The sequence below is a fragment of the Lontra canadensis genome, unplaced genomic scaffold, assembly GCF_010015895.1.
Source record: "Lontra canadensis isolate GAN:19392208 unplaced genomic scaffold, GSC_riverotter_1.0 scaffold43, whole genome shotgun sequence".
Lineage (NCBI taxonomy): Eukaryota > Metazoa > Chordata > Mammalia > Carnivora > Mustelidae > Lontra > Lontra canadensis.
The window spans coordinates 11,429,406-11,564,028 of NW_022631037.1; the positions used below are offsets into that span (position 1 = coordinate 11,429,406).

General features: G+C 47.2%; 5 protein-coding genes and 3 non-coding genes across 11 annotated transcripts; 2 read left to right on the forward strand and 6 right to left on the reverse strand.

Moving 5' to 3' along the window:
- Positions 1-6,617: 6,617 nt before the first annotated feature.
- Positions 6,618-6,724, reverse strand: LOC116876125. Its single transcript, XR_004384344.1, has one exon. It is a non-coding gene; the product is annotated as a U6 spliceosomal RNA (small nuclear RNA).
- Positions 6,725-18,065: 11,341 nt separating this feature from the next.
- GIP (gastric inhibitory polypeptide) lies at positions 18,066-20,920 on the forward strand. Its single transcript, XM_032871807.1, has 5 exons — positions 18,066-18,075; positions 18,345-18,585; positions 19,073-19,162; positions 19,857-19,958; positions 20,799-20,920. The coding sequence occupies exons 1-5, from the start codon at positions 18,066-18,068 to the stop codon at positions 20,806-20,808; spliced, it is 453 nt and encodes a 150-aa protein (XP_032727698.1). The 3' UTR covers positions 20,809-20,920.
- Positions 20,921-26,412: 5,492 nt separating this feature from the next.
- SNF8 (SNF8 subunit of ESCRT-II) lies at positions 26,413-34,349 on the forward strand. Of its 2 annotated transcripts, XM_032871346.1 has the most exons (8): positions 26,413-26,559; positions 26,920-26,970; positions 29,458-29,596; positions 30,487-30,591; positions 31,074-31,146; positions 32,064-32,205; positions 33,048-33,122; positions 34,115-34,349. In XM_032871346.1, exons 1-8 carry the CDS (start codon positions 26,506-26,508, stop codon positions 34,250-34,252), a joined length of 777 nt encoding a protein of 258 aa, XP_032727237.1. In that variant the 5' UTR covers positions 26,413-26,505; the 3' UTR covers positions 34,253-34,349. The 2 variants fall into 2 exon arrangements, with proteins under 2 accessions (XP_032727237.1, XP_032727238.1); XM_032871347.1 differs by lacking the exon at positions 33,048-33,122.
- A 1,315-nt stretch (positions 34,350-35,664) lies between these two features.
- UBE2Z (ubiquitin conjugating enzyme E2 Z) lies at positions 35,665-50,410 on the reverse strand. Its single transcript, XM_032871345.1, has 7 exons — positions 49,980-50,410; positions 47,936-48,008; positions 45,815-46,002; positions 43,344-43,455; positions 40,977-41,089; positions 40,006-40,096; positions 35,665-37,740 (listed from the first exon to the last, which is right to left on the reverse strand). Exons 1-7 carry the CDS (start codon positions 50,300-50,302, stop codon positions 37,570-37,572), a joined length of 1,071 nt encoding a protein of 356 aa, XP_032727236.1. The 5' UTR covers positions 50,303-50,410; the 3' UTR covers positions 35,665-37,569.
- A 303-nt stretch (positions 50,411-50,713) lies between these two features.
- ATP5MC1 (ATP synthase membrane subunit c locus 1) lies at positions 50,714-60,075 on the reverse strand. 3 transcript variants are annotated; one of them, XM_032871350.1, is made up of 5 exons: positions 59,906-59,972; positions 59,361-59,408; positions 58,479-58,556; positions 57,810-57,991; positions 50,714-50,845 (listed from the first exon to the last, which is right to left on the reverse strand). In XM_032871350.1, the coding sequence occupies exons 2-5, from the start codon at positions 59,397-59,399 to the stop codon at positions 50,785-50,787; spliced, it is 360 nt and encodes a 119-aa protein (XP_032727241.1). In that variant the 5' UTR covers positions 59,400-59,408; positions 59,906-59,972; the 3' UTR covers positions 50,714-50,784. The 3 variants fall into 3 exon arrangements, with proteins under 3 accessions (XP_032727241.1, XP_032727240.1, XP_032727239.1); XM_032871349.1 differs by lacking the exons at positions 50,714-50,845; positions 59,906-59,972 and adding exons at positions 57,226-57,446; positions 59,976-60,075; XM_032871348.1 differs by lacking the exon at positions 50,714-50,845 and adding an exon at positions 57,226-57,446 and having other exon boundaries at positions 59,906-59,971.
- A 711-nt stretch (positions 60,076-60,786) lies between these two features.
- On the reverse strand, positions 60,787-60,968 carry LOC116876113. The gene has a single exon (XR_004384334.1). It is a non-coding gene; the product is annotated as a U2 spliceosomal RNA (small nuclear RNA).
- A 28,885-nt stretch (positions 60,969-89,853) lies between these two features.
- On the reverse strand, positions 89,854-116,937 carry CALCOCO2 (calcium binding and coiled-coil domain 2). The gene is made up of 13 exons (XM_032871352.1): positions 116,831-116,937; positions 109,193-109,382; positions 103,881-103,983; positions 103,596-103,729; positions 102,466-102,591; positions 99,118-99,206; positions 98,481-98,550; positions 97,760-97,882; positions 97,410-97,496; positions 94,847-94,942; positions 92,789-92,924; positions 91,456-91,484; positions 89,854-90,926 (listed from the first exon to the last, which is right to left on the reverse strand). The coding sequence occupies exons 2-13, from the start codon at positions 109,370-109,372 to the stop codon at positions 90,750-90,752; spliced, it is 1,350 nt and encodes a 449-aa protein (XP_032727243.1). The 5' UTR covers positions 109,373-109,382; positions 116,831-116,937; the 3' UTR covers positions 89,854-90,749.
- On the reverse strand, positions 106,944-107,134 carry LOC116876111. The gene has a single exon (XR_004384333.1). It is a non-coding gene; the product is annotated as a U2 spliceosomal RNA (small nuclear RNA).
- Positions 116,938-134,623: the final 17,686 nt, after the last annotated feature.

Consider the following 134,623-nt stretch of genomic DNA (forward strand, 5'->3'; position numbering starts at 1 on the left):
GAGAACAAACGGGAGGGGCAGAGGGAGAGGGAGAAAGAGAACAAAATCAAAGAGTCGGTGGGTCAACCAAACAAGCCACCCAGGTACGCCTATGTTACCATTTTTTTTGAAAGATCTTATTTATTTATTAGAAAGAAAGAGAGAGGGGCACCTGGGTGGCTCAGTGGGTTAAAGCCTCTGCCTTCGGCTGGGGTCATGATCCCAGGGTTCTGGAATCGAGCCCCGCATCAGGCTCTCTGCTCAGTGGGGAGCCTGCTTCTTCCTCTCTCTGCCTGCCTCTCTGCCTACTTGTGATCTCTGTCATATAAATAAATAAAATCTTAAAAAAAAAAAAAAAGAAAGAAAGAAAGAGAGTGAGCACGCTGGCAAGTGAGGGGGGGTACAGAGGGAGAAGCAGGACTCCTCCCTGAGCAGGGAGCCTGACCTTTACCATGATTTTTTTTTTTTAATACCATGATTTTTTTTTAAGATTTTATTTTTTTATTTATTTGACAGAGAGAGGGAGATCTTTACCTGGGGGCGCCTGGGTGGCTCACTTGGCTAAGCAGCTGCCTTTGGCTCAGGTCATGATCCCAAGGTCCTGAGATCGAGTTCCATATCGGGATTCCTGCTCAATGGACAGCCTGCTTCTCCCTCTACCTCTGCCTGCTGCTCTGCCTACTTGTGCTCTCTATCTCTCTGTCAAATAAATAAATAAAATATTAAAAAAGAAAAAAAAGATCTTTACCTGGGGCACCTGAGTGACTCAGTGGGTTAAAGCCTTTGCTTTAAATTTTTTAAAAAATTGTATCTGAAAAGGGTTTAGAAAAACTTAGGGGAAGTTTATTTAAAAAATGCATATCACAACACAAAATTTAGTATTTGTGCTCATATAGTCTATATGATTGGAACCATCTTAGCAACAATGACAAAAGCTATGTGTACATTAAAGACTAGAAATTACCTTAGAAAAACTCTTGCATATGGATACCTAGAATGTGTACAAGAACATTTCATAGCAGCATTGCTTACAATAACAAAACCTAGAAACCCTACAAATGTCCATCTCCAAGAAGAATGGATAAACGAAGCTGAGTATATGGGCGCCTGGGTGGCTCAGTGGGTTAAGCCTCTGCCTTCAGCTCGGGTCATGATCTCAGAGTCCTAGGATCGAGCCCCCGCATGGGGCTCTCTGCTCGGCGGGGAGCCTGCTTCTCCCTCTCTCTCTCTCTGCCTGCCTCTCTGCCTACTTGTGATCCCTATCTGTCAAATAAATAAAGTCGTTACTAAAAAAAATAAATAAAAAGCTGAGTATAGTCATACAGTGGAATTTGGGGGCAATCATAATAAACGAACTTCTGCAATGTTTATCAATGTGAGTGAATTTCACAACTCTGATCAATAAACAAAGACCCAGAGACTGAAGAATATGCGCATAATGGTTCCATTCACAGAAGTTCTAGAATATCCAAAACTAACACTGTGTTGTTTAGGGATGCATCCAGAAAAGGTTGAACTTTAAAGAAAATGAAGAGCTCTGCGACTAACTGCTAGGCAGCTTTTTAACCACTTTGGAGCCGTCTCCCAAGCTGTGGACTAAATGGAAACAATAAAGTTTTTTTCAGAAAAAAAGAAAGCAGAGAAAAGCAAAGTGAAAAGAAAAGAAAAGAAAAGAAAAGAAAAAAGGAAGGAAAAGAAAAGAAAAAGGAAAAGAAAAGAAAAGAACGAACATGATAAACAAAATTCCAGAATGTGTTAATTCTTGGGGCGCCTGGGTGGCTCAGTGGGTTAAAGCCTCTGCCTTTGGCTCAGGTCATGATCCCAGGGTTCTGGGATCAAGCCCCACATCGGGCTCTCTGCTCAGCAGGGAGCCTGCTTCCCTTCCTCTCTCTCTGCCTGCCTCTCTGCCTACCTGTGATCTCTGTCTGTCAAATAAATAAATAAAATCTTAAAAAACAAAACAAAACAAAACAGAATGTGTTAATTCTGGGAAGTAGCATAGGGATGATCGAGGAGGCGCTCACGGGGCACTTCAAAGATACTGAGGATGAATATTCTAGTTCTCCAACTGAGTGGTAGCTACACAAGTGCTTTATCATTCTTGGAAACTGTACATGTACAGTTTACATTACTTTGTTAAATATAAATATTTCATAGTAAAAATTAGTTGAAATACTAAAAAGTCTGGAAAACACTGTTAATAGTGACTCTGGTTTTAGGATTAGTGGATTTCTCTCTATTCCTGTCTGTTTCCCCCTCCCTCTCTTTTCTCTCTCCCTGTTTCTCTCTCTTTACTCTGCTGTATTTTTTCAGGATTTCTAAGACTATTACGTTTTTATAACAAAGTTAAAAAAAAAAAGTCAAATGGATATTCAAACGAATCACCCCAGAATACTTTCACAAACCAAATAGGGAATAATTTTGGATCATCCACTCTTCTTGATGCAGCCAGAAATCTCCTTCCATTAGCAGCCAAGGTTGAGGGTTAACTGAAACTCACCCTGATCAATCACGGATGTGGCTTGACTTTAGCTAAAGGTCTGATTAATTATACATGTATTCATAATAAACTGAGATGGTGCGTACTGAAACTCAGGACTGGCATGGTGAACAGGAACCAAGCACCCAGATTCACACCTGTCCAGTCTGTCCTGGACCTTTTGCAGATACACTTTTCCTTTCAACTCCCAATGCACATGCATGTTTGTTTCATTCACTGGAAACCTCTGAGGCTGAAGCCCATTTCTGGCTCATCCGTCTGGGAGTTTCTTGTGAGATCACGCCTCTCAGCACACTAGAAACCTCAGGGCAGGACCCATGTTGTTTCCTTTCTCTAAGTGAGCGGTTTCCATTATGTCCATCAACTAAGATCTCCTTTATTATTTTTCCATGAGTCCAATGTTTTGAAAAATGTTGTCTATCAAAAAATTCCAACGACCAGGTAATAAATTGTTTATAGATTGAGGGGCTAAGCAGAGCTTCTCTACACAAGTGGCAAGAAGTTAAACTATTTCCACCGAAAGTAAAGGGACTTGGAACTGGAATTTGTCCATCCAGCCTTGCCTGAAGCAAATGTCTGATTTGCATGAGATATCCTAACTGACTGAAAACAGTTTAAGGATACCACTGTGCTCCTTACACCTTCTTTCCTTCCTTCTTAGATCCTGCATCTGGTGAGCCTAAGGTTAGAGAAACATTCCTTAGGACCAGCTTTCCCAGTTCCTGCGCTGTGCCCGGGAGAAGAGCTAAAGAGAAAAGAAGAGAGAGAGGATGTTGTAAAATGCGGTAAACCCCCCAACAGGGTGGCTTCATGGTTTCTACTTTGTAGGTCAACTCTGCTACAGATAGGCAGCAAAACCAGGATTCCAACCTAGTTGTCCTGGATCCTGTGTCCTTGCTCTTGCCCTTATATGAGCGCATTTAAAAATCCTCGTGCATGGAGCGCCTGGCTCGGTCCAGAAACGTCCAGCTCTTTATCTTGGGGTTGTAAGTTCAAGTCCCTTGTTAGGGACTTAACTTAAAAATAAAATATTTTAGGGGCGCCTGGGTGGTTAAGTGGGTTAAAGCCTCTGCCTTCAGCTCAGGTCATGATCCCAGGATCCTGGGATCCAGCCCCGAGTGGGGCTCTCTGCTCAGCAGGGAGCCTGCTTCCTCCTCTCTCTCTCTGCCTGCCTCTCTGCCTACTTGTGATCTCTCAAATAAATAAATAAAATCTTTTAAAAATAAAATAGAATATTTTAGGGGCACCCGGGTGGCTCAGTCAGTTGGGCATCAGACTCTTGGTTTTGGTTCAGGTGATGATCTCAGGGGTGTGGGATTGAGCCCCGTGTCAGGCTCCGTGCTTAGCAGGAAGTGTGCTTATCCTGCTTGTCCCTCTCCTTCTGCTTCTCCTCCCCTCCCCAATCCCCTTCCCCGCTTCACACATGCACTCTCGCTCACTCTCTAATAAATAAATAAGATCTTTAAAAAAATAAAAATAAAAGGAAATATTGGAGTGCTTGGGTGGCTCAGTTGTTAAGCATCTGCCTTCAGCTCAGGTCATGATCCCAGGTTCCTGGGATCCAGCCCAGTATCAGGCTCCCTGCTCAGTGGGAAGCCTGCTTCTTCCCTCCCGCACTCCCCCTGCTTGTGTTCCCTCTCTCGCTGTCTCTCTCTCTATCAAATAAATAGATAAAAATTTTTAAAAATAATAAAATGAAATATTTTGGGGACACCTAGCTAGCTCAGTCTGAGCATGTTGACTCTTGATTTCAGGGTTGTAAGCCCCATGTTAGATGTAGAGATTACTTAAAAACAAAAATCCTAAAAAAATAAATACAGTAAAATACTTTTTATTTTTTTTTAAGATTTTATTTATTTATTTGAGAGAGAGAATGAGAGAGAGAGAGCATGAGAGGGGAAAGGGTCAGAGGGAGAAGCAGACTTCCCGCTGAGCTAGGAGCCTGACACAGGGCTCGATTTCTGGACTCCAGGATCATGACCGGGGCCAAAGGCAGTTGCTTAACCATCTGAGCCACCCAGGCACCCAATAAGTACTTTTTTTTTTTTTTTAATTGAAGGGAGCCATTTTTTTTTAAAGATTTTATTTATTTATTTGACAGACAGAGATCACAAGTAGGCAGAGAGGCAGGCAGAGATGGGGTGGGGAAGTAGGCTCCCCGCTGAGTAGAGAGTCCCATGTGGAGCTTGATCCCAGGACCCTGAGATCATGACCTGAGCCGAAGGCAGAGGCTTAATCCACTGAGCCACCCAGACACCCCAATAAGTACTTTTTAAAAGAGATTTTACTGTATTTATTTGACACAGAGAGAGAGAGAGAGCACAAGCAGGGGAAGCAGCAGGCAGAGGAAGAGGGAGAAGTAGGCTCCCCACTGAGCAGGGAGCCCAACCCAGGAATCCACTGGGTTCATGAGCCCAGCTAAAAGCAGATGCCTAACAACTAAGCTACCCAGGCACCCCTACAATAAAATCTTTTTAAACAAATTTTTTTAATTAAAAAAGTAAATACAAATCCTACAGGCACTAGGGTGGCTCATTCTTGTGATCTCTGTCTGTCAAATAAATAAATAAAATCTTTAAATGTATGTTTACATTTTTTTACCCATTTTGGGGGAGAGGGTTATTTGTGCTCTTGATACTGAGTTTTGAGAATTCTTTACATATTTTGGATGCAAGTCCTTAATGAGATGCATGATATACAAAATGTTTTTCTCCCAGTCTGTGGCTCGTCTTTTCATTCCCTTAACGGTTACCTCCTAGAGGCAAGAGGAGTTTTTGTTTCTTTGATTGTTTTTTAAAAATTCCAGTTTATCAGTTTGGCTTTTTGAATTTTGCTTTTGGTGGCATATCTAAGATATCTTTGCCTAACTCAGGGTCACAAAGGTTTTCTCCTAGGAGCCTTGTAGTTTTTGTCTTTACAGTTAGTTATATGACCTAAACGGTTAAATTACATGATTGAGTTCATTTTTATATACAGGATGGGATGTGGAAGGAAATGTATTTTTGCATACGAATATCCAATTGTTCCCGCACTATTTGTTGGAAAGATTATCCTTTCTCTGCTGAGTAGTCTTTACATCTCTGCATAAAATAAATTGTGATAGTGTTGCCTGGGTGGCTCAGTTCGCTGAGCGTCTAACTCTTGATTTTGGCTCAGATTATGATTTCAGGGTTTTGGGATTGAGCCCTGTGCTGGGCTCTGCCCTGAGCAAGGAGTCTGATTGAAGATTCTCTCTCTCCCTCCCGCTCTGCCCGTCCCCCTGCTATCTCTCACTCAAGTAAATAAGTAAATAAATAAATCTTAAAGAAAAAATTGTGGGGTGGCTCAGTTGGTTAAGCATCTGCCTTCAGCTGGGGTCATGATCCCAAGGGTCGTGGGATCGAGCCCCACATCTGTCTACTTGCTCGGCCGGGGAGCCTGCTTCTTTCTCTCCCTCTGCCTGCCGCTCCCCCTGCTTGTGCTCTCTCTCTGTTAAATCATAAATAAATAAAATCTTTTTTTAAAAAGTTTTAAAAAGTAAAAAAATAAATTGTGATATATGTATGGGTTACACTAGGATTTTTTTTTTTTAAGACGATTTTATTTATTTATTTGACAGAGAGAGAGAACACAGCAGGGGGAACAGCAGCGGAGGGAGAGAGAGGCAGGCTCTCCACCAAGCAGGGAGCTCAACAAGCTCATCCAAGGATCCCAGGATCATGACTTAAGCCCTAGGCAGATGACCTGAGCCAAAGGCAGAGGCTTTAACCCACTGAGCCATGCAGGCGCCCCTATGTTTAACTTTTTTTTTTTTTTTTTTTTTTAATTTTATTTATTTGACAGACAGAGATCACAAGTAGGCAGAGAAACAGGCAGAGAGAGAGGAGGAAGCAGGCTCCCTGCTGAGCAGAGAGCCCGATGCGGGGCTCGATCCCAGGACCCTGAGATCATGACCTGAGCCGAAGGCAGCGGCTTAACCCACTGAGCCACCCAGGCGCCCCATATGTTTAACTTTTTAAGAAGCTGCCAAACTGTTTTCTTTTTTTCCCCTGGAGCTCAATAAAAACTTTTAATTATACGTCAGAGACTTTGTTCAGTGCAAGAGTGAACATCTGCTGTTCATGTTCACAAGTCCACTTTATCAAATGTCAATTACATCAAAAATACAGAACGTTTCACGAATTTGTGTCTCACCTTCATTCGGGAACCTTGCTAATCTCTTCTGTATCATTCCAATTTTAATACACGTGCAGCTGACCCAAGCACTGCCAAGCCGTTTTCTGAAGTGGTTGTAACATTTGACCTGTGAAATGTCTGTTTAGGGGCGCCTGGGTGGCGCTGCATCGGGCTCTCTGCTCAGCGGGAAGCCTGCTTCCCCCCCTCTCTCTGCCTGCCTCTCTGCCTACTTGTGATCTCTCTGTCAAATAAATAAATAAAATCTTTAAGAAAAAAAAGTTAAACATATCTCAACCCCCGGTATTTACCCAAGAAAAAGGAAAGCATATGTCCATAAAACAACTTCTCCACAAACGTTCACAGCAGCTTTATTTGTAATAGCCCCAAACCTGAAACGACCTATCCATAAGATGAAGAATATTACTCAGCAATGAAAAAGAGTACACTATTGATCACGTTACAACTGAAACTCAAAATCAGTATGCTGAATGAAAGAAACCAGACAAAAAAGAATACATACTATATGATTCTATTTATATAAAAGTTTAGAAAATACAAACTAATCTATAGTAACAGAAAGCAAGTCAGCAGTTGGAAGAGGTGATTAGGAGAGAAAGGGCTCAAGAAAATTTCAGGGGATGGTGGATATGTTCACTACTTTATTTAAAAAAAAAAATTTTAAGTAGGCATGGAGCTTGAAATAACGACCCTGAGATCAAGACCTGAGTGGAGATCAAGAGTCAGTCATTCAGGGGTGCCTGGGTGGCTCAGTGCGTTAAAGCCTCTGCCTTTGGCTCAGGTCATGGTCCCAGAGTCCTGGTATCGAGCCCCGCATCGGGCTCTCCGCTCAGCAGGGAGCCTGCTTCCCTCCCCTCTCTCTGCCTGTCTCTCTGCCTGTTTGTGATCTCTGTCTGTCAAGTAAATAAATAAAATCTTTATTAAAAAAAAAAGTCAGTTGTTCAATCTACTGAGCCACCCAGGTGCCCCAATATTTTTAAAGTAAGCTCTATGCCCAACATGGGACTCAAACTCACTGCCCCAAGATCAAGAGTTGCATACTCTATCAACTGAGCTGGCCAAGTGCCCCAATATTCACTCTTTTGACAGTATTGATGGTTTAATGGGAGAAGATGTATATTAAAACATGAAACTGTACACTTTACATTCAATATGTGCCATTAATTATGTGTCAGTTATACCTTGATAATACTGTTTTAGAAACCCCAATACTGTGGAGGGAGTGGTGAATTGGAAAATAACCATTTTCCATCATTGTAGTAAAGATGGGTTCAAGCAAGAATCAATAGTTGTGAGGCACCTGGCTGGCTCAGGTTGTGATCTCGGGGTCCTGGGATTGAGCCCCACATTGGGGTCCCTGATCTGCCGGGAGTCTGCTTCTCCCTCTCCCTCTGCCTCTCCCCCTATTCTCCTGCTCATGCTCTCTCTCCCCCACCCCTCTCTCTCTCAAATAAATAAATAAATAGAATCTTAAAAAAAAAAAAAAGGACGAATAGTTGTTAAATCTGAGGGTGGGGGAAGTCTGATGAGGAAAGGGATATTTACATTATCTTTTTTTTTTTAAGATTTTATTTATTTATTTGACAGACAGAGATCACAAGTAGGCAGAGAGGCAGGCAGAGAGAGGAGGGGAAGCAGGCTCCCTGCTCAGCAGGGAGCTGGATGCGGGTCTCCATCCCAGTACCCTGGGATCATGATCTGACCTGAAGGCAGAGGCTTTAACCCACTGGGCCACCCAGGCGTCCCATATTTACATTATCTTAAAGTGTCTCCCTGTCAGTTGCTTATTAATTATAAGGAGAAAAATAGTAACTATACAGTGGGAAAATTGAACAAAATTTTGGGTGGTCAAAATTATCATCAGTCATGGGCAGGTAGACATCTTGTTCCTCTAAATGCAATACCTTGAAAAGGACAGACTAATTTTTATAGTATTCTAGCCACCATGTATAACCTGATTTAAGATGGAAGAAAAAGCAGACAAAGCCAAATTAAGAAACATTCCATAAAATAACTGACCTGGACCCTCAGAAATGTCAGTGTAGGGGCACTTGGGTGACTCGGTCGGCTTAGCATCTGCCTTCGGCTCAGGTCATGATCTCAGGGTCCTGGGATTGAGCCTGGTAGGTGGGCTCCTTGTTAAGCAGGGAGTCTGCATCTTTCTCCCCCTGTGTTCTCCCCCCACCTCCCCCATGCCCTCTCTCTCTCTCTCAAATAAATAAACAAAATCTCTCTCTCTTTTTTTTAAAGATTTTATTTATTTATTTGACAGACAGAGACCACAAGTAGGCAGAGAGGCAGGCAGAGAGAGAGGAGGAGGAAGCAGGCTCCCTGCTGAGCAGAGAACCCCATATGGGGCTTGATCCCAGGACTCTGGGATCACGACCCAAGCCAAAAGCAGAGGCTTTAACCCACTGAGCCACCCAGGGACCCCACAAAATCTCTTTTTAAAAAAAATGTCAGTATTATGAAAGACAAAGGAAAGCTAAGAGAGAAACTGTTAAAGGAAAATAGGAGACATGACAAACACAATACATGATCCTGGACTGAATCTGATAAAGTAAGGGAAATACCCCAAAAGACATAAATGGGACAATTGAAAAACTTGTAATATGGGCTATATGCTTTATATCAATGTTAAACTTCTTGAATTTCATCATCGTACTAATAGTGGTTATGTGTGTGAATATCCCTGTTCTCAGGAAATATACATGGGGCAGCAGCTCTTTCTGCCCATTGGTCCTGTCCCTGTGCTTTAATAAAATCACCTTCCTGCACACGCGCGCGCGCACACACACACACACACACACACACAGAAATATGCATGGAAATGTGAAGTGGTAAAGGAACATAATATATGTAATTGACTTTCATATGTTTATAAGATAAATAATGGAATGATAGAACAAAGTGGCAAAATGCTAAAAGTTGGCATCTCTGTGGGTATATTGGAGTTCTTTGTATTATTTTTGTAAGTTCTCTGTAAGTTTAAATTATTTTAAATGAAAGAAATCTCCAGGCTAATGACATCAGAATCACTGGGAATATCACTGAGGCATTGGGATTTTATTTGTACCACACCCAATGTGGGGCTCAAACCACAGCCCTGAGAACAAGAGTCGCATGCCCTACTGACTGAGCCAGCCAGGTGCCCCAAGCCATGGGATTTCATTTATTTATTTTTTTAATTAATTAATTTTTTTAAAGATTTTATTCATTTATTTGACAGACAGAGATCACAAGCAGCAGAGAGGCAGGCAGAGAGAGAGGAGGAAGCAGGCTCCCTGCCGAGCAGAGAGCCCGATGAGGGGCTCGATCCCAGAACCCTGGGATCATGACCTGAGCCGAAGGCAGAGGCTTTAACCCACTGAGCCACCCAGGTGCCCCCATTTTTTTTTTTTTTTTTAAGAGAGAGAGCACAAGCGGCAGGAGCTGGCAAGCAGAGTGAGAAGCAGACTCCCCACTGAGCAAGGAGCCAAATGCAGGGATCAATCCCAGGACCCTAGGACCACGACCTGAGTGAAAGGCAGACTTAACCAACTGAGCCACCCAGGTGTCCCCCAAGCCATGGGATTTTTTTTTTTTAATTTTATTTATTTGTTTGACAGACAGAGATCACAAGTAGGCAGAGAGGCAGGCAGAGAGAGAGAGAAGCAGGCTCCCTGCTGAGCAGAGAGCCCAATGGGGGGCTCGATCCCAGAACCCTGGGATCATGAATGACCCGAGCCGAAGGCAGAGGCTTTAACCCACTGAGCCACCAGGCTCCCCATGCCATGGGATTTTACAAAGCTTTTCGGGCCAGGGTGTCAGATTTGGCAAATAACAGTATAATATGTGCAGTTAAATTTGAATTTCAGATAAACAACAGGTTAAAAATATATATTTTTAAAGATTTTATTTATGGGGACGCCTGGATGGCTCAGTTGGTTAAGCTGCTGCCTTTGGCTTGGGTCATGATCCCAGTGTCCTGGGATCGAGTCCCGCATCAGGGTCCCTGCTCAGCGGGGAGCCTGCTTCTCTCTCTCCCTCTGCCTGCCGCTCTGCCTGCTTGTGTGCTCTCGATCTCTCTGACAAATAAATAAATAAATAAATAAATAAATAGATAGATAGATTTTATTTATGAGAAAGAGAGAATGAGAGAGGGAGGGGCAAGGCAGGGGAAGGGGAAGGGATGGGGCCAAGCAGACTTTGCTGAGCTTGGAGTCTGACAACAGGAGTGGGGGACTGGGTCCAGATCATGACTTGAGTCAGACGCTTAACTGACTGAGCCACCCAGATGCCCCTAAAAACATTTTGTAGTATAAGTATATACCATGCAGTATTTTCTGCCTGACTAGCAAGGTCTGTCTTGGAATACAACTCATTTTGATATCTGTATTCTGCTGGTCTTTGTGGAATATTAGAGAAATATCTTGTTTATCTGTCTTCTGTGTACAAAATCATCTCAGTTCTCATTCTTGCAGAGAGAAGGGGACTGAGATAAGTATAAGTAGGCATTAAATGGCCGGACTTCATGGCGATGAACAGAAATGTTTCATGAATCTAGGGCCTTCTGTAATAATAACAATAATAGTTAATATTTTTTAGGGTGTATTAGGTATATGCCCTAAGGGGGCCCCCCATGATCACTGCCTCCTGGTTATTCACAGCCTTATGCAGTCCCGCCCACATCATACCAGGGCTGGTCTATGGGACCAGTAGCATAAAGCTGAAGGATTGTAGGTCATTTGTGAATTTCACTTAGACTTTCTTTTCTTTCTTTTTTTTTCTTTTTCTTTTTTCTTTCTTTTTCTTTTTATTTATTTATTTATTTATGTATTTGACAGAGAGAGAGAGAGAGAGAGATACAGTGACAGAGGGAACACAAGCTGAGGGAGCAGGAGAGGGAGAAGCAGACTCCCTGCTAAGCAGGTAGCTTGGCCCTTGGGGTTCTGTCCCAGGATCCGAAGATCAGGACCTGAACCTAAGGCAGACACTTAGCGGCTTAACTAAAAGTCTCCTGGCCTGGCTTTGTTTTTTCATCTGCCTGCTCACCATAGAGTGAGATGGAGGAGATCATTCTAGAGAAAACCACCCGCCAACACTGGCAGGATGCCTTCACGTTAACAAGATATTAATGCCACACTTACCTATGAGGCAAGGAGGACTGATTCTGGTTTTCTTTTGTGGGGGGTGGGGGGGAAGGAGGTTCTTTCTTTGCTCTTTAAGTGGGCTCCATACCAATATGGGGCTTGAACTCACTACCCTGAGATCAAGCATGGCAGGGCTGCCCCCAGATTGTGTTTTCTTATCTCCAATTCAGAGATGGGCCAAACTACAAGCTCAGAATGGATCAGGGCTCTGCCCAAGTCCAAACCTCACCCAGGAGAGGCTGGTGGGCGGAGCTGGGCTTTGAATCCTCCTCTTCCGCCCCAGAGGCTAATCTCCTTAAAGAAGAGTGAGGTTGATGAGGTTGCAGGAGACCCTCCCCCTATCCATCGCAGGCTTGGGTATGTGGTGGGGGGCCTCACTGGGGACCCTGGAAGCTGTCCCCCTGCAGGGAAAATGAAGGGGAAGCCCTCCCTTGTCACTCCTCACCTCTGTCCCGTAGGAGGCACTCCTACGGGACAGAGAAGGGGTCAGGAAGGCTGTTTTCCCTGGGAGGCCCTGCCCTTTGGCCTTTCACCCTAAATGCTCCACTAGCTCTTGCCTCTCTGGAAGTGAGAGCCCCTGCGGCCACCGCTCCCTGTTCTAACACTGCCCCACAGTTCTCTTCCTATGGATTAGGTCACGATTCCTAAGGGCTGAGCTCTTTTCTTGACGAACCAAAGCAGACAAAATATGGCCTTTGAAAACAGCAAGAAGGATTGGGGTTAGAGCTAAGAGGGGACTTCCAAACTGATTCCATATAGCAGATGGCCAAGAGAAGTTGTAAATAGTATCTTCCGTGTTTTTAATGGGGGGTTTTATTTATTTTATTTTTTTAAGATTTTATTTATTATTTGACAGACAGAGATCACAAGTAGGCAGAGAGGCAGGCAGAGAGAGAGGAGGAAGCAGGATCCCCGCTGAGCAGAGAGCCCAATGGATGCAGGGCTTGATCCCCAGACCCAGGGATCATGATCTGAGCTGAAGGCAGAGGCTTTAACCCACTGAGCCACCCAGGTGCCCCTATTTCTTTATTTTAATTGAAGTGTTGTTGATGTATTATATTTGCTGGGGGGATGTAGCATTGTGATTTGACAACTGTATATATTACAAAATGCAGACCACCATGCATGTAGTTACCATCCGTCACCTAAGAAGTTAGCACAATCCTCTTGACTAAATATATTCTTTCTCGAAGATCCCCCTGAAAAGTGTTTATCTTGGCCTGCGGGGTACTGAGGCTGGATGTGGGCAAAAATGTTTGGGACCACAACTGGGTTTGCGGTACGACCGGTGAGGAAAGCTGGAGGTGACCCTTCTAGGAATCAGGACAGACCCGATGACTCAGCAAAGTTTGTCCCTTTGTCTCCTCTGCAGGAGAAGAAGTATAAATCTGCCACCTGGTGTAGGAGAGCTGGGAGAGGGATGTCTGCCTTCTGAGTCAGCCTGGGAGCTTGAAGACCAAGAGAAGTCTGAAGCAGAGTCCCCGGCAGGGAGGCTGCAGTCAGCCCTCTGAGTCACCCTGGCCTGGCTGCGGAGCTGGGTCTGGAATGTCTGCGGTGGCCCTGGGGCTGCGGAGGGGGTGGTGAGTCACCACGGGGAGAGGGTAGAGCCAGCAAGCCCCACAGGCTTTTCTGCGGTTCCAGTTCTCATCCTGGGGCCTGGGTCCAGAAGTCATGGAGGGTCTGGAAAGCAGGACCCTGGGGTGTCTGGCAAGCATACGTCCATTGTCCCATCCTGCACTGATGGTCTGGCTTCCATGTATCCTAGACACCCCTCGCGCACCCCAGCTCTCTCCACCTGTCTGGGCCACTGGCCTTTGTATCCAGGCTTCCTCTTGCTTTCCCATCCCCTGTGACCTCCCTGACCCCTCACATCCTGGAAATTCTCCCCAGTGGGCTGAGGGTCTGCCCAAGCCCCCTTCCTGTTTCCACCCCTGCACACCAGGGCATCAGGCTGGTGGAATTGCCAGTAGAGTTATTGAACTATTTTTTTTTTAAAGATTTATTTATTTATTTATTTGACAGACAGAGATCACAAGTAGGCAGAGAGGCAGGCAGAGACAGAGAGAGAGGGAAGCAGGCTCCCCTGATGTGGGGCTTGATCCCAGGACTGTGGGATCATGACCTGAGCCGAAGGCAGAGGCTTTAACCCACTGAGCCACCCAGGCGCCCCTGAACTATTTTTTTTTAAAGATTTTATTTATTTATTTGACAGAGAGAGATCACAAGTAGGCAGAGAGGCAGACAGAGAGAGAGAAAGAGAGGGAACCAGGCCCTCTGCTGAGCAGAGAGCCTGAAGTGGGACTCGATCCCAGAACCCCGGGATCATGACCTGAGTGGAAGGCAGAGGCTTAACCCACTGAGCCACCCAGGCGCCCTACTGAACTATTTTGATCAAGGGCAGCAGGCCCTTCCAATCCCTAGAAACTTCAGAAGGACATCTTTTCCATTCCCCAGCTTCCCGATATGCTCTAGGGGTGGGGGCTGTGGGCTCCCCTGGGCTTCTGGCAATTTCTCTGATCCCCTCCCCAGATTCTCCCCACAGTCCTTCCTCCCCCAGGGCCCAGGCTACATTCTCCCTAGTGTGTCCACTGCAGGGTGTGAGAGCCAAAGATCAAAGGGACACAGGTTGAGGGCTGCAGAGAGGTCCCCTCCAAGGGGGTGTGTCTGAGAATTTGAGGCACAATTGGCCTTCAGAGTAGCCTGCCCCCAAAACAAATCCCCAGGGCATGAGGCAGGCACTCAGAGATGCAGGGACCCATTCTAGAACCTTCCTTGACTCTGGTTTGGCATTAGACTTAGGGGTTCCAGGGAATGGTGTCCACCCTGCTTGGGGTGCCCAGGTTTTGACACAAACCCTTTTGAGCCCATTAACTGTGGCTCAACAGGAAGCAGGATCCCAAGCGCCCCCACATCCCATTCGGAGACCAAATCTGAAATGACATGTAATCACTGCCCGTGGATAGCCGGGAGATGGAATTTGGAGAGCTCGCCCGGAGAGAAGTTTTTCCTAGATTGTGTAAAATGGGTGGTGGGTGGGCGAGGTTTCTAGGAAGCAGAAATTAATTGCGCCCCCCCCTGCCCCCCCGGTCCACTAACCTCTCATCCCACACAAGCACTTAATTTCATGCTGGAGCTGCTTCCTGACCACCGTTTACCTGGAAAGGAAAGTGGCCTTTATTAGATCCTGGAGCTCATAAGCAGATCATGAGCTTGGTTGTTGATGGTTCAAAGTACTACGGTGAGTGGAGAAGGAAGGGCCCAGGAAGGAGGCTTTGGAGGTCTTGGAGGTCGTGGAGGTCTCCCCTGCTCCTTCTAAACCCAGCCCTGAGTACAGAGGCATATACAAGCACTTGGAGAAAGGCAGAGGTGGTATTTGGAGGAGTTTCCCTTCTTCTTTTTTTTTTTTTTTTTAAAGATTTATTTATTTGTTTGACAGATAGAAATCACAAGTAGGCAGAGAGGCAGGCAGAGAGAGAGGAGGAAGCAGGCTCCCCGCTGAGCAGAGAGCCCGATGCGGGGCTTGATCCCAGAACCCTGGGATCATGACCCGAGCAGAAAGCAGAGGCTTTAACCCACTGAGCCACCCAGGCGCCCCTGGAGGAATTTCCCTTCTAAGGGGCAGACATGGGCCATAGCTTCAGGAAGTTTCGTAGGACGGGGAACAGATAGCCCTGGCTGGGCTCCTGATCTCAGAGAGCCCCAGTCTGATGGGGGAGACAAAGCCCCAGCAATGGAGAGCCCTCAGTCCAAAAGGCACAGAATGACCTCACGGTCCCCCAGTCTGATGGCAGAGACAGGTCCACACTGGGTGTCATAAATCTTTACAGATAGAATTGCAGCTGCCCACATTCCTTCAAGTTCCGAAGGGGTGAGTGTACCTCTTTCCCCCACTCTGTCCTGCCCCTGTGCCGAAAGGCAGCTTGACTGCAAGTTTCCAGTTCCCAGCTACCCCAGGAAGTCCCCATCCTTCATGGTCCCTCAACCCTCTCACTCTCCAGTCCTTTCTGTAGCCAGCAGGGACACTCCCTTAGATTTCGTAGCAGGGACATTGCTTCACTGCCAGAGCTGTGGGTCACTATCCAAAACTGGGGTTCCAATGACTGCCCCACTGTCTTGGACCCAGGGGTAGCCTATTGCCTGTGGGAGCGGTCCTACCCCAGCTAGTGCCACCTGACCTAAGTCTCCCCTCACCCAGGGCACCCTTTCTGAGGACACCTGGAAAGGAGGTGGGGTTAAAAGAATACGGGGGTCCCGTGCTGAGAAGCGAGGAGGGAGGAGAAGGAAGGGGACGCTTAAGGTGGCCTGCCCCCCACTCCCGGCAACTGGAGATACCCAAATGTTAATCATCGATTAGCCCAGTTCAGGTGGAAAGGGCAACTTTATTATGCGTAAAATGGACTTAATGTGGCAGGAGCTGTGGACCTAATTTCTTGAGATAAGATGCTTTTAGGCTAATCAGCAGGTCTGTGATGCCTGGATATAAAGGAGATGTGGGAGACTTTCTTGAGACAGGCTCCAAAGGACCAGAAGGTAGGAGGAAGAAACCCTTGCCCTGTCCTTCTGGAAGAGTCGGGAAGAAAGCCAGGTGAGCGAGCATCCGGGATGGAGGGTGGGTGGACGGGATACTGGACAGGCAGCAGGTCTCAGCACCCAGAGATGCTCACCATCCTTGCCTCTCACTTTCTTTTCCTCTACCTGAGAAATAAGGCGGCTCTCAGGATTCCTGTAACACCCACGTGACAAAGGCAGGAGGACGAGCGAGATCTGGCCCCTTTTCCTCCCGGGGGTGTTCAGTAGGGGTGAAGAGCAGTAAAGAGCCTTCCTCCCAAGCCCTGAAAACAAAAGCTAGACCTAGACATGTTTGGGCACCCCGGGAAGAGCTTCCTGGAGTAGAGAGAGTGAAGCCTAAGAAGGAGAGGATGGAATGGTCCTACTTGTGGCTTTCACTTGGGGCAAGAGGGCTATGATGGTTTAGGTGACTTCCCAGTCCAAACAGCTAGAAGGCGGGCTGCTATGGACTCTGGAGGCTGTAAGGGGAGACCCACCAAACCACATACATGTGAGGTCCAGCCGCCAGAGCTGGGCAGGGGGCTGTCAGGCACATGGGTCTGGGCTGCTTTCTTCTGCCTGGACCTTGCCCCCCATGCCCTCATCCAGAGCTCAGTGTCCCTCGCTTGCAGAACCCACACGGGCCCTGAGGCGTCAGCAGGACACAGCCGGCCCTGCTGACTATTCCTGAGCAGGTCCTGCCCTCATCCTGGTCCCTCTTCTCTCTTTGCTCAGGAAATCACCCTTGGAAGATGGTGGCTGTAAAGGTCTTCAGTCTGCTGCTGGGGTCCCTGCTCCTGGCAGTGGTGCTCGGAGAGAAGGCAGGTGGTCACTCCAGGTAGGGTTGCAGGGGAGGGGTCCAGCGCAGAGGAGGAAGCTGGGGAGAATGACCCAGTTCTGGTTTTCGGGGGCGGGGGGATGTGGGAAAGGGAAGAATCCCCAAGCCAAGAGGAAAGAAGCCAGAGGGGAAACCTTGCCAACAGTCCGGGTAGAGAGTGTGCACTGAACCCAGGAGTTTTTATAATGAGCTACTGTTGCCACAGAAAAGACTGTGGTTAGATCTCTGGAAGGACTTCTCGGTGGTTAAAGGTGTGAAGTAGATGACAGCGTCTCCCTTCCTAATGGAAGCCTTGACCATTCGCTTACGTGTGCATTTGATCAAATTGTGCAGGGCCCCCTGCGCACCAGCCACAGAATATATATTAGGGCTGAGGGGTCCCCAAATGCCTCCTGGGAACCACCTAGGGGAGTTACCAAGTGTCTTGAGCACTTCTGGTGGGGGGGGGGGGGCGGAGCAGAGTGTCACGAGCCCATGGAGCAGGGGGCTGTGTGCTCTGGAGGACCGAGAGAGACACATCTGAGTGGAGAGCTGTGCCTTGTCAGATGCAAGGGCTGGTCACAGGGCCTGTCCAGGCAGCTGTGTAGACGGGAGGCACGGCCATTGGACAGGTACAAGGAGGGACAACATGGCGTGGAGCTTGTGAACTTAGACCTGGACCCAGCTGGCCTGAGGCTAAATCCTGGATCTGCCCCCTAAGAGATGTGCTAGAAAATCTCTTCGCCCTTTGGTTTCCTCATTCCCAAAAAGGGTGTAGAAATAGTGTCTACCTCGTAGAGGAGATGAGGATCAAATGAGTCTGTGTAGTAAAGGCCTTCCAGAGGACCGGCCCCACAGTGAGGGCTGTAACCGAAGAGCTCACTCTTGTTCCTAGCAACCGGGAACAAAGCCTTGAATGGGCAGGGGTGAGGTGGGGTGGGGTGGGGTGGGGTGGGGTGAAGTGGGGTGGGGAGCGGAGCAGGCGAGAAGAGTGAAGGACGGAACTGAGGTCAGTCCTCTTCCCTGATCCCTCTTTGCCCCAAGCCAGAGTCGCACACACTGAGGCTGCCGGAAATGGGTTCTTGAGCTTGAGGATAAAGTCCCAGGGGCCTGATGCCTAGACAAGAGGGGATCTCCATAAAAATGGACTCCCAGGAAAGGGAGGGTTTGTTCTCAAACACAGGCCTCCTGTGAGTGAGCATCGTCTGGCCCTGCCTCCTGATTCCCCTCACCTCCTGCCCCTCCTGTGGTGTCCAGGCTTCTAGCTCTCTCCTCCCTCTGCCCCTCAGAGTCCACGCGAAGGTCAGTGGCTTCCGACCTCGAGGCCCCAGGTATGCCGAGGGGACTTTCATCAGCGACTACAGTATCGCCATGGACAAGATCCGCCAGCAAGACTTTGTGAACTGGCTGCTGGCGCAGAAGGGGAAGAAGAACGAGTGAGTCGAAGCCCACGCTCCTTCCTGTGCCTGGGGCTGGCTGCACCTTCCTTCGAGGGTGCCACGTGGGCCACATGGGCTGGTGACTCACGACTCCATGTGGTGCCTTTCACTGAGGCACCAACGGGGAGCTGGGCGACACGGTGGCCCTGACCTGTCCAGTCTGGGGGGTTGGGACCCAGGCAACTTTCCACTCCTTTCCTTCTAAGGAGAGGGATCAGGGAAGAGGTAGGGGCTCCCGGAGGATCCCCACGGGGTTGCAGGCGAAAGCAGAGGGAGCAGAGCCACCTGGGACTTGGTCCTTCTTCCTTCTCTTGGCCCAGTCTCTTACCTCGTCCTGGCTGCTCGGTCGGCCTGGTGAGCAGCTGAGCCGAGAAAGAGGTTTGCTTGGCAACTTGGGTTAAGGTCCCAAAAGATTGGAGGCTTTGGACTGGGGAACATCTGGAGCCTCCCAGCCCCACCCACTCCCACATCTTTACCCTACCAGCTGGAAACACAACATCACCCAGAGGGAGGCTGGGGCCCTGGAGCTGGCCCATCAATCTGACAGGAAGGAGGAGGAGAGGGAGCAGCAGGGGTGAGTCTGCCCACAGGGGAAGGGGGGGGGCAGGGCCTCATTGTTCCCTCTCCCAGACCCCAGAGTGGGTCAGGGCCCCAGATAAGCATCCCCTTCCACTCCTGGTTCAGAAAGGGGTCTTGGGGAAACTCCTGGAGGCCAGCCTGAGCTTAAGGGAGAAGCAGAGGAGGAATAGGGGCTGGGGTCCTAGGAGGGGTTTGGGATCAGAGTCCCTAAGATTGATGACTTGGTGTGCAGAATCACAGAGTCAAGGAGAGCAGCAAAAGAGACCTCAGGGGGACGTCAGGAACTGGCTTCCCTACTTCTCCTCGATAGACCTCAGGAAGGCTGTTTGAGGAACAGGGACCCTTTCAAGGGCAGTCCCTTGACATCAGTGATCCCCTCTGGGGAAGCTGAGCCATCTGTGGACATTCTAAAGAGTGACTGTCCCCAAAGTAATCTCCTGGGTTTGGGGGATGCATTCGGGGATGCTCCCAGAGGTGGGTGAGTGGGGTGCCTCTTACACTGAAGAACCCCTATTCCTGGGCCCACAGGTCAGGGTGGAGCTTTGAAAGCTGAGATAAGGAGAGGCAGCTGTGTTGACTCCCTCCCTGGACCCCAGCCACCCCTGAGAGTCCCAAGCCCTGTATTTACTCACTCTGGGTGGAGCCCAGGCTCAAACAGCCCAGCCCAGCTGAGGCTTTCTCCTTGGCAGCTCCCTCCCCAGGAACCCCAGTGATGAAGATTTGCTCAGGGATTTACTGATGCGAGAGCTGCTGGCCTGGATGGTGGATCAGATGGAAGTCTGCAGGCGCAGGTGGGCTGTCTGGTGGCTTCGGGCGTCTCGTGCCTCGCTTACAACTTGAGCTTTGGGGCCAGACATGGGTTCGGATCGGCCCCCCAGGACGTGCTAGCAAACCAACAAGGCTCCCTGAACCTCAGTGTTCTCAAGAAAACAAGGTTTATTCAGACCACTTCTGTGGGATTGTTGTCAGGTTTAAATAAGATCATCGGAGGAAAGAGCTGAGAGCAACATGGTGGGAGGAAGAATTCAGTGATGTTGGCTGCTGTTGTTACTTCTGGGTCTCCACCTTATGTGGGTGAGAGGCTGCGCTCCCCTCCCCTGAACACCTGAGCCAAACTGCCCATCTGTTCTCAGCTCACCCTCTGTACCCTTGTCCCATGGCCCCTGGAGGTGGAGGCATGTTGCCCCTGTCTGTAGCCATTGTTGGTCTCATTGGTTCTGGAACCCATCCCGCCAGCTAGGAGGTCCTTTAATCTGTTATGTCCCAGAAGCAAGGGGTGGCCAAATGCCATGAAGGAGCCCATCTACCTAAGGGCTGAGACGGGCCCCTCATTCAAGATGCAGACACCGAGGCTTGGAAACCAGAACACATTTCAGGCTTTGATGCTGGCGAGCTAGGGAGGCATGGAGGGAGTAGATCTGGGATGGCTTCTGGTAGAGGTCAGGAAAGGAGCAATGGAGGAGAGTATGAGAAATTCTCCATAGGGAGGTGGTTGCTTTTTGGAATCATTTTGATTACTTATAATTAAAAAGGTCATTGAACCTTGGCTGGGGACCAGGATGAATTAATTTGCTGACTCTGAGTAGATAGTGACCCTCCTCTCCAACCACTCTTCCTTCCACTCTCCCCAGATTTCAGTGACTCAGACCAAACCCAGATCGGGCCTGGACTCTGCCCTTCGCTCACTCAGGACTCAGCCCCACTCCAGGGTACCCAAGAGAAGCCAAACCAATAAAGTTTAAGCTGAAATAAATCTTTGTCGTCATTGTCAAAACTTACTCAAATGTCTGCTTGAGCACTGTCAACGTTTGTCTGTCTGTGGGCGTGTGCCACCCAATGAAAAGGAGATACAGTTCCCGCCTGCATCTGTAATTCGTCTGTTTACTCTCCAAATACCAGTAGAGGTAGGGGCTGTGCTAACTGCTGGGAACACAGCAATCATGGAAATGGGCACAGTCCCTGTCCCCGAGGAATTTATAGACCTGTGATGGATACAGACCTTAATCTTAAACACACACACACATTAATAATCATGTAACATGCTGGGGCGCCTGGGTGGCTCCATCGGTTAAGCCTTCAAATCTTGATTTTGGCTCAGGTCAAGATCTCAGGGTCATTAGATCAAGCCCTGCCTCCAGTTCTGCACTGGGCTTGGAGCCTGCTTAAGATTCTCTCTCTCCTCCCTCGACTCCTCCCTCCCTCCCTTTCTAAAAAAAAATAATAACAATAATTGCGCCACACGCAAAGCTATGTGAAGAAAGACAAGAGTGCTATGAGAACAGAGCAGCCTCGTCTAAATGGAGTAGGGAGTCTCAGGGCCTCTTTGAGTTACATTCAAGCTGAGTGCAATGGTGAGGATGAGAAGGCCAAAGGATGAGGAGAGCCTTAATAAACATTACCTCGGGACACCTGGGTGGCTCAGTAGGTTAATCCACTGCCTTCGGCTCAGGTCATGATCCCAGAATCCTGGGATCGAGTCCCACATGGGGCTCCTTGCTTGGCTGGGAGCCTGTTCTCCCTCTGCCTCTGCCTGCCTCTCCCACTGCATGTGCTCACTTTCTCTCTCTCTCTCTCTCTGACAAACAAATAAATAAAATCTTAAAAAAAACAAACAAACAAAAAAAAAACATTACCTCAATGTTATTCATACAAAGGGACGCCCCCCCACCCCCGCCGCCGACAATGGGGAGATTAGCATAATCAGGCTGGACTGGAGGGCAGAGAAAGGGTCTTAAAGGCCATGTTAAAACTTCTCAGATTTTATCCTCAGAGCAGGGGCAGGTCCTGAAGGATTTTGAGCAGGGGCAGGTTTGAAGAGTTATTTTCATTTCCTAACCGTCATGAGTAGGATTACATACCAAGATGAACTAGGATGGCAATGAGAAACAAAGACCAGTTAAGAGAACCCTTTTTTGCAGGATTCCAGGCTTATCCTGGGATGGTGGGAGGGGCGAGTGAAGGGAAAGAGCCTAACTCAGTTTGTCCAAAAATCAATACCTTTGGGACGCCTGGGTGGCTCAGTTGGTTAAGCAGCTGCCTTCAGCTCAGGTCATGATCTCAGTGTCCTGGGATCGAGTCTCACATCAGGCTCCTTGCTGGGCAGGGAGCCTGCTTCTCCCTCTGCCTCTGCCTGCCACTCTGTCTGCCTGTGCTCGCTCTCGCTCCTCTCTCTCTTGACAAATAAATAAATAAAATCTTAAAAAAAAAAAAAAATCAATACCTTTATCTGCCAGTGTTCAAACCAATGGCTGGTATCCGCGGAAGGCAGGCCTGTCTCCTCCCCCTTCACTTGGGCTATCTCCCCTGGAATGTCCTCTCTCCCCTTGATCTTGTCACATTTTAGTAGACACGAGTCAAACACACCTTGATTCAAAGACTCAAATTGCTTATTAGGTCTGTGACTTGGCAATTTAGTTCCTCTCTCTGAGCCTGTTTCCTGTCTGTGAAAAAAAGATTCGGAAGTACCTGACTCTCAGGGCTGAAGTATTAATTAAGATAGTGCCTGACACAAAGTAAATGGTCAGTAAGTTAACTTTGATTATCATTTACCCACCTAAACCTCAATTTAAAAATACAAGGATATTCGTTTTCAATCAGGGAGTGGCAAGCTGGATTGGCTGAAGGGCTGGGCCTGTGGCATAATTGAGTGGAGTGGGGAGGGGGTAAGACAATGGGAAGGATGGGGACTGTGAAAATGGAAGAGACACGCTTTCTGCTGACCAAACAAAACACTTTTGAGAACTGAATTTGCCCAAGGGTTGCCGGTGTGCCGTCTCCTCCAGCTCTGACATTTTAGGTTTTCTTTCCTCTAAACTCCTTGAGTTTGGAGAGTGTGTACCACACAATTAAGGCCTTTACTCAGAAGATATAGTTTAGTGAATCTCTATGGTAGAATCGGCTGTCTTTAAAAAAAAAAAAAAAAAAAAGAACCCCACGTTGTCTTGGGGAGAAGTTGGATCTCTATTTCTGGAGCCTTGGGTATCTTTGGGGGTGAGCGAATCAGAAAGGGTTATTTAGAATACATTTGTACAATGTCCTTATTACGGGCCAGGCATTATGCTCAGCTCTCTATAAACCTCATTTAAAGCCTCATCACAGCACGTTTAAGATAGTAACCTACTAGCTGTTAACGATGCACTACACTGCCTCCATGAGGTAGAGAATTAAAGTCCCTTGCTCTTCAGCCACTCTGTGGCTAAGGCCAGTGAGTCACTTAAAGCAAGTGACAGCATGTGCGATGGTCGGCATTCAGGGTATACTGGAGCGGAGCACTTCTGAGAGCCATTGTGCAATTGTCAGGCATTTTGTGAGCAGGTTGTAAAATCATTGTTACCTTGAAATCGGCCATGGCCAGAGTACACTGTGAAAATTGACAAATGCTGTAAATCAGAGCTCCTCCTTCCCAGCCTGGAGAGGTTGTTGTTAAACATTTACCAGCACATTACTGGTCAACATACTTTCTCTAAAATCATGAAAGAGAACAAAGGCGTCTGAATAAGGGAAGGAGTGCGTCTGCTTGAGTGTGGTAACCAGGTGTGTCTCCGGCCAAAGTTTGCACCTACGAGAGTGAGTGTGTGTGCTTTTGAGGGTATGAATAAATTTTAAGAAAGGAGTGTGAGTGAGGGATCAGTGCATGTATCTTAAGGGGTTATACCGTGTGAGTCAAATAGTGAGAAATGAGGCAGGTGTGTCTGTGTGTGTCAGTGAATCAGGAAAAGATCAAATTTTTGTGTTAGGAGTGGTGTAGTAAGAATATGAGAATAGGAGGTAAATGTGTGTATGTAAGGGGCTACATGTTGTTTTGCAGAAAGGCATGGGTAGGTATATTGAAGGTCAGTGTTTTAAGAGATGGCTAGTACGTGTTGGAAGAGCAAATCTGTGTCTGGGGAAGTTGGTTTCTAAGGGGACTTAGACTATCTATAGAACTCAGTGTCTAAATGTATGTCTGAGGATGAATCTGAAATTTGGTCCTTACACCCACTAACACTAGATTCTGCTTCAAATAACAGAAAAACACCTGGGTTTGGGTAACCAACAGTGGCTTTGGTAAGACAGAACATTATTTCTCTTTCTTGTAAGCATCCAGAAGCAGGCAGTTCAAGGCTGGTGTGATCGCTCTGCTCCATGAAATCCTCAGGTCAGGGACCTGAGCCTTGGCTCCGTAATCCCTCAGGGTCGAAAGTGGTGGCTAAATATCCTGTCATCAATCTCCGCTCACGTCCTCTTCTAACCCTTTTACTTGAAACTTCTGGTAACATTTTTTTTAAAAGATTTTATTTATTTATTTGACAGACAGAGATCATAAGTAGGCAGAGAGGCAGGCAGAGAGAGAGGAGGGGGGGGGAAGCAGGCTCCCCGCTGAGCAGAGAGCCTGATGCAGGGCTCTATCCCAGGACCCTGAGATCATGACCTGAGCTGAAGGCAGAGGCTTTAACCCACTGAGCCACCCAGGCACCCCGAAACTTTTTTTTTTTAAAGATTTTATTTATTTGACAGAGATCACAAGTAGGCAGAGAGGCAGGCAGAGAGAAGGGGGGGTGCAGGCTCCCCGCTGAGCAGAAAGCCCGATGTGGAGCTTGATCCCAGGACCCTGGGATCATGACCCGAGCCGAAGGTAGAGGCCTTAACCCACTGAGCTACCCGGGTGCCCCACACCCCGAAACTTCTGGTAACATTATTCGCATTCGTGATTTCACCTTGCTGATGATTCTGGATCTGTAGCTCTGCCCAGCTCTTTCTGTAGACCTTTATGTTAATACATCCAAATGACCATTGGTTGTCTCTCTTGTGATGTCACAGAGACCTCAATTTCAACTTGTTCAAAACCACTTTTAATTATTTCCCCAGCTTCATCCTGTGGTCTCAGTCCCTGTTCCCACACCCCCTTCTCTGAATGGCACCATCCTGCTGCCCAAGACAGAAAACAGCATTTTTCCCTACCCACTCTGTCTCCATCTTACCAGTTTTACCATTCTGCCCCCCAAATATCTCCTGAAACCATCGCATTCTCTCTACCTCATGGCCAATATCTTCCATCGTTTCTAGGTTACATTGCTACAGCTGACTTAAGTCTAGGTTGTCACTTTTTTTTTTTTTTAAGATTTTATTTATTTGACAGAGAGGGAGAGAGGGAGAGAGAGCACAAGTCGGGGAGGGGTAGAGGGAGAAGCACCCTCCCTGCTGAGCAGAGAGCCCCATGCGGGGCTCAATTCAAGGACCCCAAGGTCTTGACCAGAGCCCAACGCAGACACTTGAGGGAATGAGCCATCCAGGTGCCCCATTTGTCACTAATTCTTCTAAAACAAGAATTTGATCTAACAAGTCAAGTAACAATTTCCTGGCTTAAGAATCCTTCGTTACGGGCGCCTGGGTGGCTCAGTGGGTTAAGCCGATGCCTTCGGCTCAGGTCATGACCTCAGGGTCCTGGGATAGAGCCCTGCATCAGGCTCTCTGCTCAGCGGGGAGCCTGCTTCCCCCCCTCCTCTCTCTCTGCCTGCCTCTCTGCCTACTTGTGATCTCTCTGTCAAATAAATAAATAAAATCTTAAAAAAAATCCTTCGTTAGCTCCTTTGTTGGGCTCAACACTGTAGAAAGCGCCTATGGAGTTTTCTAAACACACAGATGGCTGATTCCACTCCAAATCTGATGAGTAACAATAATAACTGATGTTTACTTATATGTCAGGCATCGCCCTAAATGCTTTGTCATAATTTTCTCACTTCATCCTCACAACTTCATGAGTTGGTATTACTCTATATTGTGGACACTAGAACACAAGAGATTCAGGACTATGGCTGAAATGATTGGACTCCCTGCAGTGAAAGTGAGCTATGGAGCCGGCTATCTAATTCCAGAGTCCAAGTTCTTAACTGTAAGGTCTTAGAATCTCTGCGTGTGACTCCAACAGGTAGGCTCCATTAGAGCTGATGGGTTATGCTTCATGCTCAATTTGGAAGCTTCGGGGCCGACTCAACGCCTGGCCCATAGTAGGCGGCTGGGAGCCGGAGCCCGGCGGGCGGCGAGCGTCAGTCGTGCTACCACGCGGGGCTCCGAGGCGCCCACGTGGGTGGGGAGCGCGCCTCCGACAAAGACGCCGCGGCTCCGCGTCAGCACTCGCCAGTCCTCCCCGCCGCGGGGCTTCGCCAGGCGGGATACTCCTCTCCTGGTCACCAGAGGAAGGCGGGGCCGCCCTGCCCCACGGCAGGAAGTCGGCGCGTAGCTTCCGGCGCGCGGAAATGACGCGCGCCCCGCGCTTCCGCGTTGGGAGCCGGTGGCGGATCCCGGGACGCGGAGACCCGGGGTCCCGGCAGCGGGGCGGCCCCCGAGGCCAGGGTGGGGATGCATCGCCGCGGGGTGGGAGCGGGCGCCATCGCCAAGAAGAAGCTTGCCGAGGTGAGGAGAAGGCCGACCTACAGCCATCCCCGACCCGAGAGAGACTGGAAGTCTCGGAGCAGAGCTCTGTACCCTCAAATCGCCCCCCATCAGAATCTGACACGGGCTCTTCGGGTCCCGGGGAACTGACTTTCTTCAGTTTCCAGTTGATTGGAATGTCAGCATTCGCAGATCCACCAGCCCTTTCCCCCGCGTCCCCAAATGTGACTACAGACTAGCCGTCTGTTTTACTTCCTCACCCCTCACCCTAAGAAAAACCATTTAAGAGAGACCCTCCTCTTCTCATACTTCATCGGAGGCAGTGCAAGTGGGAGCCCCCAGCGTCCACTCTCAACTCATATTGGTTTCTTTGTCTGACAGGCCAAGTATAAGGAGCGAGGCACTGTCTTGGCGGAGGACCAGCTGGCCCAGGTGAGTAGGTGGGAGGGCTCCAGGCAGGAAGGGAGACCCGACTAGGCTGGACAGGACACCTCTGATGTAAACTAGGTTGTTTGGATTGAACTAAAAATAGGGTATTTGGCAAATCTCGGCTTCTGGGCTGCTCAGATCTTTTATGGGACTTGCTAATAAGAGTGATAGCTAACATCTTGGAGTAGTTGCATGCTTATATCGTCCCAGGCACGTGTTTGTTTGTTTGTTTGTTTGTTTGTTTTTTTACATGCACTATCTTGTTCATCCTGACGATCCTACCAGGAGGGAACTCTATTCTTCCCAGTTTAGAATTGAGGACATTAAGGTGATTTATCCAAGATTACATGGGTAGTGGGTGGTAGAGCTGTTTGAATTAGGTCTTTGGGGACTTTCACCTCAAGTGCCTAAGAATAACATGAAAATACGGCTTAAACCTGTGTGGCCCATCACCACCGCCATCACATCTAGGTGCATACCAAAAGTGTGTGTCAGTGATGGGGTGCGGTGCCTGTGATTCCCTTTTCATGCCCTGAGTTCACGCAGTTACTGGGACTGGTAAAGAAGAGGAGGAAACAGTTAAGCAAGGAAATGGATCCTTGTACTGAAGAAAGAGAGTAGACACGGGCTGTGCTCTTCAAAATCTCCCACCTCAGGGGTACCTGGGTCGCTCAGTTGGTTAAGTGTCTGAGTCTTGGTTTCTGCTCAGGTCATGATCTCATGGTGGTGGGATCGAGCCTGGTGTTGGGCTTCTCGCTCAGGGGCAGGTGTGCTTGAGGTTCTCTCTCCTCCTCTCTGTGCCCTTCTCACTTGTTCTCTCTCTCTCCCCCTAAAAAAATACATACTTATTTATTAAAAAAAAAAAAGAAACAAAACCTCCCACTCATAGGGGAGATGACATACAGGAATCAACTGGAAATGGTGATTATGTTTTACTTTATAAAATGTAGCAAACGAGGAGATGTTGGGCCAGGAGTGATTACTCTTGGTGGGTGGAACATAGGCTTTGTTAATTAGGGAAAGAGAAGGAACACTACAAATAAGTCAGAAAATCCCCAAACCATTTGTATTTAGCTTTGGAATATAATCTGGTAGACCCACCCCTCCCTTTGGGATTCTTTATTTAGAGTTGATTCCCAAGAAGGTCCATGACTGAAAGAGTCAACAATCACTGCAAACCTAATTCATACCAGGCTTCCTTTCTCTCCTGTGTAACCTTTCTGTCAGTGGCTGAAGATTTTCTTTCTGAATGCTGAATTCTCTCAATTTTTAAAAAAGATTTTATTTATTTATTTGACAGAGAGAGAGAGACAGTGAGAGAGGGGACACAAGCAGGGGGAGTGGGAAAGGGAGAAGCAGGCCTCCCACCGAGCAGGGAGCTCGATGTGGGGCTCGATCCCAAGACCCTGGGGATCATGACCTGAGCCGAAGGCAGACGCTTAACAACTGACCCACCCAGATGCCTCCACATTCTCTCATTTTTAAGACAAAATGGATTCTGGGGTGCACCTTCAATCTAGTAACAGTTTCTCTGGGAAAACAAAAAAGTATCACATTAGTTAAAATTGTTAGATGCATCCCGACTTTAGAACAGGAACATGTGGGGGGGAAAATGTGTGTTTTATTTTTTATTTTTTTTATCTTTAAAATGTTTTATTTTATTTATACTTTAAAGATTTATTTATTAATTTTAGAGATAGGGCGTGCAGGTGGGAAGAGACAGAGGGAGAGAGTCTTAACTGGACTCCAAGGTGAGTGCAGAGACAGGTGGGGCTCAGTCTCACGACCCCGAGGGGATGACCTGAGCCGAAACCAAGAGTAGGCCACTTAACCTACTGAGCCAGCCAGGCACCCCCAAAGATTTTTAAGTAATCTCTATACCCAACTTGGGGCTCAAACTCAAAACCCTGAGATCAAGAGTTGCGTGCTCTATCACCAACTGAACCAGCCAGGTGCCCCCCAAAATGTGTGTTACAGACTTGAGGAAACATTATGGCATTGCAGTCCAGCTGACGACAGAACCACGAAGGAAAGTTAGGGATAAACAGAGGGAACAATAGGGGCGCCTGGGTGGCTCAGTTGGTAGGGTGTCTGACTCTTGGTTTTGGCTTTGCCCGTGATCTCATTGAACCCCCAGTGCGGCTGCACGCTCAGTGGAGAGTTTGCTTGACAATCTCTCCCTCTGCCCTTCCTCCTGCTTGCATGTGTGCATGTGCGTGTTCTCACTCTCTCAAGTTAAGATACATCAATCTTTTAAAGATTTTATTATTTGAGAGAGAGAATGAGAGCGCACAAGCTGAGGGAGCCGCGGCAGAGGGAGAAGCAGGCTCCCTGCAGAGCAAGAAAGGGAACAAGAAATAGCGTCATGGCAGGCCTGGAGGAGGTAGGTTATTTCAGCCTTTGCCCTGCCCCTGGGCCGGGAACTTACTTTTGGCATCGGGTTATCACTTGACTGGGCTGCCCCTGACCTCCCCCTGGTCCACCTTACAGATGTCGAAGCAGTTGGACATGTTCAAGAGCAACCTGGAAGAATTCGCCAGCAAGCACAAGCAGGAGATCCGGAAGAATCCCGAGTTCCGGGTGCAGTTCCAGGACATGTGTGCCACCATCGGGGTGGACCCACTGGCCTGTAAGGAGCTGTGTGCGGGGCTGCGGTGTTTTCCTGGGGCTCCAGAGGGCCAGCAGCTCTGCCGGATGTCAGCACTGTGGCTAGGCCATTTTCCAAAAGGCCCTTTGAGAAGGGCCTGCAGGGAGAGCCAGAGGCTGTTGTCTCCAGGGAGTGCCCAGCAGGATGGCTGAGGGCGCAGCATGAGGGGGAAGCCGGAGACGTTGCCTTCGGGCTCGTAGTCAGGGTACGGGCCTTCCCACGAGTTGTGCCCTACAGTGGACTTTTTTCCCTTTATTAAAAAGATAATTGAGTTTTAATGAAAGTCGCATGTCATCCTAGAGTCAGTCAATAGAGGAGAAAAAAGAAAAAGAGAAAGTGCGAGTCTCCAGACCCTGTTACGTAGTTGCAGAGATAAACATTAACGGTCTGAGGTAGCTTTCTGGGCGCCTTCATCCTGTTTATAAACTTTTTCTTCTAACGTATCGGATTATGCTGTCATTACTACTCTGTAACCTGCATTTTTTCCCCAGTGAACTGTTGTCTCCGGTGGATTTTTGAAGGCCAGGTCTGCGGATGGTTTCTCTCAGCCTTGTCTAGACCCTCTGTCCCATTGTATTTCACTGTATAATTTGGGAACGGAAGACTCATTTTTATAGCGTCCTGAGCCAGAATTAGCCAAACAGAAATGCCTTTTAGATTGCCCACCCTTGCCAACTGTCCGAGCTGGTTTTTAGGAGGACTTCCCAAGAGTTCGACTGTCTTGAGGATCCTGAGTAGTAAATGGAGCCCCAGGACTTAGGCTAGGCAGGAAACGCTTCCCACGGGGTAGATGTTTTCATCTAGCTTGGAAAGAAAAGAAAGGATAGAAACCAACCTAGAACCTGGCTTTTGTTTTTCTTTCTTTCTTTCAGCTGGAAAAGGATTTTGGTCTGAGATGCTAGGCGTGGGGGATTTCTATTACGAGCTGGGGGTCCAGATTATAGAGGTGTGTCTGGCCTTGAAGCACCGGAATGGAGGTGAGGCTGGCTGAGTCCTGAGCGCTGGGCTTTGGACTTCTCGGAGGGAGAAGACCTTGAAAGGTGATCTTTTCCATCCTGCAGACTGCAGGCTAGTAAGATCTTGAGAAGCTCTTAGGTCTTCAGAAGCATCTTAGCGGCTTCATGTGGTTGAAAAATGGAACTACCTGAATGACGGTCTGTATTCCCTAGAGAGCTTCGCCCAACGGGTTCTTAGGCCCTGGTGATTACAGAAAACAATAGGGAGGTAGGAAATAGGCCTTTCCCTCGATACACAACATGCCCAGGTTATGATTTTAAAATTAGTAACTGTGTCCTAGTGCTCCAGGTTGGGGTGATGCCCACTTTCTCGGCTCCCCAAAATGTGACCTAAAAATGGTCATCCAGTAGGGTCATCTTAATAAATTTGTATTTTGGGTTTGGTTTGGTTTGGCTCAGCCACAAAGCTAATCCTCCCCCTGCTTTCCTCCCCACTCGCACAGGCCTGATAACTCTCGAGGAGCTGCACCAGCAGGTGTTGAAAGGAAGGGGCAAGTTCGCGCAGGACGTCAGCCAGTAGGTCTTGCCTCCCAACCCCTTGGAATATGGAAAGGTCTTTAAAAATCAGATGGAAATCTTTTCTCTTTACTGCTCACGTGTCTAGGCTACTTTCGGGATCATTTTGTTCCTCTTTATGATCAGAAAATCTGTGTTTTAGAATACGGGAAATATAGACCTAAAGAACCAAAAACCACCCGTTATTTCTCAACTGAGATTACAACTATTGACATTTTCATGTATTTTCTTCTAAGCACTTTTTTTTCACATGTATGCATGTATTGTTACTATTTTTTTTTTTTTAACATACTTAGGGCTTAATATTGAGCTATTTGTGGTGAAGGAGACTAGTGTACACACTGGGAAAGGCTGGGGAACGGAGTGGGGGTCAGAAGGCGGGATACATGTCGATCTGGTTCAGCAGCCTCCATGTGGAACTTCAGTTTGAGAAAAGGTTAAAAAAAAGGCTGTCAGTATGTGGGCTGCATATAGGGTCTACACATGGTCTTGTGGGTTTTCTTTTTCCCTAATTTGAGTTCATTTGTTTACGGGAAACCAGATGATCTGGCAGGAGCGGGCCTGAATTTCCCAATGGCGATCATCAGCTGGGCCACCGTCTGTAAAATGCATGGGTGGTTTCCGGTTTCCTTTTTACCACAGTCCGCGCTGCTCCCTGTCGTCTGTTGCATGGAGCTCCTTCATTCCCATTCCCCAGTGGGCTCCTGCGGGTGGGTTTTTGCTCCATCCCTGTATCATCTCCCAGGAGAGTCCCAGCACCATCTGGTGCCCCTTGGCCCTGCCTTCTTACTGAGGTCACCGACCGTCATGCAGCCCTTTGAGTCTTGCCAGGGGGTCCCGGCTAGGCCAGAGCTGAAACTGCGTCGCGCCTGGGTCTGCTGTGCCAGGGGTCTTTAAGCGGCTTTTTCTCCCCTCAGAGATGACCTGATCAGGGCCATCAAGAAACTGAAGGCCTTGGGCACTGGCTTCAGCATCATCCCCGTGGGCGGCACCTACCTCATTCAGTCCGTCCCGGCTGAGCTCAACATGGACCACACCGTGGTGCTGCAGCTGGCCGAGGTACCTGCTGCCTTCCGGGGGCCGCAGGGGCGGGGGCGGGGCCTGGGTGGGGGTTACAGTCTGGGAGGGACTTCGGGAGTAGCACAGACTCAGGTCTTCCGCTGAGACTGTCCAGTGGACGTACGACTCAGACTGGTGCTTATTTAGAAGACATTTATTGAGCAGCTACAGCACAAAGCACCGGGCCAGGCTGTGGGGGGCAGAACGGCGGGCACCAGAGGTCCTGCTCTCAGGGAGCGTACAGTCTAGTGGAGCAGACAGACATGCAGACAGCGGGCTGGATTTGCTTGGGTAGACCGATTCTCTGAGGTCTCTGGAGTACTACACTCCAAATGGGTTCTTCCAAACAAACATTTCATCTCGTTTGCCAGTCCCCCGTCCCTCGGCATGCCTTCAGCGAACCCCCTCCTTCCCCATTCCTTACCCCGGATTGAGGGAAGACACGTTCAGTTTTCTTAATCTGATAATGGAAAACAAAACTAAATAAGGAGGGGCTTTTCTTACTAGGGAACGGGTAAGGTGAGGCAGGGACTTGTCACCATTTCTTGCTTTCAGTGAATTATTCTGAATCTTGTCATACTCTGAAGTTCTCAGAGAAAGTCTAAATTAGTATTTTAGTACTAGGGACCCCACTTTTTAAGACCTGCCCCGCCCCCACAACCTGTCACCCTGAAAGTCGCTTCTCTCTCTTTGCTGGGGCTTCTAAACATTCTTTTCCCCTGCTCTTAGGCTTCAAGGGCAGGTCTTCCTCCTGTCTGGGTCGGTCTGTTGTTGCCGGGCAGATGCTGGGTTCTTAGGGAAAGTCCACTGTTAACTGGCTCCCTCGTTCCTCCTTCCTCCAGAAAAACGGCTACGTGACTGTCAGTGATATCAAAGCCAGTCTTAAATGGGAGACCGAGCGAGCGCGGCAAGTGCTGGTATGTGAATTCTGGAATGGGCCAGAAGAGATGGGCCCCAGATGGGTGGATAGACAGCACACCGGCAGAAACTTTAGCCTTGCTCTGCTGGCCTCTCGCCTTGAAGGCTGCTGTCACCACAGAGAAGCAAGGCAACCCCCCACATTCCTCTGAAGGTGCCCCTGAGGTCCGACTCAGAGGCAGGCTTCTAACTCCGCGGAGGCCAGTCACCAGTACCTCCTCTCTCCCCCCAGCTGTCGCGCCTGGTCAGTTCATATGGTTTGTACTGGGAGTAACACTGTCAATACAGAGTGAAGGGAATTGTTACCTACTTAATTACATACCCATAATGGCATACTGTTACACTGTGTATTATATAGTTAGCGTTCTCTACAGACAGATCCCGTGATGCTAGTGAGAGGCTGATGAGGAGTAGCAGGAGAACGTAACCCTGGCTTTTCATACCTTCTTCCTCATCCAGGCAATTAAACTGTAGACTGAATTTCTTCTGGAAAGCAGGGTAACATAAACATCTGTTTACTGCTGCTGGGGACAACCGGGCCCATCTTGAGCCTATTCCCGGCTGTAAGAATTGCCAGTCCATTCTAAACTAAGAGAGTCCCTCCACTAACTTGTCCATGAAGGCTCACCCACAAGTTAACGGAAACGTAATTTACAACAGTGGTGTCCATTTTGCTTCAGGGAACTGGGATCAGGGATTTACTTCAGGCCACAGGGCGGACATCTCTGCAGCCCCCGAGTCCTTCTCCAACATCCCACACTACTTGTCTTTACCCTCCTTCCCAGCAGCACAGGTTAAGTGGTTTGGTGGCATCTCTTGCACCTCAGGCAAAGGTCAGGGCCAAACAGAACCTGGAATTCCAGTCTGGTTGTGTAAAGGTGTGAAGGCACTCGTGTAGGTTTAGTCTGAAAACCCCACTGATGCCAAAACAGGTCTGGGGGTCGTTTGTCCACCTGACAGAACTCCGACTCTTCCTGCCTTTTCCCTCCAGGAACACCTGCTGAAGGAAGGGCTGGCCTGGCTGGACCTACAGGCCCCAGGGGAGGCCCACTACTGGCTGCCGGCTCTCTTCACTGACCTCTACTCCCAGGAGATTACAGCCGAGGAGGCCAGAGAAGCCCTCCCCTGACTCTGGCAGTGTGGAAGGAGCCCCAGCAACAGGCAGAAAGAGGAGGGCAGAGCTGCTGGTGTGAATAAAACCTGAATAACTTTTTTTTAAAAGAAAAGAGTTTCAAGTTTTTTCTTTCCTCAATACTCTTCACCCATTATTTTATTTTATTTTATTTTTTTTAAAGTGCCTTCACATTGCATCTTTATTGGAGAAAAACTCATTTATCCAGTAAGGCTAACCTGAGTAGCACAGAGAACAGCGAGCACGTACGAAATGACCTGCATGGGTCACCTCCAAGTTCACGGTAGGGATGGGTCTAGAATGCAGGCAGTCTATCTCCTGGCTAGACAGTTTTCTCTTGGCTATTTGTAGTCCTGGGACATAAATTACAGCCTGTTAATTCAAACCTTGTCTTTATAAAAATGTTTATCTCAAGCGAGCAGATCCTAATGGACCAGTAATAGCCACTTGTTCAGTCTCGTTTCCTCTGGAGCTTCCAGGTTCTGACAGACTTGGCTGAGTGTGAAGGAAGTAGAGGTCAAAGTAAAATGGTGGTTAGAGGAAAGAAACAATGGAACCTAGGGGAATGGACCAACAGTGGACATAGTCTAGTCCTTTAGTTTCGTACCAGCTCTCCCTCGTGATCACTAGGTCCCTCTCGCCTTAGCGGTGGGAAGGGCATCATTTACTGAACACCTACCCTGTGCCGTCTTCTAAACACACTTAAATCCTCACGGCCACTTTCATCGGCTCAGTGAGTAGGTCTCCTGAATTAACTCACTGGGCGTGGGCCACCAGCTTAAAAGGCAAAGTGAGGAGCCAGAGCCTAAGTGCACTGGCATGCGGGCCTTCACCTTCCCACATTGTGGCTTTGCCCGGCATCGGCTGGCCACGTCCCATGAAATGTCTTCCTTGCCATGGGGTCAGCCAAGAGGGAAAGCCTTTGCGCCAGAATGCTAGAGCCTTTCTATAGCAAGTAGAGAAGGAAGGTGGCTGCATGAATCAGTCTTCGTTAAGAACTCCTAAGAGCTGGTTTCATACCAGATACCTGAAAATCAAGTGAGGTCTGGATTATCCAGAACTTAAGATGCCCTTTCCTTACCCAGGGATACAGTCTAGATGTGCCTGTCCTTGGAGGACATACTCCCTTCCCAGTTTGTGAAGGAGCTCCTTCGAAGCAACTGAGGCCAAGATGGCATTCCTCTCCTTGATGGCCAGACATGGTCTCAGAAAAGGCCCTGCTACTTCTGGTTGGTGGGAGACTCGTCCCCGGCCGCCCTGCTTCCACCCACGCCCTGTAACCGGAGTTTCCAGCCTCCAGACAATGCATCGAGCACTTTCTCCCTGGCAGTTTCAGACCCGGGTGAGAGGTGTGGTTGTTGGAGGATCCCAGTCTCCCTTGACACACACCCTCCCACACCCACAGGCGCTTCCTCCTTCTGCCAAAACAAACTTTATTGCACCAAAAAGAAAAAAAAAAAAACTTCATTTATGTACAGTCAGATATAAAGACATCTCTTTTGACTCCTGTGCATATATTTCCTCAACTCAAGATTAGGGCATAAAAGTCAGGCTGGTATGCCAGACATGCTCTGCCCACGGCAGGGCCAAGGAGAGGATTGTCACTTGAAAGTGGGAACACTTAAATGGATGACAGACAACCACTGGACCAACAGATCAAGGGCATTCTGCTAAGCCCTGTACTTGCTCTGGAAATGGAAGAGGGAAATTGGCAGCAGGGTCCCTCTTTAAGTCTCCTTGTTAAGAGACCCAGCCTTAGGTATCTGAGATAAACTTCCATTCCCCAAGCCCACTTCCTGTCCAGTTTCTTTGCTTCCTGCCCTCCCAAGTTGGACATTCTCCTTCGTGCCCAACCTCTTCCGAACTCCCCGGAAGTCCCATGACCCGCAGGCAGAAGCCTTCAGAGCAGCGGGCAGGGCAGGCCCAAGTCCTCCTCTCCCGTACACGCGGCTGGATACTGACTGAGGCCCTGCGTCACATGGATCACCAACACCCCACTGGGAGCCCTAACAGTAAGAATCTGGAAAGTATGGGGAGAACACACCAAAAAGGGGAAGGCTGGAGTTTCTCAGTGCCCAGTACCACAGGGCGCCTAACACACATTCTTCTGAGCCAACCAGCTAAAGGATCACTGCAGCTAGATACAGACAGAGAAGCAAAACAGCCAGGCAAACAGCCATCAGAGCCAGTGACAGAGCAGCTGGGAAGGACGGGAGGCGGAGAGGCAAGAGAAGCAGCGGGGCCCAGAGTCCCAGCCCCAGCCCCTCTGCCATTGGCGACCCTTGCTCCCCACAAGTCCCTGGGCATTGAAGTGGGAGGGAGGTTGGGGGGGGGGTAACCAGAGGCCAGGGTGAAAATACACAAGGACAGCCAAACAGAACACAAGAGGACTAGCATCAGTCTCCCCACTGCACCCCACCCCCAGGGGAAATACCCTCATCGTGGCTAGCATTTAGGAACATCTGTAAAAGACTATTCTATGTAGTGGCTCTCGTACCCCACACACAGCAGCTGGCTGCGTTGGGAACTTTTCAAATCAGTGATTGCGGGAACAAAATCAGCTTCTCATGGTGCCTGTGCAGGCTCTACCAGGACCTCGGTTCCATCCCAGTCACATTTACCTTCTGTCTTAAATCTGGAAATGGGTGAGGGAATGGCGGGCGGGGGCAGAGGAGAAAGGTGCTCAGGTGCTAGGTAAAGCTCACTGATCAGCAGCCTAGACTCCACCACTGTTCCTTCTCTTTGGTCTGTCTAGAACAGTGACTATAAATTAGGAAAAACAAAATTATGCTGGCCCATGGGAAGTACTGGGAGAAGAGAGGCAGGGAGGAAAAGGGCATCGGGAAGCCCTGCTTCAAGACTGCAGACAGACAGACAACCACCCAGACTGCTTAAGTGTCACAAACAGCCCCCCACCCAAAGCTCCCTTCCAGATATCCCCCTCGTCACGTGGGCACGCTCCCTCCTGGAATTACAGTTTCTGTCTCCCGCCTCCCCCTGAGGAGCTGGCCCCGTGGAGAGGTGTGTCGGCCGCTTGTGTTTGCCAGAGGCCCTCACCCTGGGTGCTCCTGCGTCGGTACCTTGGCCCCTGCTATGGGATGAACACAGCCCCGGACGCTCGAGAGCCAGGGAGGTCAGGTCAGGAACAGCCTCCCCACTCCCACACCCTGGGATCCGAGCTGGCTTGGTTCTTGCCATCTTGCAGGATGACGTCACGTTTGGAGGGAGATACACAGTGCCTCTCCATCCCTGGGGTGGGGGGAAGGGACGTTGCTGGGACCCTTGAGTGGGGGGAGGGGAGAAGGGAGCAGGGTCTAAACCCTCAGGCTCCCGTGCAGGTCTGTCTCTGTCCCAGACGAACTGCTATCAGAGTCCATTTCGGCGTTCTCATTATGGAGCCTCTCCAGCACTTTCTGACGAATCAGTCCCAGGCGCATCAAAAGGGACTGGTAGTCAAAGTGGCCACGCTTCTCTCCAAAAGGGTCCTGTGGGGGAAAGGAGACAAGCAGGATGGAGGATTCGAGTCTGGAGGGCTCACCCCAGAAAGAGCAACTTCGGGCCCATGCTGGACGTATGGTCAACTTCCGAGTCACGGGCGTAGAGGGTAGAGCGCTCAATCCCAACAGCAGACAGCACACCCTCTGCTTAGAAATATTACGGCACACTAACCGCCACCCAGAGAGGTCTGGCTTGGGACAACATTCAAACGTTTTTGTTCCCTGCAAGCAAGCCACTATGCAGAAGAGGGTCACAGTAAAGGGGAGACAGGCAAGAAACAGAAATTCAAGACCAGAACTGTGACCATTACGTGTGCCTGTGTTTGCAATTAACTTCATAAAAACCATGCAAAGGGAAGTATCATCTTTTTTTCCCTATAATTCCAAAGGGGAAATCTGCTTTTCCAACATCACAGGCAAGTCTGGAGCTCAGGAGTTCGGACTTCCAGATAAGCACCTGTCCACTCTTCCGGAGAGACCTGCCAACACCTCCTTGTCCACTTTGTACGCATCACTCCGGGGCTGCCCAACCTTGATCTCAGTCCCTGTCATTCTACACCGAACATCTCCGAAAGTTTTCTAGAAAGGGGTTAAGTGTCCTTAAAATCTCAAAAATAACCAGGGTGGGAGTGGAGAGTCTAAACACAAGGAACGTAAATGCTACACAGAGAATATGGCAGCGAAGCAGTGCACAGCCAGGGTTTAGAAAAGTGGAGACCTCTTGAGTCACAAAAAGGTACACGATTTTTCCCTCCCACATTCTGCTTCTCCCACATACACTCCTTCCACACTTCTGTCCACACATCACCCTCACGATCGGGCACCAGTGAACAGAAGTCACAGTCACTGGGACTGTAGCCCACACTTTCTGCTTCTCAGGGTTACGTTCCCCACAGGCTGAACTCCACACTTACTCTGGAGCCGTCATTTTTCAAATCTTCCTTTTTTCATCCTTGGCTCCATTTCCACCCACTTCCCTCCTCCCCAGACGCTGCTCTTCCCTTTCCTTCTCTCATCACGAGTTATTTTTCCTCCACAGAGTGAATACTGGAAATGCTTTTGAATACCAGCAATGAGAATTCCTGATGGGGCACAAAGCATGGCAGGCATCACCTACAATGGACTCTGAAAAAGGGGTCGGGAACAAGTTAATGCTGATCTGGCCTTGCCCTTTAAGGTTTTTTTGTCTTGTATTTTATTTATGTATTTTTTTAAAGTAATCTCTACACCCAACATGGGACTCAAACTTCCAACCCTGGGATCAACAGTCACACGCCTTCCCAACGGAGCTAGCCAGGCGCCCCTGCCCTTTGAGTTTTAACGGGGCAGATGGGTGGGAAAGCCTTGAAGGAAAAGACAGGGCAGGGCAACTACCATTCCTGAGCAGCAGCTGAGGAAGGAAGACATTTACTCCTACTGCTGCTGGTGCGGCCTGGGTGGGGGAAGCAGCTCAGGAAGAGCTGGAGAAAACTTTAAGTGGCCTCATTCATCCAAGTCAGCACGAACCTAAGCAAGACCACAGGTAATGATCCAAAAGACAAAAGAACAGGTCCTTCAGGACAGGGGGAGTCTCACCCTCGTATCAACCAGGTCTTTTATATTTGAGCGTGTTTGCAATTTGGTTTCATAAGAATCTTTTTTTGTTTTAAGTAGGCTCCATGCCCAACATGGGGCTCGAACTCACGACCTTGAGATCAAGAGTCACACGCTCTACTGACTGAGCCAGCCAGATGCCCCAATAATCTCCTCTTTAGAGGAAGCTTAAATCCTGCATTCCAACTGGAAGTGGAAGCACATTTCTCCAATGGACGCCAGAAGTAAACAAATGCTTACTGTCTTCATAACAGGAGTCTTTCAACATGTAAGAGCACATACTCAACATTTCCCTAGCCTCGATCTCCGAGCAGCCCTCTGAGCCAGGGACTGGACTCAGTAGAGAACTCACCCTTATCATCACTAGGATCTGAGAGGGCTGAATGTTCATGGTTTGAAAAGACTGTTAAGAAGGGGAGGCATTCCAGGCTAGAAAGCAGGATGGTTCAGACTCTATCCATGAGCATCTAGTTTATGGCAAGACTGACAGGCAACTCCACAGGAATTAGGCAAGGCGGTCTCCTCCCTGGGCCACAGCAACTTAAATGACAAGTTCCTTTCGGCTCTGACTTCTCTGAGAGCTGCAGATGCTATCCTTGGGGAGGGATTTTATGGGGTCTGCCGTGTGGCCTCTGGAGTCGGTGGCAGGGGCTGCGTTACCTGCATAGTCTGGCCTTGAAGGTGCAGGCGATCTTTGCAAGCCACCTCATAGAAGTCGTAATACTCCAGGAAGGACTTCTCCATCACCCCTCTGGAAAATAAGCAGAGAAGCCTGAGCTAGGAACGTGGTGGGGAAGGGATCATCCCTTCACCATCTAACCTTACTGCCAATTAGAGTTCCCAAGCCCAGATTTGGCATCTCACAAAGACCTTCCTTTAAAAAAAAAAAAGGTTTCAGAGAGAGAAAGAGAGAGAACATGAGGGCCAGAGGGTGACAGGATCTCAAGCAGACTCTGAGCTGAGTGCGGAGCCTGACGCAAGGCTCGATCTTACGACCTGAGCTGAAACCAAGAGTCAGACGCTCTACTGACTGGGCCCCTCAGGTGCTCCCTCCAAAGATCTTTCAATGGAAAAAGAAAGCTGACAACCCAAGACTGACTGCTCTTATACCTCAGGGATTATTAAAGGAGGGTGACTGTTAATATTGATCATTTGAATCCCAACTTCAACTCGTGCCTCAATCTCATGTTTTCCACAGGCCATCCCTTAGCCCAACCCTTACTCAAAATTCTTCCAGAAGTTTGTTTCAGTAACTCTGACCTTGTTCATCCAGTTTGAACATTTATGATTAAACTCCAACACTAAGAAGTGGATTCATTATGAAGGGCTCTACGCCTCACTTGGTTATAGAACAAGTAAGGCTCTTCACTAGGTCCAGGCCCTCAGCAAACTGGAGGCTATGGGCTATGTCGTTCCCATTGGTCTTGGCACTCTCCTAGAACAGAGCAGCTCGCTGAACTTTCTCTTGAGAGACCCTTAGCCAGTACTCTTTGAAAACGGGAACCAAAGCTTTATGTTTTTCTGCATCTCCCCTGGTGCCCAATAGTGGACTTTGCCCCAAAGGTTCTCAGAGCTAAGCCTCCCAACAGCAATACCAAAGTGCCAAGTGGGCGCTCTTGGCACACACCTACCGTAAGGGCTCAGGGCAGGGACACTTTCCTTCCATCATGTCACAGACTGCCACTCTGATGGTCTCATGCCGGATACATTCATTGTAATTTTTGCTGTCTCCTGGATGTCTCTCCTGTAATGTAACAGACACCAGAGTGCCCAAGTACAAAATTTAGGCAAAGAGAAAAGTCAACAGGAGGAGACATCAGGATTAACGTGGGGCGCGGGACCCAAGTAAACAAACCTAGAAGATACCTTTCCGACTACGGCAGATCCATGAAGAGCAACTGAGTTTCTCTTTCTGAGATCATTCACCTCCCCCCACGCGTGCCAACACCCATCCTCTGTTACAGGTCACCCGGCCTGTATGCAGCAAACTAGACCCATCAGATTCCTAAGGCTGAAATGAGAGGCCTCTGAGGTAAAGACTGGATGGGAAAGAACCAAATGTTAAGAATGGTGATGGGACCAAAGGGTAAACATGACATTAAGAGTTTCAGTTAAAAAACCCTATAAATATCTGGATGCTTCCCGGCTAACTCCTTTTTATGTCTGCAGGGTTCTACCATCACTGAAATCAACTACTACGAACCTACTGGAAGTAGAACCTGAAGTTTCCAAAAAAACCTCCAATACTGACTGAGAAAGCCAATATGAATGTGTGGGCAGAGATGGAAGGAAGCACAGTCTCCCGTCCTTTTAACTCCTCCTCTACTCCGCAATGGTCCCCCTACCACCAACCTGGCAACCAGAACCCTGGACTCTGATTAAAACACATCATGAGCAGGAAAGACATATATACCCTCACTCTCCTACCATGGTTTCCAAAATGCACCACAGCGGGCTCACAGGGGTGCCGTGGGATACGTTCAACTTTTTTAGGAAAACCATAGTATTCACCACCTGTCAGTCAGCACGCCAACTACTAGCTTGAGCTCAGTGGGTCAGGTCGGACATGAAACTGCATTATTTTCCTTTCGATGACACGTGATGTTTGTGAAGCTGGACTGTCAATCACTACTTTGGTAAACAGCAAGCAGCATATGAAAACAGTGGGGAAGAGAAATGAGGGTGGTGATTCGACCAGATTCCATGATCTTCGAAGTTGTGTGGTGCCCAACAAGTGTACCCTTCCTGACATTAAGCCATTTCAGTTATTTAAGAAAGAAGTGAGTTGTCCAGATGTTAACCGCTAAGAAACGAACAGCTGGCCACTTCCTTCTGCCAGGGACCCGCAGCTGCGGACCAGTAAGGTTTGGGAGAATAAAAGTCACAGCTCCTGAATTTCCAAACAAAGGAGAGACCTTCAAATCAGCTCCTTGGTTGGCCAATGAGGGCCTTTTCCATTTCTACCTAATCTTAAAATCAAATACACTATTTGTTTGGAAAAGAGATTTTGGGAATAACTTCTGTTCCCTCTTAAAGGGTATTTCCTATTGTTCAGGTCTATAAATGAACCGTCAATGTTAGCATTACCTCAAATATTTTTAAAAAATTAGTTAAATTGTTTTAGTCACCTAAATAGAATTATTATCTTTGGGGATTATGATTGGAACTCTTTCCCTGTACTTCTGAGTAATCCTGGAAGGCATTCTGGAGCAATGGAAAAACTCTTGGTTCCAGGGCAAATACTGGGTTCTACCATTAAATCTGTGTATCTTTGTGAAAGTTATTAACCTGTCCGTGTCACCAATATCTCATCTGAAAATGGGGATAACATTTACCCCGAGTGAGTATTCTCTGCAACCAAAGTGGGGCTCAAACTCACGACCCCAAGGTCAAGAGCCGCGGGCTCTTCTGACTGAACTGGCCAGGCACCCCCACCTCAAGTTCGTGTGAAAGTTCAATGAGATAATATACATACAAAAACTTGGCAGTGGCTGGCACATAGCATACCCCTGGAAAACGCAACCTTCCTCTCCCTTCTCTCTGGCAGCGCTGACTGCAATGTTCTTGCCCCACTAGCTAATAAATGACTAGCTCCTCTGGCTCTTCAGGTAACAGGATTCTGTAACTCCGGAAAAACACCCGGCTGAACAGGAGTCACTCTAGGAAGTACCTTAAGGGGACTTTGGGAGAATGGACACATAGAGAAGAACCCACCAGCTGCAACAGCCCTCAAAAGCAAGCTTAGAATTAATTTCCAGAGGACTCCACTGATTCCCACCTTGTAGATTAATCCAAGTCAAATGGAAATAACCGAACAGTATTGTTAAGTTACAAGGAAAAAAAAGACATTTTTAAGGAGCACACACACCAGCTCCTTCTTTCTCCTATGGTGACATTAAACAAACAAACAAACAAACAGGACCCTTAAGCACACCTCTCAGAGCTCTTCAAACTCACTATTCCATTTCCCAGCTGCCCCTCTCCCCCCACCGCCTTACCTGCTCAAACCCAGGCTCATTGTGATAGGGGTTCTCAGTCATTAGGGACTGGATGGAGATGAGCACGGAGGAGATGCTCTGGGCTGGGCTCCAGGCGGGGCCAGTCCACGTACTGCAAAACACAGCAGATGGAGGGAAGAGGGTGAGGCCGAGAGCGATGGCGAAGGCCGCCACAGAAACACTAGTGCACCAGCACCCTGGGGCCTGGCAGCACCCACGTCAGTGAGTTAAACCAAACGTTTCTCTTTCACTATTAATGCTCTGGAATTCCCCAGCCTGTCTCACCCTCATTCACCAGAAATCAGTCAACTGCCTAATCCTCTTACCAAGTGGGACAAAAGAAAAGAGGGTAAAGCAAGCCCTGTAACTTTGAAGTGATTTTCATCCGACTAGGAAATAAACAGTAGCCAGGGAAGGTTCCAATCATCAAAATGGAAGAGAAAAGGTATGAAAACAGCACCAAACGCAGCCTAAGTGTTAACCTCTGTGAATCCTAAATCTGGAAGGTGGTGAAGGAGTTAGTGAGGAGACAGAAGCTGAGCACAGAGGGGCAGGGGGCCTGAATACAGCCATCTGGTTCAAGGCCATGTAGCAGGGCTGATGATCAGGGATCCTGCCCTGTATCCAGCCCCCAGTGTCAGACTCTCTGAAGACCACAGGACTCTGCCAAAGGACAGGAAGGGGAGTAGGGTCAGACCCAAGGAGGGTCTGAAATAATATATGGAAGCCATCCCGAATAAAAGAGAAGCACCAGAATTGCTCCTCTCTTCCATCGACCTGACCAGATCCTGGGAGGAGGAGTGCGACTTGGACAATAAATGACATTTCTTTTTAGCTCAATTCATTGAAGAGGTGGCACCTGATCTGGAGGCTGAACACAACCTAAGCCAGGACTGGCTTGCTCAAGTTCACTGGCCAATTCCCTCTCCCTGCTACGCTCGAGGAAAGCCCAGTTAAGCAAGCTCATCATCATCGTCGTCGTCGTCAAGGCTCGCTCTTCCGAGCCTCTCAGCCTGCTCCCCTCAGCTCTACTCCTCCAGGAAAGCCAGACCCTGCGCTAAGACTTCCGCTAAGACTTCACCTATTTGAGAGGCAAGCCAACAGGGTAAATTTTCATTACATTTCTTTCGTCAGTAAAGCAGTCCCAATCTTTTTTTCTACTTGGGAGGAAAGGACTGAGGCTGACAGAGGGAACAGTCGACTAAGAACACATGGGAATTTTCTACCCTGTGATTCAGGGTAGCTTCTCCTTTTCCACCCAACACGCTTCGGTCACTTGTACCCCACCATCTTACTTCCCCTGGTTCCACTGTGAGCTGAGGTTTGTTCAGAATCATTTCCTACTGGCCTAATGGGGAACCTAGAACAAAAAACCTGTCTCGAACAGATGTCATACAGAAACAACCACCGAGTGTCCTCACCACCGTGGGCTATGTATACCCCTGTCCTACCCGCAGAGACAGATTCCCTAACAACATAAAGGACCTCTTGAAGGACAACCTCCTGTGAAGGACTTCCTCACTGCCACCATCACAGAACATACCCCTGGATCAGAAAGATTAAAAAAATCAATAAAAGAAGCTGCGCCTCAGGTTGGGTCAGCTGCCTTCCCCCTCCCCCACCCCGACCCCACACTTGGGAAACACACTAGACAAGAAAGAAAACCGCACCCCCAGTTCGGGTGACTTTCCCAACTTCACCCTGCACTTGTTCTCTGCCCCAGGGGAAACTCAGATCACACGAACAAGACAGATCCAGAACACATCAGCAGACGGTTCCATTCTGAATGTGTGACCCCCCCCCAGGCAATTAAAAGGGAACCAATGAGAACCGCATGAAGCAAAAATCTCAGCAGCGCCCAGAAAACAAAATGCACTTGAAACTCATGTTTCTCATCTGATGTGATTTCCAACCTTAGACATTTTTCATTCAGTTGTTAGAATATCATATCATCCTCATCACCACCACCGCCTCCAAAGCCACTCATTGAGAGACTCAGAAACAAGACACCCACAATCGTACACGGCACAGATCTGCAGCCTTTCTCAACCCGTTCGGGAGAGAATCAAGCCCTGATGCCCTAAGGAAGTGGTTCTCAAGCTGGAGTGTGCGCCCAAATCACCCGGAGGGCTTGGAGGACACAGACTGCGGGGCCCGACCCCTGGAGTTTCTGACATAGGAGGCTCGGGGTGGAACCCCCGAGTCCGCAGGGCTGCAAGCGCCCGGGTGCTGGTGCAGCTCAGGGAGAAGCACTTCACGAAGGCAGCCACCGTAGGTCATAAATGAACTTCTCTCTTTGGCGCCTAGAATGATACTCGTCACGTACCATCCTGAGGAGAATTGAGGCGACAGTCCCTCCAATCATTTTCTGTGTTCTGTGGTTCAGATGAGGAACCCCAGTTGATAAAGGCTGGCCTAGAGCAATTATTTGCTAACAACGAACTTGGCCACTTAGAAGAGTCTCCTCTTACCCTAGAATACTCAAGCAGACTTTCCCATTGCGGTAGAAGTTGGGGTTAAACCTCACTGTGTTATTGCCCGTTGTCATCAGTTTGACCCGAGGCGGGTGGATGGGATAGTCGGGCGGACACCGAAACACGAACAGGAAGAAACCCCCTTCATAAGGGGTGTCAAATGGGCCTGTGATCAATGCATGAATCTGCAAAATAAAACCCCATCTCAAAATTGTGAGGTGATGTCCCATCCCAACCCCGCCTGGCTTCCACGTGCTCCCCACACCAGAAGCAGGCCCTTCAGCTGGCGTCCGTATTCCACGCCCTCACCATGCAGGAGGAGCAGCACGGACTCACTAGCACTGATACGCAGGTTTGGAACTTTAAGAAACCCCGTTCTGGTGGAGTGGCACCTGACTCGGGGGCTACATTCTACAGTTAGAGCCCAAGGTGAAAAGTGAATCCGATCCAACATCACCCTTGAGTATCCCTTAAAACTCCCCGGCAGCAGGGTTTTTGTTTAGACTTCCCTCATCAGTGCTCTGTGTGACAAGTCTAGACGGCACACCACTGCGCACATTAAAATATGCACCTGTAAAACATTATCTAGCACGTTTAATTTTCAGAAATGAGTATCTATTTTTACCGAGCACATCACCTTGGATGTGCCTGGGTTAAACACGTGTGTGATGCGACCCCACCCTCCACTTATGGGGCTGAAAGGGGAGGTAAGTTGAATGAAAAAGAGCCCAGGGATTGGTGGCCACAGCACCGGGGCCAGTAAGGGCGCAGAGCTGAGGGTTGTGATGGAGGCCTAGGAGGTCTGCTGCCTCCACAGAGGATCAAACCTACTGTGGAGAATGCAGCTCAAGCTGTATCCAACTTGTGCCAAAGATGGAAAGAAAAATGGGGAAAACTCAGGGTCCATTTGGAGCCCTTCAACCATCCCCCAAAATTTCCCCAATACGGTTGGTTAATTTAAGAAGAAAATAGATCGGTGGCATTTAGAACAGAATGCTAAACTCTTTTCCGCCAGCCATGATTACTGAACAAGCTTTCCCTTCCTGAAAGGAGGAAAACCTGAACAAACTCTGTTGTATTTCTTCTCCTACAAAGGCTGCTAGGCACTTAAGGTCTGTTCAGAATTTAAACAGCAAGATGAAAAAGGACCTGCAATGCAATGCCTCAGGCCCTACTTTGCCCTGGTGGCACCCCGGATTATCTTCTAGCCCTCAGTCATTTGGAATAGCAAGCTCAAATGGCATCAATAGGACATCAATTCTGGGACCCCGGGGAACTAGCATTATTAACACTGATACCTGACCGAGGACAAGATGTCCCAGGAAAAATATTTCCAACCACATAAAAAGAAAAAAAAATCAATTTATAGGGAAACCTATTTGTAACAAAATAGAAATACCAACAACACAATGTCTGAACTTTTACTGTAAGAATTTGAAACTATGGAGAGGTTTCATTTAAACAATACTAGATTTAGGAAATCTGATTTCTTCCCAACGTCAGTTTAAGGGAAGGTACAGCGTTTAAATGAGGGCAGAGCGCTCAATGACAGAGAGGCCTGAGTATCTAAGTCAGGGGAATTTCAGTCTGTGTTTGTGTGGTGAGGACAAGACAGGAATGGTCTCTGGGGTGGAAAGGATATTCAAAAGCAACCAGTGAGGATAGGAGCCCGGACAAGCCCATTTTAGTATAAAATCTGTTCATTCAGGTCTGCCCCATCCCCAATCTTCTCTGCATGTGATTTACAGCATCATACTTAAAGAGTCGAGAGTGACAGGATGGGGGGAGAATTGGGATAAAACGAATGACTATGCCATCTATCAGCCCAACTGGTGCATTTCTGAGAGTGAAAGAGTGCCCTAATAATAGTTAAGCTGGGACAAGTGGCATAAACAGGGATTTTCCAAGTCAACTAGAACTACGGACACCTGAGTAAAAGACACCTGTTCAAGGCTCTGCTCCACCTCACTGTGTGACCTTGGGAAAGCCACTTATTCTCTTGGGATCTTGATTTATTCATTTATGTAGTCAGAGATGTGAGCTGGATAATCTTTTAGGCTCTTCCAACTTTCTGGGCCCAACTTCCCAACAGCCCCCAACCCCCTCCAAGTTACATACCTTAGTCATGTCAACAGTATCAGGTACGACGAACATTCCTGGAGGAGGCTCCTTATAAATGGACATGATATCCCTGTATAACACCAAGAGGAGGTGGGGAAGGGAGTGAGGGAGAGGAGGAAAAAGGGGAATCCCTTGAGCAGGACAGCTGGTGGCACCTCAATGAGGCCAGGGTTTGAGAAAGTGGTGCTTGGTACCACAAATGTGCGCACTGTCTTGTTGGCTGAGAAATCTCAGCTGAGTACTTGTCAGGCAAGCGGAGAGCAAATTATTATCAAAAGGGCATTGTTTCCTCAGGGGGAGGGGGGAAAAAAACCAGAGATCCCAATGGCATCAGATGTCACCCTGGAAAAGCCACATCCCATTTACTCTCTCTTCCTCCCACAGGCAATTCATTCACTCCCCACCTCAGAGACTCCCAGGTACTATGACTGAATGCTAAACGAAGACTGCTCAGTAACTGGGAAAACATAATCAACTCCACCAAAAAAGCGAATCCCATAGACAGTGGACCGTTGCTGGCACGGGAATTCTATGAAACAAGTGAGCTAGCAAGGAGCAATCATGGTCTTCCTGCCCAGGGTACCAACAGGTAGAGATCTCTTCAGACTGCAGAGGGTACCCTCTGAAATCGCTGGGTCTCACATCTGAAAGATGACATGCACTGGCTACTACAGAGAGAGGATCTGTAGGTTGTCGTGCACAATCTAGAATGCATCCGTTGTGAGCGCAGGTCTAAAGGACATTCTAGGTGGGAAGAGGCTTGGTAGAGTACATAGGGATGTAAAGTGCAAACAAGTGAGAGAAGCAGAGGAAAGAAGTACTGGCAGAACTCAAAGGTAAAAGTCAGGACTGGCAGACTGAAGGGGATGGAGGATAGGAGTAGAAGGGAGTGCTGAGATTCTGAAGTTAGAGGTGGCGACCCTGTTGGACCCTAATAGAACTGGTGTCTGCGTAAGCCACTGGGCCAGATACTTTACACACATGTTGTTTAATGGTTATTACAACCTTGAAAGATAGGTAGAGACATCTGAAGGGACTTGGAGCATGGTGGGGGGGGCAGTGAAATTACCTAGATGAGTATGGCTGCACTGGAAGGGCACAGGGAGAGGTAGAGACCCGTCATCAGGAAACAGGTTTCAGAATTAATAGTGGTCAAAAAGCATTACTTTTTCCCTATGCAATAGGTACTACGCTAAGCATTTTTGCAGAAACATTATCTATTAAATGATAGGATCTAAGATCAGTCACCCAAGAAATAAGCACGGAAAGGACTTGGGCCTTTGTTCCTCTATCTGAATTAGGTATATTTGCTTCAGAAAAGTAAACCAGATGACGGAGAAGAAAAAATACAAGAAAGTCTTGGGTGGGATAATACAAGCCAGAGTGAGACTGGGGGAGAAAGCCTGCATTCCCGGAACAGGTGTGAGAGTGGCGAGCTTTGGGGTTCTGGAGAAGTGGTTCAAGGGGAGACTGCGGGTATGTGAGGGAAACGATCTAGACTTGGGGAGACGGTTTGAGCAGATGGGGAATAAAAAGAAAGGTTGGTCTCGACTGTGAAGCCACGAAAACCAAGCTCTACGTGTGTTACAAACGGGGCTCGGGAGGCTACGACGCGGGGCTGGGGGGGGGCAATGGGGGGGGCCTCCGGGCAGCATCTAGCAGGGCGGGGGGGGGGAGGGGGGGAGAGAGGCGGCGCGGAAGGCGGGAGGGGGTGTTGCTGAAGCGCGAAAGGGTCGGGTTTCGGGCGGGAGGTATGGGGGAGGGTGTCCGGCACTGAGACGGAGGGCTCAAGGGAGGTAGCCGAGGGGCGGGGTCGGACCGGGGCACGCGAGGAGGGCTTTGGTGCGTGTGGAGCTGCGGGCGGGGGGAGAGGGGACTTGGATCGCGACGCTTCGGGCTGGCAAGACGTGGGCCTTGGAGCTGGGCCGCCGCGAGGGAAGCGCGGAGGCAGCGGGCGGGGGGGTGGGTGTAGTGGGAAAGGGGGGGCGGGGAAGGTCGAGCCCCGGAGCTCGGGGCTGGGGGAGGAAAAACCCCGGCTCACCGCTTGATCCGAAGTAGACACTGCGGCGCGGTTCGTTCGCCGTCCCAGTCGGAGCTGAGTGTGGGGTCCCAGTGGCTAAGCAGTGCGGCCCCGTGGGCAGCGGCCGAGGGCGGGAGCCCGGGCAGCGGAGCCAGGCCGCTCCCCGGCCCCCCGGCCCCGCCCGCAGCCGCCGCCGCCGCCCACACATCCGGCAGGAAAGGCGGCCCGAACCCGCTGCCGCTAACGCCAACAACACCGGCGACGCCGCTCGCCCCGGGGCCCGCCGCCCCGGCGCCCGCCGTCGCCGTCGCCGTCGCCGCCTCCTCAGTTGGACTCTCCGCCATCGCTGCTTCGCTTCCGGGACTGCTCGGCAGCACGTCCGCCGACCAGAGCGGCCGCTGCTCCCTCCCGCTCCCGCACCACCGAGAGCCGGGCCAGAGTGTCCCCACCCTCCGCTTCCACAGCCCGGGCGGCGCTGGCTCCGCCCACCCCCGCCCGACCAGCGAGAGGCGTTCTGCAAGAGCGTCCACCCACGGTCCTCCAGGGCGAGATGGAGTGGGAATCGGAGCCGCGTTGGCCCTTGCTTTGCGGGAGGAGGCTCTCAAGCGTTCGGGGTCGCCGAGGTGCGGCTGAGAGCTCAGTGACGTGCAATATTTAATTTTCAAGTGTGGCAGGGAGAGGAAGGAAGGATTGTATCCCCACCCTTAACGAAAGAGACCCTCCTCGGTCATGTCCATGGGCCAGGAGTGGGGATCGAGCTTCCTTGGGGAAGGTTCTGAATAGATGAGTCGACTTGCTCAGGGCTCTTTCCTGTCTGAAAACCTCTCTAATTTATCCTTGCTTCCCGCACGGTCACCCACGGAGGGCAGGCTGCCATTGCCCCCTTCCTGCAGCAGGACCAAGAGGAAGGAATCAGAACCGGCGAGCGAAAAACTACCTCGTTTTAGAGTTTATTCAGTATACATTTATGAAGGGGCTAGTAAATGCCAAGCACTGTTGCTAGGCGTTGCCATAGGGATAATGAAACAGACCTAGAGAAGCTCAGTAAAAGGAAGAAAATCAGGCCTCCTGACTCCAAGCCAAGTGTTTTTTCTTCCCACAAGTCCTCGAATATACAGGAATCAAGGGGCTGTGAGTTTAAATCCTGGGAGGATTCTTCAGGGCTTTCCTGGGATTTGTAAGGTGAAATAGCATACTATGGACTAAGAAACACAGAAGCCTTCTAAAATAGACTTTCTCTTTTCTTTTTAGCAAGAACACAGGCTCATAATCTTGTCCGGGTAAACTTGCCCAGATGCATTTCAGAATTGAAAGTAACACTCCCAGTAAGGTCTCGGGCACCTCTCAGTAACCAAACATTGATATTTCGACAGCAAAATGTATGACTATTCTTACTAATTTAGGGTACACGTGTGAATATCCATAGTACATCAAACAAATAACCTCCCTCTGTGTTTTATTTGGCTGCCCAAACTGGTTTTTAGGAAAAAAGGTACATTTTTCACTGTTTCCTGAATTTTCCAATAAGGGACCATGGACTTGAGTGGATAATAGCCAGCACTTACTGAGACTAAAAATTTGTTTCTGGGGTGCCTGGGTGGCTCATTGAGCATCTGCCTTTGGCTCAGGTCATGGTCCCGGGGTCCTGGGATCGAGCCCAGCATCAGGCTCTCTGCTCAGTGGGAAGCCTGCTTCTCCCTTCCCACTTCCCCTGCTTCTGTTCCCTCTCTTGCTGTCTCTCCAAAAAATAAATAAAATCTTTAAAGAAATAATAAAAATTTTGTTTCTTTAGATGACATTTACTGAATGCTTAATATGTGCCTAGCATTTTGTATACTTTGTCTTATTTGTTCCTTTCAACAGCCCTATGAAGTAAGTACTATTATTAGTCCATTCCGACAGATGGAAAAACAGAGGCTTACGGAGATTCGGTCACTTATCCAGGGTCACACTGAGAGCAAGCAACAGATTTGGGGCTGTAAGCCAAATCTGTCTGACTCCAGAGAAAAAGTTTTAACTGCTGTGTGATACTGTCACAGCCTGGAGCTCTCCCACATTGACTGAATTTTACTTCATGTGGTCCTTTGTTACCTGTTGCTTCCAATCCCTACCCCACAACACACACACACACACACACACACACACACACACACACACACACTCTCTTGGGGTTCTCAAGCATGTACTGTCTGTGAACCCAGCAGGGGGCCTGGTATAGCTTAGGTAGTTAACATCAGGCAAAATGAATCAACACAATGTTTTATACAGATTTCATATTTTGTTGGTTTAGCATTTTACCACTCCATAGTCATAAGGATATCAGAATATCTATGAAAGGATACACAAAAAACTGGTAATAGTGGCTGCCTCCAAATGGTTTGATCACTGACAAGGTAAGCCAAGGTGTGTGTATGGATGGGTACCTTTTTAATATTGTACTGTGTATCTATTGCCTATTCAGACTAGGTTTTATTCATTTTTAAAGGATTCTGGAATTTTGTTTGGTTATTATTCATTTAGTAAGGTGGTCAAAGTCAACTCACTGATAACCTCACAAAGAAAAACACTACTCCATCCCTCCTCCATGACTCTAGTCTGCAGAGGCCCAGAGATGGCCCAGGGGGCAAGAGGATTCCTGCATGGGGTCCTTTCCTTACTACTGGACTATTGTTTTCAGTGGACAGAAAACATCTTGGATCCAGAAGAGTTTCCAGCTTTTAATCTGTACCGCTTACAAATAGCCTGTTTGAGCCTATTTCTGCATCCACAGAATGGTGCTAATTCTTACCTCTTAGGGTTTTTCCGAGGATTAAGTGTGACAGTTCCACAAGTGTTTTGTAGAGTGTCAAGCACTGTCTAAACCATGGGCATCCCACTTGCCCATGTACTGTCTCTCCTCCAGGCCTTTGCTCATACTTTTTCTCCCTGGAATACTCTTGCCCTCTACTCTGCCAGGGGAAATCCTAGTTATTGAAACACTGAGCCTCTATTTCTCATCAGTAATATTGGTAAAATGATAGTAGCTATAAAGAAGAGCGAACGTGGGGCGCCTGGGTGGCTCAGTTGGTTAAGCAGCCAGCTCTTGATTTCAGCTCAGGGTCCTGGGATAGAGTCCCACGTCAGGTTCCACGCTCAGCGGGAAGTCTGCTTCAGCATTCTCTCTCCCTCTTCCTCTGCCCCTCCCTCCAACTCACACCCTCTCTCTCTAAAGTAAATAAATGACTCTTTAAAAAAAGAGAGAGATAATGTGATAACTAATGTGCACAATACCTGCTCAGAGTAAATGTTCAATAATTATTAACTCTTACTATTCCAACTCATCTTTAATGCAGGCTGAAATACCACTTTCTCTCCCATGATTTGCACCTCCGGGTGTATTCTTATTGTTACTATTTATTAGTCATTTAGAATTACTCTGTCCTCGAGTGATTCATACCTTTATTGCAGCACATACTACTTTTTATTTTTCTGGTTTGGTTACCCTGTCTAGCTACTACGTGTGACATACTCTAGGGCAGAAAACATGGCACACGCAACTTGTATCTCCACGAACTGAAATCCAGTGAATGCTGCAGACATGGCAGACAGAGTGGAAATAAGGACGGGGCAGCGAGTTGCCCTTCCCCTGGCCATGGGTCTCTAGAATTTCAGCCCCTCCTCCTGCTCAGATATGCCTGTTTTTCTTTTCAAAAGGCTGAGCCAGGCTTGCACAAGGAATCTGCAAGTCAAGGCCCGAAGGGCCTTAGAGCATGGCAGCTGCTTAAAGGACCAGCTCACCACCTTCCAAGGGAGCTCCAGGAAGCCTCTAAGCCAGGGAAGAGGAAAGGCCAAGGAGAGGCTAGCAGCAGAGTGTTAGAAGCTGGCATTGCTCAGTCTAGTGTTTACAGACTTTTTCAAAGCAACACCTGGCTGCTTTTCTGGCAGCTTGGCTAGAGGGAAAGAGTGTGCCTTCTGGAGCCTCTCCCATGTCCTCTGGGGATGGATGACACAACTAAGCTGTCTTCCTACAGGAATTTGGATCCAAGCCTCTCTCCTCCACAGCGTCGGACTGCCCTGCGCCGAGACATCTCTTAGTGCAATAAAGTTTGGTAACACCTTGCTTATGGCAACTAGACAAATGTCCTCCCCCAAGGACAGAGGCCAGCAAGTGTCATAGAGTCCAGGTCACTGATGTGCCTCAACTCTAAGAGGAGAAATTGTGAAGGTCTTTCTCCCCTTCCCCAAAGTTCTATGTCCCTCAGGAGCAGTCCTTCCCCCACATAATGCCCAGCCTTTTGTCCTGGGCTCAATGCCAGGGATAGATGAATTCCCATCCAGGTCATAAAACCTGTACTAAAATTAAAAATCAGAGCTTAGACTGGGAGTTTGTGGCTTCTGATTACAAGTGATAACAGCTATATTAAAGAACTTTTTTTTTTATATTAAAGAACTTTTTAAAAAAGATTCAGTTTTTCTAAAGTAATCTCCATACCCAACGTGGGGCTCAAACTCACAACCCCGAGATCAAGTTGCATGCTCTCCCAACTGAGCCAGCCAGCTACCCTCTTAAAAAATTTAGGAATACAGGTGTTATTACATCTCTCTGAATACATGGAATGTTACATGTATCTCATTAACACTGCAATGCATATGTTACATGTATTATCATTATTTGCACACATTTACCTGTATTATCTTATTTTGTTGTCCCAACCACCGTGAATTGTTCTTATCCCCATTTTAGAGGTGAGGAAACGAATCTCAGGGGAATTCCCCAGTTGAGAAGTGGCAGGGATGGTGTTTGCATTCCCCTCTATGTTCTTTGCTACCACGCTGAGCTCTTCCGGAGTAGGTACTAATTGTTTTTGGTCACTGCCTCTTAAGTTTAATGAAAACAGTGGACCCTCACCAAAGAATCATACACCTCTGTAAGTATTTTGCATTAAGCAAGATGGTTCCCCCCTAAAGACCCTAAAGAATCCCAATGGTAATTGACTAACTAGCCTTGTTGGGGGTGGGGCAGCATTCTCCCCTGACTCTCTAGGGTTCTCTAGGCCCAACTACATTCCCAACCTTGCTGATTTGGATTTGTAAGTCCAGCAACTCCAAGGCTGTTTGGAGCTCACGATCAAGGGAAATTCTTGCCAGCCCCTTGGCAAAAACTAGGTTCCTGGAGTTTCACAGGAAGTTAAGAGAATCACCCTCCCTGGAGGCTGCTCCTTGAATTTACTGTTAGAGTGACCTGGCAAGGATGCCGGCCTGACATCCCAAAGGGTTACTACATTCCATTTTTGTAACATTACCAGTTTAATCCATTGCTCCCTTGGGAATACCTCAGCTGCGGGTTCAACCTGAGTTCCATTCTTTCTCTTTGGCCCTATGATTCCTGGGCTCTGCTTCAGCTTCTAATACCAATTTGTTGGGGACAACCTTAAGAATTACTTAAAGAGGACAAGCAGCAGATTATAGGAGATGAGTAGTTCTAAACTGGGAGTGATTTTGCCTCCAACCAGGAGACATTTGGGTGTTTAATTGGTTGTCACAACTTGAGGGTGTGGAGGCCAGGGATGCTGCCTAACTCCATACAATGCACAGGGCACCCTACCACGACCATGGACTATCTGGCCCCAGATGTGCCAAGGTTGAAAAATCCTGTGGTGTGAGACCATGACTGTTGAATGAATGTCAGATGGACCTGGGACTGGAACTGCTGGTGTGCTGTGTGCTATCGGGCATGTCAGTGAACTTGGGTAAAGCCTAGGTGAGTCAGCACAGTGATAAGAACACAGGTTCTGGAGTTTGAATTCCAGCTTTACTAATCAGCTGTGTGACCTTCATAGGTCACCTCACCTCTCTGAGCCTCTTTTTCCTTGACTATAAAAATGACCTCATAGGGATGTTGGAAGCCATTCACAGAAAATGCTTTGCACTGCGCCTGACCCCAAGAGCTCTTGTGTTAGCTGAGGTTATTAACACACTGGCTTCCTTGCTCTCCCTCACCTACAGCACATAGTTTTGTACCCACATATTCAATGTGGGACACTGTTCAAGGTTTCCACTCTCTTAATGCCCCCAACTCCTTAAGGACAGGATCTTAAGAGTTCCCTGCCTTCCCCAAAACGATTAGGAGGATACTTAGCACTTAAATACTTGCAGACTTTCCTTAGTTGCATGGAAATTGAATCCATTCTTCTTAATTCACATTTCTTGGTGTTCCTACCCTCTTTGCTAGCTGCCCTTCAGCTGGATAGGAATAGTCTTGGTTTCGCCATTTTGCAGAAGTTTTGAAAGGGAGGTATAAGGCTTTCACAAAATGGGTCCCCACTTCTACCCCCTTTTGAGACCATCCAATTTGAGACAGATCGTTGTTAACCAGCACCTCTGTGTTCATTTTGTCACGGTTAGCTCATGCTGGGGCTTAGGGCAGCAGTGGCTGTGTGTAGTAGACCAGCTGAGCGCTCTCTTCCCTGAGTTATCAGTTGCGCTTTAGCCAAGCTGGGGAAGCCTGCTGGGCCAAGACTGAAACCATGAGGAAGATGCTGTGCAAGGCTCTCTAAGCAATTTACTGGTTGGTTCAACCAAAAAAAATCCCTCACCCCTTGTTTCCCCTAGCAAAGCTAAGACTGTAAATTCTCCAAGAACAGGAACTGTACCTCATCTGCGTATTCTAGAATGTTTAGACACTCTAAGAAAAAGTGTCTTTCATTCTTTCATCTAAGAATGAAAGTGAAACTTACAAGTGGGACTAAACGCAGGCAGATGGAGGCCCGCCTCCATTTCCAACCGGCTACATCACTTCTTTGGGACTGTTTCCTTATCGGTGCCACCCTGCTTGTGGGGCTGTCACAAAAACAGATGGGACAGCACAGCAGCTAACAGGTTAGGCTGGCCTGAAGTGGAATCCCCAGTTCTTCCACTGCCCAACTCTGTGATGTTGGACAAGTTATTTTGCTGCCCCAAGGCTTGGTCTCCTCATTTGTAAACCAGGTATAAACCGTTTATTGAAATAACTAATTAAAACAGAGCTTGGTGCAAATTAGGCCCCTCAAGAATGACACATTATTATTTTATTGAATTCAAAGGAAAAAAGCACCAATTATCATTACTTGGACAAGTCCGTGCTCCCTCTGAGAAATAAAGGGAACCCTCCATGTTCTCAGGTCATGGCAGTGCCACTTCTCAGCCCTGAAGATTTGCAAACCACGAACGGATGACCCATTCCCACTTCCCTTGTCCCAGCTTTCCACCAAGACCCTCCGCAGGGGCAAAGGACAGAGGCACAGGCATATGGGTTTAGAGAAACGTTGTGTTTAATGGTAAAGTTTAGCACACTCCAGCACCAGCATGGCCTGAAGTCAAAGCAGCAGGGGCGGGTAGGTGACCCTCATGGAACCTCACATGGCGAAGAGGATGAGGAAGGCGACCATCAAACAGAAGAGCCCCATGGCCTCAGACAGGGCAAAGCCCAGAATGGCATAGGAGAAGAGCTGCTGCTTGAGAGACGGGTTCCTGCCAGGGACAGAGATCGATGCCAGCCAGGGGAGAGGAAGGGGTGAGGGCATGGGTGGTGGAGGACACAGGTAGACTGGGTCAATGGCCGGGAATGGGGTGGGGTGGTGGGATGTACTGCTGAAACTGGGAGAGGGCCTAAACTATATATATCCTGGGGATTTAGACAGGTAAGCAGAGCACCAACATGGTAAGTTTAAGACAGCCAGGTTGGAGACATATCTAAATACTGATTCAGAGATCACTGGAGAAAACAGGAGGCCGATGGAATCAACTCCAAGCTAGTGGGAGCTCCTGCTGAGGCTTCTCCCAAATGGGGTGGAATTTATGGTAGGAGATGCTCTAGGCCACCCCCAAACTTACCTGGCATAGCCAATGATCAAGCTGCCAAACACTGTTCCAATGCCAGCCCCTGAACCAGCCACACCAACTGTGGCAGCCCCAGCGCCAATAAACTTGGCTGCTGTGTCAATGTCCCGGGAGACAACACTGGTCTGGAACTCCCGTCGGGCCACCTGGAGCGGGGAGTTGCTGCTATAGGATGGCTGGGAGGCAAGCAGGGAAGGAGAGGTAGTGAGGCACAAGGACAGGTTGCTGACTCCCATACCCTCACTCGACCTACCTGGGCTCTGAAACTGTTGACAAATTGCCTGGTAGGAAGAGAATGCTCAGACTGCAGAGCATGCTGGGAATTAGTCCTCAGGCCCATTTCCCGACAGGGCCAGGGAAATTTTGTAGGTTAGGGAAACTTCATTTTTGCAAACTTCTCACCTACAATGTTCACCTTAGGGTACTTAGAGCTATTAAAGCACCACAGATTCTCTAATTGTCCTCCCACTCTGGCCTACAGATCACTATCTTGAAGAACCCCTCGCTGGGGAAATTAATTTTTAAGATTTTTATTTTTAAGTAATCTCTACACCCAATGTAGGGCTTGGGCTTACAACTCCGTGATCAAGAGTCGCACGTTCTACCGACTGAGCCAGGCAGGTGCCCCTGGGGAAATTTACAGGAGAGCCCACAGTCCTTTACCTGTTTAGCTGGGATCTCTGGCCTACTCAAGAGGGAGGCAGACACAGGCCTGATTAGATCCCTGGCACAACAGCGAATCTGTCAAACCAAAAAGACACATTCCTCTAAATCAAGGAAGGGAAACAGGAAAACCTAGATGCTGAAATTGTGTCAAAAATGTTATTATAAAGAGAAAAAAAGGCGCCCAGTGTGTTTCAAGGTCAATTAATGCATTCCTGTCTCTACCAGACAGGCCTACACCAGAGACAGCTGTCCAAGACCCAGGTGTAGGTAGCAGTGGCAACTTTCCCATTTAAACCCAGGTACCAAAGTTCATTTCTACGGGCACAGCCCTTATCACTGTCCCAGAAGGGAAGAACCCACCCTAACATCAAACCAGGGACAGGGAGGGTTTGCATCCGATCACCCAAAGAATCAGAAGGGGGAAATCTTATTCTCTTAGAGTGTACTCACTGTTACACACCCCGAATAGACTAGGTCAAGAAGCCTGGTGAGGCTCCTCCAACCACCAGCGAAGCAGAGCCTCCCTGCAACTGAGCTTTCTTGAAACATGCCAACAAAATGCAGTGGTTCTCAAACATGGCTGAACACTGGAATCACCTGGAGAGTTCTGGCCAAGCCTGACTGACTGCTTCAGTGGGCTGTCTGGCTACCGCCAAAGCCAGCCTGGGTGTAAAGGTTATCTCCAGACTCTGACCACGCTCCAAAGCCAAGAAAGCTTGGTTTACAGGTCTGAATAAAGAGGGCTTAACTGCATCACTACACCCTCCCCCAAAAGGCCAACAACATCTGGATGCCAAGCTTCTCTCAGTTCATTCATTAAATGTCGACAGGTCCCACCTCTACAGGTGATCTACAGATCACCCCGGAGCCGCAGCTTACCAGAGCCGGAGAAATGAGTAGTGCCCCGGTGGTCTGCATTTTCTCAGTCTGCAGAGGAAAAAAGAAAGATTCATTCACAGCCCAGTCGTCTGCTTAACAGCGGCGACCTTCGGTCGTCCCCTTCATCCTGCCCGTCCTCCCTCCCTGGACCACCACGTTCTTCCTTGCACCGTGCCCCAGCTGAGGAGGGCATTAGAGGTCAGAGGGACAGCGCGAAAGGGTCTGCAAAGGAAGGTCACGGGGGATCTTCAGCAGAGGAAGGAGGGCCCAAATCCCAGTAAGGAAATGTTGCTAAAGAGGGTGGTCTCCAGGGAAGACTTTTGGAGGCAGATACTAGGTCGGTGCCCGGCAGAGTGCTGCCCATGTTACACAGCTGTTCTCGGCCCGCCTCAGTAGGGATAGTTAATCGCTCGTTACCGTTGGTAATTAACATTAATTGTTAAGGATATAGGCAACCATCGCTTCTCCAGGCCCGGGGGACAAATGCCCCTTCACACAGCCCAGCCCACGCCCCTGCCCATCGCTGCCTTCCGGCCCCGAGTCACCTGTACTCCCACTGCCCCTCTGCCCCTACGCCGACCACAACGTTTGCCCCGCTCAAGGTGACTGACTCACCTCCCGGCTTTAGCTCTAGGTCTCAGCGCTCAGCTCCCCCACCCACGTGTCCCGGTGTCCCCCCAGTCTCATTGGTCGCAATCTTCCCGCATCCTCATTGGCTAACGTCCTCAAGTCCTCCTTTCTTATTGGCTTTCCGCAGCTTCTTCCTCTCTCTCTACAGGAGCTTCGTGGCAGTTCCCGCCTTCATGCGGGTGAAGGCGGGGTTTTCATCGGAGATCTGGCTTTCGATTGGCCAGTCCCTGAAATGCTCAACCATAGAGTCCGCGGGGCTCAGAGGTTCCAGAGCCTCCCGCACAAAATGGCTGCCAAGGTGGACGCCGCAGAAAAAGGCGTGGGAGAGGTGACGAGACGCCTTACGCACATAGACACATGACCTTGGACCTATGCCTTCATTCGGGCGCTTGGACCTTCAGGCACGTTGTATGTCGGGATTTGTAGTCAGGTCGGAGGCCCAAGGACGGCTTAGATCCCGCGAGAAGTGCCTCCCCAGGCCCGGAGAGCCAACGCCTTTGCAGCAATTCGCGCCCTCGTGATTCGTGGAAGCCTTCCTTCCGCTTTGGAGAATAAAGGCCTCCCGCTGGCCTTGAAAGTTAACTAGTGGGCGAGCGCGGCTTTGTGGGCCTCCGCCAGAGTTCAGAAGCCATGGACAACCAGCAAGATTTTATTTATTTATTTATTTATTTATTTATTTATTTATTTTTGTATTGCAAAAAGCAAATTCTACAGATAAAACACTTAATACTCCTGCAGAAAAACGAGCAAAGGATAGGAACAAGCAGTCCGCTAAAGTAGAAATAGACATTCAAGGAAATAGTATTTAACTTCGCTAATCAAAGAAATAGAAGTGAAGTGGATGGAGCAAGGTCCTATTCTAGCTCCTAGTTCCAAAAAAACATTTAATATATTGTCCTAGGATAGAGGACGTGTCAGATATTAAACTGATGAGAATAGATATAACACTTGACATTAGCTAAAATGCCTAAAAGCTGTCAGCATTTTTTTTTTTTTAAGATTTTACTTATTTATTTGACAGACTGAGATCACAAGTTGGCAGAAAGGCAGGCAGAGAGAGAGGAGGAAGCAGACTCCCTACTGAGCAGACAGCTTGATGGGGGACTCTATTCCAGGACCCTGAGATTATGACCTGAGCCAAAGGAAGAGCCATTAACCCCCTGAGCCACCCAGGCACCCCTCAGAATTCTTTTTATTGCTGTGCGCCAGGCGCTATCTTATACTATTGCCAGTGAAAGTATGAGTTAGGAAATCTTTCCAGAAAACAATGTGGACTGGAGGAAAATAAAACAAAATATTAATAGTTAATTCTGGATAGTGTAGTAAGGTTGATTTATATTTTTATGAGTCTATAATCACAGCAAAAGATTACAAATCATACTAATCTGAAAGGTTCGACCTCTGGATTCTTAGAAAAATATTTTATGACGGAGATTAGGATAGCTTGCTGGCATGGTAAAATGGAAGGAATGTGGAGTTTTGAGATAACACAGGCTTGAGTTCCTGGCATGGCTCTGCCATATAAATGGATACACATGTGTCTGAGATTACCAAATTACCAAATCTTTCTTGGCTTTAGTGTTAGAAGCTACCATTGGTTGAGGCCTCATCATATGGCAAGTATTGTGTTAAAATTCCTTCAGCTCTTAGATGATTTAATCCTTAGAACAACCCTTTAAGTAGGTATTGTTATCACCATTTTACAGATTACTTCATTTCACAGAATATTTTTCTCCAGTGTGACATCTTTGGTGAAGAGGTAAAGTCAGGAGGCACCTAGGTGGCTTAGTTTGTTAAGCATCTGCCTTTGTCTGGGGTTGCGATCGGGATCCCAGGGTCCTGTGATTGAGCCCTGCATCAGGCTCCCTGCTCAGTGGGAAGCCTGCTTCTCCATCTGCCCCTTCTCCCACTTGTGCATGCTCTCTCTCTCAGATAAATAAACAAAAATCTTAAAAGAAAAAAAGAAGTAAAGTCAGTATTTTTTTTTAAAGATTTTATTATTTGGCAGAAAGAAAGAACGAACACAAACAGGGGGAGTAGGAGAGGGAGAAACAGGCTTCCTGCAGAGCAGAGAGCCCGATGTGGGGCTCCATGCCATGACTCTGGGATCATGGCCTGAGCTGAAGGCTGACGCCCACCAACTGAGCCACCCAGGCACCACTAAAGTCAGTATTTGAACCCAAGTGTGTCTGGGTCCAAAGCAGAAGCTCTTAACCTAATGGTTAAGGAGGTTCTTGGGCCTTCTAAAACCGAGGAACATGTAAAAAAGGGTTAATACTACTTGCCTTATAGAAATACGAAATAAAATAAATGCGAGGCATAGGTTGGTGACTGTCGAATGTTCTCTTTCTGTTCCTACTCTAAGGAAATTTATATTTTTGGGACACATGTCCCTGGGACTCAGCCAGTTAAGTGTCTGCCTTCTGCTCAGGTCATGATCCCAAGGTCCTGGGATTGAGCCCCACATTGGGCTCCCTGCTCAGTGGAAAGTCTGCTTCTCCATCTCTCTCTGCCTGGTGCTCCCCTTGCTTGTGCTCTCTCTCTCTCTCTATCAAATAAATAAATAATATTTTTTTAAAAAAGGAAAAAAAGAAAAGTTATATTTTCATGTGGAATATCTCTGTCTACATGTATTAATTTTTTTTACATACAGATTTGTCATACAGCTCTACTCCTAGCATATACTCCAAGTTGTCAAGTTTGACTTACTGTAATTCAGACCGTTCAATGTGAATCTTGAAGTCTTAACTAGCAGGTTTCAAATCCTGGCACTGCCACTTATTATTGTGTGATTTGGGGCAAGGTTCTTAATCTCTTTAAGACTTAGTCTTCATCTATAAAAGAGAGATATTCCTTTTTCAACAAGATTGTTTTAAGGAGTAAATGAGATAGTATATGTGGAGGAGGTCTTTTCATTATTGAACTAAAAAGTACTAGTAACCAGGAGTGGATGTGAAGTGAAAGGTAGTTGGGAAACCTCAAATCTGGCCCTGGCATCTTGGGGTGAGACAAGCTATCTTGGAGGGGCCAAAAAAACTGTGGGAACTCAGAGGATTGCTATGTAGGCAGAAATGCTACTGATGAAGGTGGCAAAGAGCAAACTTGTGGATAATAAGTCAGGAGGGCCCTCTTTCCAAAGGCATTTCTGACTCTTAAAACCCTCCTTTCCTGCCTAGAGTCTTACCGCAACATCTTCTCTTTCTTCCTTTAAGCCTGGTTCCTCACTAGAAATTCAGTTCAACAAACATTTTTTGAGCACAGATGAATAATACCAGTTTCCACCCCGAACAAACTCAAAACTAGCAAGAAAATCATGATGCAAACAAATCATTAAAACGAATCATCTTCATGGGCACCACAAGAAAACTACCTACAAAATACAAAGAAGGGAGAGACTAACTTCATCTGGAGAGAACCAAGGAAGGCCTTTTTGAAAACAACAAAAAAAATTTCTGGGTTGAATTTTGAGGATAAATATAAGTTAGCTAGATATGTCAGGGGAGAGGGTGAGAATGGATGTGGCTATTCCAGGCACAGTGAACAACATGTATAAAAAACACAGGAGAGTTGGTGTATCCAATCTTAGACCAGTCAGCAATGGCCATGACACGGCACAAATGTGACTGTTGCTCTTCCGTTTCTGGCAATACAACTAAATTAAATATTCTGAGTCCTCCTGACACAACACCTAAAGATGCTACTGAAAGAAAAAATACGACAAATATATTTTTAAATGCATGGCCTTGTTTTTGATAGCTAAAATAAAATGTGTTCTCTATCATATTAAATTACCAATTTTCCACAGTTTGAAAAAAACACCTCCTCTCCTAAATGACCCAGCTGGTAATGATATATTCTAGGACAACAATAGCAACAAATATAAAAGGAGGGATTTTTTTTTTGGGGGGGTTAAGGAGAGAGATGACTCATGGTGATAAATGCTAGCTTTTAAACGTATAGCTGGCCTCACAAGAAAGTAAGGAAAATCCTTAGGGACCCGAAACAAAGAAAGAACATAAAACCAGAGCAGTAAACATGTTATATTAAACTGAAGCAGCCACGGCTGGGAATATGGTGGGATAGAGAAAGGAGTGTTAGTTGCAGGAATTAGTGACTAGAGTTTTTTTTTTTTTTTTTTCAAGTAAGGTTTTTTGTTTTTGTTTTTTTAAATATTTTATTTATTTAGTAGAGAGACGGAGAGAGAGCACAAGCCGGTGGAGGGAGAGAGAGAAACATGCTCCCTGCTGAGTAGGGAGCCCGATGCAGGGCTCGATGTGGGGCTTGATGTGGGGCTCGATGCAGGGCTCGATCTCAGGACCCCAGGATCATGACCCGAGCTGAAGGCAGCCGCTTAATGACAGAGCCACCCAGGCGCCCCATTAAGGGGCTTGAGTTTTAACCCTCCATGAGGACAGAAGGGTTTGGGGTCTGTGTGAGAAAGGGAGCTGGAATTGAAATTTCCAAATAAAGCTAAGATCCTCAAAAGGTTATACCCTTTGATGGGTGGACCCCTCCCCCTGCAAAAATCCATCCACAGGGAGGCAACAAGGAAGCTTATCTACCTATTCCCTGCTCTGGGTGAAACACACACACACACACACACACACACACACACACACACACACAAACACATACATACACACACACTCCTTTCCTAAGAATTTGTAACTACAGGATTATATTTTATGTTGATTTTGAATTTAAATCTATGCCCTGGGGCACCTAGGTGGCTCAGTCGTTAGACTCGAGACTAAGACTAACACTGGGGGCGCCTGGGTGGCTCAGCGGGTTAAAGCTTCTGCCTTTGGCTCAGGTCATGGTCTCAGGGTCCTAAGATCGAGCCCCGCATCAGGCTCTCTGCTAGCGGTGAGCCTGCTTCCCCCTCTCTCTCTGCCTGCTTCTCTGCCTACTTGATTTCTGTCTCTGTGAAATAAATAAATAAAAATCTTAAAAAAAAAAAAAAGACTAAGACTGAGTCTTAGAATCAGGTCATGATCCCTGAGTCTCAGAATCAAGCCCCACATCGCAGCTATGTCTCTATCAAATAAATAAATAAAATCTTAAAAAAAAAAAAAACCTATGCCCTGTTGGGTACCTGGGCGGCTCAGTTGGTAGGACGTGTGACTCTTAACCTCAGTGGGGAGAGTTCAAGCCCCATTTGATAGGATTACTTATAAAACCACATTATAGAAAAAAATATCTATATGTTGTTGTCCAGGAATGTCCAAGATAAGGAATTGGCATTAAAAGTGGTCTGGACTAGAGATGCCCTTGAGCTGAAACAGTGTGAAACTCCTTCTTTGGACCCAGGCAGGATTGCCACAATAACGGAAAAAGTGATCTCCATAAAGAAATAATCCACAATGAGCAAAGATGAGAACACGTAGCAAACAGCAAGAATTTCAGATAACACAATTTTTTTTTAAAGATTTTATTTATTTATCTGACAGAGATCACAAGTAGGCAGAGAGGCAGGGAGAGAGAGGAGGAGGAAGCAGGCTCCCTGCTGAGCAGAGAGCCTGATGCAGGGCTCCATCCCAAGACCCTGGGATCATGACCCGAGCTGAAGGCAGAGGCTTTAACCCACTGAGCCACCCAGGCACCCCCAGATAACACAATTTTTCAGACAACAATTCAACTATAAAAGAGGCAGTAAAGTACCGTGGTTCAGGGTATAGGTTCTAAAGTCACACTGCCTGGATTCTAGTCCAAATGCTCTACTTACTATTCAGGTGATCTTGGGTAAGTTGATTGGCTTCTCCATGCTCCATTTCCTTACACAGGGCTGTTATGAACACTAAATGAATTCATATAGAACAGTGCTTGGCACATAGGGTCACTGATGCGTTTGTTATTATTTATCTATTTTTAAAGATTTTATTTATTTATTTGACAGAGAGAGTGAGAGAGCACAAGCAGGGGGAGTGGCAGAGGGAGACGGGGAAGCAGGCTCCCCATTGAGCAGGAAGGCTGATGTGGGGCTCCATCCCAGGACCCTGGGATCACGACCTGAGCCAAAGGCAGATGCTTAACTGACTGAGCCACCCACGCATCCCAAACTTGTTATTATTTAAAATTGAATAAGTTTACAGGTTTCTGCAGGGCTCCGTTGAAGGATAGCAGAACTATCCTTCAAAAATTATAGTAGAAATTAATCAGTAGTAGAAATTAATCACTAGCAGAACTGAGCTATAAGAAATAATAAAAGGAGTCCTTCAGGCTGAAATGAGAGGACACTGGACAGTAACTCAAACCCACAGTACTAGTAAGTGTAAACACACAGGTAAATATAAAAGACGATATAATGTGTTTTTGTTTGCAATTTTTTTCTCTTCTGTCTTACTTAAAAGACAATTACATAAGAAATAATTATAAAGCTGTGTTAAAGGGCTTTATAATATCTGAAGACATAATTTGTATGACAATAAGTATACAAAGGAGAGTGAGGGGACTGCCTGGGTGGCTCGGTGGGTTAAGGCCTCTGCCTTTGGCTCGGGTCATGATCTTGGGGTCCTGGGATCGAGTCCCGCGTCGGGATATCTGCTGGGCGGGGAGCCTGCTTCCTCCTCTCTCTCTCTTTCTCTGCTTGCCTCTCTGCCTGCTTGTGATATCTCTCTGTCGAATAAATAAAATCTTAAAAAAAAAACAAAGGAGAGTGAGGGAATTAAGCCATATTGGAGTAAAGTTTTTGCATATTATTATTATTATTTTTTAAAGGATTTTATTTATTTATTTGACAGAGATCACAAGTAGGCAGAGAGGCAGGGGGCAGCAGGCTCCCCGCTGAGCAGAGAGCCCGATGCGGGGCTCGATCCCAGGACTCTGGGACCACGACCAGAGCCAAAGGCAGAGGCTTTAACCCATTGAGCCATCCAGGCGCCCCAAGTTTTTGCATATTATTGAAATTAAGTTAGTATTAATTTGAAGTAGAGTGTTTTAAGTTAAGCTGCTAATTGAAATCCCCACAGCAGCCATTAAATAATAACTAAAGAAATACAGTGAAAGAAACAAGAGAATTAAAATGATATACTAGAAATATCTATTTGACCCAAAAGAAAAAATTCACAAGTATGTGGAAATTAAATGATATGCTCCTAGATAGCCAATGGGTCAAAGAAGAATCATGAGGGAAATTAGAAAATACTTTAAGATAAATGAAAATGAAAACATATGTACCAAGCTTTATAGGATGCAGCTAAGGTTGTGCTTAGGGATAAATTTACAGCTGTTAACACCTGTATTAAAAAAGAGGGATGATCTCAAATCAATAACCCACTCTTCCACCATAAGAAACTAGAAAAAAGGGGCACCTGGGTGGCTCAGTTGGTTAAGGGACTGCCTTCGGCTTGGGTCATGATCTTAGGGTCCTAGGATCAAATCCCACATCGGGCTCCCTACTCAGCGGGGAGCCTACTTCTCCCTCTTCCACTTTCCCTGCTTGTTCTCTCTCTCTCTCTGTGTCAAATAAATAAGTAAAATCTTAAAAAAAAAAGAAACTAGAAAAAAGAGAAGCAAACTAAACCCAGAACAAGCAGAAAAGAAGGAAATAATAAAGATAACATAAAAATAGGGATGCCTGGGTGGCTCAGTTGGTTAAGTGGCTGCCTTCGGCTCAGGTCATGATCCCAGGGTCCTGGGATTGAGTCCTGTATTGGGCTCCTTGCTTGGCGGGGAGCCTGTTTCTCCCTCTGCCTCTGCCTGCCACTCTGCCTGCTTGTGCTCTCTCTCTGACAAATAAATAAATAAAATCTTAAAAAAAAAAAAAGATAACATGAAAATAAATGAAATAGAAAATAGATGGTAGAGAAAATCAACAAAACTAAAAGTTGATTCTTTGACAAGATTAACTATGTTTTTTATTTATTTTATTATTTTTAAAAAGATTTTATTTATTTATTTGACACACACAGAGAGATCACAAGTAGGCAGAGAGGCAGGCGGGCGGGGGGGGGAAACAGGGGAAACAGGCTCCCTGCTGAGCAGAGAGCCTGATGCAGGACTCGATCCCAGGACCCTGAGATCATGACCTGAGCTGAAGGGAGAGGCTTTAACCCACTGAGCCACCCAGGCGCCCTTATTTTCTTTTTAAATACTTTATTTATTTGTCAGAGAAAGAAAGAGGGCATAATCAGGGGAGCAGCAGGCAGAGAGAGAGAGAGGGAGAAACACGTTCCCTGCTGAGCAAGGAGCCCAATGTGGGACTCGATCCCAGGACCCTGGGATCATGACTTAAGACAAAGGCAGATGCTTAACCAACTGAGCCACCCAGGCATCCCCAGGATTAACTATATTGACAAACCTTTAGGGAGTGTAACCAAGAAAACCAGAAGACTCAAATTACCAAGAATAGGAGTGAAAGAGGAAGTATCATAGTGACCTTATAGAAATAAAATGGATTATAAGGGAATGCTCTGAACAATTATATTCCAACAAATTAGACAACTTAGATGACATGGACAAATTCCTAGAAAGTCACAAACTGTTGAAACTGACTTAAGAAGAAATAGAAAATTTCGAGGTACCTGGCTGGCTCAGTTGGAAGAGCATGCGTTGTGAGTTCAAGTCCCACACTGGATGTAGAGAGTAGTTAAATAAATAAATAAATTTTAAAAAAGAAGAAATAGAAACTCTCAACAGATATATAAAAAAATAAAGAGATTGAATGAGTAATAGAAAAAACTCCTGAAAAGAAAAGCCCAGATCCAGGGGCGCCTGGGTGGCTCAGTCGTTAAGCATCTGCCTTCCGCTCAGGTCATGATCCTGGGGTCCTGGGATCGAGCCCCACATCGGGCTCTCTGCTCAGTGGGGAGCCTGCTTCCCCCTCTCTCTCTCTGCCTGCCTCTCTGCCTACTTATGATTTCTCTGTGTTAAATAAATAAATAAATAAATAAATAAATAAAATCTTAAAAAAAAAAGAAATGGAAGAGCTGATGCTAAAATTCAAATGAAAATTCAAAGCATGCAATCTTGAAAACAATCTTGAAAATGAAGGACAAAGGACAAAGTTGGAGGACTCATATGTCCCAATTTCAAGACTTACTGCAGGTGACAGTACTCAGGACAGTGTGGTACTAGTGTAAGGAGAGATGACAGATCAAGGTAAAAGAAGGAAGAGTCCAGTAATAAATCCTTACATTTATAGTCACCTCATTTGCAAAAAGGGTTCTAAGACAGGGGCACCTGGGTGGCTCAGTGGGTTAAAGCCTCTGCCTTTGGCTCGGGTCATGATCCCAGGATCCTGGGATTGAGCCCCGCATCAGGCTCTCTGCTCAGCAGGGAGCCTGCTTCCTACTCTCTCTCTGCCTGCCTCTCTGCCTACTTGTGATCTCTGTCAAATGAATAAATAAAATCTTTAAAAAAAAAAGGGGGGGGGCACCCGGGTGGCTCAGTTGGTTGAGCAACTGCCTTCGGCTCAGGTCATGATCCTGGAGTCCCAGGATCGAGTCCCACATCAGGCTCCCTGCTGAGCAGGGAGTCTGCTTCTCCTGCTGACCTCTCTCCTCTCATGCTCTCTCTCTCAAATAAATAAATAAATAAATAAATAAAACCTTAAAAAAATAAAAAAAATAAGGGTTCTAAGACAGCTCCATAGGGGAAAGAATACTGTGTCAACAAATAGTGCCAGGGAAACCAGATACCCGCACACAGAAGGATAAAGCTGGATCCCAACCTCACACCAGGTACAGAAACTAGCTCAAAATCCATGACAGACCAGGGCGCTTGGGTGGCTCAGTGGGTTAAAGCCTCTGCCTGGGATCCTGGGATCCTGGAATCGAGCCCTGCATCAGGCTCTCTGCTCAGTGGGGAGCCTTCTTCCTCCTCTCTCTGTCTGCCTCTCTGCCTACCTGTGATCTCTGTCTGTCAAATAAATAAATAAAATCTTTTAAAAAAAATCCATGACAGACCTAAACATAAGAGCTAAAACTATAATACTCTTAGAAGAAAAATGGTATAAATCTTCCTGACCTTGGATTAAGGCTGTATTTCCTTAGATATGACACCAAAAGCACAAATGACAAAAGATAAAATACATAAATGGGACATAATTAATATTAAACCCTTTTATGTTTCAAAGGACACCATCAAGACAGTGAGAGGACAACCCACATAAACAAGAAAATTTTTGCAAATCATAGATTTAGTAAGGGACTTAAGTCTAAAATATATGAAGAACTCTTATAACTCAGTAAACAAACAAACAAACCAAACCCAATTTATAAATAGGCAAAAAATCTGAAGAGACATTTCCCTTTCAAAAATATATAAATGGCCAGGGATGCCTGGGTGGCTCAGTCAGGTAAGCCTCTGCCTTCGGCTCAGGTCATGATCTCAGGGTCCTGGGATCGAGCCCCACATCGGGCTCTCTGCTCAGCAGGGAGCCTGCTTCCCCCTCTCTCTCTCTGCCTGCTGCTCTGCCTAGTTGTGATCTCTCTCTGTCAAATAAATAAATAAATAAATAAATAAAATCTTTAAAAAAAATAAAATGATGAAAATTTTCTAAACCTGACCATGGTGCTGATTGCTCTTGTGAATATCCTAAAAACCCTTGAATTGTAAATTTCAAGTGGTTGAATTATATGTTATGTAAATTGTGAAAAGTTTTAGAGATTTAAAAAAATATTTCTAAGCTATATTTCAACCATGTAAATGTATTTAATTCCACTAATTTGTACACTTAAAAATGGTTAAAATGGTAAATTTGCTATGTATATTTAACTACAATTATATATATATACACATGTATATCACACATACATACAACACACACGACAATATGGAGGAAAATATATCCAAGTGATATGTAAATACTTTTTAATGGCATGTCACAACTCCTAGACAGAGAGAGAAAAACAGAAAAATCTGAAAGATACATCTATTAACAATGGTTTCCTGAGGTGTCTGGGTGGCTCAGTCGGTTAAGCCTTTACCTTTGGCTGTTGTCATAATAAATCTTATCATAAATAAAATCTTTAAAAAAAATAAAAAATTAAATCTATAAATAAATAAATAAATGGCATACAGATTCAGAAGAAAACCTACATTCTGGTTCAAGGTTAAAAAAAAAATGAGTATAGATAGAGAAGTTCAAGGAGGGAGCTTTGGGCACCCCAATACTGAGAGGTCAGGGAAATGAGAACTGGCAAAGTAGGCTGAGAAGGAATGGTTAGCGAAGTAGGAGGATAATTAAAGCAGAGTGTTGTCTTGAAAGTCAAATGGAGAGTGTTTTTTTTTTTAAGATTTCTTTTTCTTTATTTGACAGACAGAGATCACAAGTAGGCAGAGAGGCAGGCAGAGAGAGAGGTGGAAGCAGGCTCCCCTCGGAGCAGAGAGCCTGATGTGTGGCTTGATCCCAGAACCCTGAGATCATGACCTGAGCCGAAGGGAGATGCTTTAACCCACTGAGCCACCCAGGCCCCTGAAGAATGTTTTAAGGAGGCAGTGATCAGGGTACCTGGGTGGCTCAGTTGGTTAAGCATCTGCCTTTGGCCCATGTCATGATTCCCAGAGTCCTGGGATGAAGTCCCACATTGAACTCCCAGCTCAGCGGGGAGTCTGCTTCTCCCTCACCCTCTCCTGCTCCTGTGCACGCTCTCTCTCTCAAATAAATAAATAATTGTTTTTGTTTGTTTGAAGATTTTATTTATTTATTTGATAGAGAGAGAGAGAGAGCACAAGCAGGGGGAGCAGGAATTGGAGAAGCAGTCTCCCTGCTAAGCAAGGAGCCCAATGCAGGACTCAGATTCTAGGATGCTGAGATCATGACCTGAGCCGAAGACAGACGCCCAACTGACTGAGCCACCCAGGTGTCCCAGGAAATAAAATCTTAAAAAGAAAAAAAAAAAAAAAAAGGAAGGAATGTTCAACTAGATGAGGTCTAGACTTGACCTCTGAATGTGAAAGCCTAGAGATGACTGGTGAACTTCACAAGAGAAATTTTGTGGATCCCTGGGTATGAAAAATGACTGGAGTGGGTTTAAGAACATAGATATTTGGGGGGCGGCGCCTGGTTGGTTCAGATGGTTAAGCCTCTGCTATCAGCTCAGATCACGATCTCAGGGTCCTGGGATCGAGAAGCTGGTCTTCGGTGAGTATGTTAATATCCGGCACAATATCCTGTAAAGCAGAAAGCACTACATAGACTAGAGGGTCACGTATATATTAGTAAAGGGTTCAATTCATAAAGAGACTATAGTAGTTCTAAACTGTATGCGTCTAATAATATGAATGTAATGCGAACACTGACAGAATTATAAGGAGAAATTCAGAAATTCAGAAGCATGGTAGGAGATTTAACACATCTCTGTTTGTAATAGACAGATTTAGCAGACCAGTAATTAACTAGGGTATAGAAGATTTGAATGGCACAATTAACTACCTTCACTTACTGAATTTCCATAGAACTCAGTCATTAGAGAATATGGATTCTTTTCAAGCACACATGGAACACTTATAAAAATTGACCACTTACTGAGCCACAAAATAAGCTTCAATAAATACCAAAGAATCAATATCACACAGACCACACTCTCAGGCCACAATGTAATTAAATAAGAAATCAAGACATTAGAATCTATGCATTTAGACATTAAAAAAAAAAAAACGCCTTTCAAATACGACTTGGAGTCATATCAAGTATTGAGGGTTTGTCTCGGGAAAAGGGTAAGTGAAGAGTCCTAACCAAGCAGACACCCCAAAAGGTCTTCACTATTTTCTAGGCCATGTCGTCTAGTCATATGTGTGTGTGCGCACACACACACACACACACACACACACACCTTTCTCCCAGCACAGCCCAAGATGAGCCCACTAAGCATGACCCAATCACCTCAAAGACAACTACAACTCATGTTCCCAAAATTAAAAATCATCCACATCTAGCTCGTTTCCAGAGGCACCATGATGAGGTGGCTGTTCCCCCAAGTACGTAACCTACAAATGTCTTGTAGTTCAGGCTCAGTCTCACGTCGGTATGGCTCCACATCACCCTGTCATCTCCAGACTAAGCATTGAGTATCATGTCCACCTGCCCCACCCTATGCTCAGGTAGGGGCCAAGGGCAGGCCACCCCAAGATGGCCACTCTGCCATGAAGGTTATTCTGAAGGCAATGGAGACCCTATGAACTCAATACAAACTTTTGCCCCTCCCTTAACTGCATTTAACTGGAGGGTCTTTCCAGAATAAGGATTATTTGCAGAGATGAGTATTATCCGAGTACCCATCTGTCTGGCAGGGCGCACATTTGTTCACCAAACATTGACCCTTTTCCACCCTCCTGTGAATTGCATTTCTTCCCTCTGAAGCCCTCTACCAGACCTCTACCCCGACCTCTACCCCTTCTCTTTAGTTTGGAACGACATATAGACCTCATTTTGCCTGACTGTCTTTGGAAGTTCCACGTCTGTGTGGATCCCCCACTCACATGCTATTAAATTTGATTTTCTCCTGTTAATTTGTCTCATGCCAATTTGGTTGTCAGCCCAGTCAGAGGGACCTTTGCAAAGGACAGGAGTTCTTGTTCCCTGATGCTCACGTGGACTTCCTGCCACGCAGCAAAGCTCTCTGCTCATGCAAAGTGTCAGGACAGACTCATGGACACTTGGTTCCTTTGTGAAGGTGTAGTGTCAAGTCCTTTCGGAGCACTTGGGTTTATTGTATTTCATTTTATCCACAACTTACATCTGTCGTTATCTTTGCACAAAGATAATGAAGTTGTTGGAACTTCCAAGTTCCAACCCAGTTCCTCCCTCTCTCATGATTTAAAAAAATGTCAAATGAGGGGTGCCCGGATGGCTCAGTCGTTTAAGCATCTGCTTTCAGCTCAGGTCATGATCTCTAGGTTCTGGGATGGAGCCCCATGTCCAGCTCCCAGCTCAACGGGGAATCTGCTTCTCTTTCTCCCTTTGCCTCACCCCCTGCTTGTTCTTTCTCTCTCTCTCTCTCAAATGAATAAATTTTTAAAAATTCAGAAAAGAAAGTTTAAAAAATCTTTAAAAATACACATCACATAAAATTTACCATCATAGCCATTTTTTAATCCACTCTCTCCCTCCATCTTAACCATTTTTATAAAAAAGATGTATTTATTTTAGAGAGAGAGTGAGCACGCATGTGAGCAGGGGAGACAGGCAGAGGGAGGGAAGATTTTAAGCAGACTCCACACTGAGCGGGGAGCCTGATGCAGGGCTTCATCCCACAACGCTGAGATCAGGACCTGAGCCAACACCAAGAGCCAGAGGCTTAACCAACCGTGCCACCCAGGTGCACCTCCAACTTAACCATTTACATTTACGCACCATTACAGTTCAAGGGCATTAAACACATTCACACTGTTTTGTGATCATCAGCGGTGCTCATCTAATTTTCTTGCATTTTTCCTGACACAAAATATTCCTAAACATCCATGCTCACATTAGCATCAATTATAAGGTATATTTCCCTCTATATTACCAACCCAAACAAAATTCCAATTTTAGTTCTGATTGGGAGTACCTACCGTTAACCATTACTCATATACAGTAGTGGGAAAGAAAAAAGACGATCATAATAGGTACCCTTAAGAAAGGGTTTACTGGGAAGGCTCTGTGAAAGCACCGTACTTGGCCATTGATCTAGAAGCCGTGCTCTATCTTGCTGAACGAGTCCGTGCAGGTAAATGACAGAACCAGCAAATCGCACAGGTGCTGTCATGTAACTAACTCTCTGGGCAGCTGGAGTGAATTCCTCTGTGCCTATGATCTACCCGCTTGGAGGACGGCTTTTGTACAACCTGCATCCTTCAAGACTGTCCCAAAGAAGACCAGTGGGTAGGGTCTCCTACAGGGAGTTGTGAGGATTGTGCCTTTCACTTCCTACTACTGTTGGTACCCTTTTGATGTGCTTTGGAACGGAGTCTCCCAGCATCGGTTAAGAAAATCTCAGACCTCTGCTTGCTAGCATTGTACACATATTCTTGCTAGTGCTACAATTCCCATAAAACCTTGCTGGCTTGAGCATTTTATTTGGTGTGTGTGTGTGTGGGGGGGTTCTCTGCTATAAAGCCCAAACCAGAAATCTTATGTTTCTTTGATAATTCCCAGGCCTGGTAAAGAGTCAAGAGTCAGAACCTGGCTTGGCTAGGGTGCTCTGCTCATCTATACCAATTCCTCTTCAGTTAAGGGTCTTAGCCCCAGGGTATGAATGGTACGTATGGGGAGAGTGGAAGTGTCTAAGGGGAGCATTTCGCCGCTAATCAGCCTGGAAGGTTAATTAACCTGCACTTTTGCATTCCGCAGCAGTCCGAGGTCTTTTAAAAGGGAGGCAATTTCTCATTTGTCCAGCAGAGGGGGCTCAACGGGAAGATACTTTGGAGAGATCTGAAGTTTGGTTTTGGGGGTTTTGTTTCTGTCCTTTAAACAAGGCTGGTTTCTCTGACGCCCTACATTCCGTCCCAGGAAACCATGCTGGTTCTGCCTCCAGAATGCATCTAGGGTCTGGCCACTTTTCCTGGCTACCTCCAGGGCTACCGCTCTGGTCCCAGCCGCTTCCAGTTTCTCATCTGGATCACGGCATGGAATGCCTAACACGGCTCTGCTTTTTCTTACATCTCCTCCTCCCGCCCAGCAGCCAGAGAGATCCTTTCAAGATATACACACATTACGTCATGCCTCTGCTCAAAATCCTGCACGGGCTTGCCATTTCTTTTGGAACGAAAGCTAAAGTCCTAAAGCCCATCCCCCTTGGTCCCCCGACGCCTGCCTGACCGCTCCTGCGCCTCCCCTCCGCAGTGCTCCCCTCCTGTTGCTTGAACACCCGGGCTTGTTCCTGCTCTTCCCCTTTAAGTCCATGGAACTCACGCCTTGTTTTTTGTCTTTGTTTTTTCTTGTCTTTGCTCAAAGCTTGCCTTTTCCATGAATCTTATCCTGACCTCCCTATTTAAAATTACAACCACCACCTCCCACTCTCCCCAAACTCCTTCCTTAGCTCTATTATTTCCTTTATAGTATTTAGCACCTTTAAAAAATATATTTATTGGGGCACCTGGGTGGCTCAGTGGGTTAAGCCTTTGCCTTCGGCTCAGGTCATGATCTCAGGGTCCTGGGATGGAGCCCCGAATCCGCATTGGCTTTCTGCTCAGCGGGGAGCCTGCTTTCCCTTCCCCCTCTGCCTGCTTCCCTGTCTACTTGTGATCTTTCTCTCCGTCAAATAAATAAAATCTTTAAATATATATATATATATAATATTTATTTATTTGAGAGAGGGGAGGGGGTAGGGGCTGAGGGAGAAAGAATTCCAAGCAGACTCCCTGCTGAGTGCAGAGGACCCAATCCCAGGACTCCGAGATCATGACCTGAGCCAAAATCCAAAGTCTGAGCAGCCCAGGTGCTATAGCGTACTGCTCTATTCTGACTCTAACAAACGTAATTGTTATGTTTACCATTTATCATTTTTTTTAAATTTTATTTATTTATTTGACAGAGAGAAAGAGATCACAAGTAGGCAGAGAGGCAGGCAGAGAGATAGGGGAAGCAGGCTCCCTGCTGAGCACAGAGCCCAATGTGGGGCTTGATCCCAGGACCCTGAGATCATGACCTGAGCCGAAGGCAGAGGCTTAACCCACTGAGCCACCCAGGTGTCCCTACAGCGTGGTCTTAATTTGCATTTCTCAGTGAGTGAATTGACCACATTTTCATATCTTTAAAGGCCATTTGTAGAGGTTTTTTTTGTATGAGTAAATTATCACCTCACGCTTTTGCCCACTTTCTTTTTTTAAGATTTTATGTATTTATTTGACAGAGGGAGAGAGAGAGAGAAGGAACACAAGTGGGGGGAGCAGCAGGCAGAGGGAGAAGGAGAAGCAGACTACACACTGAGCAGGGAGACCAATGCGGGGTTTAATCCCAGAACCCGGGGATCATGACCTGAGCCAAAGGCAGAGGTTTTAACCCACTGAGCCACCCAGGCGCCCAAATGTTGTATTCTTTAAAGGTAACGCATTATGCTGCTGTAACAAAGAGGCCCCATAGCACAGCGGCTTAGGTCAGACAGAGATCATTTCTTTCTTTCTTTCTTTTTAAAGATTTTTAAAGTTTTTTTAATTGTCAGAGAGATAGAGAGCACAAGTAAGCAGAGCAGCAGGCAGAGGGAAAGAGAGAAGCAAGCTCTCTGATGAGCAGGGAACCTGACGTGGGGCTCGATCCCAGGACCCTGGAATCATGACCTGAGCTGAAGGCAGCCGCTTAACCAACTGAGCCACCCAGGCGCCCCGACAGAGATCATTTCTTTCTCAATAGTGGTAAGAGGCGAACAGCCAGGGGCTTCTAGAGGGTCCCTGTCGCCCTCAACACGTGGCTTCCATTGCTCAGTCTCGGCTGCTTCTCAGGGAGAGGAATGTGAAGAGCCAGCAACTTTGCTTCTAGGGAGGGGATCCCGAGGCCGCACACCTCACTGCTTCACACCTCCGGTTGGCCAGGACACCCAGCGGCAAGAAAGGGAAGGAAATCTGGCCTCTTGCTGGGCCACCACTCATCCCACTGAGGCTTAAGGATGGCGATTCCATTACTAACTGGAAGGAAGGGGGAACGGGTAATGCAGAGCACTACAGGGGGTCATTAGATCCCTCTGCTCCCGTGTGAGATGAGAGAGATGATGAATTCACCCTGCCTGGATGACTTACAGTGGAGAACATTTACTGAGTGGTTACTACGTGGACACTCCACTCTAAGCACTTGGCACCTGTAAAGCATTTAATCTGCCCGTAATGTATGGAATGGATAGTGTGCTATTATTACAGAAAGGAAACTGGGGCAGAGAACAATTAATTTGTCTGGAATCACCCGGGCAATAGGATGGAGCCAGGACAGTCTGGCTCTGAGCAATACCCTTAGTCACTATTTTATTCCGCTTCTGGACCATATTTAGGTATTTTGAGATTTTTTTTTTTTTTTTGCTCTCTGGGACCAGAACTTTCTTTCCTCCAACACATAAATCTATTTTTCCATTTTCAGACATATAATGCTCATACACTTTTGTGGAAATGTGAATGTTTTCCAGTAAAGGGCTGCCTTCCCACAGGAGCCTCATGGCCACTTGGTCACCTTCCAGTCATCACATGTTGTGGCTGTTTGGTGACTGAGACTCCTGTCCTCCTGCCTTCCCTGTGTGGCCTCATAATAACCCCCCATTGTATAAATAACTTCAGTGTGGCTCAGGTCCTCGGTCCTTGAAAGATCCCGAACCTTGCCCCCTTGTGTGTTAGGCCGGGAGTCTGGCCTTTTTCCTGTGCATGTTGTTATGCCCTGAAATGGTTTCGGTGGGGGGGGAAGCCAGGAGCAGCCCCATGATGGAGAAGCATCCTTAGGTAGCTCGGTAGAGGTCAGGTAGGATGTGGAATGGAGGAGAAACAAGGAGGCCAATGCAAGACATTAGGCATGGGAGGAACCAGCAAGTTAAAAGGTGTTTGGGAGTGGCGCCTGGGTGGCTCAGTGGGTTAGGCCGCTGCCTTCGGCTCAGGTCGTGATCTCAGGATCCTGCAATCGAGCCCTGAATCGGGCTCTCTGCTCAGCGGGGGACCTGCTTCCCTTCCTCTCTGTCTCTCTCTGCCTGCCTCTCTACCTACTTGTGATCTCTGTCAAATAAATAAATAAAATCTTTTTTAAAAAAAAAAGGTGTTTGGGAATTTGGGAACAGACAGGTCACCGGGAAGGGGAGAGAGGTCTAGTGAAGGTCACTGGGAAGAAGGGTTTCCCGCGTGGTTGGCGGGGTACCATCAGTCAAGTTAGAGAGAACACATGCTGGGGTGGAGGGGACAGATATTCCTTCTCGGGGGCTGGATGTTGGTTCCCAAAGGACCTCTGGGTGCAGGGGTCCTGCCGGCAGCTCCGTGTAAGGGTCTGGAGCTCAAATGAGAGAGGTCTAGAGAGAGACTGGGGAGGCATGAGGGTATGGGGGGAAAGCCATAACTAAGGAGTAGGAGTTAATATAGAAGACAAGAGGTTCGAGAATGAAATTGTGGGAACTTGCGAACATTCACTGAACTTCTACCATATGCTGGGCACCGAGTTAAGGACGTCCTTTCCATACTTTTATCTCCTTTAATCCTCAAACATCCCCTATATGTGGTATTATTATAATATGTGGTATTAATAATACCTTGGTGGGGGTACTATGTTGATAGTCCCCCTTTTTTTTTAAAAAAGATTTTATTTATTTATTTGACAGAGAGAGAGAGCACAAGCAGGCAGAGGGGCAGGCAGAGGCAGAGAGAGAAGCAGGCTCCCCACCGAGCAAGGAGCCCGATGCAGGGCTCGATCCCAGGACCCTGAGATCATGACCTGAGCCAAAGGCAGCGGTTTAACCCACTGAGCCACCCAGGCGCCCCTGATAGTCCCCTTTTAAGGAAGAGGAAACTGGCCCTGTCTTGAAGAAATGATTTGAAGTGACTTGCTCAAAGTCTCACAGCAAGCTGGTGGGAAAGCCAGTCACCTGCAGTCCACTTGTACGTAGTCTGTACCTAAATTTCATTTTATGTGGGATGTGCCCAGAGGATAGAGGGCTCTCCTGGGTCCTCTCCTGCTTTGTCCCACCCCCCACTCACATGGGGCTCCCCGCTTCCATGGGCTCAGCACTCATGTTTTCAACTGTATCCCTTTGAGAACAGCTGCTGTGTCTCCGTATCTGACATCATGATCCTGGGTATGTTTGAGTCCCCCTGATGCTGTGACTTTCTGCACAGCTGGGTCACGGCTTCCTCTCGTCTGGTCAGAAACATCATATTTTTGTTTTCCAAATGGGAATTTCCTCACTGTCTGCCCCACCTGCCTCTCGAGATGGGTCTCGTGCTGTCCCACACTGTACACACTCCAGCCACACCACACCTGTCACTGGCCCCCCAGGAGCCTGCCCCTTGGCTGTGCATTGCCTTGGCTCATGTAGTCCCCCTACCCAGAATGCCTTTCCTCCCCAGGGCAGCCTGGCCCTCTTACTCATCCTTCAAGGCCCAGGTTAAATGTCACCTGTCCTGTGATGCCTTCCTCTGTTGTTCCACCCTTACTCCCATTCTCCCCTGTGTTTCCGTGGAACTTGGTTCACATCACTGGTAGAGTACTCCTATCGTACTGTCATTGTGGGTTATGTGTTTGCAGCGACCATAAACAAAATGGTGACCTCCTGGAGGATAAGGCTGAGCTTTATTAGTCTTTGTGTTAGCCTTTGTTCCCAGAGCAGGCGCTCGGGGCCTGGTCCAGGTAGGTGCTCAGTAAATGGCAGTGAGTTGAGTGGGGTGGGTTGGATACCCTGGTGACAGGGGTCTCCCCACCTGCACCTTCCCGGCGCAACCTCTAGAGGGCAGTCACACCACACGCGGCTTCTTGAGACTCTGCATCCCCCCACACTTGCTTCCTTTCTGTCCTTGGCAAAGACATAGACACAGGTGTCCACGCTTTTCCAAAGTCATCAGGCCACTTCGCTTTTCCGAAAGATCTACAGTAGTAGTTGTTTTCACTACCTGAAAGAAATCCAAAGAGGATCTTTGCTTTTATGAAAAAAGTGAAAATAGCCCTTGCTCATCCTTAGTCTTGTAGGGAAGACCCCCCAGCAGCATGGCGGCCCCCCCAGACTCCCCCCGCTGCGGTTCCTCCCAGCCACACTCAGCATCTCAGCACCCAGCAGCCTCCAGGGCTCTTTTTCTCCATCTGTTTTGTGCATCCCTTTGCAAGAAGTGTCCTAAGGTATCACAAAGGCCTAAACGAATTTACCATATAAATTAATAATAATTGCTTCTTTCCTTTGTGTCATTTTGGCTTACAAAATGAATGATCTCAGGATCGTTACAGTTTTGGATATTGGAGAGAAATCTGTGGAGAGATCAGTGGGTGGGTGGAAAGACAGGTAGGGTGTGTATGGTCGAGGTGGGCTCTGGAGCGGACAAGCTCTGGGACCCAGGATCTAACCAAGCCGGTTCAGGTGCCAGAGGCACCGCCCCGCATCCCTTAGATACGTAGGCATAGGCCTAGAGATCATGGTTGAAATATAGAATGATGTTATTGGTTTCAAAATAAAAAGAGAAGATTGCGAAATGGAAACTCATCGGTATTACAGTAAATGGCCACAAAACCAAACATCAGCCAATCCACTGCAGCCCCGTTTGTATGGTTCGTCTAGAAATCACACTGCATGTGGGATGGGTGTGCCTCTTAGCATTTTTGACATGATGTGGGCACAAGGGTCAAGGGCCCTGGATGACCTTGAAAAGGGTCTGGGAGGGAGTAAACCCACCAGAGTGCTCTGTGGAAGCCCAGACTCCCCGCCAGAGGGCTCTGGGCACTGCTCTGGAGCACAGCCGCTGAGTGGCTGGGTCAGAGGCTGCCTGTCCAGGGCCCCCTTCCTGCTGAGGGCTCTGGAGCCAAGCCGGGTAAGGTAAGGATCAGTTAACAAAGGCTGCCCTCAACCACCCTTTCCCGATCTTGAGATGAGATGGAAGAGGGGTGGTATTTCATTTACTTAAATTCCCACCCTGGGACGATGCTAGATAGGAAAAGATGCTGTCCCCTGGGACTTTCCGGAGTGGCATGAACAGGAGGCAAGAAGAGAACTGAGTGACTCTGAATTTAAGTCTGAACCAGTCGGCATCCGGTGAGGACCCAGGCAGGCTTCTGGGAGGAGGCAGCATTTTGAGTGGGCTTTGACAGGTGAGTCAGCATTCACCAGGCAGTAGGTGGAGCATCCTAAAAGAGCAGGAGAGAGGGAAAGGGAGACTCCAAGGCCGATCCTCCAGGCCTTGTTTCCAGCTGACACAGGAAGGGCCTGAAGCTCAGGGAGTTAGTTATTGTCACAAGAGTCACTTGCTGAGTGCCCCTTTCCAGCCAGACCCTGTGCCAAGCCCCTGACATATATTGTCTCATTTAATCTTCTCAGTAACACTAATGTACAGTAACACTAATGCTAAAACTAATGAATTGGGTTCATTTGACAGAACGGGAACTGAAGTTTACAGAGCTTAAGGAAGCTGTGGCAAGTCAGAATTCAAGGGCAAGGCTGTCTGATTTCAAACCCGTGATTTTTTTTTTTTTTTTTTAATTCATTTGAGACAGAGAGAGACAGAGAGAGCACAGGCAAGGGGAGAGGGAGAAGCAGACACCCTGATGATCAGGGAGCCCGACGTGGTCTCCATCCCAGGACCTGGAGATCACAACCTGAACCAAAGGCAGACACCCAACCATCTGAGCCACCCAGGTGCCCCAAATGCAGTGTTCTTGATTCTGACCTCGTACCCTCTTTCAAGGAGGCCTGCCCAATTTCATGAAGCTCTTAATTAAGTGGCGGAGTGGAGCATGTATCGAGAGCTTACAATCAATGAGGCAGATGCTGTTCTCAATGCTTTCCACATTTTCTTTACAGTAGAGACTGTAATCGTCATTGCCAAATGGGGAAACCGAGGCCAAGAGAGGCTAAGTAATTTGCTTGAAGTTGTTGCCGGGTGGTCCGGTCCCAGGGTCTGGGCTCTTGACCGAGGTACTCGACTAGCCAGCCTCCTCGATAGAGACACAGGTGTGGGGCGGCCAGAACGCGGGGCTGGCCACAGACCCAGGGGGCTGGAGACGGGGTGGTTTGTGAGGTGTACAGGGGAGCTGGGATAAGGAAGGACATCCCAGCCGCAGGAGACACGGGGTGTTTTCCTCTGCTGTTTCCTCCGAAGGAATTCAATGCTGACTTCCCAACAAGATTCCTGAATGCATGTTTGGTTGAAGTGGTTTTTAATTAGCAAACCCAGCCGTTTGAAATAGGGGCCCCTTTGTCTATGGCTATAGTACCCTGAATGCAAGACCTCGCCTAAAATAGGGGTTCCGTGTTCCTTCTGAGACTGGGGCCGCCAGTGGGCTGGAGCTTTCCTGACCGGCTAGCACAGTCCTCCAGTCAGGGTTAGGAAACCACTTTGTCGAGAAGGGTGGGAGCAAGACACGGTTGTCCAGAGGCAGCAGCTGGTGTGGACCTAGTCAGAGGTGGCCTTAAGTGATGGGAAGGAAACCAGCCTGGGGTCTGGTCCCTAATAACTCTATTCAGCTTCTTTGGTACCAGTTGTAGGTTTCCTGGCTCAAAGGAGAATAATGGCAGGTTGATGGGGGTGAAAACTAGTGAGACATAGAGCATTAATTATGAAGCTCATGGGCTTTGAAGTTGGACCATCTGAACTCAAATCCCAACTCGGTTACTGTATGACCTTGGGCAATTTACTCAACCTCTCTGTCTTGATGTCCCATCTCTAAAATGGGTATATCAATGATATCTTTAACCACTACTTGTTCATTCATTCCTTTGAGATCAATGGCTTGTTGTGGGGATTAAAATCACCAAATACAAAGTGCTTAACCCCACAGGTTTACCACCACCGCAAGCATTCACTGCCAACTAGCTCACTCGGATCCAAAGCAAAAGCACGTTTTGTATCATGGGAAACAAAACAGAAACAATCCTATTGTTCCGGACTCTAGGAACAGAGACTGAAGTTGGCTCCAGGAAGAATTTACCCACAACAAAGGGTGTGAAGCTCTGAGCGTACTGGAAAAACTCCTTGGTTTTTTCCCAAGGGCGGGGTGGGGGTGGGTGAGGGGGCGTGGTCATTTCTGGAGGCTGGGAACTGGAGGACGTGCCCTGGTGATGGGTGTGGCTGTTTGGCTTCCTGAATCCACAGCCGTTGATAAACAGATGATCTGTTTGGCTTTGCCCTGGGTTTACAAGCAGGAGATGGAGCACCTGTATTGCCAAGGTGCCCGCTTAGAGCAATTTCCTGGACCCGGGTACATTTCTGTTTTACAAGTACTCCAACACCCTGCCTCAATCTCCCTCCTGCTGAACGTGATGGTTGCTTCTCCTGGGCTGAGTGGGGGCTGAGCTGCAGGGCAGTGGGGTTGGGTCCCCATGATGGGGATGATGGGGATGGACCTGGATCTGGGCGGTTTCAGAAGGATTTGTCCTGACTTGAAGGTAGGCTGGAAAGCCTGACAAGGAAAGGGTTACTGAAGGGGGCCAGCCAGCGGTGAGGGAGGCTCTGGCCAAGCAGTTCTTATCTTCCAGTAAAGTTTCAAGGTCATTGTCACTTGCTGGGACTTTCCTGGACTATGAACTTAATTGCAGAGGAGAGAAGGCTGGGTGAGAGGAAGTCAGGCTCGGCGCCACACCCACCCCTCCCATCCCCCACAGGGGGGTTTGCTGTTTCCCCAAACAGGAGCGTTACACACCTAAACCCGGCTCTGGCCCCGCCTGCCCGGCTCTGCCACCTTCCTCATCCTCTATAAAACGGGATAATGCAGCACCTGGGTGGCTCAGTCCGTTCAGTGTCTGCCTTTGGCTAAGGTCATGATCCTGGGGTCCTGAGATCAAGCCTCCTGTAGGACTCCCCGCTCAGCTCAGCGGAGTGTCTGCTTCTCCCTCTCCCTCTGCCCCTCCCCTTCCTTGGGCTCTCTTTGTTTCTCTAACAGATAAAAATCTTAAAAAAAAAAAAAAAGGATAACAATAGCACAAACACTCAATAAGTGTTGGATTTAAATAATATGATAATGATGAGTTCCGGGGTCAGCTGGGGGTGGGGCACAGAGCGGGAGGCTGTCAGAGGTGGGAGGGCAGAACACGACCTCCCTCTCCCACCAAGCAGATGTTGAAGGTGAATGAAGACGGATGTGAAATATTGACCTAGGGAAAGGGAAAAATGCCTGGTGTTTATCCAGCCCAAAGCAGGGCGGCAGCTTCCGTGGGAGGAGGTGCAGGAAAGGGCCCCAGGTCCTGAGGGCCGCGCTCCCGCAGGCTTGCTGGGGGATCCTCGCAGAGGTCTGGAGGAACACATTCCCCTCAGCTGGGGGAATTTAGAGGAGGATGCTTAGGTTGGGAATCAAGGCAGACACCTGACCAGTGCACCTGCAGCTAAAAAAATTGGTCTTTTATTTATTTATTTATTTATTAAGCTCATAGGAAAAAAAAAAAAACAGCTGGAAATGTTAGTAGTGATTGTGTTTGCTTGCTAGAACTATACTTGACTCTCTCCGCACTTCATGCATTTCAAACATTCTTTTTAAAAAAGTATTTTATTTGTTTATTTGAGAGAGAGAGAGCATGGCTTGGGGGGAGGTGGAGGGAGACGCAGACTCCCTGATGGGCAGGGAGTCTGATGGACTCCATGCAGGGCTCGATCCCAGGACCCTGAGATCATGACCTGACCTGAAGGCAGACACTTAACCACTGAGCCACCCAGGTGTCCCCAAAAGCACTCTTAAAAAAAATATATATATATATTTATTTATTTGACAGAGAGAGAACACAAGCAGGAGGGAGCAGGAGAGGGAGAAGCAGGCTCCCCACTGAGCAAGGAGCCCCATGCAGAACTCGGTCCACGGACCCTGGGATCATGACCTGAGCCAAAGGCAGATGCTTAAGCTTAACCAACTGAGCCACCCAGGTGTCCCCAAAAGCTCTCTTATCAGACATCATTGACTTGGGTCTTGGTCACACCTTTGTTAACACTCAGGTCTCACGGTCCTTCTGTCCTCAGTCTGTGAGAAGACTTCCCTTATCTTTGTATCCTTAAATTGCTTTCGTGGGTGACTATCTCTTTTCCCCATCAGGTTAGGAGACCCCTGAACCCCGAGCCTCTCCCTCCCAGCAGTTTAAGCATTCCCTGAGGACAGAGGGACTGTTTTCATTAATCTTGCAGCTACCTCAAGGGAAGAAATTTTCTATTTTTTTAAATCCTGGCCCTGTGCTCGTTCTGCACACTGTGGGTGCTTAATAAATGTTGATTGACTGAGTAAACAATAGACTTAGTCCCCGGAGTGTCATATTCCTTCTTTCCACAGGGAGAAAGTAATAACATTAGGCAGAGCAGGCTGGCTCCCTTAATATGATTATCTGAAATTTGTGGCTGGTGACTCTCTCCCCCAACTTTATTGGGTACATTCATCTCCACAGAATAGATATTCCCAGAGAGCACTAAAGCTGCCGGCCAAAGGGTGGACTACTGATGATTGCCCTGACCCTGTTCGTCTTGATTCCGTCATGACCAAAGCTGCTACTTGCTTCCAGCTCAAGAGCGGGGGAAATCCCAGGCTGCAGTGGCAGTGGGCTCTCCTGGAATAAGTACACTCTAACCAAATCCGGTAATGTGGGCCCAGCCCCGTGTCTGTAAGACATTCTACCTTGAGTCAGTGGATGGGTGACTTGAGCAAGTTATTTTTCTAACCTTCTTTCTTTTTTTTAAGATTTTATTTATATATTTGACAGAGAGAGAGAGAGAGATCCCAGGCAGGGGGAGCAGCAGTGGGAGTCAGAGAAGCAGGCTCCCCACTGAGCAGGGAGCCTGACTCAGGACTCGATCCCAGGACCCTGGGATTATCATGACCCGAGCTGAAGGCAGACGCTTAACTGACTGAGCCACCCAGGCGCCCTTTCTCTAACCTTTTAAAAATACTTGAGATAGAACTCACACCGCATACAATTCACCCGCTTAAAGTGTGTAATTCAGTCGTTTGTAGTGTATTGAGTTGTGAAAACATCTCCACAATAAATTTTAGAACATTTTCTTTACCCTCCAAGAGAGATCCCATACCCATGAGCAGTGACTCTCCAGTCCCCCCACCCCCCAACCCTCAGCCCTAGGAAAACACTCATCTGTTTTGTTTCTACAGATTTGCCTATCTTGGACGTTTCATATGAATGGAATCACACACTGTGTGTTCTTTTGGGATGGGTTTTTTCCACTTAGCATGTTTTCAAGGTCCTTCCATGTTGTGAAGCAAGTTACTCAATTCCTTTTTTTTTTTTTTTTTTTTTTTTTAAAGTAGGCTCCAGGAGCGCCTGGGTGGCTCGGAGGGTTAAAGCCTCTGCCTTCGGCTCAGGTCATGATCCCAGGGTCCTGGGATCGAGCCCCGCATTGGGCTCTCTGCTCAGCAGGGAGCCTGCTTCCTTCTCTCTGCCTGCTGCTCTGCCTACTTGTGATCTCTGTCAAATAAATAAATAAAATCTTAAAAAAAAAAAAATAGGCTCCAGGCCCAGCGTGGAGCCCAACACGGGGCTTGAACTCACATCACTGAGATCAGACTTGGCTGCTTAGCCAATTGAGCCCCCCAGGTGCCTCTTTTTAAAAAATTTTATTTTTGAGTAATCCCTACATTCAACGTGGGGCTCAAAATCACAACCCAGAGATTGAGAATCACACGCTCCATTGACTGAGTCAGCCAGATACCCCTCAATCTTTTTTTTTTTTTTTTTTTTTTTTGCCAAATAATAGCTCATCCTCTAGATATACTGTATTTTATTTACCCATTCATTGACTTTGAGGGACATTTGGGTTGTTCCAACTTTTAGCAACTTATTTCTCCAGGTCCCAACTTATTCATCTATATAAATGGGAGTTAATAGCTGTCTGCTTCAGAGATTACGAAAGTAGATGTGGAATATATGAACAGTCTGAACTAGGAAGCATGCGTGCAGAGACAAAGTATTAATATTTACACGAGAGCCACTGAGAAGGCTGGGGCGGGTGGCCCAGCGTCTGTGGCCCGTTGTCGGTTACCTCTGGGTAGTTGGGGGGTCTCTGGGTCAGATCCCCATGTCGAGGCCAGTTTGCTTTTTCCTAGGTGGCGGTCTGCATCTCTCAGGCAGGGCCTGGCATCTCGTTCCCGTCTGTTGCTAGGAGATCAGGTTAGAGCTGAGCTCGCCGTGGTCCACTGCCACTGCCGAAGATCACCCAAATCGCAGGGGAAGGATGTTGAAACATCAAGGCCGTTTCATGTCATCCCCATTTTTAGCAAGACCAAGGAAAAGGGCTGAAGCCACAGGTGTTCTGGCGAGGGGGGCGTTAGGCTTCCAGAATATCTTGCCAACTCTCTTTTCTGATTTTTTTTTTAAGATTTTATTTGACAGAGAGAGATCACAAGTAGGCAGAGACTGGAGGGGGAAGCAGGCTCCCTGCCGAACAGAAAGCCCGATGCGGGGCTCGATCCCAGGACCCTGAGATCATGACCTGAGCCGAAGGCAGAGGCTTAACCCAGTGAGCCACCCAGGCGCCCTTTTCTGATTTTAATTCACTTCCTCTCACCTCTCTCTCTCTCACACACACACACATACACACACACACACACAGAGTGCCCGGCTGACTTCCCCTACTGCCCATCACTTGAGTGTGTAAGTAATGCAAAAATGTTTTAGTATTAGACCTAGAAGTGGTGAATGAGGAAGGAAAGCTTGTTGCGTAAATACGATGCTTAAATCCAATTTAGGCACATGTGGTTTGCTCCCACACCTTCCTGCTCCTTTCTGCAGGTATTTTACAGCCGTAACATGTGTGGGTGCAAGGAGCGAGGAGGTTAGCGGGAAAAGGCTGGGGTGAGGAGTGGATTATAGAAGAATGATTGTTTCCTTTCGCTAGGAGCTGCCTGGAGCAGAATTTCCCCTTCAAAGCCTTGGTAAGAGCAGCTGGGGATAATGAACAGTGGTTAAAGATGCTTTGTTTTACATCCAGCAAAAAGGATCATTAACACTCGGGTTTTTAAACCAAGCCTGTGGAAGGGCTCCTGCTGCTGTTGATAATCACGGTAACCCTCGGGGTAGCGGGGGCAAAGGGGTCGGTAATTCACCAGAAAATGGTATTCACTCATTCGGATTATGTGCACCGCTGCTCTTCTCCATTCACGTGCTTAATTAAGAGCTGACGAGTATGAAATAAATGAAACTGCACTTCTTCACTGGACTGATCTGGGGAGCAGCAGCAATTCTGCAGGGAGGGAGGGTGTCTGCCAGGAAAACGGTGGTACCATCACCCCATTATATTTCTGTATTGGAGTTAGTCTTTTTTCTTTTTCTTTTTAAAGACTTTGAGAGAGAGCATGAGCAGGCAGAAGGTCAGAGGGAGAAGTAGACTCCCCACAGCGCCGGGAGCCCGATCGGGGACTCGATCCCAGGACTCCAGGATTATGACCTGAGCCAAAGGCAATGGCTTAACCAACTGAGCCACCCAGGTGCACCTACTGGAGTTAGTCTTAATGCCACAGGATTCTTAAGGGGCAAAAGCCTTGAGTCCAAGAGACATCTCCTTGAGATGATAAAGGAGGAGGGGCAGTGGTTTCTTTTCTTAAGATTTTATTTGAGAAAGAATGAGCAAGCACCGGCAAGGGGCAGAGGGAGAAAATCTCCAAGCAGACGCCCCGCTGAGTGCGGAGCCCAATGGCAGGGCTTGATCTCAGGACCCTGAGATCATGACCTGAGCCAAAATCAAGAGTCAAACACTTAACCAGCTGAGCCGCCCAGAAGCCCCAGGAGGAGTGTAGTTTCATCTTCATTTTATCAAAGGAGAAATGAAGACAAGGAACCATGACTAGGACAATACTAGACAGCTAGTCTAGGGCATAACTCACATCAGGGAAAGCCCCAGAAGGAAGCTGACTCAACCTTATTTGTGACATCATGGTTTACATCATTCAGAAGTTTCTGCAGAAGTCTCTAGAGTGACCAGCTGGTTGACTTCCTGGAGTCATTTCCATTTGTTCAATCCCGAGGTGGGGGTGGGGGAGTTGGGGGTGGTGGTGAGAAAATGGAATTTCTTTCTTATCGTTCTATTAGGCAGATCTGAATGGTGGGAATTGAACCTAGATCATAAAGGGTTCCCAAATGCACACTGACCCCTTTCACAAAGTGCGTGGAAGGTTCGAGCAAGAAGCCAGGGCTCCAGACTGCTCGAACGAATGTTCCACCACCTTCCTCTCTCCATCTCCAGGTCACTGCCAGGACACTCTTGTTGACTAGTTAAGACAAGTGAAATCGACTGGTGGGCTCTACAATTCCCACTAGCCTGTTGGTTCCCCTTTTCTCAGACGCTTAAAACAAAGGACCAGAAAGCCCAATTACCCAGTTTAAAATGAACAATGTCCCCAAGATAGGACGAGTTTATTTTTAGTATTAAAGAGATTAACAATAGTTCTTATTCTGACTTATCCATAGTCAAACTCACCTGCTCAGAAAGTTGCAGACCCAGACAGTTTCTAACAAGTCCTACTAATCATTAAGAAAGGACTTACAATAAAGGTTATGTGCAGTTATGTGCACAGGAAAGATCGAAGAGTAGAAAATGCCAAACAGAGGTATCCAGAGAGAGAGAAGGCTTTCTGTGAGTGAAATACTTTGTGTCTATAGTTCAGGAATAAGATGCTTCTGCTGGGAGCTGAGAAGTCAAGATGAGAAACCTTTGGTATCCCAGTGGGATGTCGGGAGTTCTCTGCGGTGGCATCTGTGGCTAGTTTAATGCAATCAGTGGGAGAGAGAGACCTGAGGAGGAGGTGGCAGAAATTCTCAACCTCTGCCCCATCACCAGCCGCCCGGTTAAGACTGGGAACTGACAATGAACACACTCAAGGCCTGACCTTGAAGGGCACTGGGACAACTTAGAAATGATCTGCTTAGTACTCAAGTCAAGCCTGTTGAGAAAGAAGGGCCAGCTCGGTTGCTTGTACAGGGCCCTTGTACTGGAGACCTGCAGAAGGCGGGGCACCAGATGTGAGGATGGTGCAGCTAGTTATGGGATTTAAAAGGTAGTAACCCGCAAGGATGGAAGTGACAGCCCTCGCCACTACTCTGCAGATAATCACCATGACTCCGACTCCACCCGTAGGGCCCCAGGACTGATTAAATCCCCTAGGAATTTCATGTTAGGCAGGGATCATGGGTCAGAGCTCTAAGTAGAAGCTATAGGTTCTACTCTATAAAAATCGATGCACAGTATAGATCCATGTGTCTGGGACACTTAGAGAGTGTGGCAGAACACATGGTCTTCGAAGATCTGCTTCTCTGTTGCTGGGAAGCTCTTGTCACAGATTGGACAATTCAGACACAGGGTCTGCATGCGCTGCTGCTCCAATGTGTGATCGAAAATGTCATCAGCGAAGTCTGACTTGCAGGTGGGGCATCTCTTGATGGCGAGCTGGGAGGAAGAGCGAAGGCGTCAGGACAGGTGTAAACTCTCTGTGGCCTAGGCCATGTCTCATGTTCTGTTACATCCTCAGCACGGGGCGTACCACTTGGCACATGGCAGGTGCTCAAGAAGTAGAGGGTGAATGAACGAAGTCACATTGGGAGACACTCACTGAGGCTTTCTCTACCCCAGGAGGGCAAGGACCTACACTTGTTACAGCGCTCAAAGATCCTCCAGCCCAGAGGGGACAGCAGACACACCTTGCTGGGCTGCCTGCCTAGTTCACATCTGCTCCCTAGTTCTGGTGCCAACCTCGGTTCACAGGCGGAGGTCGCAGGAGCAGAAACTGAGGGGCGAACTGGGCTTTCTTCTCCCCACCTCAACGGGCTCCCTCAGCTCAGGTTTGACCCAACTGATCCAGGGGACTCCTGGAGTTATCGAAATGAACCAGTCTCCCTATGGTTCTCCCACGAACTGGAGCAGGAAGGGGCACTTTTCAAGGATCTGATGTGGGCAGTCTCCGGATTCGCGTACTTACCAGGCCTGGGGCCGAACTTTCCTGGATACCTGAGGATCATAAAAAAGGTTTCATTCAATGAGAGAAATACCTCCCTGGATTCTCCACCTGTGATCTATTAGCTGGTTTCCGTAACTCCCTTCGTTTCCCTTTCTCCCGACTGCCTCTGACTCTTTCTCTCTCCTGTGCACCATTAACTGCTGATAGAAGGGATCTAGGTCAATGCTGAAGGGAAAAGAGGAAAAAATAATGAAGTGGGATTTTTTTTTTTTTAAAGATTTTATTTATTTGTCAGAGAGAGAGAGGGAGAGAGAGCAAGCACAGGCAGACAGAATGGCAGGCAGAGGCAGAGGGAGAAGCAGGCTCCCTGCCGAGCAAGGAGCCCGATGCGGGACTCGATCCCAGGACGCTGGGATCATGACCTGAGCCGAAGGCAGCTGCTTAACCAACTGAGCCACCCAGGCGTCCCTGAAGTGGGATTTTTGATAGCCATGTTTATGCTACAGAATCAGGAAAACAAACAAAAAAAAACCCCAACCTCTTTTCAGGATGGGCAAAATGAGATTTAAATTTAAAAAGTCACAATTTAGTAAGAATTTTTGAAAATCAAAAAACAATCTGAGAATAGATTTTAAGACTGAAGCCACATAAACTGGTATTTTTAAATGAAAATGCTTAAAAATATTTTTAAAGAGAAAATAAATGTATACTCCTGCCTGCTGTAAAGATTTGACTGTGACTCTTAGAAGAAACATGACTGCTTTAAACTGTCCAAGACACGAGGTCTTCTATCACTTTTGGAGACAAAAGAGGAAAAGTTCCCTGTTCCCTTGTCCCTGGCAAGAACAATCTGACCCTCCGTCCTTGAGTGACAAGACTAGTTTTCATCCCCATCTCCTGTCCTCTAAACCACCCTGGGCTCTCTGTGGGGCACATTCCTGCTACCTTGGATCAGGCCATCGAGAGGTTGCCCTAACTGCCCATTCCTGGGCAGCATACCCCACCTCTTACGCTTCCATTTCCAAACCTTAATTAGCTTCCTCAGCTTTGTATGTGTATATCTTCTACATAGACACATTTCTCTGATTTATATATTTGGAATATAGCCACGGGACTCAATTTGTGTCTGCTGCCTCTAGGCGAATGATCTGATTTGCGTCTTCTAGATTCAGATTTATTTCTCAATTAACACTTCTCGCCTGGCAATCTTTCTATTGGGTCCTCCGCTTCTGCCCAGCAAGTCTTAACAATGAGACTGGTCTTAATTAGCATCTCAGATCACTCAAAAAAAAAAAATTAGTGGGGGAAAGGGATGCAGGCAAGGGCCTTCTAGCTCAAATGGCAGTTGTCTTACCAGAATATGGGTTTCCATAGACAAGTCCTGGGTTTTGTCCAGCACCTCCTTGATCCGAAGTAGGCGCTTGATAGGGCAGAGAGTCAAAATCCAGACCCATGTAACTCAGCAATCTGCTGTTCTCCCTCTTCAAAAGCTAGGGAGAGAATGTTTAGAGAGACACGTTGGAAGACAACAACAAAGGAGGGCCACAAGCAACTGACTAGGGGATGCCCGTTACGGGTACTTCTCCATGAACAGTGTGGCGCTGGAGAATCCCAGGAACCGACAAGTCATAAGTCTAAAGGGGAAGTAGCAGCCTCCATACTCGGAAGATCTGAGTTCTTTACGCCCGAATTTAAGTATATACTGAATTTTGTTTCGATTAATTGCAAAAAAGAATTTTAAGTCTCTAAATACATACCGACCGAGGTGGGGTACAAATGCTGTGTGCACAGATGAGCGGGGCGGGACCTATATTAAGGTTGAAGCTGCTGCACATTACTGAAAGCAAAATGCTTCTTTTTAGTCTCTTTCCTAGGACAATTGTCTTACACAATGGAATATTCACTACCAATTTCCCTTCTTTGTGTTTTATCCTTTCAAAGGGATATACCAACAGAGAGAGTGAAAGGAGGAAGGAAAGGGGGGGGGGAGGATGAGAGAATGAGACAGAATACGCTACAAGGACAGACCGCATTTTAAAAGTTCTTAGAAAAAAAAGTTAGTAAACTGCCCCTTCACATCTTAAGAGGGCTTTACTATAGCTATAGCTCTTAACAAAGCTTTCAAGTATCAGCTCTTTTCCTCCCTGTTGCAAATTGTGTGTGTCCTCTTCCCTCCCTCCCACCACGCCCATCAGACTATTCCAGAAAATAGAGATTTCAAAGTCAAGCTCTGTTTATCTAAATCAAGAGAATGAGGATGACGGAAAGAGACTCCTAAGGCCCCTACAATGCTGAAAGGCATTGGTATAGATGACATAATTAAAGCTAGAGATGATCACTTGGAGGCACAGCCTGGAAGGCTTAGAGAGCGGGGCGAGCTGGAACCGTGGCAGGTGTAGATCTAGAAGCATAAGCCAGAGTGCTGGGACACCTGACTTTGATGCAAGGGCAGGAAAGTGCCTTTAAGTACTGCTTTTTTTTTTTTTAAGTTTTTATTTATTGTTTTTAATAATCTCTACACCTCATATGGGGCTCGAACTCACAACCCCGAGATCAAGAGTCACACGCTCCTCCAACTGAGCCGGCCAGGCGCCCCGAGGTGCAGCTTCATTATTTGCTGCCATCATCCTCAATCAGCCAAGAATAGCTTGTGTCTAACCCACAGCAGAAGATAAATACTGCCTGGATGAATGAATGAATGAATGAATGAAGGGATGGATGAATGAGTGAGGGAACGAAGGCAGAGCATTTTATTAGGAGCAGACCACGGGTCCAGGGCAGGCACAGGCCGTCACTACTGCCCTGGTTTGGAAGCAGAAGAAAAGGAAAAAGTCACACTGAAGGAAAGGGGTCCCTCAGCTAGCCTAAAAATGACGTCAGATATTACTCCGCAAAGACAGTACCTACAACAGGTGGGGAGTTAAGAGCAAAATGAATTAAGCGAGATCTTCCGTCAAGGTGTTCCTTTCAACCTGACTACTGCCAGGACAAACAAGTTTCAGTTATAGAACCAAGAGAGGGTTCGTGGTAGATGAGGACTAGATTAAATTTACTCATAGGAGCAATGGTTTCACCCACAGTCCCAGAAAGCGCTCTTTTACTTAACTTGTTAATCACCCCATCTCTGGGTCACCCTCCTCCTGCTCCTTAAAACCTTGGAGTTTCTAGGGCCGTGCGGGTGGCTCAGTGAGTTAGGCAACCGACTCTTGATTTCAGTTCAGGTCATGATCTCAGGGTCGTGAGGTCGAGCCCTGCACTGGGCTCCGTGCTCAGTGTGCAGTCTGCTTAAGATTCTCTCTCTCTCTCTCCCTCTGCTCCTCCCGACCTCATGCTCGCTTGTTTTCAAATAAATAAATCAATCTTTAAACAGAACAAAATACCTTGGAGTTTCTACCCTGTTATACACACTCACATCGTTTTCTCTTTCCAATCTCTCTTTCTCTCTCTGCAGAACATTACATACAATCTTGTTCTCATTCAGTGTTTCTGACAGGCCCGAGTTCTCATCCTGTCAATAACAAAAACCGGTTAGGATTAGGCTCACATACTGTAATCTGGATCTAGGGTGGGGTATCACAGGGGCCTGCGGAGGGTCTGGTTTCCCCACGTGGTGAGACTGAGGTGGGGAGAAGGCAGCTGGGGGGCGGAGGGTGCCTGGTGGTGGTGATGCCGTGGTTTAACGAAATGCCTGAAGGCCTGGCCCGGCATCAGAGATGCTGATGTGAAAGTGACCAAAGAGGAGAAAAGTCATAAAGACGGACTTGGGAAAAGCCCCAAGACTGACTTATCAGAATTAGGGCTAACCGGAGCCCTATTTAACGGCACACAACCATGGAAACAAGCATCTTGGTCTGGAATAAACACCTCACTCAATGTAGCGTGAGGGACTTAGGTTGATGGGACGCCCTCCCAGTGAGGACAGGCATCTGGACTCAAGGAACACTGAGGAACAAGGAACCTCGGAAGGCATTTATCCAAGGCTACAAGGACCCCAGACTGAGGTCTTGGGCGTCCCGCTGTGACGGGCGGACCTAACTTCATAAACCCCACACTGGCAGGCACGCGTCCGTGCTTCCCATCTTCTACCTACAGACAGACACGTGCACATACCTCACAGACACACTTAAGCTAATCCTACTAGTTGTGTTTTTTTTTTTTCCAAGATTTTTTATTTGAACGCTGGTGCCCAAACTGCTGTGCGCTTCTAGCCGACCCTGAGGTAGGAATGCGAGAGGGGCTACCCGATGACAGGGCTGACTGCAGGCTCCCGGCTCCCCATCCCCATGGGCTCTTGCTGGCTCTTCGGGTCCTGTTTCACTTCCTCAAAAGGCAGAAATAAGAAAGGGCTATCTGAGTCTGCACAGAAACCTGCTCAATGGTTACCACAACCTTCCCTGAGACCCACAGCTGGAAGGGGGCCTCGACTTCCAGGAACCCCCAGATTGGTCTCTGGCCTTCCAGGAACCCCCAGATTGGTCTCTGGCCGCACACTCCCATCCCTCCTCTTTTTAACAGGAAGAGAAGTGTTTCTCCTCAACGAGGGTGGGCAGTCCTCTGGGCTTTGGTCTAGGAACCGCAGACCTTCACACCCCTGGCTTCCTGGGCCCCCTGAGCTCTGGCACCTACCAGTTGCGCAGCCGCCCTGAGTTGCCTGATCTGCCTGTGGAGTCGTTGACACTCTTTGTACTTCTCTAAGAAACAGGCTTTCCCGGCCTCTACCTTTGCCTTTAGGCGCTCCACCTCTTGTACTAACTGCTCCTCCACTGCTGTTTTCTTGCTCCTAGACGCCTGAAGCATAAGATACACAGTCCTCACAGTTAGGGGCACTCTGGGTATGTGAGGAATAACGAATCGAGCCCCTGGGTCTTGAAAAATAGGCCACAGAAACCCAGGACATCCCTACCTGCCACAAGGAGGTTCAAACCTTTGAAGGGTGGCAGCTTATGTGAAACAGTGATTTCTCACTACAGCGGAGGCCACGAGCTGCGGTGTGCTGGCGGAGGCCAGGCCCGTGACGTCGCTGAGAGGCAAAGGTGAAGGCCACGGGGGCCGGTAGAGGCAGTGGGGGAGTGGAGAACGTGGGGCCCGTCTAGAGGGAGCCGCGGCCACCCAGACCGGGCGTCGCTGCTATGTGGGAATGGGGGCTCTGGGCTGCCAGAGCCCCCCAAGTTTTCAAGAAGCTAGAAATACACATCTTTTTTCCAATTTTTAGTTGTTGGCAACCGATTCGATTTTTGAAAAACACCATCTAGGCTAAATAACAAGTTTCTCTGGGCCAAACTCAACCTGTGAGCAGCTGCTTTTCTAACTTTGTTCTCTTTTTCATGCGATAGTATCTAGTAGCTTGCCTATGGGAGGTACGCCTCTAGCTGACTGAATAATGGCCAAGGGAGTGAATGATATGACTTATCGCAACAGCTGGATATCCTCCAGACAGCAGGGTTTCTCATACCCTTGCGAAATTCAGAAAATGGGGCTTCCTGGCACCTGTCATCACCATGAGGCCTCTTTTCCAAAAACCTATTCTAGAGATTTATCAATTAGGCTTTCATTACTACATTACTATAGCTCGAAGAATTTAGAATGATAATTGCTAATACTATATTAATCGTAACAAAAATTCTGATTGCTGTAATATTTTCTAACCGCAGAGCCTGACTTTATCATTATTCATTTGCCTGCCCCCATGATAAGAAAGGGGTAGGGGTGACTCTGGGTGATTCTTGGCTCAAGGCTCTACCTGACAACCTGTCACGAAGTACTTTCAATATCCCTCCGCCATTCATCACACAGTAGGAACGGCCACCTCTCCTTAAACGTTTTGCAAATGACAAATTCTCTGTCCTTCTGGGACGATGTCCAGTGGTAAACGCTATTCTCCTCTGTCTTTTTCATCCTTCCTGCCACCTGAAAATAGACCCATCCCTTCCTTCCCGCAGGCTCCCTCCCACGAAGCCATCCAAAGACAGACGTGCCGTTAACTGCTGCTGTTTCTTCTTGGCGGATGCTTCCTCCTGCTTCATCTCCTCTACTGTCTGCTCCAGCTTCTTCTGGTGCTCCCTCTGCACAAAAACAGATGTCAGGACCACTGCTGGGCCAGCATAGGCATGCGCACGGGAGCTAATGAGCAAGCAGCAGGCAGAGAGAGAAGCAAGTCTCTTTCTAGGTTTCTGAGAAGAGCCATGAGCTCCCTCATCTCAGACGGCTTCCTCTGAGACCTTTCCCACAGCCAGCAATGGTCGGCGCATGGGACAGAGTAAACAAAGCACCATGTACGTATTTTCTCGCGAATGCCTAAAAATGTTGGTTCCGTTTGTGACTCTACCTGTTGAGCCAAAGTGAGAAGGAGCTGGCTATTCTCCTTCCTCAGATGTTCCAACTGCTCTGTCTTATCTTGATCTCTCTGCACGAGCTTCTCCATTTCTTTCTCTTGGGTTGACAGCTGGGCCTAAAGCAAAAACAGCGAATATAACCAAGATATAAAAGGAAGAAAACTGAACAGGAACAACGCTGTTTAATGTACACTCACACAAAGAAATGCGTACTCCTTGGCAACTCCTGACTGCCAAATATCCCTAGAACGCCCACTTTTCAGCTCTCCCTCACACCCTGTGCCTAAGACTCAAATGAGGAAAAGTCAACACACCCCTCTTTAAGGCACAGCTTCCTAAAACCAAGAGTGATTCAGCGGGTATCTGCTTTACAGTCTAGCTTTTTTTTTTTTTTTTTTCATTCCAGGCTTTTGAGAAAGACTTTGAAGAGATTTTGTAGCTAAAAGAAAAAAGTTAGAAAAGCAGTGGTAGAGGTGACAGTGCTCCATCTTAAGAATTCATGATAAATATAAACTGAACGAATTATTCGGTTCTTGAGGGCCGGGACTTTAAGAGTAACAGTATGAGTGTCGGGGAAGGGGGGGGTCCAGAATAGAAAACTTCGTGAACCTGCAGACTAGCGCTTTGACAGTTAGGCACCCCCACAGTGGAACTCACGGAGGAGCACGGGCAGGGAAAGATGATACACTTTGGCAAAGGTTTGGCATCACCCACCTGGAGCTGATCCACTCGGACTCCCATCTTCTCATTTTCTGAGGACATCTTCTGGTTTTGTTCTTTCAGTCTGTGGAGGAGAAGAGGACTGTGTGAGAGATATGCTGATTCCAGGTCAGATCCCCTGGGCCTTCAATGATTGAAGGCTGCCTTGGCCCTAAGGCTGTGGAATTAGTTTAAAATCCTTTCTTTCTGGGGCACCGGGGTGGCTCAGTGGGTTAAAGCCTCTGCCTTCAGCTCCAGTCATGATCTCAGGGTCCTGGGATCAAGCCCCGCATTGGGCTCTCTGCTCAGTGGGGAGCCTGCTTCCTCCTTTCTCTCTGCCTGCCTCTCTGCCTACTTGTGATCTGTCAAATAAATAAAATCTTTAAAAACAAAACAAAACACCAGCTTTAAAAAAAAAAAATCCGTTCTTCTTTAGTCCTTTCTCAGCTTCCTGACCTCAAGCCACATGTACTGGACACTTCACATTAATACCTGAATTCAGGTTACTTCACCTTACCGTTCCGATACTAATGCTCCAACCTAGAATCGCACCTATCACTGCCATAACAGGAAGACTGTGTCTAGCGAGCTCCGGAGATCTCATCTGTGACACCCGCGAACACAGCTGATCCCCGCTCTGGGAATCACTCACTGGAGTAGCTCCTTCTCCCAGAGGTCCTTCTGCGCCTTCAGCTGCTGTTCCAGTTCCTTATTGGCGCCCTTTAGAGTTTCCAGCTCCTCCTGCAGATTGAGACATCAAAGGAACAGACCATTTCTAAGATACTTTTTAGTACCGAGGCCAGCTGACAAGTATTTACTGAGCATTTACTACATGTCAGGCCCTTATTCAATGTCATGACACGATGGTGAATGAAATATCCAAGGAAAGGGGTTTCCATATTAAACCGTTCTTAATCTGTTTTCTCCACGCAATGCATTCACCTTAATTTCTCTTCCACTGGAGCTTGTATTTGTCCATTAACTCATTAAACAAATATTTAATGAGTGCATATGAGGCACTATTCCTGCACTACGGACACAGCAGCAAATGAAATAAAGTGGGTTTTCTCTTGGAAAGGTGCTGGCCAAGAAATTCAGACGCCACATATGTAATTCAAGTTTAGGAGCCACATTTTAAAAAGCAAAAAGAGGGGCGTCTGGGTGGCTCAGTGGGTTAAGCCTTTGCCTTCAGCTCAGGTCATGGTCTCAGGGTCCTGGGATCGAGCCCCACATTGGGCTCTCTGCTCAGCGGGGAGCTTGCTTCTCCCTCTCTCTCTGCCTGCCTCTCTACCTACTTGTGATCTCTCTCTGTCAAATAAATACATAAAATCTTTAAAAATAAATAAATAGGGTGTCTGGGTGGCTCAGTGGTTAAGCCTCTGCCTTTGGCTCAGATCGTCGTGATCCCAGGGTCGTGGGATCAAGTCCCGCATCAGGCTCCCTGCAGGGAGCCTGCTTCTTCCTTTCCCTCTGCGCTCCCCCTCATTCTCTCTATCTCTCTGTCTCTCTCTCTCAAAAATAAATAAATAAAATTTAAATAAATAAATAAATAAATAAATAAAAATAAAGAGCAACAAGAAACATCTACGCTTAATTTTACTAATAGTAGGGGAACTTGGGTGGCTCAGTGGGTTAAGCCTCTGCCTTCGGCTCAGGTCATGATCTCAGGGTCCTGGGATCGAGCCCCACATCAGGCTCTCTGCTCAGCAGGGAGCCTGCTTCCTCCTCTCTCTCTCTCTACCTGCTTCTCTGCCTACTGTGTTCTCTGTCTGTCAAGTAAATAAATAAAATCTTTAAAAAAAAAATTTTACTAATAGTACATTTAACCCAATATATCTAAAATATTGTTTCAATATGTAAATAAGAGGGAAATATTTTAACTTTTTTCATAATATGTCTTCAAAATCCGATATACCCTTTATGCTTACGGCGCATCACAAGACGCCATGTTTCAAGTGCTGGAGAGCCACAGGCGGCTAGCAGCCCTGGCACTAGGGCTACACATTTGCCTTTTTTTTCCCAACTCCATTCTGCACCAAAGCCAGCCTCGTGCATCAATAACAACTCCCTGCTTTTAGCTCCAAGACTTATACATTTATCATCCTTTTAAAAAATAATTTAAAAAACTGTAGGAATATGTACATAAAATTTCCCACCTTCATCAACTTTAAGCCTACAGTTCAGCAGCATTAAGCACATTCACACTGTTGTACGAGTGGCCCTATAACCACCCACAGAACTATTTTCATGTGTACAGCCAAAGCTCTGTCCTGTGAAAACACTGACTCCTTGTTCTCCCCACCCACCCCTTCTCCCGGCAACTACCGCTCTACTTCCTGTGTCTGTGAAGCTGGCTACTCCAGGTACCTCCTGAGTGGGATCACATGCTATTTGTTTCCCTGTGTCTGACCCATTTCGCCCAACTAATGTCCTTGGTGTTCATCCATTTAGTAGCATGTGTCAGAACCTCCTTCCTTTTTAAAGCTGAAGAACATTCCATTGTTATCTACACGCTAAACCACGTGTATCCTTCTATCCGTCACTGGACACCGGGGCTGCCTCCACCCGTTGGCTGTTGGGAAAGATGGTGTTATGAACATGGATGTACTAGTCTCTCTTTCAGAAAACAAGTATCATCAATCCCTCTTTTACAGAAAGGGGAAGCTGAAGTTCAGAGATGTTAAAAAATTTCCCCTGCTTCATCAGACAGTAAGTGGGAGAACAAGTCTGTGTGACTCCAAAGACGGGGTTCGTAACCAGTGAGTGGTCCTGGCTCTAAAACACATGGGTTTTCTTCCCCATCCTTGTTTTTAATTTTAATTCCTAAAAAACATGGGTTTTAATAATAGAAAAGTCTGAGCTCAAATCCAAGCTCCTTTCAAAGTCATGAGCTGACTGTAACATTGGGCAAGTCACCGTGAATTGCTAGGTGGTTTTAAGGATTAAGTGAAGCGATCTGCTTAATTACAGTGCCTCACTAACAGTGCACATTAGTAAGTGCTGAATAAATACTGGCTTGTGTTATCATAACTAGTAGTAAGTCGGTAGGAGAGCTAACTCGAGAAGTCAGACCCTCTGATTCCTTGGCTAGAACCTGGCAGGTGAGCTGTAGGGCTTGTGGCCAGATACTGGTTCTTGACAGACAAGACTGTGAATTACACCTCTGCCACCTGTTTGTTATCTAACTGCCTGGAAGAGGCCAGATCTGTAGCCTGGACCTGTTACCCACACTTCTCAACCAGCCCAGGGCTGAGGACATCACACAAGGCATTTGTGTGACAGCAACGTATAAAAAACAGTCTGTCTGGGAGTCAAGAGAAGTGGGTCCCAGCCCAGTGTGATCACTAACCTGACCTCTTCCACTCTCCTTGGGGTCTCAGTTTGCTCACCTGTAGATCAAGGGCTCTACAGATGGTGACTGCCAAGGTTTGCAAGTTCTGAAACTTCTAAGGTATGACCTCAGTGTAATTAGTTTATAGTCCCGAGAGAAGACTCTCTTCTTTAAAGCTCCTTGCATTATCAACTCTCAATTATCACCTGTTAACTGGAAGGATGTTTCAAAAGAGAAGTAGCAAAGAGTCTGGATAACCTGCAGCCTTGCTTTTATACTCTCTACTCTCTCGAGGTCCACAGTCTAGAGAACCAAAGCAAAGAGATTACATTCTACATAGGAACCAGGAAGCAGCAATCAGACTGCCTGGTTTGAATCCTGGCTCCTCACAGATTAGCTGTATAAGGGATTATGTACCCTTCTAAGCCTCAGGTTACTCATCTGTAAAATCAGGGTAATAACAGTACCTAATCCAAAATTTAAATAAAGTAATCCATATAAAAATTTTAACACGGTGCCTATTCAAAGATATTAGTATAGGGGAGTAAGATCACAGGCAAAAGAGAAGGTGGGGCTGGTAAGAGACACCATCCAGTTCTGACCTCTATGGTCCAGGTTCATGTTTTTTGGTTGTCTGTTTTCAGGTTCGTGTTTCACTAGCAGCCATACCTCCTTCTTGTGGAGCTCAGCCTGCATGTCTGAGTTCTGCTGCTGGAGGCTGACGCAGCTGTCCTTCAGCTCCTGGTTTTCTTTGCGGAGCTCCTTATTGTGCTGCTCAATTTCTTCCACTTCACCCTAGGAAAGAGCGTCCCATGAATTCATATTTGACCCTTTATAGCTTGATAAAATATTCAAGTCCCTCTAGTGGAACATTCCCATGGGCTGGGATGCTGAGGGTCTGCTGGATTCCCACTCATATGGTGACATCTGTGTCCCCTGAATGGGAGCACCTCCTCAGTATGTAGGGTAGGGGATAACAGAGGCACGTCTGTATAACTGCAACATCGAGCCTGTCATTACCAAGAAAGGAAGACAAACAAAATTAAGACCATAAAGAGTTAAAAGGTGGAATGACAGAAGAACGTAGATTCTTCTTGCAAACACTTACTACTGTTTGTCTCTCCTAATGGACTTAGCTCCTAGAGGCCAAGACAGACAAGTGATTTAATTGATTCTTCACTGCCTACCACAGTGCTGGACGGAAAGAAGGTGTCCTGTGAAGTAAATGAGTTAGTAAATGGATCTAATACTCAGAGTAGGACGGGCTCTGTGTCAGAATGGAGAGATGGGGCGCCTGGGTGGCTCAGTCGGTTAAGCATCTGTCTTCGGACGGGGTCAAGATCTCAATCCCACATCGGGCTCTCTCCTCAGTGGGGAGTCTGCTTTTCCCCCTCCCTCATCCCCCACTTGTGTGCTCTCTGTTGAATAAATAAATAAAATCTTAAGAAAAAAAATAAAGACAGAACTGAAAGATACAAAGCATATTTGGAGAAGCTTATAATTTACTGTGGTGGTAATATGTGCAGATGACCAAAATTAAGCAACTGGCAAAGTTAAGGAAATAACTGAATGCCAACTGAGTTACAGCAGCTTTTAAGAAAGGAGGGACCACTTATTGTTGTGATTCTTTTCAACGTTCCTAAGTTATTCCTGAGTAGGTTTGAGTGGGTACTGTATGCATTTCTCCCCATAGTATCTGTTAAGACATTTAATAAAGGCTTTATTGATCCCAATTCCACCCTATCCTGAAATTACTACTCTTACTGGCAGGAAAGGATGGGGGTGAGATGTTTACAGACCTGAGTGGTAACAACCAGGATGTCCTCCTCATTTTCTGGACGGAACTGGAAAGGGATGCTTGCTCCCCGGACCACACCATCCTGATCCACATAGCAGAACTGGTAATACTCATCATCCTTGGGCAGGTAATAAGCTGAAAATACAACATGATTTTTAATCCAAAATAAGGTCTGTTAAGAAAACTAAAAATCTGCCAGTCTTTTATCTGCCCCAGAAAGCTTCAGCTCAAGGGAATTAGTCTTAGCTACTGCCTTCAAACACCTTTGATCCAGGATTTTTCTCACCTTTGAACTGGACTTCCTGTTGTTTGGCTGATTCACTGTTTAGGTCAACGGGCAAAGTGACCCACATGAAGGTGTAATACTCGCGGGTTGTCTTCCACCCCACCTGCAATGACAGAAGGCTCTCACTCAGCATCTGACAGTGCTCCGGGGAAAACCCTTATTTGTGCAAGGTCTCCTCAAAAAGCACTTACTTTTCATTTGTTTATGTTGAAAATACAACAGAATGAGTCCCTTATGATATAACTAGGAATTGGCACCCATGTGCACACGTGTGCGCGCGCGCACACACACACACACACACACACACCCCATTCAGAATACCTGGCTCAGAAGGAAATGAAAACTGACACGACACCCAGGACGAGGGTTCCAAAAATTCTTTCACCACTTCAGACAGAGAATGGTGAGTGACTGGGGAAAACACTGAAGACAGTTCTGGGCTTGTGACTCTGATCCCACTACCTTCTCCCAACAGTGTTCTTAGAACTTCTTAATCAGAAAGCCCTTCTGACCCGCTGTCTCTGTGGGTCAGTCCTCTCCTGTGTCCAGGCCAGTCTTGTCACCCACACTGACCTGGTTATACTCATGCATTTTTAAAAATGCCGTTTTTGAATCATGTGCCTGCAGGAGTGGAGGGGCAAAAGGGTTTTTAGATTATGAGGTAGGTCCCAGATAACGGAGTCCAGTCTACAGAATTTTCGTCAGTGTTCTTCTTAATGCGCGCTTAATGAAGGCTTTTTGGTGACAGATACAACAAAACAATCTGGTGGTCACAGAGGCCTCTTCTAGGTCTTGAATGCGGTAAGTCATGATATAAGGATACTGTAAAATATGCCTCAGAGCAGAAAGCTGGCTAAGTGGAAAATACTCTCAGTAAATGTGAAGGGGGTAAAAGATGGCTCAAGCCATATCTGGAAGACAAGGGCACACCAGAGACTAGAAAGGGAGCCATTGTGTCTTCGAGGGGAGAGCACTCAGCAAATGAGAAGCGAAATTACATTTATTGCCATATTTTGACCCTGCCTGAGCCCAGTGGGAGGAACAAGAACTAAAAATAAATTCCCTTTTTATATACGAAGGAATCAGTGCAGGGTCGAAAAGGCTACACTGGAAAGCGCCTGAGAACATACCGGGGCACGTTTTAGTGTCTCATTAATACACACCCCATTGCTGTAAGCAGCTTACAGCCGCCGCGGCCTGTGGTGGTACAGGAAGCGGGAATTTTATGGAGTCTTCATTCACATCCTGGAGTTTCTTAATGCGCTGTGACCAAAATATCATCCGGGAAGGCCCAAGAGTTACTGCAGTGTTGGAGCAAGGAAACAGCTTCTGGCCACCTGCAACTTCTGCCCTCCGCCCTTCCACCTGCGTGGTCCTGGGCCCGGCGGGCCTCTCATGGCACAACATGTCCCCTCTTGGAGCCCCTCGAAATATTTAAATGCCCAGGGGAAGGGAACTGGAGCACAGGACTGGGCACTAAAGGCAGGAAATGTAACTCCCACTTTAGGCTCTATCGTTGCTGGTAGCTTTTGCGGTGTCGAGAAGACGAAGCACAGAGCACATTCAAAACCAGTTCACAAGCGCCCACCTGGTACCAGGAAGGACCCGTGTTGGGACTGCTGAGGAGCTAAGGAATATGGTTGAGCCCGGCACTGCAAATGATTCAGCTGATGGAGCATGCGATGTTTTTGTTTTTTTTTTTATTAGAAAGAAAGAAGAAGATTAAGTGCTCTGTACCCCCAATGTGGGGCCTGAACTCACAACCCTGAGATCAAGGATTGTGCAGCTGTGCCGACTGAGCCAGTCAGGCACCCTGAGTGTGCGACTCTTGATCTCGGGGTTGTGAGTTTGAGCCCCATGTGTGGTGTGGAGTTTACTTAAAATAAAATTAAAAAGAGGGGCGCCTGGGTGGCTCCACTGGATGAGTGTGCAACTGTTGATTTTGGCTCAGGTCGTGGGACTGGGCTATGCACTGGGCTCCGCACTCAGCGTGTGGTCCGCTTGACATTCTCTCCCTCCCTCTGCTCTCTCTCTCTCTCTAAAATAAATAAATAAAACCTTTAAAAAGAGAGAGAGACTGCACTATAAGAACACCAGGTGAGGGGCGCCTGGGTGGCTCAGTTGTTGAGCGTCTGCCTTTGGCTCAGGTCATGGTCCCAGGATCCCAGGATCGAGCCCCACATTGGGCTCCCTGCTCAGCAGGAAGCCTGCTTCTCCCCCCTCTCTTGCTGTGTCTCTGTCAAATAAATAAATAAAATCTTAAAAAAAAAAAAAGCTCACACAGGTGACCTTTCCAAGGGAGATACGGAAGATACCACTTTAAATCAGTTCTTAATTTTTTAATTTGCCATCTGTTCAGATGAATTCAGAAGAGGAAAAAAAGCAGAGGTTTAGGAAACAAACAAACTCATTTACCACTTACTCACTGGGAAAGTCACCACCTTGAGTATATCCATTTTGTTCATCTGTGCACGAGGTAACACTCCCAGTCTGAGGGTGCTGCTGGGCCATGAGGCTCAGTGAGAACACACACGAGCGCGCACACGCACACAGAGAAAACCTCATCAAAGACATAGCGCATCATCTGTTCTTAAAAATTTGTGTTCTTTTTACTAAGTTCTCTTAACACTTTCTTTCAGGCTTCTAGGTAGCTGATTAAGTCAACAGCTTTATGGACAATGAACATAAGGGGCCATTTTTTGTATGAATGGTTTTCTTTATGGAATCACTGCACTGTCTCTGAAATGCACAAAGCACTCAAAATACAGAGGCATTTTTCAAAAATTATGTTTTTTTTAAGAATTTATTTGACAGAGAGAGAGATCACAAGTAGGCAGAGAGGCAGGCAGAGAAAAGAGGGGGGAAGCAGGCTCCCTGCTGAGCAGAGAGCCCGATGCAGGGCTGGATCTCAGGACCCTGGGATCATGACCTGAGCCGAAGACAGAGGTCTGATCCACTGAGCCCCCAAGGCGTCCCTCAAAAATTATTTTAAACATTCGTTTTTATTTAATTTAATTAATTAATTTATTTACTAAACAAATCTTTTATTTACTACTTTAGTGGGGAGGGTGCACTGTTCCTGGAGGTACTGCAATGCCAGGTCGACATGTAGAGTGGATGGAGCAAGCTCCTATTCCAACTCCCTACTCCAAAAATCCATTTAATATATTGTCCTCGGATAGAGGACGTATCAGATATTAAACTGATAAGAACAGATACTACACTTGATCTTAGCCAAAAGGCCAAGAAGCAATTAAACATTTATTTTTTAATTTATTTTTTTTAAAGATTTTATTTATTTATTTGAAAGAAAGAGATCACAAGTAGGCAGAGAGGCAGGCAGAGGGAGAGGAAGGGAAGCAGGCTCCCTGCTGAGCAGAGAGCCCGATGCAGGGCTCAATCCCAGGACCCTGAGATCATGATCTGAGCCAAAGGCAGAGGCTTTAACCCACTGAGCCACCCAGGCGCCCCTAAACATTTGTTTTTAAAAAGCATAAGATTTTCATCTGGTTTATGGTCAAGTCCTCACTGGAAATTGCTAAGTCTCTGGAAAATACAACCAGTCTAGACAAAAAAGAAATATAATTGTTGGGGCGGGGTTAAGATTACATTTCAAAGGCAAACAAGCAATTTTCAAATTGTCCTCTTTCTTAATTATCTCTATCTGCACTGTCCAGAATGATAGCCACTAGCCACATGAGGCCATTTAAATTTAAATTAATTAAATTTTAGTTAATTCACCAGCCACATTTTAAGTGCTCAACAGCCACAAATGGCTAGAGGCCATTATACTGGACAGTGAAGGAACAGCTCCATTGCAGAAAGTTCTATTGGACAGTTTTGCTACATGTGGAGAAGAAAAAAAACAAGAATCATCTTCCAAAATAGGAAACAGTCCAGTGTGTCAGGACATCCTTTAGTCTAACGAGTCCATATCCCGAGTCTCAGGAGGTGTCCCTGATACTCGCCAGTATGTCTCTGATTGTCTGCTCTCCTTGCCTCTAAATGCCAGCTTCCACAGTTCCATTAGTTAGCTTAGAATTCCAAACAATTATGGAAAAGTAACTGTATGAGGGATGGAACGAGCATGAGCTCCTCCACAGTGCAGTCAAGAATGATGTCTGGTTTCAGGATGAACAACAAGGCAAACAATCACATGACATACGGAGATGTCAAAACAAAGGTCACTGATGTTGGAACTCAGCAGTGTAAATCACTTAAATTTGACCTTTATCTCCTGTCTCTAGATATAATAGGAAGATCTGTCATTACAGTGTGTGTGTGACGTGAGAGATGGAGAGAGACACAGATAGGGGGAGAAAGGGAGGCAGAGAATAAACGGACTATACTAAAACAAAGTACCATTTCTGTACTTGAACCTTGAACTGGCAGGGTGTTAGGCACTAGGAGAGGTCCCTGAGGGACCTCCGAAAATTTCTATCCATGGAAATCTTTACAAAGAAACAAGTCATACTTATTCAGGAACAAACTTCTTAGATGCAGGATGTCAAACCCGGTAACTTCTCAACCTCCTTTTTAGTTATGTAATACTCATATTAAAACAAGTTAAACATTCTTCTAAGTAAGAAAGCAATGTTTAAGGTCACAGAAATTACATAAGGGGCCACTCATCCTAGTCAATTCATAGATGAGTATTTCAAAATAGGATAATTTTAAAACATTTACATTTGGTCTTTAAATTAAAATTAAAGTTAAATTAAAACTTGAGTCCCACAGCACATGTTGGTGTGTGAAGGTAGAAGTAGGGAAGTACCAGGGAATTTAGTTTAGGATTTTAAAATTGGCCCAGGGATGCCTGGGTGGCTCAGTGGGTTAAGCGTCTGCCTTCGGCTTAGGTCATGATCCTAGAGTCCTGGGATCAAGCCCCATGTTGGACTCCCTGGTCAGCAGAGGCCTGCTTCTCCCTCTCCCTCTGCTGCGCCCCTTGTTTGTGTACTCTCTCTGTCAAATAAATAAATAAAATCTTTAAAAAAAATTTTTTTAAATGGCCAGACCAGAAAAAAAGGCAGGGGGGCACCTGGGTGGCTCAGTCAATTAAGCATCTGAGTTCGGCTCAGGTCATGATCTCAGGGACCTGGGATCGAGCCCTGTGTTGGGCTCCTTGTTCAACAGGGAGTCTGCTTGTCCCTGTGCAATGCCCCAAACTCTCATTCTCTCTCTCAAATAAATAGATTTTTTAAAAAAGGCCAGACATAAGATGCAAAATGCTTATAACACACAGACAGTCACACAGTCAAGAATGAAGAGTCACCTCTAGTTCCCAGTCACTTGGTACTAAATTAACCACTTACTCGAAAGATGCCAATCCAATCCTTTCGGCGGGGAATGAAATGCTGGGTAAGCGTATAATAGCATGTGACATCCCCTCCAGGGACATAGAACTTCTCCACACTATTAAAGATGACCTGAGAGAAATGACAATGATCCAGCAAGACAGCTGATGTGGGGGGATCTTCTACTGTCTCTTCCATGGTGGGCGTCCTGTTATGGGATAAAATAAGGCTTAGAGTTGTCTGAAATGTTGGGAGATTTCTGGGCTCTCACCCAGGGAACATTCCATTCGAGGCGAGTCAGGAAAAGCAAAAGCCTAACAGGGATTGAGACCATACAACTTGCTTTCTGTTTCACTTTGAGTCAGTTTGCATTCATAGCTTCCTATGCTACAAGAACTTTCTAAGAATGTCTTTGATCTCCACCACAGGCCCCACCACCCTCTCATACCTCACATACCCTCTGCTCATGGCTGTTTGTGGCACTTCTTCTAATGCCTTAAATATATTAGCAAGGCAGCCTAGAGGAAAATAACCGGAGCTGGGAACAGTAAGACCTAGAGTCTTGATTTTTTATCCCATCCAGTCCTGTGACTTCTGAGTATCAGTTGCTCTACATTTCGGCTTCTACCTTCAGTTCCATTCATCCTGTAACTATCGAGTCCTCGCGCGTACATATTAAGGCACTCTGCTAGGAGCTGGGCATGGGTGCAGGAAGAAAAGGGAGGGTTGACAGGTTATCTGACATGCGCCAGTGACAAGCACGGGCTCTGAAACCAGAATGGTGAGGTTCAAATTCCAGCCTCACTACCTATAAATGCACGAGCCTGAGCAACTCACGTCATCAGCTGGCTTCTCTGCCTGCTGCCTCACCTGTAAGACGGGGCTACGAACACCTACGTCATTTGGTTTTTCATGAACGTCAACTGAAATAATGTAAAGTCGGCAGACCTTTAAATCACTACCTGCCATAGAGTCACACCAAGTAGAAACACGTAGAATGACAGAATGACGTATGAGCAGAGTCTGCAAGAAGAAAGGGCTTGCCGGATGTTAGTGATTTTCTTAACATTGTGGGGTGTTTGGTTTTGTTTTCTGGCAGTCTTCGCCCTGGAAGGGTCCCGATGCAATACGGCAGTTAGATGAGAAAACGAGTGACCAGCAAACGAATGGAATCAATGCAAAGTGCTCTGGGGTTCAAAAGAGGGAGATATGCAACTGGCTAGGAAAATGAAGGAGAGCTTTGAGGGGTGAGAAGAGTCCTGGATAAGCCCTCAAGGAAGATGAGCCTTAGGATTTGGGGGTGAGGAAATTCCAGGTGAGTGAAATGTTATGCATAAAAGCAACGAGAGAGAGAAAGAGAGAGAGAGAGAGAGATGCTGCCCATGTTTGGAGGACAGTAAGCAAGTCGGATTCCTATTTGTAACATTGGGGATATAACCTGTATTTCACCTTTGCGGGTCACAGTACAGATAGAACATGATCAAGGATGGCAAACTATCCGGGAGGTAAAAACAATACAGAAAAGAAATAAAGTCTTTTGAATTGCTGAGATCTGACACTTCCCGCCTCTCAAAAGTCACGGGCTCCATCTTCTAAATGCTCCCTGAGTCTAACATTTAGTGAGTCCAGGATCCTCAACCCAGGATTTCATGGGGAAATGAAAACATTATCGTGGCTGTTATACAGGGGCTGAAGGAGAGCTGCATACAGGGGACTAGCACATGATCCCTTATAAATTGGGTGGCTGGAACATGTTGGGAGATTGTATACAACTCAATTTTTAAAAAGTAAGTACAACCAAAAAACACAGCCCTTCTAGTCCTGCCTGACCCTACTTATTTCCTGCTTTTATTTCGAACTCTAAACGACCAGGCCTCCTCTTCCAACTCCCCTAGTAGTCAATTTTCTCATAGAGAAGGCAAGGGGATTTTTGGTGGCACTGAGCTAAGGAACCAAGAAATGTATTAGCTTTCTGGTTTGTGACAATTTTGCCACATCCTTAACCTCAAACCTCAGATCAGTTTTTCCGAGGAAGGGGGTGGTCACATTCCAGTCGAGGTCAGAACTAGTTCCTCATATAAGCAGCTGCTTGTGTGATCTGTTGGATCCTATGGGAGGGTAGGCAGAGGTCTCAGCTTGCAGACCCCTCGCTTTCCTAGGGGTCTCAAGTCTTACTGAGGTCAGCATACCCCTCTGTCCTCAGCACAGAGCAGTTTTTATCCGAGCTCGTAAAATGACTTAATCTGTTGTCTGCGGATCATAAAGAACACTCAGGTAAGAGCGGCTTCAGGGCCTGTCTCTTAATTAACCTAAGTGCCCAACTCTCACTTCTTTTACTTCCTAACATGATCACCCCTGGACACATGACATAATGCCTAGCCCATAGTAATTGCTGATTAACTATTCACAGAATACGTGAAATGCATGTGATTCATCAAAAAGTGAAAAGAAGGGGCTTTGTAGGTAAACAATGGTGGGAATGACCATGGGGCTAATTCTTTTTTTTTTTTTTTAAGATTTTATTTATTTATTTGACAGACAGAGATCACAAGTATGCAGAGAGGCAGGCAGAGAGAGAGAGAGGAAGGGAAGCAGGCTCCCCGCCAAGCAGAGAGCCGGATGCGGGGCTCGATCCCAGGGCCCTGAGATCATGACCTGAGCGGAAGGCAGAAGCTTTAACCCACTGAGCCACCCAGGCGCCCCGGGGCTAATTCTTTTTTAAGCCCTGCTCTTCATTTGTGGGATACCCTTGGAGAAGCTGCTGTTTCTCAGCTTTCTCTTCTCTAAAATAGAGTGAAGAGATGATAATCTCCAAGTGCTATGTCAATTCTTGGTATGGCTGGTTCAGCTGGCATAGCTGGTTCGAGTGGCACAGTGCCAAAAAAACAAAAGGCACAGATTTGATTTCCTTAAGGACCCATAAAATTCACACTCCATTACCCACCTTCTACACACTCAAACTCTGGCAAGCTGTTTTGCAAATGGATGTTACTCTGAAAGGCAAGACCAGCCAAGGGTATGAGGGCTCCATATACCCTCTTTCCTACTAGAAAAACAATCAATCTATAAGCTCATGAACAGAACACTGAAGAAAGGACACGAATGTGTGCACACATGCACACTTACACACACACAAACAGGCACAAAAGAGCTCATGTTCTGAGGCTTGAGTGTAGGTATAGCCAGTGGAAACTAGCTCTTTTCATTCATCTGAACACCTAATCATCCATCTGGAAAAGTTGACAGTCTTGGTTCCTTATTAGAAATGTAATATTCCGGGTGGCTCAGTGGGTTAAACCTCTGCCTTCAGCTCAGGTTGTGATCTCGGGGTCCTGGGATCGAGGCTCTCTGCTCAGTGGGGACTTGCTTCCCCCTCTCTCTCTGCCTACTTGTGATCTTTCTCTCTCTCTAATAAATAAATAAAATCTTAAAAATTTTTTTAAATTTATTTATTTGACAGAGAGAGATCACAAGTAGGCAGAGAGGCGGGCAGAGGGTGAGGGGGAAGCAGGCTTCCCGCTGAGCAGAGAGCCCGATGTGGGGCTCGATTCCAGGACCCTGGGATCATGACCTGAGCCGAAGGCAGAGGCTTAACCCACTAAGCCACTCAGGTGCCCCTAAAAAATTTTTTTTAGAAAGTAATATTCCATGAAGTTTCCCATTTCAGAGATCTCATCACCTTCCTGGGATGACTCAGAGGGTACCTAGTGGCTCTCTAGGTATTTGGAATTCAATTGTTCTTGAAATAGGAAACTCTCTTCTACCGAGACTGGGGAAGGGGTTGAGGAGGCAGGTAGAGTGGAGAACAGCCATGGCTTTGCTTCTCACCAAAGCTGAGGACAGAAAAGGCCATGGGTGAAAGGCCATGAGCATAACCAAGCTAATCTGAACTGGGTCAGTGATGAGTTACCTCATTTAACTTTTCCTGGAAGGAAGGTATCTACTACTAATTTTTAAGGTCAGTGACCCTTAAAACCCTTTCCTCCCTCCCAGTGATCAGGTTCCTTGGGAGAAATAGATTCTGACAATGGCTGGGGAAATCACCTTGCTGTCAAAGCAGTCCAGAAAGGACCGTTTGTGGAGGGGACAGACGGGACAGAGAGGATATGGAAGAAAAAGCAGAATGACTTAAGCATCAACTTCCCCTTCTTCTTCTATTTTTTTAAGATTTTATTTATTTGACGGAGATCTCAAGTAGGCACAGAGGCAGGCAGAGAGAGAGAGAGAGAGGTGTATGTGGGGTGGGGAGGGAAGTAGGCTCCCTGCTGAGCAGAGAACCCGATGCAGGACTTGATCCCAGGACCCTGAGATTATGACCTGAGCCGAAGGCAGAGGCTTAACCCTCTGAGTCACCCAGGCGCCCCTCAACTTCCCCTTCTTTAACCGCTCCTTCCACTATAGAACCTGTCTGCCAACCATTTCTAGTTCTGACCACATCCATGGAGGGTAATGAAAAGAAGTAGGAAAAGAGCAAAAGTTAAATTTAAAAGCCTGGAGAGCTATGGAGTCATAAAAAAGCAGGGGGATGAATTAGGCCCCCTAGAAATCATGGGATGGTATTCAACCTAATTCCCTCCTCTTACTCTCATGCCCAAGACTAGCCACATGAGGAGTGAGCAGGGAAAACAAACAGGGACGTCCAAAAGCAAGCCCTGAGTAGGGAAAAATAATGCAGAGAGTCTATGGACTGTCAGAAGCACTTTACTTGGACTCTGATTTTTTTTTTTTTTTCAGCTCAGTTTCCAAACGGATTAGGGTCCTCAGAGGATGGTCCTCAGAGCCAACATGTTTTAAAATGAGTCCCCTAAACTGGCTTCTGGCTTCTATGAAAACCTGACACATTTTCATCTAATGAGCTTCTCAAGCCTAATATACTGGTCCCAGGACTGTTCCACGAGGGCAGAAATTCTCTTACATTCTCCTGAAGAAAAGGACAGCTAATTCAGCTTCTGCTCTGAGTCAATCTGTAAAGTACACTACTACGCTTTTTAGCAGAAAATTTTTAAAAATATTATAAACCTTCCTGGTTCAGGTTCTAACAATGCAAATACGCAACCAAGTCAATTCACCAATTTTCCTTAAGTTTTTCCCCGTGTGTGCTGAACCACGAAGAGGAAATAATCTTACTAAAAAATAACTGATTCTGCGGCGCCTGGGTGGCTCAGTGGGTTAAGCCTCTGCCTTTGGCTCAGGTCACGATCTCAGGGTCCTGGGATTGAGTCCTGCATGGGGCTCTCTGCTCAGCAGGGAGCCTGCTCCCCCCCACACACACACCTCTCTCTCTCTCTCTCTCTCTCTCTGCCTGCCTCTGTAGCTACTTGTGATCTCTGACAAATAAATAAGTAAAATCTTTAAAAAACAAACAAACAAACAAACAAAAAAACTGAAGTTCTACATAGAGTATGCTCAACATTTTTACCTTAGCCTTTTATGCCTGTGGGCACATGTTTTAGAGAAATCAAAGACTATCAGTAGTTTATCTGGATTAGTTCACAGAAGGAAACCAAATGTTCCCACAGCCAAGAAAGAAATGCAAATCAATTCATTTGGGAACAGTAAAAACAAAAGATAAGCAAAAAAATCCAAACTGCATTTCATCTAATTCCTTCATCCTGCTGATGTAACTTTCTAAACTAGTAGCCATTAGCAAAACGGATGAACTGATTTGAATCTCACTCCTCCCGGGCCCTGGAAGAGATGCTTGCTCAAAACCACCCTTAGAAAACCTGGACAGTAGCTCCTAAGGCCCTGAGCAAAAGCAAAGACACACCTTCCCTTATCTTTAAATTCTTGAGCTACTTGTTCTTTTTTTTTTTTAAGATTTTATTTATTTGACAGAGAGATCACAAATAGGCAGAGAAGCAGGCAGAGAGGGAGGGTGGTGCAGGCTCCCTGCTGAGCAGAGAGCCCGATGTGGGGCTTGATCACAGGACCCTGAGATCATGACCTGAGCCAAAGGCAGAGGCTTAACCCACTGAGCCACCCAGGTGCCCCTTGAGCTACTTGTTCTAATCCAAAATTTCCAAGTTCGTTTTAGTTCTTTACCTAGTATCTTTCAGAGTGCCTTAGAGAACGCATATACCTCCAGGAGGCTTGTAATACTCCTCACTAACAACTGTTGGGATTGGTCGCCCCTGCTTGTTTGACATCCCACGCCAGCAGTACCAGCAGAAGGAGAGAAGGAAAGCAAAACAGTCATGGGATATGAGATGTGGGCAACCAGAAGAAACTGTGTTGAAAGCCTCAATGCTGTTTTCTAATCCTCTCTTTAACTTAACTGAGATGGTACACTTTTTCCTTGAAAAGGGGTGATAGGGCTAACCGCTGAAGTCACATGGGCAGTGACGGGTTTGAAGTGCCGTGGAAAGGGAACCAGGCTGGGAGCCAAGGGACCTGGGTTCCTGTCTTACGTCTGCCACTAACTAGCTTTGGCATCTTGGCTAAGTCGCACAACCTCCTTTTAGGCCTCAGTATCCTCATCAGTAAAATGCACAGATCAGGCTAGAAAACCTCCAAGAAACTTTCCAGCTACAATGATGATCCTAAGTGAAAGAAAAAGAAAGTGAAAGAAGTCGTTTTAACAGTCTTTCCTTTCATCTAAGGAAATAAGGAACCACGGCATTGTATCAACAAGCACAAAGTGTTTAAAGAGCCCTAGAGGTACTATCTGACTTGAAAGATGATACCTGTTAGGGCTATGTAACTCTCACCAGCTTTCTTGGGGTCCTTTCCACTCCACAGCTGTCATACCTGCTAAAAGGTAGAGTTTCAGGTGGAGGCCCTTTGAAGATATTTGTGAAAGTGAGGCACCTGGATACTCCCTAATCATGTACTCTACATATAATCTACACAGACATTGAAAGTCCTCGGTTTTTGATGGTTTTTGCAACCAGGGAAGTAAGTTATAATACATAGCATCTGTATTATTCTACTCAGCGCCAGCAATGGCCACTTGTTGGCTTGCATCGGGAGCGAAGAATCCAAGTGATAGAAAAAAGTTAACATGCCCGGAAGGCGCTGAAATCTTAATGGGGGAACGTTAGCCCCCAAACTGGGCTCATGGTAGCGGTGGGGAGGGGCTTCTGGAGATCAGCTGTATAGAAGCAGGTCATTACACTCCAGTTGCTCTTTGTTCTGCCTAGAATATCTCCGATTAGAGAAGGCCTCCTCTGAAGGAAAGGACCTTAGCGATCAGGGAATAGACAGGGAAACTGAGGCCCAAAGGGACGGGAACTTGCCTAGCGTGTAACTCGGCCTCGTAGCAAACAGCGATGTTGATGCCTTCAAAGACAGGGATTAAGTAACTACCGAGACCTGGGCCCGCGGGGGGGAGGGGGGAGGCGTTGACGCCGTGACGTCAGGACCCCCGACCCCCGTCAGAGGGGTCCCTTCTGCTCAAGGAGACTGCCACTCGGCCACAAGCACTGAAATTCTGCCCTCCTCCGGAGAAAACTGGCCCTCGACCCTCCAAGGCCGCGGAAGGGGCTCCAGGGGCCCCATGACGCCACACACACACTGTTACCCTGTAAGGATGAAAGGAAGTGAAAACCGAAACCAGCCGCACCGCTGCCTGCCCAAGGTCCTTTCTGAAGAGTGGAAATCTGAATTTGGAGAACCCGAAGGCCCAACTGCCCCTCCTTCACTCCAGGGACTCACCGGGGGTAGCAGCCGGCGTCGGCGCAACAGCAACAGGGCAGAGCAAGGCACTAGGGCAGGACTAAAAGCCCAGGGGAGAGCCGATCCCATCTGGTCCCGCCCACTACGTCACAACGGCTACCAAGCCCCGCCCCTGCAGCGGCGCTTGCTGGGACTTGTAGTGCTTAGATGACTGGGGCCCAGCGGTGCTCCGCGGAACTATGTGGTTTTCGCTCATCCGGAAGAGTTCCCCAAGGAGCCTATTTCTTCCCCTAGAATGAGCCGTTTACTTACCTTGAAAAAAAAAAAAAAAAAAAAAGAAGAAGAAGCTTATTTCTTTCAGTCCTGTACAAGAAAGGGCCATCTGGAGGTCATCTTCATTGTTCTCCTGCCTCTACATAGCTCTTCGCTAAGAGCCCTACAGATGAGACCCTCTTTGGCATTTAGTCATCCTTCCGCCTGCTCCTAAAGGAGACCCAGCAATCTCCCTGGATGCCCCTGTTTCTGTGTTTCATCTTTCCCTTCCTATAAAGAAATTATTTTTTAGCATTAACTCTGCCAAGGTAGTGTTCTTAAATACAATAAGAATAAAGTCATTAGAGGGAATTCCTTATCCCTGATAAGTGATCAATCCCTGGCCTGTCTTCAGCAAGTATCCTGTTAAGTCGGTTCAGCAGGAATCCCCCTCCCCCACCCTTGATGTCTTTTCTTAGTAATTTTCCACCCACTTGTCCTTATTGTATTTGGAGTTGAGCGCAATCTTTATCTATTGTAATGTCCCTATGGCAATACTCCTAGATAAAGCCTCTCTTAGTGGTTTAACAAGTGTCAGAGTAATTACTTCTTTAACACCGCAATTGATATCTATGGGTGGTTAGAAGTGCCTCTTCTCCAAGGTGTAGTATCCTTCTAAGTCTGGAAAGAAACTTTCCATGCCATCTAACTGGGGAATTTATGCCCCTGAAGACACTTTACATTTCAGGCAGAAGGATAAGCATTCCTTATACTGCCTTAGCACAAAATCCGCGACATTCAACTGAGAAGAATGGATGGCGGAAAATAGTAAGCCAGCAAACTTTTACTGGGGGTTCTGTTGAAAGTTCAAATCACCTTCTGTGTCACCAAAATTATACTCTTCCATTTTAAACTCTGTCTACAGGGATAAGTGTACTCAGTATCCTGGATGTATCTCCTTTAATTTTACTTACTAGCTTTTTAAAAAGCCCTTATTATTGACATCATCTAAACCCACACACCTTACCATCCATATTAATACAACTATTTCATGGAACTTTTTTGCCTGGATGTTAAAAATGCAACTTGAATCCTGGGATTGACCCCATGTTGGGCTCCCTCCTCCGCAGAAAAGCCTGCTTCTCCCTCTCCTACTCTCCCTGCTTGTGTTCCCTCTCTCGCTATATCTCTCTGTCAAATAAATAAAATCTTAAAAAAATATATTTACTTAGTTGACAGAGAGATAGCAATAGAGGGAACACAAACACGGGGGAGATGGAAAGGGAGAAGCAGATGCGAGACTTGATCCCAGGACCCTGGGATCATGACCTGAGCTGAAGGCAGACGCTTAACTGACTGAGCCACCTTGGCATCCCAGAGCCACCAATTCTTCAATAGAAAGCATCACATGATGATAGCTCTATACTTTTCAAGACTCTTAGAATCCCAGGCCTCAAAATCCTTGTTTGGTTGTGCCCACCAACCCCAAGCTGTTATATCATGACTCTTACCCTATCCTAGTCAACTTTTGCCTCTACCCTCACATTGAAAGATCCATCCCCTTCCCCAAACCAAACTTTGAAGTCTCAATAAATACCACTATTTTGTCCTTCTGCCCCGAGCTGGTACTACAACTTTGCCAAGATGGTGTATTCCTCACTAAGGTAAGAGTAATCTTAGGTTTGTCTTTTTAAGAAAGATTTATTTTTTCGCCAAAGACAAGGGAAGCAAGGGCAAATATGAACTACTGGGACTTCATCAAGATCAAAACCTTTTGCACAGCAAAGGAAACAGTCAACAAAACCAAAAGACAACTGACAGAATGGGAGAAGATATTTGCAAGCGACATATCAGATAAAGGGCTAGTATCCAAAATCTATAAAGAACTTATGAAACTCAACACCCAAAGAACAAATAATCCAATCAAGAAATGGGCAGAGGACATGAACAGACATTTCTGCAAAGAAGACATCCAGATGGCCAACAGACACATGAAAAAGTGCTCCATATCACTCGGCATCAGGGAAATACCAATCAAAACCACAATGAGATATCATCTCACACCAGTCAGAATGGCTAAAATTAACAAGTCAGGAAATGACAGATGCTGGTGAGGATGCAGAGAAAGGGGAACCCTCCTACACTGTTGGTGGGAATGCAAGCTGGTGCAGCCTCTCTGGAGAACAGTATGGAGGTTCCTGAAAAAGTTGAAAATAGAGCTACCTTACGACCCAGCAATTGCACTACTGGGTATTTACCCTAAAGATACAAATGTAGTGATCCGAAGGGGCAAGTGTCCTCAAATGTTTATAGCAGCAATGTCCACAATGGCCAAACTATGGAAAGAGCCAAGATGTCCATCAACAGATGAATGGATAAAGAAGATGTAGTGTATATATATACGTATATATATGTATATATATATTATGCAGCCATCAAAAGAAATGAAATCTTGCCATTTGCAACGATGTGGATGGAACTAAAGGGTATTACGCTGAGCAAAATAAGTCAGTCAGAGAAAGACAATTATCATATGATCTCCCTGATATGAGGAATTTGAGAGGAAACGTTGGGGGGGGTTGAGGGGGCTAGGGAAGGAAAAAATGAAACAAGATGGGATTGGGAGGGAGACAAACCATAAGAGACTCCTTTTTTTTTGGTTAAGATTTTATTTATTTGAGAGAGAGACAGTGAGAGAGAGCATGAATCAGGAGAAGGTCAGAGGGAAAAGCAGACTCCCCATGGAGCTGGGAGCCCAATGCAGGACTCGATCCTGGGACGCTGGGATAATGACCTGAGCTGAAGGCAGTTGCTTAACCAACTGAGCCAGCCAGGTCCCCCATAAGAAACTCTTAATTTCACAAAACAAACTGAGGGTTGCTGGGGGGTGGGGGGATAGGGAGAGGGTGGTTGGGTTATGGACGTTGGGGAGGATATGTGCTATGGTGAGTGCTGTGAAGTGTGTAAGCCTGATAATTCACAGACCCGTACCCCTGAGGATAATAAAACCTTATATGTTAATTAACAACAACAAAAAAGACTTATTTTTTCGAGGAGGGGAGGGGCAGAGAGAGAGAGAATCCTGAAGCAGACTCCCCGCTGAGCGTGGAGCCCAACAGAGGGCTGGATCCCAGGACCCTCAGCTCATGACCTGAGCCGAAATCAAGAGTCAGGTGCTCAGCCAACTGAGCCACCCAGCGTCCCTCAGTTTGGTCTTAACAGTAGGTTGTTTTGGTGATACTTTGGGAAGCTAAATTTGATAGCATAGAATAAAAAATTAATTAGTCTGATTTATTTCTGATAGGAGTGTCAAGGGAGGGCTGCAAGTACAACCGTTTAGAACTGGGTTGTGAAGGAATGGGAATTGATAGTCACACCTACAGGGAAAATCCTCCATTTCTATCTTCAAGTATTAGGAATGGAGACAAACAAAGACTGGGGCTGGGAGTAGTTTTCTGTGCCTGAAACAGTGGGTTTTCTTATTTACTCCTTATAAGGGAAGCCCTTTTATTATCCCCATTTCACAGATGAGACAATTGAGGCTTGGAGATGTACAGTTACCTGCACAGGCTCACCTGGCTAGTGTTATCAGAAGGCTCTGTACCAAGCATTCTGATTCAAGCAACTTTGGTCCTAATCGTGACACTCACTAGACTCTTTACCAGAGTTCAGTAATCCATAAGGGAAGACCAGGGCATAAATGAGTATGATACCACATGATAGTAGCTTTATAAGAGGGATTACACAGTGTTAAGGTAGCATGGCATTAATTTTAAAGCTTCAAAAAAAGGTGTTAGAGAAAAAATTATTCTGAAGCCTATTAAAACAGTAAGGAAAATTTTATTTGGGATGATTGCAATAAGAACATTACAAAAGGGGAGAGAGACTGTGCTTAGTTCCCAAAAAAATGAGGAAAAGTGGGGATTTACAGCTGTCAGGGAGGATGAGGGAGTCAATGGATGGAAAATTACAAGAGGAGACCTCAAGAATGGGGGATTCTGAGACACCTGGGTGGCTCAGTCAGTTAAGCATCTGCTTTCAGCTCAGGTCATGATCCCAGAGTCCTGGGACTGAGTCCCTCATTGGGCTCCTTGCTTCGTGGGGAGCCTGCTTCTTCCTCTGCCGGCTGCTCCCCCTGCTTGTGCTCTCTATCTCTCCCTCTGACAAATAAATAAAATCTTTTTTTTTTCTCCAGAACTCTCTTTTTTTTTAGATTTTATTTATTTGAGAGAGAGAGTGTGAGAGGGGAGAGGTCAGAGAGAGAACAGACTCCCCGACGAGCAGGGAGCCGGATGTGGGACTTGATCCTGGGACTCCAGGATCATGACCTGAGCTGAAGGCAGTTGCTTAACCAACTGAGCCACCCAGGCACCCCAAATAAATAAAATCTTAAAAAAAAAAAAAGAATGGGAGATTCTTCCTGAACTGGTTTAATAGGATTCTTGCTGAAGGCAGACTAAGGATTGATCAAATTTCAAGAATAAGGATTCTTGGAGCGCCTGGGTAGCTCAGTCATTAAGCGTCTGCCTTCAGCTCAGGTTTCGATCCTGGGGTCCTGGGATGGAGCCCTACATCCAGCTCCCTGCTGCTTGGGAAGCTTGCTTCTCCCTCTCCCACTCTCCCTGCTTGTGTTCCTTCTCTCCATGTGTCTCTCTGTCACATAAATAAATAAAATCCTAAAAAAAAAAAAAAAAAAAGGATTCTCTCTAAGCTGATTTTTGCTGAAATTGGACTTGAAAGAGGATTTCAACTACCTCCATTTTGACCTCAGTCTGTACTTTCTAATTAAGTTCTTTCCCACCTATCTCTTAACTCAGGCAAAAGACCCTGCTGGCAAAGCATCCCGCTATGGGAACTGAAACTACCCCACCCCCCTCCAAGCTACAAAGACCACCCAGAGCCAGCAGGACCCAACATGACTAACTCCCAAGACAATGATCGACCTGACCTTTACTGCCCACCTGTTTGTACCCACCGACCTTTGTCTCACATTTTCCCTATCTAAACCTCTTAACTATTTTCAGGACTTTGGAGATGGTCCTTGAGACTGTCCACTGTCTTCCTCATGTTGGCCTCCCTGAAATAAATTCCTTTCTTGTTTCTCCATGACTTGTGTCTCTGCCTTTGGATTTTGTCAGTGGTGAGCACCTGGTCTGTTTGGGGGGTCCCAGAACCCAGTGTCCTTGCACCCCTGGACCCCACCTGCAGACTTGGTAAAGACAGACACAGAAGCCCAAGGTTGAGGCCTCATCCAGAAGAGGGCTCAGAGGAGCCTAAGTGACCAAAGTTTGGTCAAAGAGAGAGTCTTTATCAAAGGAGACATTTGATTTACTTGAATAACAAGCTTGGCCACAGAAAAAGGGATGGGAACAAAATTTGACACGGAGGGAATAGTCATCTACAGCAGTGTTGTCCAGTAGAATTCTTTGCGGAGACGGAAATGCTCCTTACCTACACTATCTGATCTGGTAACCACTAACCACATGTGGCTACCGAGTGCTTGAAACGTGGCTATTGCAACTGGGAACTGGGTTTTTTATGGAGTTTAAATTTATTTTATGGGAGAAAATCAGATTTAATAGGATATGTACGTACGTATAGGGAAGCCAAACAGACATGGAAATTTTCTATTCAACTGAAATTCATTCATTTATTTATTTATTTTCAAAGATCTTATTCATTTTTTTGACAGAGAGACACAGCGAGAGAGGGAACACAAGCAGGGGGAGTGGGAGAGGGAGAAGCAGGCTTCTGGCAGAGCAGGGAGCCCGAGGCAGGGCTCAATCCCAAGACCCTGGGATCACGACCTGAGCCGAAGGCAGACACTTAATGACTGAGCCACCTAGGTGCCCCAGAAATTTATTTTTAAGAAGATTTTATTTATTTATTTGAGAGAGAGAGAGTGCACGAGCAGGGAGAGGGACAGAAGAGGGATGGGGGAGAGAATCCCAAGCAGAGTTCTGCCTGTTCTCAAGCCCTACTCAGAGCTCGATCTCATGACGCTGAGATCATGACCTGAGCCGCATTCAAGAGTCCGCTTAACCGACTGAGCCACCCAGCTGCTCCTGAAACTGCAGTTTAAACAGACATACATGCTCACTGTCCTTGCTGGTGTGTATCTGGAGCATCTGGGTGACAGGGGAGTGGACTATGGGGAGAAGAGGCAGGCAGCCTACAAGGTGTCCACGCAGCAGTAGTAGCTGCTTACTTTCACTTCTGCCCTCAGCTCCAGCCCTGCCCGGCTCTACCCAGTGGCAATGACTCTGGCCTTTGGACTCTCAACTCCATGAAAAAAGAGGGTGAGGGAGGAATGTTATCCCTGAAGCTTGCTGTCTCCGTAACCCACCTAGAACTCTGCAACTAGATGCCTTACAGAGTACAGAGAGTTTCTATGCCTGGATTTGCGAAAGAGAAGGACTGAACAATCATTGGAAAGAAGGAGACTACTAACTAGGTTAGGATGCTGTTGGGTTTTCTCCATGTGCAGGTCAAGTATGGTGTTTTATAACCTTCTGGAGAAACAGGAGCTGGTATGCCTCACCTTAATCCCGTGTTTCTAGAATATGTGAGCAAAACAAGTCACCTGTTACACACTTCAGGGAATGTTAATATTTAAAGGTGCTTTGCAGGGCACCTGAGCGGCTCAGTGGGTTAAGTCTCTGCCTTCAGCTTAGGTCATGATCTCAGGGTCCTGGGATCGAACCCTGAACCCACACCCCCACCCCCCATCCTCTGCTCAGCAGGGAGCCTGCTTCCCCCTTTCTCTCTGCCTGCCTCTCTGCCTACTTGTGATCTCTCTCTGTGACAAATAAATATGATCTTAAAAAAAAAAATAAAGGTGTTTTGCAGGGGTCCCTGTAAGAACTTGGGAGGGCTATCTGTTTTAAAACACAATGTTAAATAAACTAAAAGGGAGAGAGAGAGAGAGAGATTTCTTAATCCCACCCATACTTTCAAAACTGCTGTCTGTAGAGAAAAACCTCTCTATTGGGCGCCTGGGTGGCTCAGTGGGTTAAGCTGCTGCCTTCGGCTCAGGTCATGATCTCAGGGTCCTGGGATCGAGTCCCGCATCGGGCTCTCTGCTCAGCAGGGAGCCTGCTTCCCTCTCTCTCTCTCTGCCTGCCTCTCCATCTACATGTGATCTCTGTCTGTCAAATACATAAATAAAATCTTAAAAAAAAAAAAAAGAAAAGCAAAACCTCTCTGTTGGACCCCCCTCCCTTGATTAGCTGATGTGAATTGATTCTATAAGAATTATTTTACAGCTCTGTAAATTGTAGGTAACTGATAGGCAAGGAATTCCTGTCTGGTCTGACAGAGGTTTGACTGTTTTCCCTCCTTCCCTTGGGGGGGTGGGGGGAGGCAGTTTTGTATCCATTTACAATTTCTTTCAATATTCCTTTTGCCAGGCAAATTGCGCTGCTTTTTTTTGAACCAGCGGAACTGTTGGTTCCCTCACTGACTGAGTTACATAAAATCTTTAACACGTGCACATTTTTTAAATTAAAGATTTTATTTATTTGGGAGAGAGAGAGAGAGATAGCAAGAATGGGGGAGGGGCAGAGGGAGAGGAAGAAGCGATGTGGGGCTCGACCCTGGGATCATGACCTGAGCCCAAGGCAGATGCTTAATGACTGAGCCACCCAGGTGCCCCAACAATAAACGATTTTACCATAATTTACTTCACCATTCTCTAACCATTGAATATTTAAGTTCTTCATTAAATAATTTTTTTTAAAGATTTTATTTATTTATTTGACAGACAGAGATCACAAGTAGGCAGAGAGGCAGGAGGTAGAGAGAGAGGAGGAAGCAGGCTCCTTGCTGCGCAGAGAGCTCAATCCCAGGACCCTGGGATCATGACCTGAGCCCAAGGCAGAGGCTTTAACCCACTGAACCACCCAGGCTCCCCTTCATTAAATAATTTTTAAAGAGCAAAGATTCTATGTGAATTTAACTGCTTGTAAGTCTGGATTAGACTATATACTACTATTTTTTTTTACGTATAAAATGATACCACTGTGCGAGAAAGAGGACTTCATACTATATACTCATTTCATGCACACATGTTTTGTTGGACCCACCAAAAATAAATGTTCACAGGAAATGGATGCTCCAAGCTCTTTGAAGAAAAATAAAAAGGCAAGTGTGACCGCAGGGGGTCTTTTGGCTACATGTGGTACATACATTAGTGCGTGTGTCTGTGTGGTTCCCAAGGTGCCCGGCAAACTGCTTTGCACACAGGAAATATTCAAGTAACGCACTTTGGACTTCACATGCAAAAGGACACTTTCTATAGAACTTGCTTCCAAGATCCATCCACACCAAGAAGAGGATGGGCTGAAAACAATCATGAACAGCTCATTTCAGGGAGAGTGGTTTCCCCCAGAAGGAAAAGGGGAAGATGACAAAGGACAAGATAAAGGCAGAATCCCAGAAGTTCCATTGCTCGAGGGCAAGCAGCCCCATTCCCTGGGGCTCTGTCGGGCTCCATCAGCTACATAGCAAAGTGGGAGTGCTGGCCAGCAGTCTCTGTTTCTGTTTCACCAGTAACGGTAGTAAGATTGTGTGAAGGAGGGAGTAGTGGGTTCTATGAACTCACTGCAAGGCCTTGGTCAAGCCACTACATTTTTCTGGGCCTTGATTTCCTTTTCTAAATAGAATTCAAGGGAAATACTCGGTTGTAAGAGCGTTTCTGATTTAACAGGAATTCTGATTCTGTGATTGTACACACTTCCAGAACATGCCCTCATACCTTGCAGACCTAAAGCAAAGAAACAAAAACAAAAAACAAGACAACACCACCGAAACCCCTAAACTGGGGTATGGGGGGAAAAAAAGGTTTTCTAAGAATATTTGTCTCATTCCCACTCCCTATTCCATTCCGGGTACATATACCAAGACTTTAAAGAATACAACATCTTGGGCACCTGGGTGGCTCAGTGGGTTAAAGCCTCTGCCTTTGGCTCAGGTCATGATCCCAGAGTCCTGGGATTGAGCCCCACATCGGGCTCTCTGCTCCGAGGGGAGCCTGCTTCCTCCTCTCTCTCTGCCTGCCTCTCTGCCTACTTGTGATCTCTGTCAAATAAATAAATAGAATATTTTAAAAAAACAAAACAAAATAAACCTTAGAGGAAGAGTCCTAAGCTGAGAAAAGAGTCTGTGGGTCAACTGTAGAGCAAACAACATTCCGAGGATTTTGTTATTGTCTTGTTAGCTAGTCAGGTAGGTGTCTTAGGAACAAACAGCAAAAACAAGTTTCATACCTCTATGTCCTGCTGTCCCCCTTGTACACTCTGGCCTCTTGAGCTCAGGGGAGGGGACACAGTCCCAATTTTCTGACTCCTGGAAGGGAGACTCCAACATACTCCTTCAAACTTTCACACCCAGGCCCAGAAAAACCCTGGGTGTTTGCCTAGGGGATTTGTCTTCGCTTTTTCCCCGCTTTTAAGATTTATTTATTTATCTGTGGAATGAAGGGGAGGGGCAGAGGGAGAGAGACTCTCAGGCAGACTTCCTGCTGAGCACTGAGCCCCACACTGGGTTCAACCTCAGGAACCCCCCCCGCCCCCCGCCATCATGACCTGAGTGGAAATCAAGAGTCAGACCCTAACCGACCTAACCCCCCAGGTGCTCCGGACCTCAGGGAATTTTCTGTTTTGGGTTTGCCTGGCACAAATCACTGATGCTTTCTGATTTCCTGGCTGTCACTCTGGCCCTGGAGGGGATGCCTGACAGGGTCGAAGCCGGCTTTGCTCTCCAGTGAGGGCAGGTCTACGGTTCACCCCGTGTTTGTTCCCGTCATCACCCCTGAAAGGACAGGGGTGCCAGCCTCTGGCCTATTAACTCCCGCTGCCGCCAACCCTCTCATAAATAACCAGTTGTCAGGGATTTTAATGGAAACTCTCTGGAAGCTGTAAATCTTTGCGGCTCGGTCCTGCATCCTTTCCCTCATTTCCATCACAATATTGCTCCAGAGGGACCCGAGACCAAAGCAGGAGCTTGGCAGGGCAGATTGGTAGGACACTGGGGAAAGAAAGAGGCGGGGTGGGGGAAGGGAAGAGAGCTGGGACAGTTGGTCCTAGGGAAGCATCTGCTCTGGGCCAGTTGATGACAGTCACCTGGGCCTCCTGGGCCCTGGAGAGGGGGAAGGGCTAGATAGCCCAGGGCCACCTGGAGGGAAGGGGGAAGAGGAAGAGGATAGGATGGCAGAGAGGTTTCTGGAAGAGCAGCAGATGGACTGCAGGTTCTACCTCAGGCCCTCCAGGGTCTATTTAAGCATCTTGAACCAGACTTTCATTGTCTGCTGGGGGCTAAGCCATGACTTTGCCTGCCCAGGCAGATCAGCAGGTAAAAGGGCAGTGTCCTGTGCTGGCAGGAAAACTTCCTCCAACTTGGGTCCAAAAGGCAACAGTTTATTTCTCTGCTTAAGAGAGCACTCAGTAGTGAGTAACTGTCCAAATAGCTAGGCATAAAGGTTTATCATATATCCCTTCTCTAAGGGGTGGGAGTTAGGGCTTCAAAATGCGCCCCTAGTGAGATTTGTTTACACAATTTTTGGCCTGTCCATATGTCCAAGAACAGAGCCTGCCTGCCTGGAGATTTCCCCCAGGGTTTAGGGGGTGTATGAGCGAGAGGGCCAGCTGACTGCTGTAATTATACATTCCCGTAGCATCAATTCAAACATCTGGAAATCTCCAGAGAGAGAGGGATGGATATGGGCAACAAGAATATTTGGCTCGATCCCTAAGAGAGTTTCCTAAAAACACAGTGGTTCAGGAATTTTAAACTGATCCTTTTTCACCAATCCCGAACTAACCCAGGCAGAACCAGGTCTACCAGCTGTCAGTCCTTTGCAGGCAGCCTGGCACGCATCGGTCTGGGCTTAGACAGGAGGAAACGGAAGGAAACCACATTATTTGAATCCAGATTCCCTACCTGCCAGACGACAGCCAAAATGTCGCTGGGAGAAGCCAAGACCCCAGAGCTCTGGGCGGCCCTCTCACTCTTCGGCCAGGCTCTCCACTCTTTGAGATGTCATGATTTAAGAAGCCAGAGCGGTTCATTGGCAGGTTTGCGATTAGCTACTTTACTGTTAGAGACGCTGAGCCCAGAGAGAGGTTCAATGACACACGTGCCTGAGGTCTTGACTGGGGTCTCAATCCAGTGCTCTTTGCAGGGCTTTCCCCCGGTCCTGGTTTCGGTTATTTACCCGCCCGCGAGGGCGTGGGTACAGAGCGGCCCAGCTCAGCGCAACTCAACCGCCAACCCCTCCGTAGCAGCTGCAGCTTCTGAAGACCGCGGTTCGAGTCCGCGGGGCCCTGGGGCTCCGGCTGCGCCTGCGCACGACGCCCCGACGGCGCGGGCCGGGGAGGGCCGGGGACCCGCGCGGGGCTGCGGTAGTGGGGCCCGCGAGCGCTGGGAGCACGGCCCTAGCGTCCTCCGCGTCTCCCGGGACAACCTCGGGCGCTGCCCTCTCAGAGAGCCGGGCGGTTAATTGGATTCGGGAGGTGGGGACACGGCAGCCTACCGCTGGGGCCAATCGACGACCTAGAAAGCCCTATATGCAAATACATGAGGGCTCCCCCAAGTTAGGAGGAGCGAGGGTTGGGTACGCGGGCTGTCGGGCAGCCAATGGGAACGTGTCTCCTTAATCTTTTGAGGAGGGGGCCAGCAGGTGTGGTTGCCAGCGGTACCGGCAGCAGAGCCCGGGCAAGACCGGGGAGTAGGAATCGCGGGTAAGAGCCCCCCAAACTCGGTGCTGGCCCTAGATTGTGGCCTTCTAGTGTCTCCCCGCCGAAAACCCGGTCCGTCACACCCCCCAATCCCCCTCGAAGCCCAGTTCCCCAGGGCTACTACCCCCTCCGCCCTCCCCGGTGGCGCTCTACCGCCAAAGCCACTCACCCTCCCGGTCCCTGCCCTTCCTTGGCGGGGAAGCTCGTCTCTTCTCAGCCCCATCTCTCACCTCTGAAAGACCCTCGCTCCCTTTCTCATCCTCAAGACTCCGATGCCAAGACCTTGCCCACACGCCAACTCTTCTTTCCCTAGCTCCATATTCCCTCCTGTCCCCACTGTCCCTCACTTCCTGCCCTCCCCCGATTTCCCAAACCCGGTGCGCCCAGGGAGCTGTTCCGTGGATACCAGAGATCCCTGGGAATCACAAAACTCTCTCTGCCTCCTCCTTCCCTATCACTGGGTTCTTCTCCCGATCATCTTTCTTCCTTTGGAAAAATCTTTCAGAGAGACACTTCTGTTTTGAATAGCCAGCGCAGCCCTCTGCAAATATTCCTACCTCTCCTTTCCGGCCCTCCTCCCCCTTCCAGTATTCTTTCTCACCTCCTTTAAAAAAAAAAAAATTATTTATTCATTTGACAGAGACACAGGGAGAGAGGGAGAGAGAGAAGCAGGCTTCCTGCAGAGCAGGGAGCCCGATGTGGGACTCGATCCCAAGACTCTGGGATCATGACCCATCGGGAGGCAGACTCTTAACCACTGACCCACCCAGGCACCCCTATTTTTCATCTCCTGAAGGAGAATTCTTCTAGGCCTGAGGAATGTTCTCTTTTGGGATTGGAATAGTAGGGAAAATGTAACTTACTTCTGGGGACCACATGGAAGAGAGCTAACATTTACTAAGCACCAGCCTGTGCCAGGCACCTCAAGAAGTTATTTAATAGGTGCACCAACCCTACTGTTCTATTTTTTATATATATGTATTTTTAAGATTTTATTATTTATTTATTTATTTGACAGACAGAGATCACAAGTAGGCAGAGAGGCAGGCAGAGAGGTGGGGGGGAAGCAGGCTCCCTGCCGAGCAGAGAGTCTGGTGTGGGGGCTTGATCCCAGGACCCTGAGATTATGACCTGAGCCGAAGGCAGAGGTTTTAACCTACTGAGCCACCCAGGTGCCCCATTCCTCTCCATTTTTGCAGAATAAAAAATGTCATCTGAGTCCACAAGATTCTTAGTGTTTCCGGGGAACAGGGCCAGTTATTCTCAGCGCTTCTTACTGGCCCATTCCTTGAGCAACTGAGCGCCCCCATCCCTCCCTTGTCAGTCCATGTCTTGCTAAGAACCTATTCAGTCCCTGTACTGAAAGTTCAAAGGTGGCTAGAATGGAAAGCCAAAAGGTCATAAAAAGCATCTTAATTTATCCAGCCTACATTCAAGCTCAAAGCACTTTTCTAGATGTGAAGTTTTTATCTTCCTAGTGGTCCTGTAATCACAGAAAAGACACGGAATCAGGGTACGCCTGAAACTAATGTAACCTTGTACATCAGCTATTCTAAAAAAAAAAAAAAAGAAGAAGAAAAGAAAAAAAAGATAGGAAATAAGGGAGGAGGTATAACTTGGCTTCTTATGGCATACAAAGTCAAAGAAGCAAAACCGGAAGCAAGATCCAGAGTTCTTACCTCTACAACTTCTCCCCCCATCTACTTTGACCTTTTCCAAGAGTTGGCCACTGGAAGCCTTTGGAGGGATGCTTCTGGTAGGGGAATGAGTACCAAAAGATGAAAAGGCGAGGAGGTGCAGGAAAATATATTATTTGTGAGAAGAAAAGAAAGCCCCCAGCAGACACAGTAGGATAGCTCTTCGGTGCCATGTATAGGGCTACAGACTGAAAGAAAGGTCCAGGCTCTGGGGTGCCTGGGTGACTCAGTCATTAAGCGTGGGCATTCGGCTCTGGTCATGATCCCAAGGTCCTGGAATCAAGCCCCGCATCAGGCTCCCTGCTCAGGGGGAAGCCTGCTTCTCCCTCTCCCACTCCCCCTGCGTGTGTTTCCTCTCTCACTGTCTCTCTGTCAAGTAAATAAATAAAATCTTAAAAAACAAAAACAAAAACAGATCCAGGCTCTGAAGTTCAGGGTGAAAAAACTCAGTTAAAACTTTAAACAAAAACTTTTAACATGCTCTACTCTCTGTTTTTAATCAACCTCCAAATGATTCTTTCCTCCAGTTTCTTGGCACCTGTATTTGAATTCAGCCTTGCAAAAGAAAACCCTAAATATTTTCCACGCTCTGCAGCACCTCTAGGAGGTAAGAAGTGTAGTTGACCTGTAGAGTCCTTCAGAACTGGAAATGAAATATGGTTCCTCCTTTGAGATTTTCCAAATAACCTGCGATATGTTTGCATGAAGCCATCTCAAGGCTCATTTCCTCCCCCTGGTGGCCAACGAAGTACATTTTCATGCTGTCTGACCAGGGTTTGGTTGGCTTTGTCTGGCTTGGAAGATCCAAGATCAAAGCCACACTAAAATGGAAGGAAACTTCAGCTGCCTCTTAGCAAGGATTTAACGTCACATCTCTGGGGGTGTCTGGGTGGCCCATTCGCTTAAGCATCCGATTCTTTTTTTTTTTTTTTTCCTAAGTAGGCTCTACACCCAGTGTGGGGCCAAACACGGGGCTTGAACACATGACCCTGAGGTCAAGCCATGAGCTGAGATCTAAGAATCAGATGCTTCGCTGTGGGGTGGCTCAGTTGGTTGAGCGTCTGACTCTTGATCTCAGCTCAGGTCTTGATTTCAGGGTTGTGAGTTCAGGTCCCACATTGTGCCCCACATTGGGCATGGAATCTATTTTTTAAATCAATCAATCAATCAATCAATCAATCAATGTCACTTCTCTGACTGCAGAGACCCTTGGACAGGGTATGTGTATGGCTCGGGATGCTGGCAGCCCCTGTTTCACTCTTTTGTATTCTCCTTAGGCTTTGTCCTTAAAATTTAGTGCCTCTCCTCCTCTGATTCCTCAAGGCTGCAAGATCACTTTTGACAATGAAATTTTTGGGCAGGAGAGTAGTTGGGGGCCCCCAGGTTAGCAGGGAGTGGCTGCTAAGACTAGCAAAGAGAAGGCTGGTGGAGTCAGAGGAGACCTGAGAGGTTCTGGGGCAAGCAGCTTTCGCTTTAACTCATTGCCACTTGGGGGCCAGAGAGGTGTTAAAGGAGGACAGCTCAAACCAGGGGTCCATAAGGCTGGGCCTCTGTCCTGAAGGAGAGAAGTGATCCGGGCATACAAAAATATTCCCTCTCTCTTAATGCTACTGTAAGGAAAGGGATAGCACCAGGACAGCTGTCGCTTGGCTCCAGGATCAGGGAGACCATCGGGATGGAACTGGGGCAGACTGGAAAGTACCCAAAGAAGGAGCCATGACTTGGCTCTGTGGATTGCTGGCATGAAGCAATGGGGTCCTACTTTCCCAAAAGAAGTGGAAGTCTGGATTTTTATGAGAAATCTACATTGTCTAGTTGCTGGCAACGACTTCTGTTTAAAACTACAAGGACGCGCGGTGGTGGGCTAAGTGAACATTTCTGCGGACTAACTCCCGCAATCCCCCAGCCCCCCAACTCCCACCCCAGCAAACCTGGAGCAAGATAGTCCCTGTCAGGAGCCTTTGAGAGAGGTCAGCGGGGATTTAGCGTTGGGAATGGAACAGGAACGAGAGGACTGGGGGAAGAGAAAGCTAGGGGGCCAAAAGCAAAGCCAAAAGAGATGCACGTGGCATTGACTGCTCACTACCGTCTTGTGCCCGGCTTGGGTACCATTCATGTGGATCTCATGTCATGGACAGCTTAGGATCCGGGGGAAGGTAGGTAAGTATGCTGCGGGGACCAGTTCCTTGAGAAGTACATGGGCTCAACTCCTTGGTCTCTGTGCCCGGGGCCCTCTCGTTGTGCAAGAGTCAACAGAATCTGATCCTTTTCCTGTTGTTGTTTTTCTCTTTGAAGCAGATAAACAGCAGCAGCCATGACTTGTTCTTACCACTTGGGCAGCGACTCAAGAAAGAGCAGAGACAACTCGCAACTCCAGAGGCCAAATTCAGGGTCAGTTTTCTCTCCTTCCATTAACATTAACCTTTGGGTAAATGGAGCCACTCCTCCAGGGCTTGGTAAACAGAAACCACTTGTGGAGGGCTAGGGGAGTAGAAGTGGCCGTTTACCTGGAATTGAAGGAGTAGCTCAAGGTCAAGATTTCAGGCACCTTTGTCCTCTTGAATGAGAATGTGCCTGGTCACTGGGAAAATGGACTCAAAAGGGCCAGGTGTTATTGGTTTGTTGTGCTGCATACAACTCTTTCTCCCCCTGCCTGGGTGTCACCATAAAGGGGGTTGGCTCTAAGTGGCAGCCCTCCTGAGCAAGAGAGAAACCCATGGTGATTCTTGGTTGCCCCTCCTCTTGGCGATGGTTGTGAACATTCAGTGTGACAGTGTACGGGGTAACTCTCTGAAAAACATAAAGAAGTACACTCACATAAAGGCTTTTGATTAAGTTATTTCTAGGTAGCCTCCAAGTTAGAGCCCTCCAGTCCCCAGCTTTGGTTTGGGAAAGGGGCAGAGATGCGTAAAAGGGTGCAGTAATGTTAAAAACATGGCACATAAAGTGTAAAATGTTGGCGAGAATTAGCAAGTGTGGGTGTGGAGGAAATGTGATTCCCATGAGATTGTGTGGACCTGCTGGGCCTGCTGTTATCACGTATGGTAGTAATCCTGACTGTTGGAGTCCCTCTGGGAAACAACATGGTGATATAAATAAGATAAATAGATAGATAGATAGATAGATAGATAGATAGATAAGGCCAGAAGCTATATAATTTTTACATTAATCTAGTAATCCTCATTCTAGATATTATCTTAGGTAAAATAATCCTCAAGAGGTAAAAGGCCTTCTATACATGAAAGTGTGCATTTCAGAGCTAGTACTATAATAGCAAAATTGGAAGCAACTTACATGGCCAACAATAGGGCAATGGTCGGTCAAATTCAGACACATTCCTTCAGTGCAGTGTTATTACACAGTCGTGCAACACTGGAAACATGTAAACTTTGTCACCACCAAAAGGATGTTTCTGATATGATATTAAGTGTGTGTGTGTGGAGGAAAGCAGATAAAAAATGTTTTTTATATTATTGTTATTATGTTACGATTATGGAAGAATAATCATGATTAGAAATTAAGAATCAGGGGCGCCTGGGTGGCTCAGTGGGTTAAGCCTTTGCCTTCACCTCAGGTCATGATCCCAGGGTCCTGGGATCGAGCCCCACATCTGGCTCTGTGCTCAGCAGGGAGCCTGCTTCCTCCTGACTACTTGTGATCTCTCTCTGTCAAATAAATAAATAAAATCTTTAAAAAAAAAAAAGAAATTAAGAATCAAAGAGAATATGCAAAAGGAGCAAAGTTGCTCTTCCAGGGTAGAAAAGCCACAGATGACTTCCCACCCTATCCTTTTCTAAACTCCCTTTGTTGTTTTATGATTTCATTGTAATAAATTATCATAAAGATATTACTATCTTTTTTTAAAAGCAAAGACTTGATGAGGGAAGAGCAGGTAGTAAGGGGCAAAGACATCCAAGGACAGAGGTTGCCATGGTGAGGAGGTTGGCAGGGTTTGGGAGGTAAAGAGGAGGAGGAGCCCCAGAAAGTTGGCTTTATGGTCATAGGAGCCTCAGATGTGAAGGAGATGGAGTAGTTCATTGGATCTGGGCTGTTCTGGGCTAGCCAAAGGCACACGAAGCATATTCCTAAGGATTACTGAAGCAGGGGCATTAAAAACCATGAAAAGAATTTGATATTTGAAATTTCAA

Coding starts and splice junctions, on each gene's coding strand:
- UBE2Z (XM_032871345.1), bottom strand. CDS start 50,302: ATGGCGGAGAGTCCAACTGAGGAGGCGGCGACGGCGACGGCGACGGCG. Junction 43,456..45,814: donor GTCTGCTTGAGTATTCTAGG/GTAAGAGGAGAC, acceptor TGTGTTTTGCAG/TACGTGGACTGGCCCCGCCT. Junction 40,097..40,976: donor CCCTGCCCTGAGCCCTTACG/GTAGGTGTGTGC, acceptor CTTATTTTCCAG/AGGGGTGATGGAGAAGTCCT.
- GIP (XM_032871807.1), top strand. Junction 18,586..19,072: donor CAGAAGGGGAAGAAGAACGA/GTGAGTCGAAGC, acceptor TTACCCTACCAG/CTGGAAACACAACATCACCC. Junction 19,163..19,856: donor GAGGAGAGGGAGCAGCAGGG/GTGAGTCTGCCC, acceptor TCTCCTTGGCAG/CTCCCTCCCCAGGAACCCCA.
- CALCOCO2 (XM_032871352.1), bottom strand. CDS start 109,372: ATGGAAGAGACAGTAGAAGATCCCCCCACATCAGCTGTCTTGCTGGAT. Junction 94,943..97,409: donor AGAAACAGCAGCAGTTAACG/GCACGTCTGTCT, acceptor TGTTATTGACAG/GATGAGAACTCGGGCCTGTC. Junction 92,925..94,846: donor GATTGGAAAGAGAAAACGAT/GTGAGTGTGTAT, acceptor TTCTCTCCCTAG/CTTTTGAAGAGGGAGAACAG.
- ATP5MC1 (XM_032871349.1), bottom strand. CDS start 59,399: ATGCAGACCACCGGGGCACTACTCATTTCTCCGGCTCTG. Junction 58,557..59,360: donor TACTCATTTCTCCGGCTCTG/GTAAGCTGCGGC, acceptor TTGGTTTGACAG/ATTCGCTGTTGTGCCAGGGA. Junction 57,447..57,809: donor TTGATCATTGGCTATGCCAG/GTAAGTTTGGGG, acceptor TGTCCCTGGCAG/GAACCCGTCTCTCAAGCAGC.
- SNF8 (XM_032871346.1), top strand. CDS start 26,506: ATGCATCGCCGCGGGGTGGGAGCGGGCGCCATCGCCAAGAAGAAGCTT. Junction 29,597..30,486: donor CGGGGTGGACCCACTGGCCT/GTAAGGAGCTGT, acceptor TCTTTCTTTCAG/CTGGAAAAGGATTTTGGTCT. Junction 32,206..33,047: donor TGGTGCTGCAGCTGGCCGAG/GTACCTGCTGCC, acceptor TCCTTCCTCCAG/AAAAACGGCTACGTGACTGT.